This window comes from Drosophila nasuta, unplaced genomic scaffold (genome assembly GCF_023558535.2).
Source record: "Drosophila nasuta strain 15112-1781.00 unplaced genomic scaffold, ASM2355853v1 ctg14_pilon, whole genome shotgun sequence".
Lineage (NCBI taxonomy): Eukaryota > Metazoa > Arthropoda > Insecta > Diptera > Drosophilidae > Drosophila > Drosophila nasuta.
Genome location: NW_026869386.1, coordinates 1,201,745 through 1,345,923, shown reverse-complemented (window position 1 = coordinate 1,345,923; position 144,179 = coordinate 1,201,745). Strand labels below are relative to the sequence as shown.

The window sequence follows — 144,179 nt, the reverse complement described above, 5'->3', positions numbered from 1 at the left end:
GGCCGCTGCCTTACTCCCAGTTGCCGCCAACTTAACTTCGCTTGGAGCTGCCTGAGCTGGTACTACTCCTGCTTTGGCGGGATCTTCAGCTGTCTCGTGGCATAGTTGCTCAGCTGCCGCTCGTTGCAGCTTCATCAGCCTCATGAGCTTGCTCCTCATTTTCTCGTTTATGTGCCTCTGAGAAGCGAACTGCTCCGAGAGGCCGTCCAGTTCTGTGCCCATCCGCTCAAGGAGGTCTTTAACTGACCTTTCTCGCTGGCTGGGCCAGCAACAGGCACGATGCGTGTGACCACCATGTCGGGATCAGACACAGCGACCGCCGACGAGCTTGCTGACTCCTCGCTCCTGATGTCACCAGTTTAGCTATGGCATGCTGTTGCTTTTACGCTGCCGACGCCACACGGTAACTTCGGCCTACTAACTACTGGTTGTGGTGGAGGTGTGCGCTGCATCGCCAAGCGACAACACACGCTTTTTCGACCACTTTATTTAAGTACTGGACTTTTTCGTTCCTGGTGGACTCGAACCGTGGATCGCTGGTAATTGGGAAGTCCGCACCTCTATGCACTGCGCCACTGCAGCTGCACTCTTTCAGTGAAGCTTATTGAGTATATTAGTATGTAGCTCCTGAAAGTATGCACCTTCAAGTCACTCACTACGCCCACGGCAAGCTACAGGCCCTCCTGGGAGTATGCACTAAATTTTTTAAGCTTTTTAAGCTTTGCGCTGAGCTTAGGGTCGGCCGTCTGACAACGCCAGAGCGCCCAGTCTGGCTGAGCAGCTGGTGGTAGTGCAGCCCTCGTCGTCAGCTGATCGTGGGAGTGCAATTGCTATTGTTTTGCACTAGTTGTGGTCAATTGCACTGGGTCCAACAACAATTTCCCTCGCAGCCGTCGACTCTGTCAATGTACCTCCTGTTAACCCGGCTGCTCACGACGTCCGGCAGCAGGTGCCCCGACCGTCCGTAAGTACTCAAGGCTTGGACACAGCTCAAGCTCACTCGCAGTCACTTTTTTTCAGAGTTCTGACTTTGCTCTACTATTACTAATACTAATATTGCTAACGAGATACATGTAATAAATTATTTTGGATATAGGGCAGTGCGATCTCCTGTGGGACGGCCGTGAAGCATTGCTTCATAAGAGACATAGCGCCACCTATTCCATCGACTCTCTCCTGGCTCTCTCCATGCTTCTTTGGGTCTGCATCACTGTTGACACGAACTCGCATATTACAACCCAGTTGTCCACTGATTGCAGCATTAACGGGACCAAATTTCCCACCGCGATCGGTACACCAAGTGTCCTGTCCAAGTCGTTACGAAGTGACCCATACAACTTGCAGACGAACATAGTATGCTCTGCATCTTCCAGTGTTCCACACTCCGAGCAGTCACCAGAAGCTTCATGACCAAAGCGGTGCAGGCAAATTCTGAAGCATCCATGGCCGCTTAGCACCTGCGTCAAGTGGAAGTTGACTTGGCCGTGCTTCCTACCAGACCATTCGCCGATATTCGGGATAAGCCGATGCGTCCAGCGGCATTTTGGAGACCTATCCCATCGTCGCTGCCACCTCTCTAAGCATTCTTGTCGTCCTGTATTACGAACAGAGCGTGTTTCGGCGTTGCTGTGGTACCGGGATCACAGCTGCCGATAAGTAGCAGCTCGCTCTCTAGCCATTCCCACAAACAGAGGTACTCCAGCGATGACAAAAGCTGCGTCCTCAAAAATTGTGCGAAATCCAATAATAATGCGGATGGCACTCTTTCTGAACGTTGCCTCCAGCCCTTGGCAGTAACTCCTGGTGTCCAGAGCTCGTACCCATACTGGTGCCGCGAACAGTGCGATGGATCGCATGGCACCCGCAATAAGAGATCGTCGCAACTGTTTTGGGCCTCCAGTATTCGCCATGAGCCTTGAGAGAAGCCGGTTCAGCACGGCTTCACTTTTGTGCGGCGCAAGTGCCAGCCCAACTGAAACAAGCCACTGCTGGATGGTCGCGATTGCTTGGTTGCACACACTCTCGGCCTGCATCAGCTCTTTCCGTACGACAAGGACAGCGATATCGTCTGCGAAACCAACCATGTGCGTGCCCGGTGGGAGGGTTAGTCTCAGGATGCCATCATACATGGCATTCCACAGAGGAGGGCCCAAGACCGAACCTTGTGGGACACCTGCCGTCACGGCGTCCTCCTCTGTACCAGCACTTGTGTCGTACAATAGCCGCCTGCAGGATAGGTAGCTACGCACGATTTCCAGTAGATATCTCGGCACTTGAAACGCTGCCAGAGCCTTGAGAATGCAGTCCCAACGAGCAGAGGTAAGGGCATTCTTGATATCCAACGTGACCATCAAGCAATACTCCTTGGCTCCTCCCTTCCATCTACTGCCCGCTATGGCGTGTGAGGCGATCTCCACAACTCTAGTCGCTGCGTCGACTGTCGATCTGGCCTTGCGAAAGCCAAATTGGTTTGGTGATAGGTAACTTACTGCGGCACTAGCACGCTCCAGCCGGGTGCATATAATTTTCTCCAACATTTTTCCCGCATTGTCAATGAGGCAGATTGGCCGATATGCAGCAGGTTCGCCCGGATTCTTGCCTGGTTTGGGGAGCAGAACCAGTCTCTGCGATTTCCAGATATTTGGAAAAACAGCCTCATGTAAACACTTGTCGAACATGTCAACGAAGATTTCCGGCCTCAGAGCACAGGCGAGTCGTAGTGCTCTCAGAGGTATGCCATCCGGCCCCGGCGCCTTTCCCAGCTTCATGCTTCCAGCAATAGTACTTATCTCAGCACTGGTAACCAACTCAATTGCAGCGCTATTATTGGATGTGGCGTCATCAAGATTTCACACCGTCTCGCCAACTGTAGTCGGAAACAGCTCTCGGACAATGCTGTGCATCACATCATCCGGTGGCATAGACGCTTTGTGTGCCGAGATCTTTTTCGTGACCAGTTGATACGCCTTACCCCATGGGTCGCTCTCCACAGTCTCACAAAGCTCGATGAAGCATTTGCGTTTGCTCGCCTTGACGGCATGCTTCAGAGCTTTTCGCCTCTCCTTGTATTCGCGCTGCCACAATGTGAAGGACGATCTGCCTAACGACGATCGCTGGCGCTGGCGCTGGCGGTGGCGATTTCCTCATTCCACCTGTACAGTGGCAGATGGTGGTGGGTGGATGATTTTTTGAGAGGCATCGTAACTTTGCATGCTTGCGTTGAAGTTAGCCCATCTTGATGGAGCACCTGCATTGCTGGGGCGCCGCCCGCCAACTTCACACAGAAAGGCACAGAATGGTGGTCGCTAGCTGTGCAGGTGTCGCTCAAGCGCCAACGTGCCGATGGCGACAGCGCGCTGCACCCATAAGTCAGGTCGACTATGGACCCCACGCCAGCTCTACTAAAAGTCTGCTGCGTGCCCTCGTTCAAGAGGATTAGGTCCAGCATTTGGAACGTTTCCGTCACAATAGAGCCTCTCGCATTTGTGCAGGGTCTGCCCCATTCCATTGCCCATGCATTGAAGTCGCCGCCGCCAATTAATGGGGAGCGGCCTATAGCATCAGCTGCGAGTTCGTCCAGAATGCGCCCGTACTCCTCCAGAGAAAGACTGGGGCCAGATACACGCTATAGACCCATGTACCGCCAATTTTTGCTCGCACAAATCCACGTGCAGCATGCTCGTGTCCAAACTGCAACGGTGATTTGCCGCACAACCAGATTGCTGCCTTGTCCGTAGTATCCGCTGCCCAGACTGAGCCTGTTACCGTTCTGTACGGTTCGCTTAAGATAGCTACGTCAGCGCTATCATCTCGAACTGCTTGCTGAAGAAGGTCTTGCGCAGCTGCACAGTGATTTATGTTAAACTGGACTACTTGCATGAGTGTGCTTTCTTTGTGCTCTTTGTTGCCAATGGGCACTTGCGTCTACCAGCCTGGTGGTTTAGCTGTTTGCTTTCGTTTGCACTGCAGATGTAGCAATTCGCTGCGTTGGTGCACAATGCCACTTTGTGACCATGTACTCCACATCTTAGACAGCAGTTACTCCTGTCAATGAGATTTTTACATCTGCTGGCTATATGCCCACTCTCAAAGCATTTGAAGCACCTCGTCCTCTGCTCTTGCTCCACAATTCTGCAGCGTGACCACCCAACCTTAAGTTTGCCTAACTCAAGGATTTTTGGAACCCATAGCGGTGGCACCTGGAGAATTGCCACCTGCGTGCCTGCGTATGCCGCTGTCAGGCTCTTCAACTGACACACGTCGATAGGTACGCCCGCTTGCGTATGCACTGCTGCCTGATCACGCTATCAGCGACATTTTTCAGTTTCCCATCCTGCCGTCTGGTAACCATTGAGAGCCGGTCGCTATAGCTCATCTCTCCTTTTGCATTGACCACCAGTGCGTCTGGGCGTGGCTTGGTAGTGGTCCTCTTCTTCCCAGTGCTTTTCGACTCCACAGTAGTCCACTCGCATAGCGCGTGAGTTACCGTTTTATTCCGCTTAGGTGGAGTTTTCCTCGGCTCCGCCTCGCTATCCCTCTGTCTCTTGGGCGTTGCCGACGGCTTGCTGCCGAATGCCGCTGACACGACTGCTCTTGGGGCCGCCTTTTTCAATGCGCCTTCAGTGGCTGTGGCTGTGGTGACACTTGCCTCGAGACACAGCTCTGTTGCGGCACGGCGCAGTTTCTGCATTCTTACTAACTTGCTCCTCATTTTTTCATTAATGTGCCTCTGCGAGGCAAACTGCTCGGAAAGGCCGTCCAGCTCCGTACCCAAGCGCTCCAACAAATCTTTGAGCGACCTCTTCTCGCTGGCACAACAGGCACAATGCGTGTGACCTAGTCGGGATCAGACAACACAGCGACCAGACCACTTAATAAGTTAAGTGTTAGACTTTTTTCGATCTTGGTGGACTCGAACCGTGGATCGCTGAGTAGTTCGCACCTCTATGCACTGCGCCACTGCAGCTGCACTCTTACAGCTGAGCTTATTGCGTATATTAATATGCAGCTCCTGAAATCAATCCTCAAATCCCTCGCTACGCCCACGGCAAGCTACAGGCCCTCCTGGGAGTATGCAATTAGTTTTTTGAGCTTTTTAAGCTTTGCGCTGTGCCTAGGGTTGGCCGTCTGGGTCAGTCACTTTTTTTTAGATTTTCGACTTGGTTTGACGAATTCCAGAGCTATCGGTTGTAGCCTCGTGTCGATTAGGACGCCTAGGTACTTAATGGCTCGGCTCGAAGTGTGATGGAGGTCCGACCAAGGTTTATGTGAGCCACTTCGACGATTTTACGACTGCTTATAAGGACCTTGACAGTGGCTACTGCTGCGCTACAAAGTAGCTCAGCGTCGCCCAATTGTTTAGCTGTCACCACTAAGGCCACATCGTCTGCAAAGCCTACAATTCACTATGGGCAAAAATCCCCGAATTGCGGCATTTTTACCATTTTTGAAGATAGAAACATGAAATTTGGTACACATACCTAAAAAATAAAGATAGAATTTCGGATTTTTTTTTTCGAATTGGACCACGCCTTCCCTCCCTCCCACCTTACCATAAAATTACAATTTTCGATTTTTTTCCTAAAAATTTTTTTTTTAATATTTTAATGTAATATATTTAATAAAGTTGTATTAAATATTTTTAATTAATATATTTTTAACAAATTTGCTTTATAAAGTTGATATGGATACCTGAAAAATTAAATTAAAAATTAGTTAGAGCCCAATATTAAGTTTTGTGTCTCCATACCTTGATGCCCAGTTAATAATTTATTCTTCCCAAAGCTCTTCCTCCAACTCCAGGGAATCCAGCCCGAGTATTTCAAATTCATTATCTGCGACTTCTTCTACCTGCTCAACATTATGGTCTACACATGTCCCTTTTGCTGGAAGCTCAATGTCAGGAGATTCCGAAAGAGCTATAACATCTCTTTGCCTTTTTTTGTAATTTAGTCTTTGGCGTTCCTTTAGATTTATGGTTGAAAGCAGTGGGTCAGAGGAATCCAATGCTTTATTAAACACATCTGATATAGTATTCAGCCGACTGTTTTTTTTTACACATTTTCGCCCAGAGCACCTAGAGAAAGTACGGAGGTTTCCATTATTTGGTGCCCATGTACCAATACTTTATGCACAGTCGGTGACATTGGATACCAATCATAAGTTTCAACATATAGGTTGAACGTTTTCGTACATAAATCTTTGAATTTCGCTGGGCATACTTTATATTCACACGATGCAGCAATTAAAATAATATAAAAATTATGCAAAATGTTCTCGTTGAAATTGAAAATTGTTGATAACGTTTTGGTACCTGCAAAAGCTCTTCTGGCGGTATTTCCATCATTACTGTTGCCACTTCCATTTTGTTTAGGGTTGTCTACGTTCAAACCCATTTCATCCCATAATCTACGTTGAATCCTTTTTTTCCGTAACGCAAGGCCATCTTTGTCTGAGCCTGTGACTCTCCATTTTTTTAGCTCCATTCGGTATGCTACTTTTAATACGAACTCGAAGAATCGTATCCATGCATGTAAAGGACTTATACCATATATATGGCTATCAGAATACATATATGTATATTTATATATGTATACTTTGACCTGTTGAGCCATCAAAACCGTAGCTGACCATTAATTTGCAATGCGTTGCTTGCGAATGAGTAATGATGAGAATGATTCAATAAATTCTGAAGTGATACTTGAACTTTATATTCAGAATAAGTTATTAAATCTTGTTCTGGTCTGCATTTCAATTTCATTTTTGTAATTTCCGAATAAGGGGGATAAATATCGCATCCATGGAGCTTACTTATGGCTTTTATGTTAATGTATTGTCGTTTTGTTAAATTGTTTTCAATTAAAAAGGCTAAAGCATTTTCAGGACTTATTACTGTCACCTCTTTCTGCTTAAATTGGTTCGTTCTACCAGCTATATTATCTTTATTCAATGCTTTTTGCAGTAGAGGAGAAGTGTTTTCAACTTTTTGGCCAATGTAGAACTTGCATGCAATAACAGTGGCATGCAATCTTCACTTTTATCGACCAGATCAGATGCCAATTTTCGCCTTAACCTTGGTCCTGCCTCAATGTATGTCAAGCGTTTGCGACCAGACTTGTCGCGTGGAATATCATCTTTAAAAAACTCAATTTTTAAAGATGATGCGAGCCATTGCGCATGCTTTTTTTTGAAACGGTCGAGGATTCTGTTGCATTTTGGCAAATTAGTGGTAATAAATCCAAAGAATACCCTGAGCTTATCTTTTATTATGTTTTGCTGGACATCACTTAATTCAGCCTCATCAATATTTTGTAAAACAAACTGCTGCACAGCAGCTTGTTGGCGGTTGTTGTCGCTCCAAACATCAAGCAACGTTGAATGTAAGAATGTAACTGGAACTGCAACATTGAGTATTGCCGTAAATCGGGCAAAAATGTGCAAAAATGTTAACCACTATTTGATTGTTAACAGTTTGGTTAATAACATTCAGCTTTAATATTCCCTCGACCGGCCTAGACGCACAAGTTACACTCCACAGAAACACAGATACATTTGTTAGCAGCGGCCTAAAAACATACCAACAACACATTGTACGATTGGACAACATAACACATGTACTAAAAATTTAGTGCCAATAATTAATATTACATACCTTGACGATTAAATTCCATATCTAAGCTTTTTTGTTTAATTTACAATTTGAAGATACAACTCACAAAAAAAATCATAAACTTTCGCGCCAAATTATTTTTTTAGAGTGGCCAGATCAGAGTCTTTAAATATGGACGAATAACAAAATACCAGCGAAGTCTAAAATTTTTTAAAAATATGTTTCAGTATATTTGAAGTAATCTAATTCAAAAAATAAAGTCAATTTTATAATACCGAACACAAAAAAAATGTAAAAATGCCGCACTTTGCGACTTTTTGCCCATAGTGCAATTGTTGCCCTCTCTGGAACTTCAAGGCGCAGTATGCCGTCGTACATGGTGTTCAATAGCAGCGGGCCCAACACGGATCCTTGCGGAACGCCTCCAGTGATATTAAACGATTTTGTTCCGTTATCCGTTCTATACATCAGGATGCGCTTCCTAAAATAGTCTTCTAATATTCCCATTAAGTAGCTCGGAGTGTTGAACCGCCTTAAGGCCTCAATAATGCAGCTCCATTTTGCAGAGTTAAAGGCGTTCTTAAATTCAAGAGTCATTACAATACAATACTCCTTAGTACCACCACGCCATCTGCTGCCTGCGATGGCTCTTCTTGCAATGTCTGCTACGTGTGAGATAGCGTCTACGGTTGAGTGCTCCTTTCTGAATCCGTATTGCATGGGTGACAGATCTCCAGCTTGACGGATAGACTCCTCTAGTCTATGGCTCACCAGCCTCTCCAATATTTTGCCTGCTGTATCGAGCAGACAAATCGGTCGGTAGGACGACGGCGAATCAAGTGGCTTGTTCGGCTTTGGGATCAACACCAGGTTCTGCAATTTCCATGTGCGGGGGAAGACTCCTTGTCTCAGACACTTCCCAAACACTTCTACAAAGCAATCCAGGTTGAGCCTGATAGCCATCTTCAGCACCCGATTTGGAATCGCGTCCGGTCCAGGAGACTTGGAGTCCTTGATTTTTGCCGCTGCTCGCAGCACTTCGTTTACTGTCACATCCGGTACCTCCGTGTAGAGCCGGGGCACTACGTGATCTTCGACAGTGAAGGAGACCGTGAACAGCGCATCCACTATGCCATCAAGGACGACGTCTTCTCTGGGCACTGATGAGACGTTTGGCTTAAGTCTTTTCAGAACTAGTTTGTAGGCCATTCCCCAGATGTCTGTCTCGGCTTCGTCGCATAGTTCTAAGAATTTGTCCCTCTTGCTGCTCAGAATGGACTTCTTCAGCAGCCTACGATTAGCCGCATACTCCAGTCTTCTTACTTCGAAGTCAGCTCTGCCTCTTGATCGTTGCAAGCGCCTTCCTAGCAGGCATCCTGGGGCCGCCGACATTCGGCATTAGCCTAGCTAGCACAGTAGCTGTCATAGCCGCCTTCCTGCTGGCATATTTTGCATGTTCCTTGAAGCTCAGCCTATGATCGACCAAGACCCCCAAGTACTTCAATGCCTCCGCTGACTCCAATTGTACTCCATTTACAGATATTAGCAACTTCTCAACCCCTTTCCTGCTGCTTAGTAGAACCACTTCGGTCTTATGTGCTGCAATTTCGAGCCCTGCATTCTGTAGTCAGCCAGTAGCTGCTACAATGGTATTATTGCAAAGAGATTGCAGTTCTACCAGTGTCTTGGCTACGGCAATAATGGCCACGTCGTCGGCAAAGCAGTGCAGCTGCGTATCACGGGGTGTACTAATGGTCAAGATACCATTATACATAATGTTCCACAGGATTGGTCCAAGGACAGACCCCTGCGGAGCTGCCGAGGTGACTTGGTACTTTTTTTTGGAATCGGTCGTTTCGTACCAAAGTACTCGGTCCCTGAAATAGCTGCCAATTATACCGTTTAGGTAATCTGGGATTCCCATGGAGCTCATGGCACTAAGAATACTGGTCCACCTTGCCGTGTTAAAGGCGTTCTAAACGTCTAAAGCGACGATGGCACAGTATTTCTTTGCTCCTAGCCATCTTTCTCCCGCTAGTGCATTTTGTGCAATATCCCGGACGTTGGCCAATGCGTCAAGAGTTCTCCTTCCCTTTCGGAAGCCATACTGTTGATGGGTCAGCCCATTAGGTCCCTCCATAAAAGCTTCTATCCTACTGTAGATTATTCGCTCGAATAGCTTTCCCACAATATCCAGCAGGCAGAGTGGGCGGTAACCACTGGCGTTGGATGTGTCGCCCTTCCCTTTCGGAAAAAGAACAAGTTTTTGCTCTTTCCATGTGCTCGGGAATATCCCTTCCAAGAGACATTGTTGGAAGGTGCTGCTGAAAATGACCAGTTTGGCTACTGCAACGGCTTTTACAACTATCCCTGGGATACCGTCAGGGGCCTTACCGGGCTTTATCCTGCTAGCGGCTTGTAGTATTTCCTCAGGAGTGATGCAAGGGAAAAGTACTCCAGGAGATACCTGCGCCGGCTGCCAGAGGGATGCTTGCTTGGGAAACAGCTCCTCTACGATGTTCGCCATGACATCGGGCTCCATAAATATTTTCCTCCCTGCTGATTTAATCCTCTTGTAGACGATTTTATATGCCGGGCCCCATGGGTTCTCGTCAACACTTGCGAGCAGGTCCTTCAACGCCTCGACATTGACTTTTGCAATGGTTTTTTTCAACGTGGCACGAGCTATTCTATGGCGGTCAACCATGTGCGAGTGGTTTTCGCGCCCCCGTGCCCGCTGTGCCCATCTCCTCGCTGTGAAGCACTCCGTCCTCAATTCCCTAAGGGACTAAACCTGGTGGTTTAGTCTTCTTTCGCGTTCTACGCGGCATTGATGCATCGTATATCCTTTTTAGTGATTGCGTAAGATTTGATACCATTGCAGGACCAATTGGGTTTTCCAGAACGTCAATAACGTAATTTAGCATGTCATTGTCAATTTTTTTGACGTCCCACGCCCGTCCTAACTCACTTATCCGTTGTCTGCTTATCGCGCACGTCAGTGTAACATTAAAAAGAATCAATGCATGGTCACTCATTGTCACGTCGTCAAGTACCTCCCACTTCGAATTCCCTGCTACATCCCTACTGGCGAAGGTGACGTCAATGTATGATGAGCCTCTGTCGTTGTCAAATGTTGTTTTGAGTCCGTCGTTCAGCAATATCAGGTCGAGCTGACTCATTGCATTAATGACTGCCCTACCTCGTCGATTTGATGTTCGGCTCCCCCATTCTACTGCCCAGGCATTGAAGTCACCCGCTATAACCGCTGGCCCACTAGAGATGTAGGGCTCACTCAACAAAAGGACATCTACCTTGCGTTCCACTGCGGTTTGTTGTAGTAGGCTCTAGGCAGCCGCGCAGTGGTTTACGTTCAGCTGGGCAATTCTAAGTTGGCTCTGCATGGTGCTGGCTCCTTACTCCTTCCTGTTTTTTGGCCTTATTGTATTTTGGACACGCAATACCACCAGTCGCATGGTTCCTATCTTCGCTGCAAATTAGGCATTTATACTGTTCTACGCAGCCTTTAGCTTTATGTCCCCTGCCTCCACATCGTAGGCAGCAATCTGAGCGATCTGTATCCCTGGAGTTGCTTGCGCGGTGCCCGAAGCCCAAGCATCTGAAGCATCGCATTGGCCTAATGTCTTGGGTGATCCGACACCTAGACCATCCCACGGTTACGGTATCCTTTTTTTAGTACCGTGATAGCCACCCATACCCACCCAGATATACCCAGCATTAACGTGGCTACTTGGGTCCCATCACGCTTTCTTCTCATGCCTCGCACATCCGGCTTTGAGATCTCACCAAACTGAGTCTTAAGGCATAGGGCAAGGCCTTCGGCAGTCGTTGCTTCGTCCATACCAGTACACAGTAAGGTGGTCTTTTGTCATCCCGAGCGAACTGAGGGCTAGTTCGTTCAGGGAATTCTCTATGCCCTCTCTGATCTTACTAGCTAGTGGACCTGATTTTCGCTCCAATTCCAGGATTAGTTCTCCCTTCTGGGTCCGTCCAATTTTTTGGACTTGTTTTCCTATATCTATCAGACTCGGGTCCCCCTTCAATTTCCGTAGTATTTCTACATACGTAGTCTCTCCTGTCTTGGTCACTATAAGCGCCTCTGGTTTCTTGCACAGCTTTTTAGGCTGCACATTCTTCCACTCAAAGCTTTTGCTATTAGGGCTCGGTTTTTTGACCACTTCAGCATATGATGTCTTCTTGTTTGTTTCCATCTTTTTGCTATGTTGCCCATTATTATTTTGGGGCATCGCTTTCTTTGCTTCCGGTCCCTTGACTACAGGCGTCCGTTTTTTTCTTAAGGCCCTCTGTTTGGGTGCCAACATTCCTGGCGAGAACCTCCTTTGTATTTCCTTCCTGTAGCTTCAGTGCTTTATTATTGAGAGTGGAGAGTTCAGCTATTGCGTCCTTTGATACCTTAGTGACGTGTCGCTGAGTCTCGAATGCTGCCGTGAGTACGCTGATTCTGCTTTGCATTTTATTAAGAATACTAAGCAGATCATCATTTTGACATGCCGTGGACAGATCCACAGGCCGTAAAGGCGAGACACGTGGTGATCTGGTTCCAAACTTTTGAGTCGGGACGCTGATGAGATCGGTAATCCCATTGCTAGCACCGTGCACCCCGAGTTCTGAAAATTCCGCCGGGTCCGGTCGTAGTGTCGACGAGCTCTTCGTAGGGTTGTCCGATGGTGGGACTGGCTTTGTCCTCTGCGTTTGCGCATCTTTAAGGTTAAGTTGCGTTGGCGTTGTCCACCCTGCTGTGCTTCCCTACCTGTAACCAATTCGGATGCCCGTTCAGATGGCGCAGATACCGCAGCAATTACAGGCACTCTTATCGGCGAGTGTGAAACCCTTGGCTTCCTTGGGAACGGGTCAGCATTCGCCACTCCTTCCGATCGCTGTCGATCCGCAGACTCCTGTAAAACCCTCCTCTCTCTCTCTTCTCCCTTCCTTCCTTTGCTTGTTGTATACATCGTTGTGATTGGGTCCCTACTCTAAGTCGTTATCAATGTTCGTAGTACAGTCGTGTCTAATGATCTCATGGTTGTCTATGTAGCAGGGAGGCCATGCGAGGGTTGACATACGCCTTCATGGGGTCGTAAGTTTAGAGCCAGATCCACGTAGGTCAGGAGTAGTCTCAACTGAGCCTGTACGCCCAACTGAATGGGGACGAAACATTAAGCGTGCTTAGAGGTCAGCCACGATTTTAACGGGACGGGGGCAGTCACAGCATTAGCCTAGTAGTCGTTTCGACAAGATATCACTCTGTCTACTCAGATACTAGAATACTGTGACTTTCAGCCCAACTCATCAAATCAGAGGTCGTGTTTCCAGTATCCTAATCAAGGCTATACTGGGCCTCTACCACTTTAGTCGCCTTTTACGTCAAGCAGTGGTTAGCTGAGGTGGTATTCTCATAACCGCCACCGCCACGGCGGGTGTGTGTGTGTGTGTGTTTTTTTCCTTGGACGTTGACGCACCGCAGTACATTCAAGTGGTCCTGCGAAACCAGGCTAACGCCTGTTTCTCCCGCATTCAACGCACTCCCCCCGGAACTGCCGTGAGGTATTACTTCAGAGGGAGGGTTCGGCCTTTATCGGCACTCTTCTGAATTGGCTGGGACTCGTGCTCTTTCTTCTCTTCTTAGCTGCTTCATTACTGCCACTGCCATCGTGTTGTAGGGGTGAGCAATGTCCGTTAATTGCAGTTTGAATTTGAATTGTATGGCGGTATCGATATTTGCGACGCGACTGTTGTGGAAGCTAACAGCTGCTCGCGATAACATCTGCATTCGATGATTGATGCACTCGCCAACAGATGTAAGTATATTATTAATTATCTATCCAATATTTGCAGTGAGTTGGCAGGATCACTTTTGCCATTCACATAAGTATCGTATTAAATAATATCGATATCTAACTTAGATTAATCAAGCAATATCGATATTCACGCTTAATCTAGGCTAGACCATCTCTTTTCAATTCGAAAGCTACAAAGATAAAGTGTGCCACAGCAAAATATTAAAAATAAATCTGACGGCATCCGTCATAATATTATATATATATTTTATTGGTGTTGTTCGGGAGTGCGCACTTTTCAAAGTGCATTGTTTTTATTTTCTTTGGCCCTCTCGTTGGTTTTACAAGGTACGTAGCGAGAAAACCACATTTCATAATTCTAATTAGTACGTTTTTCCTGGTGTAGGATATTGTGTGTGTAATCACGTGGCAACGACCACAGTACAGCACACATCAACAGATCTGCAACTGCAGAGGCCCCGCGCCAAAAAGGCGTGGCAACAACTTTGCAAAGGGAGTTGCCACCATACGCCTAGATATTTGCACTTGAGTCACCAGTTTAGTGACGCCGAGGACAGCAGGAGGCTGTAGAAGCGACGCCATACGTTGCTAAAGCGGTTCCATAAGGAACCCAAGCATCGGATAAACCTTTTTGAGAGAGAACGGATTAGCATAGAGCTGATCGTTGCCACTTCTCATTACCAGTGTGGAAGTTGCGCCATGCGCTGCTGAGGCTGCGCGTTTCTAACGCAGACTCGTTGTTACGACTCGCTGTTATGAGTTGCCGAGCCTGCACCACTCGTCGGCATTGAGATCTTTGCCGCCACTCGTCGTCGCATCTCTTATTGGATATTGTGTTGACAGTGCGATTGCCACTGGAGGCCACTGCCGTTTTTCGTTGCTGCTTCTGACGCCGCCGATAGTGCTATTGCACTCGCTGCCGCCTTTGTTGCTGTTTCTTTTCTCGTATATAATTTTTCTTGGCCATACAAAATGTTCAACAATATAACGTAATTTCAATTAAAAATAGTATTGAAATGTAATTCATATTTGAATTTAAATTTAAATTTTATATTTAGTATTATATTTTAAGTTAGATATAATCGAATAGTAAGTCCTCATATGGGTATGGTATGTATATAATATTATATCAAAGCTGTTATATATTCTAATCCTTTTTGAAGTTCACCCAGCTCATCAACTCATCAATCATCACAGGCCTGTCGATATCGATGCAGTATAAAAAAAAAACAGCGTATAAAGAGTATGTATGTGTAAGTGCGGCATAGCCGCACAAAAATCATTTGTAATTTGTATATGACAGCTATTATTTTTGTTATTATTATTCTTATTAGTATTATATTCATACCCATCCTGTTAGGAAATACTAGAAAAAAGTAGTATAGTAGGCAAATAATGCATAAAATGAAGTTATGTACATGCATTATAGTATTTTTGAATTCTTTTGGTATTAATCTCGTTGAATAATCATGAAGTCGAAATAAATTATAAAGTAATGGGCACCTGATATTATTTGTTGTTGCTTAAATTGGGTAAAGGCATAGAGCCAGAAGCTTTTACAGGTTGGGAGGGTAAAGAAGAAGAACATAACCATCTTCGTTCGTCATATTTATATATTGAATGCATATACTTCTTAACCGGTCTATCGGTTGATAGCCTATCCTGTCTGTTCCCGTCTTAACTCTGTCTACCTTCTTTTATCTGTGTGGCACGGTAGCTAACTAGGTGACAAAAGACCCACCCCACTTTCCCTGAGCTTTAGTCGACAATGTAGGCAGAGTATGCTTCCAGTTTGCTGCCCACTCAACGGGTCGTCTTATTATAAGACGACGCCCAAGACGTGTTCGTTACAGTGTTCACCTCCACCCATTTCTCCTTCGAGCTTATCATATGCTCGACTACGGACTCCGTCTCGACACGCCCCTCAAGGCGAACTTCTAACTCCTCTCTAGCACCCGCGAAGCGTCCGCCGTGCATAAAGACGTGCTCTGCATCTTCCACCACCTGCGTCTCGCAGTGGGAGCAGTAAGGGTCTGATGCGTGGCCGAAACGGTGTAGGTATCCTTTGAAACACCCGTGACCACTTAGAAATTGTGTTAGAAAAGTTCATCTCTCCGTGACCTCTGTCTAACCACCTTGACACGTTCGATATCAGGCGACATGTCCATCGACCTTTCGTGCCGCTGTTCCACCTTGCCTGCCACTCCTGGATGATGCTAGATCTATCTCTGCTGCCTGTAGGTCGAATGGCGCTGTTCCCGCAAGGACCATTGCAGCTTCTCCCGATACCGTCCGGAATGCGCAGCATATTCTGAGCGCGCAGATCCTGTGCACCGAGTTCATCTGCCTCATGAAGGTGCCGCTCTCCGCTCCCTTTAGCCAGATCGGGGCTGCATAAAGGCTGATGGACCTGACCACGTTCGTGAGCAGTAACCTTCTTTTCTGTCTAGGGCCCCCTGTGTTCGGCATTATTCGAGCTAAGGCCCTGTGTTCGGCATTATTCGAGCTAAGGCCGCGTACATGACGTGTGCTCGAAAGTTGAGTCTGTTGTCCACCTTGACTCCGAGATAGGTCATAGTGGCCTGCGAACGTATCGTTGTATCCCCAACTACGATGTTAGCAAACTCCACCTTTTTCCTGGAAGTAACTACCTCGGTTTTATGTTCCGCCAGTCGGAGCCCTACTTCTTCCAGCCAATCCCGTACTACTTTAACTGCAGTATTCGTCTTTGCCTCTATGTCCGTCAGGTGCTTCGCGACCGTCACGATCGCTAAGTCGTCCGCAAATCCGACAATATTCACACCGTCCGGCATCCTTAGGCGGAGGACTCCGTCGTACATAGCGTTCCACAAGGTGGGGCCGAGCACTGATCCCTGGGGAACGCCTCTAGTGACCTCGTAGCTCTCAGTGCCTGAACTGGTCGTGTACCAGAGCTTCCTGTCGCTAAGGTAACTTGCGATTATCCGGGTGAGATAATTCGGGATATTGAAGTGCTACAGCGCGTGCAGGATCCTATGCCAGCTGGCAGAATTAAAGACATTTCTTACGTCAAGGGCGGTAATGAGGCAGTACTCCTTACTGCCCCAGAGCCAGCGCTCCCCCGCGATTGCCTTCTCCGCCTTGTCCATAATTTGGCTGATAGCCTGAATCGTAGAGCGACCCTTCAGGAAACCAAACTGCCATGGGGATAGGCCCCCTGCACGGTTTATCGCGACCTCCAGGCGCTCCCGTACTAACGTTTCTAGCGCTTTGCCCGCCGTGTCTAGTAAGCAGATCGGTCGGTACGAAGAAGGCTCCTCCGGAGGTTTCCCCCCTTTCGGGATTAGCACGAGCGACTGCTTTTTCATCGGGCAGGGAACATTCCTTCCTCTAGGCACCTATTGTACAGCTTCATCAGGTCCTCCGGGTAATTCTCCAGGGCGGCTTTGATGGCCAGACCAGGGATACCATCGGGGCCGGGCGACTTGTTCACCTTAATACCTCTAGCGACCTCACGGAGCTCTTCCCGAGTAACTGAGGGAAAGCTGATACGGTGTCCTTGCAGTACCGTGTTTGGCCTTTCTACTCTACTCTGCAGCGGGAATAGTTCGCGCACAATCCTGCCAAGGAGGGTAGGGCAGAATAGACTGGGAGTCCTAAACGCTTTCAGCCTCTTCATCGTCAGCTTGTAGGCCATACCCCACAGGTCGTTGTCCGACTCGTTCACCAGATGCTGAAAGGACGCCCTCTTGCTTTCCTTGATAAGGTTCGCCAGAATCCGTCTCTTGGTTTTGTGTACTCCTCTCAGGTACTCGTATGATTTGCCGGGGGCAGCACGCTGGTAGTTCCTCCTGACTCAGAGGCACTCCCTCCTTGCGTCCGCTATCCCGTCGTTCCACCAGTGGTCTTGCGGAAGACGACTTCCTCCCTGCACTCTCCTGGACAGTGAGGCATCGCAACCACTTGCTATCCTTACCATTACCTTGCTGGCCATAACCTCCGCCGTGCCATCGAGCTCTGCTCCTCTGATCATATAGTTGAAGACCTCACTATCGAAGGACCTCGTATTATATGAGAGGCTCCTGGGGGTGTTTCTCCGTAGCAGGTTTCCTCCAATCTCCGTAATAATCGCAGAGTGGTCGTTATGCGTGTAATCACTGCATACCTTCCAGGATGCTCTAAATGAAAGGCTGCCCCTGCTGAACGTGTACTGATTGCCAGAATTCAGCAGCACTACGTTCAGGGATGCCAACGCCTCCAGCAGAGCTTGACCTTTATCGTTGGTCCTCGCACTCCCCCACTCCGTGGCCCAAGCGTTAAAGTCCCCTGCATGAGGCAAGGTGACTTTGTCCTCGCGTCATCCGCAAGTTCGTTCGTAGCCGCCTTAAAGCTTTGTAGATCCATGGATGGAGGCAGATAACAACTATAGAAGTAAATCGGGCCTATCCTGGCTCGAACAAAAAAGCTACCGCTTTTCACTTCGGGCACCATCGCCGGGTTTCGCCCGCAACTCCACACCGCTGCCTTACCATTTGCGTCTCCGACCCACGTAGGGTTCGCATAGAATGGCAACATCAATTTTCCTTTCTCTAAGAGTCTGTTCTAGCAGGTCCTGGGCCGCTGCGCAGTGATTCAAATTTAATTGGTATATGCGCATCATTTATGTGACCGAGAGACAGCCTTCTTGAAAAACGGGCAAAGCGTGCTATTTGTTGCATGCTTGCAGTCCTTATCTCCTTTTCTTGTGCACAGCATGCAGGCTTTAACTTCCTTGCAGTTCGTGGCCTAGTGCCCTCTTCCTCCACAGTTAAAGCAGCGATCCTTGCAGTCCGTCTCGGATGTGCATATATCTTCTGTCTAATACGACAGATGACCCAGCCTATCCGGATTTTGCCTGCCGATAGTAGCTTCCCCGCCAAGCCGCCGGATACTCTCAGTGTGGCTGTTTGGGTGCCTCCGTACGCCGGCCGAAGCGATTGTATTGAGGATCGGCTGATGTACCCCCGAACTGGGTGACCAGAGCCTCCAGGATTTCTGCTTCTGTCGTCAGCTCATCAATGTCTTTGACCTCTAACGACACGGTTTCCGATAGCATCCGGACTTCCGCCTTGTCACCTCACAGCCTCTTTCATGACCTTCGTGTTAGGATCGGAAGCGCGCACCAGTTCGAAGAGTAGTTCGCCTTTCGCAGTCTTCCTGATTCCCTTCACTAGTTGAGCTAGATCCTTGAGTCGAGGTTCCGTCTTCACCGATCGCAGGATATCCGCGTAGCTCACTCTTGACTGCCTAACTCGCGTCTTCTTCGGCTCCACCTTCGTCCAACTCTCGCGCTGCTGCTTATTGCCGCCTGTGCTTCTACCTTCCCTTGCCTTGGTTTCCTTCCTAGGTTTACCGGCTCGGATCATTGACTCCCTTGCGCGAGACGCAATTGTTGCCGCTGTGTCTGCGGGGGTCGCCACCTTTCCGCCTCCGGGGCTCCTTGTCGACTCCTTTCCAACGTTGTTCTTCTGGGATGGTTTGTCGCTAGGTGACTCGCCTTTCTGCACGGGCGATGAGGTGCCGAGGCTATCCACCTTAATCTCCTTGTAAAGGTTTGTGATCTCCTCGATCAGATTCCTCATTGGTTGATGAATAGATCTCCGACCTTCGAGCATCTCGTTCAGAAGGCCAATTTTATCCCCGAGAACTGAAAATTTCGCCGGGTCCGGTCGTAGTGTCGACGAGCTCTCCTTCGTAGGGTTGTCCGATGGTGGGACTGACTTTGACCTCTGCGTTTGCGCAACTTTAAGGTTAAATTGCATTGGTGGGGGTCGTTGTTCACCCTGATGTGCTTCCCTTTCTGTAGCCGCTTCGGACGCCCGTTCAGATGTCGCACTCACTGAACGATTTGGTTCCGTTATCCGTCCTATATCTCAGAATGCGTTTCCTAAAGTAGTCCTCAATTATTTCCAATAGGTAGCTCGGGGTGTTGAACCGCCTTAATGCGCCTATAATGCAGGCGTTCTTGACGTTGAAGGCGTTCTTGACGTCCAGAGTCATGACTATGCAGTACTCCTTTGCACTACCACGCCATCTTCTGCCTGCGATGGCTCTCTTTGCTATATCTGTTACTTGTGAGATAGCGTCTACGGTTGAGTGCTGCTTTCTGAATCCGTATTGCATGGGTGACAGATCTCCTGCTTGTCGGATAGACTCCTCTAGCCTATGGCCTCTCCAATATTTTGCCATTTGTATCGAGCAGACAAATCGGTCGGTAAGACGACGGCGAATCTAGTGGCTTGTTCGGCTTTGGGATCAGCACCAGATTCTGTAGTTTCTGTAGTAGTGGGCGGGGGAAGACACCTTGCCTCATGCACTTTCCAAAAAGTTCTGTAAAGCACTCCGGATGGAGCCTAACCGCCATGTTCAGCACGCGATTTGGGATCGCGTCCGGCCCAGGTGACTTGGAGTCCTTGATTTTTGCCGCTGCCAGCAGTACTTCATCTACCGTAACCTCTGGGACCTGCGTATGGAGCCGATGCTCTACGTGATCTTCCACTGAAGGAACAGTGAAGGAGCCCGTGAACAGCGCATTCACTATGCCGTTTAGAGTGCCCTCCTCTCTAGGCACTGCACAGGTGTTTGGCCTGAGTTTTTTAAGTACCACTTTGTAGGCCATTCCCCAGATGTCTCGATCGGCTTCGTTGCATAGTTCTAGGAATTTGTCCCCCTTGCTGCTCAAGATGGACTTCTTCAGCAGCCTGCGGTTAAGCGCGTACTCCAGCCTTCTTGTTTCGAAATCAGCTCTGCCTCGTGAACGTTGCAGGATCCTTCGCGATCTTATACATCGCCTTCTTGGGTCTGCGATCTGCTGGTTCCACCAGTATACTGGTGCGTGGTGTCTTTTGCACGATCTTCGCACCGCCATGCTAGCGTCGCAGGCATCCGTGATTGAGCGCATGAGCAGCTCGACGCTTACCTCTGCGTTGTCACTCCAGTTGGGAACTGCAAAAGATCTAGCGAAAGCTTCCGGGTCCAAGGTGTCAACTTTGTAAGCCTTTCCGCTCTGTGGTCCATTTGCTCGCGGTGACTCGGTATGCAGATCTATAGCGAATGCTAGATCTATAACCGATCCAGTGTCAGCTCTGGTGAAAGTGTGTTGGTTGCCATTGTTCATGAGGGCCAGGTCTAATGTGGCAAGGGCTTCCAACACTGTTTATCCTCGGGCGTTTGTCCGGGTGCTACCCCATTCCTCCGCCAAGGCATTGAAGTCACCAGCGATGATCACCTGTGGCTTTCCCCTTGAGTCGAGTGCTAACTCCTCCATGACGGATGCGAATTCTGAGAAGGTGAGACTGGGAGCCAGATAGCAGCTGTATAGCCACTGGTTTCCCCATCTAGCCCGCACGAACCCACGCGATGAGCGCACATCAGTAAGCTAAGGCTGTTCTAGGCCACATACCCATATTGACGCCTTTCCTTCCGCATCTTCGACGTAATTTGGACTCTGGATTCTCCTATATGGTTCGCTCAACACAGCAGCATCCACCTTTACCTCTCTAACCGTCTGCTTCAGTAGCTCTTGGGCCGCCAAGCAGTGGTTTAAGTTAAGCTGCAGGAGCCTTTGAGTCATTTTGGCCCCCGCGTGACCCCGCTGACCCCTTTGAGGGGGCAGTGACTGCTTCCTGCGTGATGTCTGGTATCCTATTTGCCCGCATCTGCACAGATGAAGCATTTAGCAGCATTTTTGCAAAGCGCCGCTTTATGGCCAGCTGCACCGCATCTTAGGCAGCACTCAGAGCGGTCGATCGTGCTCTTGCAAAACTTAGCAATATGTCCAAACTCCAGGCATTTGTAGCACCTCTTTTTTTCTGGCCTCTCAGACCTCTCTCTCACTCTACAGCTTGTCCAGCCTATCCGGACTCTTCCATTCTGTAGAATAGATGATGCAGCCTCCTTCGGCATACAAACAATTGCCAGTTGCATACCGTCAAAACCAGGCCTAAGTGCTTTGATGGCACTTAGATCCAGATTCGCTTGGCTGAGTTTTTCACAGGCTACCAGCACGTCTTCTTTAGAAACCAGACAGTCTATATCTCTGATCTCCAGGATGGTTTCTTGAGTTAGTGCTCTCACATTGGCCTTCAAGCCGAGCGCTTCGCTTAATTCTTCTCTCATCTTCAGCATAGTAGGCTTGGAGTTCATGCCAATTTCCAAAATCAGTCCGTCGTCGGCAGATTTTCTCACCCGCCTTACTTGCTCACCGACGCTCTGCAACTTGCTATCGTCGCTACTCGCCACCAATTTGAGCACATCACTATAGGAGATCCCGTCCGAGGGCAGTATAATAATGGCGTCCGGCCTTTTGCGTCTCCTTGGAGGCTTATTTGTGGTTTTTCCCCCTTCCCTCCGCCAGCTTTAAACTAGATGTCATCTCAATTTGCACAGATTTGATTCGTGCGAAAGTATTTTTGTTTGTTTGTGTGACGTGTCGCACTTCTCTGGGCGTAAATGTTTTGATCAGCCCATCGATCAAATCGCCCAGCTCTTCTACCGCCTCTTGAAGGCTTCTATGAATTTTAATCTTTTTTGGCACCGCTTCCGAAGAGACACCAGGACTCCGATCCTCTCGGGCTCTTTTGGGCGTTGCCGCTTCGTCGACTGCATCGAAGCTAAATACTAGCTCGTCCACCTTTGGGGGCGCAGATGCAGGCCCTCCGCTCTGGGGCGATCTTGCGACTCTTGGAAGCTTGAGGAACTTTGCCAGCAACTCAGCTTCCGCCTCACTCGTCTCAATATTGCTCATGGCGAGCAATATCGGTCACTAACCAATCTGCTATGCTCAATATATTATAATAACGCTCTACCAAGCAGTCCAACGTTGGCCAAGAATTTCCTACGACTTTTTGTCGGAGGAGGTTATACCGCCCCGACTCGGTCACCAGAGTCTCTGTTTTTTGTTACACAGCAGAGGTTGGTAATTGGTCAGATCCACGACCTTTAGCTCACGATTCTGCTATGGCAGGCGCTTAAATTTAAGTAAGAACCTTCGGCTATGCAGCACTTTCTGTAGCTCCTGAAAGTATGCCGCGTTTCTTTCCTCCTTTTGGTTCGTGTCTCTGCTATGGGTCGTATATGCAGTGGTTTGTCTCTTTGCTATGCGCACCACTCAGCTGTTTGTCTTGGCTCCACCGGTTGCAATCCGCAATCGCTGACCAGCACTGCCACCAGTTGATCGTCTGACAGCTGCCAGTGTCACGAGATTGCAAAAATGCAAAGTGCAGTGAAAGTGGAAGCAACAAAAAAGAGAGATTCGCCAGAAAAGGCCAGTGAGTGACTTACTCAACTGAGCGAGAGATGGTGTGTCTCTACCCCTCTCCTACCCGGACCCACAGGCGACGCTTGGGCCGCCGATATAAAAACACCAAAACTCCAGCCGCCTGGGCTCGAGCGGCAGAAGTATGATGCAGAGTGAGTGACTCTACTTGCCGAGAAGCGTTTGATACTATTTCCTATTTTTGCACGCTGTGCTTACTGCTTAAATAACTCGGTGCACTATCGCCGTAACAAAAAACGCGTCCGCGCACTTGCACACTTGACACTTGGCCTACTCCGTGTTTTTGGTGTTGCACCCCGGCAGGAAAATCTTCAATAAGATCCCCTCTACTCCTGTAGAAGGGTATGTGCGATTTTTACGCACTAAAAACCTCCGTATGCTCTTCTGTCCCGTGTATGCTCGCCGGGACTGTCAATTAAGATACTACTTCGGCGAGCAGGATGGTGTGCTCCTAAGCACACAGTCGTCATTTTTGTAATTTCCACCTATGCAAGGCGAGGCTGGTCGCAGATCAGCTACTGGCTGTCTGGTCTGCTAGCTACCTCGTCAGCTCGCACTTTCTTCATCATGTTAATGATGAGGGTCTTTCCCACATTCCAGGACTCCTCGTCTGCCATCATTGCAGCGATAAGGTCCCTCGGTCTGAAGGCTATTCCAAAAAGTCCGCCTATTTGCTCTCTCTCATTTACAAATCTTGAGCAGTGTAGCAGGACATGCTCCGCTGATTCCACATTGTCCATACAGAACATACAATGGGGGGTATCTACATGGTGGAATCTTTCCAGGTATCCTCTGAAGCAGCCGTGGTCCGTAAGGAACTGGGTGAGATGGTAGTCCAGCTCCTTATGTTTGCATTCCAACCACATGGATCAGCTCAAATGTCCATCGCCCCTTTTGCGATGACTCCCATCTGCTCTGCCACTCCTCCAGTTGTCGCTCGTATGCTGACGTCCGGTTGACTCCGACTCGCATTAATGTCAGCGCCCTGATTTCTAAATCTACGGGTAACATACCTGCGAGGACGAGTGCCGCATCCTCTGATATGGTCCTAAACCCTCTGATGAGTCTTAGGGCCATAGTTCTGTAGACGGCCCGAGCTTCTTTAAGGTACGACGCCTTTACCGTAGCTTTGTACCATACTGGTGCTGCATACAGTAAAGACGCCTTCGCAACCGATACGAGTAGCCTCCTTGCTGGCATCCTTGGTCTACCTACGTTAGGCATTAATCTTGCTAGCGTTGTAGTCGTCATGGCTGCCTTTCTGCTGGCATATCTAGCGTGGTCGCTAAAGTTGAGTCTGTGGTCGATAAGGACCCCCAGGTATTTTAGCGACTTAGATGGACCAAGCTGTACCCCGCCTACCGTGATCTGCAGTGTCTCTACAGCTTTCCTACTGCTGAGCAGTACTACTTCTGTCTTGTGCGCTGCTATCTTTAACCCTACACTTTCTAGCCAACCAGTGGCTGCACTGATTGTAGCGTTACAGACGGTTTGGAGTTCCGTCAGAGTTTTTGCTACAGCTGTAATTGCTACGTCGTCCGCGAAGCAGTATAGCTCCGCCTTGCCTAGCTTTCCTATGGATAAGATGCCGTTGTACATTATGTTCCACAGGATTGGGCCGAGCACCGAACCCTGTGGAACTCCCGACGAGACTCGGTACTTTCTGGGGGCTTCAGTTGTATCGTACCAAAGTATCCGCTCTCTAAAATAGTTACCAACAATATTCTTGAGATATGTAGGGATTCCCATATTGTGCATAGCGCTAAGGATGCTGGTCCACTTAGCCGTGTTGAAGGCATTCTTCACGTCTAGAGTGATTATGGCACAGTATTCCTTGGCTCCTCCTAACCATCTTTGACCGGCTAACGCATTTAGCAATGTCTCCAACCTTATTCAGCGCGTCCAGGGTACTTCGACCCTTTCGGAACCCGTAGTGTTGGTGCGATAGTCCACTGGGTCCTTCAGTTATTTCTTCAATACGGCGATACAAAACTCGTTCGAACAACTTTCCAACGATGTCAAGCAGGCATAGAGGGCGGTACCCACTGGCATCTGTGCTGTTACCTTTTCCCTTCGGAATAAGAAGAAGTCGTTGATTTTTCCACTTGCTTGGGAATATCCCTTCAACAAGGCACTGCTGAAAGGTACTGCTGAATATTTCGGGCTTAGCATCTGCTATGGCCTTTACAACTACACCCGGTATTCCATCCAGCCCAGGAGCCTTACTACGCCTTATCCTCCTGGCGGCTTGCACTATTTCCTCAGGGGTGATCCTGGGAAACGTCGACCCGGGGGTTGTCTGTGCCGGCTGCCAAAGCGTAGCCTGTGGTGGGAAGAGTTCCTCCACAATTCTGGCCATTGCGTCAGGCTCCATTTGGGGTCTAACCGCCGATGATTTTAGTTTTCTAAAAACAATCTTATAGGCGGGTCCCCAAGGATTATCATCAATACTTTCAAGAAGATCCTTGAACGCACCAGCTTTAGCTTTAGCAATAGCTTTTTGTAGTGCCGTACGAGTAGCTTTGTGGCGATTCACCAGTTGCGAGTGGCCATCTCTTCCTCTCGCACGTTGCGCTCTTCTTCACGCTGTAGCACACTCCGCCCTCATAAGATTTATGGATTCATTCCACTAGTACACTGGAGACTTACGTTTGGTAGCCCTTTTCCGCGGCATTATGGCATCACAGGTCGATGTTAGTATGCGCGTCAAATTTATGGCCATTGATTCTGCTTGATCAGCTGGATTTGCCAAATCGTCAATTACATAGCCTAGCATCTCCTTGTCAAGTTTCCTTGTGTCCCATGCTCGCCCTAGTTCCTCTCTACGAAGCCTGTGTGTCGCTCTCGCCAGTTTAATGTTGACAAGGATCATCGCGTGGTCACTCAATGTCACGTCCTCTAGAACTTCCCAGGTAGCCTTGGCTGCTAAAGACCTGCTCGCGAAAGTGACGTCAATGTACGATGATCCTCTGTCATTGTCAAAAGTCGGTTTAAGTCCGTCGTTGAGCAATGCTAAATCAAGCAGGCTCAATGCGTTGATCAGGGCTCGTCCTCTCCGATTTGATGCTCGGCTACCCTATTCAGTGGCCCAGGCATTAAAGTCCCCCGCTATCACCACCGGAGTACGCCCTCTCGCATGTTGCACCAACGTGTCCACCATCGCTTCGAATTGCTCATAGGAGTCGCTTGGGGGAGCGTAGCAGCTGTAAAAGTGGACTCCCTTTAATTTACCGTGTGCGAACCCCCGCACGGGAGGGGTCTGTACTTCTTCAATCTGAGTTCCTGTGCAGCATTGGATTGCTGCCTTTCCCAGACTGTCTAGGATCACCCCTGGATTCCCTACACTCGAGATATAGGGTTCACTGAGCAACATAATATCAATCTTCCGTTCCCGTTCGGTCTGTTGCAGAAGGCTCTGGGCAGCCGAACAGTGATTCACGTTTAATTGGACAATCCTAACGTGATATTGCATGTTGCTTGCTCTTATCCTCCGATTGCTTTTGGGCAGCCTTCTTATAGGTGGGGCAGGCAAACCCGCCAGTCGGGTGGTTCCTGTCCTTCCCATCACCGCAAATCAAGCATCTCGGCTTTGATGTGCATCCCTTGGCTTTGTGTCCTTTATCCCCACACCGTAAGCAGCAGTCAGATCGATCTACCTCCCTACAGTTACTTGCTTGATGCCCGTAGTCTAGACATTTGAAGCACATTATAGGCCTATTATCTTGGGTTAGTCGGCACCTTGACCAGCCCACGGTAATAGTACCCTTTTTCAGAACTGTGATCGCATCCTTAACATCTAGCATTACAGTCGCTGTTTGGGTCCCGTCCCGCATCCTCCTAAAACCTTTCACCTCAGGGCTACAGAGGCTCGGGAATTGGGCCGCTAGACATTGGAGTAGATCCCCCGTTGTCGTTGCCTCATCAATGCCGCTGCATTTCAGTACAGTTCTTTGCATACCGGAACGTACAGTGGCAATATTGTTGAGAGAGTCTGCAATGCCTTCTCGCATTTTGCTCACTCCACCATCTGATTTTCCATCCAGTTCCAGGATCAAGTCTCCCTTCTGAGTCCTCCTGATTCTGCGTACGTGCTTGCCAAATTCGTCCAGCCGCGGGTCACCTTTCAGTTTCCGCAATATATCCGCAATAAGAGGTGTCTGCAGTTTTCTGGATGATAAGTGCCTCAGGTTTCTTGCGTAGCTGTTTGGGATTCACATTTCTTCCTGCATTGGCATTGTGGCTAGATGCTTTAGCAGCCTCTGCGTAGGTTGTGGCCTTGGGTGCGTTGGCTCCGGTCTTCTCGTTGATCTTCCCGTTGGTGTCGCGCTTGCTCCTTTGAGTTATCACTTTTGCTGTCTTCACGGCCTTAGCGGCTGGAGGGCTCTTCTTTTTTGGGGCTGGCACTGTTTGGGTAGCGACGTTCGTGCCAGCAACATCCTTCGGAATACCCTTTTGCAACATCATCGCTCTATTATTGAGCGCAGCCAGCTCCGTTATGGCATCCTTGGACCCCTTAGTGCCGTGTCGCTGCGTCTCGAAGGCTGTCACCAAAAGGCTGATTCTACTTTGCATTTCCTTTAAGATTTCGCTGAGGTCCGCGTTGTGCCATGCTGTTGACAAGTCCAATGGGCGTGAGGGCGAGACCGGTGGGGACTTGCTTCCTGCCCTTGGGATCGGCACGCTGATGTGATCTGAGGTCACGTTACTTGTAACATTATTTGCTAGAGAGGCCAAGTATGCCACCTCTTTAGCATTGCGGTCGCTGGATATCGACGGCCGGGGGCCCGCTTGCTCACCCCTCACAGCCGCCGGTACTGGGCTTCCGACACCCTGCACCGTAATATAAATTCCTTTACCACTCTCCATTAGGTTATAGCTAACCGATTGCATTTTATCCCTTCTGCCAGGGGCACTCTCATAAATGAGACGATGTAGCTACCCGAAGAAAAAACTAGCCGCCCAATATGGGACAGATGCTAACCAGTACGCCGCCCAAACTGGGTACAGACCCGTACTGGATTTCTAGCCATTCGGTGATTTCTCACCGGCTGGCCCGCCTTCTCATCTTAGCCAGCCCCCATGTTGGCGACAAAGGGGCTGTTACCAGAGACGCCACGTGGAGGCGATGAGCTGCTTGAGTTCAGCCATGTATGGATCGCGCTGGACTTTGCCGTGTTAAAGCCAATCAGCAGCTTTACCATACAGGCATCCCCCCGTCCCTGGCCTACTCCGTGTGTAGGTGTGTGTGTTTTTTTTGGTTTACACCCCGGCAGGAAAATCTTCAAAAAGATTCCATCTACCTCCTGTAGATGGATATGTGCGATTCTTACGCACTAAAAACCTCCGTTTGGTCTCGTCTGTCCAGTACGTGCTCACCGGGACTGTCAATAAAGATACTACGTCGGTGAGCAGGAATGTAATGCTTCTATGCATTCCTTCGTCATATTGCGCGAATACTCGCCCGCTGGGAACTCGTTTAGTCGCCTTGTACGACAAGCCGAGACGGCTGAGATGGTATTCTTAACCCGCCACCCCACGGGCGTCGAGGATCAGCTATCGCTGCCTGGTCTGTTGGTCGTCTCGTCAGCTCGCACTCGTGTCATTATATTGATGATGATATCGTGGCACGCCTGCCATGTCACAGCGTCTGCCATCATCACAGCTAATAATCCCGATGGTGATAGTGGAGATCCTATCATTCTCGTCAATTGTTCTCTCTCGTCAGTAAAGCGTGAGCAGTGTAGAAGCACGTGCTCTGCTGACTCCACCTCATTCACGCAGTAAATGCACTGTGGGGTATCTACGTGATGAAACCTTGCTAGGTGATAATCCAGCTCCTTGTGTTTGCAGTTGGTCCATGCTATTAGGTCAGGAATAAGTACGTTTGTCCATCGACCTTTTGTTGATGATCGCCATCTGCCCTGCCACTCAACTAACAGATGCTCGTACACTATGGTCGAGTTGGCTCCCGCCCGCATGTCTGCAAGTGCCCTGATCTCCAGGTCAACTGGTGGCGTCCCTGCCAGCACCAGTGCCGCGTCCTCCGAGATGGTACGGAAGCCCATTATCAGGCGTAGGGCTACTGTGCGATAGACCGCCCGCATCTCCTTCAGATAGGACGGTTTTCCCGTTACGCAGCTCCATATTGGAGCGGCGTAGAGCAGTGTCGCCCTCGTCACTGAGGCCATAAGCCTTCTTGCGGGCATTCTGGGGCCGCCGACATTCGGCATTAACCTAGCTAGCACAGTAGCTGTCATAGCCGCCTTCCTGCTGGCATATTTTGCATGTTCCTTGAAGCTCAGCCTATGGTCGACCAAGACCCCCAAGTACTTCAATGCCTCCGCTGACTCCAATTGTACACCATTTACAGATATTTGCAACTTCTCAACCCCTTTCCTGCTGCTTAGTAGAACCACTTCGGTCTTATGTGCTGCAATTTCGAGCCCTACATTCTGTAACCAGCCAGTAGCTGCTACAATGGTATTATTGCAAAGAGATTGCAGTTCTACCAGTGTCTTGGCTACGGCAGTGATGGCCACGTCGTCCGCAAAGCAGTGTAGCTGCGTATCACGAGGTGTACTGATGGTCAGGATACCATTATACATAATGTTCCACAGAATTGGTCCAAGGACCGACCCTGCGGAACTCCCGAGGTGACTTGGTACTTTTTGGGAATCGGTCGTTTCGTACCAAAGTACTCGGTCCCTAAAATAGCTGCCAATTATACCCTTTAGGTAATCTGGGATTCCCATGGAGCTCATGGCACTAAGAATACTGGTCCATCTTGCTGTGTTAAAGGCGTTCTTCACGTCTAAAGTGACGATAGCACAGTATTTATTTGCTCCTCCTAGCCATCTTTCTCCCGCTAGTGCATTTTGTGCAATATCCCGGACGTTGGCCAATGCGTCAAGAGTGCTCCTTCCCTTTCGGAAGCCATACTGTTGATGGGCCAGTCCATTAGGTCCCTCCGTAAAAGCTTCTATCCTACTGTAGATTATTCGCTCGAATAGCTTTCCTATAATATCCAGCAGGCAGAGTGGGCGGTAACCACTGGCGTTGGATGTTTCGCCCTTCCCTTTCGGAATAAGAACAAGTTTCTGCTCTTTCCATGTGCTCGGGAATATCCCTTCCATGAGACATTGTTGGAAGGTGCTGCTGAATATGTCCGGTTTGGCTACTGCAACGGCTTTTACAACTATCCCTGGGATACCGTCAAGTCCAGGGGCCTTACCGGGCTTTATCCTGCTAGCGGCTTGTAGAATTTCCTCAGGAGTGATGCAAGGAAAAGTGCTCCAGGAGATACATGCGCCGGCTGCCATAGGGATGTTTGCTTGGGAAACAGCTCCTCTACGATGTTCGCCATGACATCGGGCTCCATATATATTTTCTTCCCTGCTGATTTAATCCTCTTGTAGACGATTTTATATGCCGGGCCCCATGGGTTCTCGTCAACACTTGCGAGCAGGTCCTTGAACGCCTCGGCTTTGGCTTTTGCAATGGCTTTTTTCAACGTGGCACGAGCTATTCTATGGCGGTCAACCATGTGCGAGTGGTTTCGCGCCCCGTGCCCGCTGTGCCCGTCTCCTCGCTGTGAAGCACTCCGTCCTCAATTCCCTAAGGAGTCACTCCACCAATATACTGGTGGTTTAGTCTTCTTTCGCGTTCTACGCGGCATTGTTGCATCGCATATCCTTCTTAGTGATTGCGTAAGGTTTGATACCATTGTCTCTGCAGGTCCAATTGGGTTTTCCAGATCGTCAATAACGTAATTTAGCATGTCATTGTCAATTTTGTTGACGTCCCACGCCCGTCCTAACTCACTTATTCGTTGTTTCCTTATCACGCACGTCAGTGTAACATTAAAAACAATCAATGCATGGTCACTCATTGTTACGTCGTCCAGTACCTCCCACTTCGCATTCCCTGCTACAGCCCTACTGGCGAAGGTGACGTCAATGTATGATGAGCCTCTGTCGTTGTCAAATGTTGGTTTGAGTCCGTCGTTCAGCAATATCAGGTCGAGCTGACTCATTGCATTAATGACTGCCCTACCTCGTTGATTTGATGTTCGGCTCCCCCATTCTACTGCCCAGGCGTTGAAGTCACCCGCTATAACCGCTGGCCCTCTTACTCTCGCATGTTGTACCAGATGCTCCAGCATCTCTTCGAATTGGTCATAACTATCGCTCGGAGGGGCGTAGACGCTGTAGAAATGAACCCCCTTCAATTTTGCATACGCAAAGCCACGTTGGGGAGCGGACAGAACTTCCTGTACGTGTATTCCGGTGCAGCATTTTACCGCCGCCTTTCCTCGCTCGTCTAGTATAATGTCTGCGTTCCCCCCACTAGAGATGTAGGGCTCACTCAACAAAAGAACATCTACCTTGCGTTCCACTGCGGTTTGTTGTAGTAGGCTCTGGGCAGCCGCGCAGTGGTTTACGTTCAGCTGGGCAATTCTAAGTTGGCTCTGCATGGTGCTGGCTCCTTACTCCTTCCTGTTTTTTGGCCTTCTTGTATTTTGGACACGCAAAACCACCAGTCGCATGGTTCCTATCCTCGCTGCAGATTAGGCATTTATACTGTTCTACACAGCCTTTAGCTTTATGTCCCCTGCCTCCACATCGTAGGCAGCAATCTGAGCGATCTGTATCCCTGCAGTTGCTTGCGCGGTGCCCGAAGCCTAAGCATCTAAAGCATCGCATTGGCCTAGTGTCTTGGGTGATCCGACACCTAGACCATCCCACGGTTACGGTACCCTTCTTTAGTACCGTGATAGCGTCAGCTATATCCAGCATTAACGTGGCTACTTGGGTCCCATCACGCATTTTTCTCATGCCTCGCACATCCGGCTTTGAGATCTCACCAAACTGAGTCTTAAGGCATAGGGCAAGGTCTTCGGCAGTCGTTGCCTCGTCCATACCAGTACACAGTAAGGTGGTCTTCTGTGATCCCGAGCGAACTGAGGCTAGTTCGTTCAGGGAATTCTCTATGCCCTCTCTGATCTTATTAGCTAGTGGACCTGATTTTCGCTCCAATTCCAGGATTAGTTCTCCCTTCTGGGTCCGTCTAATTTTTGGACTTGTTTTCCTATATCTATCAGACTCGGGTCCCCCTTCAATTTCCGTAGTATTTCTACATACGTAGTCTCTCCCGTCTTGGTCACTATAAGCGCCTCTGGTTTCTTGCGCAGCTTTTTAGGCTGCACCTTCTTCCACTCAAAGCTTTTGCTATTGGGGCTCGGCTTCTTGATCACTTCAGCATATGATGTCTTCTTGTTTGGTTCCACCTTTTGCTATGTTGCCCATTATTATTTTGGGGATCGCCTTCTTTTCTTCCGGTTCCTTGGCTACAGGCGTCCGTTTTTTCTTAAGGCCCTCTGTTTGGGTGCTAACATTCCTGGCGAGAACCTCCTTTGCGTTTCCTTCCTGTAGCTTCAGTGCTCTATTATTGAGAGCGGCGAGTTCAGCTATTGCGTCCTTTGATACCTTAGTGACGTGTCGCTGAGTCTCGAATGCTGCCGTGAGTACGCTGATTCTGCTTTGCATTTTATTAAGGATACTAAGCAGATCATCATTTTGCCATGCCGTGGACAGATCCACAGGCCGTAAAGGCGAGACAGGTGGTGATCTGGTTCCAAACTTTTGAGTCGGGACGCTGATGAGATCGGTAATCCCATTGCTAGTACCGTGCACCCCAAGTTCTGAAGATTTCGCCGGGTCCGGTCGTAGTGTCGACGAACTCTCCTTCATAGGGTTGTCCGATGGTGGGACTGGCTTTGACCTCTGCATCTGCGCAACTGCAGCCAATACGGACGCCCGTTCAGATGGCGCAGATACCGCTGCAATTACAGGCACTCTTATCGGCGAGTGTGAAACCCTTGGCTTCCTTGCGAACGGGTCAGCATTCGCCACTCCTACCGATCGATCCGCAGACTCCTGTATATCTCTCCTCTCTCTCTCTCTTCTCCCTTCCTTCCTTTGCTTGTTGTCAACATCGTTGTGATTGGGTCCCTACTCTAAGTCGTTATCAATGTTCGTAATACATTCGTGTCTAATGATCTCATGGTTGTCTATGTAGCAGGGAGGCCATGCGAGGGTTGACATACGCCTTCATGGGGTCGTATGTTCAGAGCCAGATCCACGTAAATCAGGAGCAGTCTCAACTGAGCCTGTATGCCCAACTGAATGGGGACGAAACATTAAGCGTGCTTAGAGGTCAGCCACGATTTTAACGGGACGGGGGCAGTCACAGCATTAGCCTAGTAGTCGTTTCGACAAGATATCACTCTGTCTACTCAGATACTAGAATACTGTGACTGTCAGCCCAACTCTTCAAATCAGAAGTGGTGTTTCCAGTATCCTAATCAAGGCTGTACTGGGCTCGGCCTTGATACCACATTAGTCGCCTTTTACGACAAGCAGTGGTTAGCTGAGGTGGTATTCTCATAACCGCCACCGCCACGGTGGGTGTGTGTGTGTGTGTGTGTGTGTGTGTGTGTGTGTGTGTGTGTGTGTGTGTGTGTGTGTGTGTGTGTGTGTGTGTGTATGTGTGTGTGTGTCCGTATGAACAACTAGATCTTAGAGACTATGAGAGATAGAGCTATAATTTTTGACAGCATTTGTTATGTTTTACGAAGATCAAATTTGTTGCCCACTCCCGCCCCCGCAAATCAAAAAAATCGAGTAACAAGTAATTTTGAATTAATTTTTAAGCTAGAATTGCGAATTTTGGTATATACAATAATAACTAGTAGTTATGATTCATGAAAATTTGGTTGCGATCAGATCAAAATTGTCGAAGTTATTAAAGAAATACTTTTGTATGGGCAAAAACGCCTACTTACTAGGGGTCTGAGTTGCTTTGGCTGACAATCTGGTATATTGTGCCGTCTATTTTTAATGCTGCACTATGTCGATATACCATTTGGTATATTTTTAGTATTTTTGTAGTATATTTGGTATATTTTGAGAATAATACCGCAAAATATATTGCATTTATTCAAGATGAGTAGTGGGTATCTCACAATCGAGTACACTCGACTGTAGCTTTCTTACTTATTTTTAATTCATGGATGTTAAAGTTTTTTATGTGTTTTCAATATTTACTCTGCAAAAGTTTGTAAGTCAATTAGTTTCAAACTTGTTTTCATTACTTTACTTAAATTATTCTATTTGCCTATTCAAATAATTCAAAGGTTTCTGTTATAGGAATATAGTATTAACCGTCCTCTTGAGCACAATGTTTAGATGCTCCTGTGCTTATAGCATCTTCACCTAGAAAATTTTCTTCTATTTTAACCAGTGAGAGTGCATCTGCAACGTTTTTATCTATTCCGGGTAAATATTTAATTTGATAATCATATTCTTTTAATCGGATCTTCCATCTTTGCAACTTCATGATAGGCTCTTTTATATTACTAAGCCAAACTAAGGGTTTATGATCACTTAGGATGTGGGATTTTCTACCAAATAGATAAGAGTGGAAATATTTGGTTGCCCACACAATAGCTAATAGTTATTTTTTTATAGCTGAATAATTTGATTCATGTTCATTTAGAGTTCGACTTGCATAGCAGATTGGTTTATCTTCTTGTGACAGAACGGCGCCTATAGCGAAATTGCTAGCATCGGTTGTTAATGAGAAAAGTTTCTTAAAATTCGGGTAAATTAATATTGGATCAGATGTGATTAAGACTATGAACTTTGCAAATGCGGACACATATATTAGGTCTATTTATGGGATTTATGGTTGCATTTTTCTTTAGTTTAAGTGTCATTGTTTGCAAAGTTGGGAATGAAATTGCTGTAAAATCCACATAAACCTAGAATTTTTTTTGTATATTTTTTATTTATAATCTATCTATCTAAAGATAATAATTAAATTCTATGATGAAGAGAATGACAGAAAATTTTACATGTAGGGGATATTTTCAAGAAATTGTGTTTACTAACACTCTTTGGTTGGCCTAAAGGGTTCGGTTACACTCGGAATCTCAAGGTCCTTGTGAATGACCTGGTTTCTTACATAGAAAGGTGCTTTCGCTAGTCTTCGTAAAGTAACACTTTGGAAACGTTGCAGTACTTCGATGTTACAAGTAGAGGCTGTGCCCCAAAGCTGAATCCCTTACGTCCATATAGGCTTTAGTATCACTTTGTACAGCAGGACTTTGTTTCTAAGGTTCAGTTGAGATCTGTAGCCCAGCAGACACTTCATTAGTCGAAGTTTCAGACTGAGTTGTTTTATTTTGTTTTTGATGTGTTCTGCCCAAGTTAGTGTTAGACCGAGATATTTGACTTTTTAACTACAGGCAGTGTGGTACCATTCAGTTGGATTTCTGGCCAGCTTTTAGGGCGGGTTGCGAATGTTATATGCACCGATTTGCTTTCGTTGACAACGACATTCCATCTTAGCATCCACGATTCCAGTTTTGTGAGTTGTGGTTGCAGGATTGCTGATGCTTCTACATTGTTCGTTGAAGTGGCTAAAAATGCTGTGTCGTCGGCGTATGTCGCAATAACGAGATCATCTCTTTCAATCACTGAAATGTCTGCAGTGAAAAGGGTATACAAAATAGGTCCTAACACGCTTCCGTGGGGTACACCTGCTTTTATTTCAAAGATTTCGGACTCAGCCCACTCGCATCTAACAAAGAATAGGCGCATATGCAGGTAAGATTTCAGCAGCAGGAAGAATGGAGCTGGTAGCATGGACTTGAGTTTGTAAAGCAAGCCTAAATGCCAGACATGATCGAAAGCCTGTTTTACGTCTAGAAACGCTGCTGAACCGTACTTCCTGTCTTCAAATGAACTTATCGTTTGTGAGACTCTGTGGTATTGATCTGGGGTTCCATGTTGACTCCTAAAACCAAATTGGTGCTCTGGGGTTAGGTTAGCGTCTTCTAGCACCGGCAAAAGCCTGGCCAAATATTCTTTCGAATATATTTCTCCGCACACTTCCATTGTGAGGGGAAGTGATGGAGCCTAATGATGCCATTATAGATCACCGTAAAACACGCAATTACACATGGAGGTAGACATTTTACAGTTGCTGCATCTATAGCATCGTAACTGGGACCTTTGGTTGTTTTTAAGCTGGACACTATGGCTTTAACTTCATCTTCCTGAATTGTTCGAATCGGCAGATCCATTTGACGGGGCGACTCTATGAATGATTTTGTATTAATGACATCCGTGGCAGAGCATAAGATAAACGACGTGAAAGTTCTCTGCAGATGTAGAGCAATAGTCTATACTTTTTCCTCGTTGGAGCGATACCAAGAGCCGGTTGAACTTATAATAGCTGGAATCCGTTTGGTAGGTCTCTTGAGGTATTTGGTGTTGTTCCAGAGATTGTGCTCCAACCCATTAGGCTCAGCGTGTCGAAGGTATTCTGCTAGAGCTTCATTTCGCAGTTCATAAATGAGGGTTTTCAAGTCTTTGTTTTCACGGTTAAGAGCAGCCTTGTCTCGTGGATTTCGTATTAGCTGCCAGACTCTTGTAGACGACGTTTTATTCTTAGTTGCTCTGTGATTTTTTCAAAGTGCAGGTGTCTGTCTCCTCTCGGTCTTTGTGGGTGCGCTGAGCTAAAGTGATGCGGAGCAGTGCAGAGGCTTGCCGCATCATGGATGCTGCGCGTGAACGTTTCCATGGGTATGTTCATTTTTAATAGTACAGCGCAGTTATCGGATAGCAGGTCTGGATCGTTCTCAATATGTATTAGATTTCTGTTTACCCCACAAGTCACTGCAAAATCTAGAACATCAGGTACTTTGTTTGCGTCCGTAGGCCAGTAGGTGGGATTTCCAGACGAAAGGGTGCATTGAATGAATGCAGGATAGAAGTGCATTACCTTTTGGATTACATAATCTAGATCCCCACCATGTGTGTTTTGCATTAAAATCCCCTCCAATTATCAACCTGCGTCCAATTTGTGTGAAAATTTGGGTAAACATATCTGTCGTTATGTTGTGCCTTGGTGGTGCGTAAGCTGCTGCCAGTACCAGACTTCCAGTTGGAGTGTCGATCGGCATTACGGCTGCTTGAAACCAATGCTCAAGAATAGGGGCACGCTCTGAGTATTTGATATTAGAATTTATGAGTACTGCTGCACCACCTCTCGCGTTGCCACTGGGATGGTTGACGTGAATTGTGTTATAGCCGTTGATTTTAAAGTAAGATCTGTCAGTGAAGTGAGTTTTTGCGACTAGTAATACGTCAATGTTGTTTCTTTTAATATACATTTCAACTTCAGGCCTACTCTTACATAGGCCGTTAGCATTCCAGAGTACCAGCTTCAGACCTATTTGCATAGAGAAGCTAGAATCGCGCTCATCATTTGCGTCATCTGCGCAAATTGTGCTTGCATGAGTTGCATCATTGACTGGATCTGGGCAACTAATGATTGATCTGACTTACTAGACGCGTGCTTTGATTTGTTAGCATGCCCACTTGCTATATTAGCGTAGCTGTAGGTTTCATTATTAGTTTGTGGGTTAATGTTCGTTTGACATGCCTAAAGGAGCAGGCCGAGCATCGTAATTACGTACTGTTTGCCTAGGTTTTCCCTGTTCCCGCATTTGTACAGCAGCTTTGTAAATCCTGCAACCCCTGTAGGAGGCGGTATGGCTGTCTCCGCATTGGGCGCATTTAGCTGGATCTTCGCGAGGTTTGGTGCAGTCAGAGGTTTTGTGGTTGCTACCACATTTGACACAACGATACGACTTGCGGCAATAGCTTTGAGTGTGGCCAAACTCTTGACACCTGTGGCCAAACTCTTTGACATCGAATATACAGATTTGTTGTTGGTGGCTAGTTCCAAATCGATGAAGAACATAGCAATCGGGGCCTTGGTGATGTGATTCTTGGCGTTGGTTATGTGGCAAACAGAGTGGCCAATTTTACTCAGTGCGTGTTTGATGTGATGTGTTTGTGTGCTGTGATGGAGGTTTCTTATGACTGCTTTCTTTAGCGTAAGCATTCTGACTATGCTTCTATAGTTTGCTTCACTGTTAACCATTATTCGGACTCGACCGTCCCGACCAGCTTTGTAGATATAGCCATCGCTACTAACAAGATCGGTTATGCTATTTTGCACTTCAATTATGTTGGCAACAGCTGGTATAAATATTGGCGGCGGCTTGGGTATAGGCGGAACGACTGGCGTTTGATTTGATGGTGAGGCAGCTTGGTTCGGGTCGATGTCCTGAGTAGCCAGCATAGCAAAGCTGTTGGATGAATTTATCTGAGAAGAGTCCGTCTTACCGGCCAGTGATAGCTTGGCTTTTGAGAGAGTAGGTTCAGATTATATATCGTCACTCTCCGTTATCGAGATCGTTAACGAGCGGCTTCTATTGTATCTGGCTAGTTTTCTTCTTTCGTTAATCGATGGGCTTCTTTCTTTACGTGTGGATGAAACTACTTGCCATGACACTGGGCTAGTGTCTCTGCCACACGCCACGCCTTCGTCACACATCTCACCCGGTGGTGACACCAAAAGGAGCTTTAAGAAAAGCCACTTGTTTTTGCGCATGCGCACCAGAACGGTTATTTATGTACTTGTTTGCGCAGGATCGCGCGATTTTATTAACCAATAGCAGCAGCGCACCGCTGACAAGAAAAGTTGTTGTATTCGAAAAGACTTTGAACAGAAGACAATGCTTGAGTAGGCACGTCAGCAAGAGGTCGATCGCGAAAACCTAGAAATGATTTGATTTCTTTTGACGTTTTTGGTATTTGGTATCAACAATAGCTTTGATTTTGTTTGGGTTTGGTTTTATGCCTTCCGTGGTAATTATATGCATAAGGAATTCTGTTTGCTTTTTCATAAACTCACATTTTTATACCAGCTACCCATAGAGTAGAAGGGTATTATAACTTTGTGTCGGCAGGAAATGTATGTAACAGGTAGAACGAGGCATCTCCGGCCCTATAAAGTATATATATTCTTGATCAGCGTCAACAGCCGAGACGATCTAGCCATGTCCGTCTGTCCGTATGAACACCTAGATCTCAGAGACTATAAGAGCTAGAGCTATAATTGTCGACAGCATTTGTTATTTTTGCACGCAGATCAAGTTGGCTTCTAATTTTTGCCACGCCCTCTTCCGCCCCCGAATATCAAAAAAATCGAGTAACAAGAGTAATTTTAAAGCTAGAATTGGTATATACAATAATAACTATAGTAGTTATGATTCCTGAAAATTTGTTTGCGATTAGATAAAAATTGTCGAAGTTATTAAAGAAATACTTTTGTATGGGCAAAAACGCCTACTTACTAATGGTCTGAGTTGCTTTGGCTGACAATCTGCAACTGTCCCACCGTTGTTGGGCCAAATTCCAATTTCTTGTAATATCAGCCCCTTGTTGGGTGCCAGAATTACTTGCAGCATGCCGCGCCGCCACACTGCTTTTTCCTACTTGCGTGTGCGGCTCCTTGATCATCATCACCAGCCGAGCGGGACCCTTTGAACCCTTAGCTCTTCCGGGATGTGGGGGTTGTTGCTGTCACTGATGATCGCTATGCTTGCGGTGAATTATTATAGAGTCCCTCATCAAATATGCATGGAACGATCCTCATGCGAATACAATAAAAGGCATACATGCCTAAAACAAAACCAAGGAAACTATGGCCAATTAAACAAACTAATTTGAAACTGAAAAGAAAACTCACAAGAAAAGTAGTGTACCTAAATGGAGAGGACGAAGGTGTTGATGTCCCTCTCCTTGTTCGCTACCCACCCAGCCATAGTCTTCTAATGTATTTTTAAGTGAAGACCCCAAACGCAGCTTTTATTTACCCCTTCTTATGCTCCCATGTCATCAGAAAAGAAAACTTAGTATTTCATCATCATTATAAAATTTAATTATTCAAGCAGAAATAAACGGAAATGTAGTATATTCATAATAATGAATAGTTATTTTAACAAAATGTATCCATTTGCCAAATAAACTAGGTTATAACTTAATATTATGCGAGAATGTGTACAAGTATATCGTATAAGTATGAGTGGCCGTAAATATGGATAAGAAAATCATTCAAGAATTTTTAATTTTTAATGTGTTTGGGCTACTGCATGCGAAATAGTATCTAAAATTTTATACATTTTATACTATTTTATTTTAGTTGTAATTAATTGTTCATTTCATTTTCATATTTCATGTTTCATGTTTTAGGTTTTTGCTCTCAATTGCAACGAGGTTTTAGAACAATTGAATTTGGTAGGTTTTAGCAAATAGCGCAAGTATGTAGAGAGCAAGTAGGTTTTAGAACAACTTCATTTGGTAGCGCAAGTAAGTCATGAGAGCAAGTTTTTAGAACATTCATTCGGTAGCGCAAGTAAGTAGGTTTTAGTATGAGAGCAAGTAGGTTTTAGAACAACTTCATTTGGTAGCGCAAGTAAGTCTGTATGTAGGTGAACAACTTCATTCGAGCGCAAGTATGTATGAGAGCAAGTTTTTAGAACAACTTCATTTGGTAGCGCAAGTAAGTCTGTATGAGAGCAAGTAGGTTTTAGAACAACTTCATTCGTACAGTTTTGTATTATTTTATTTCACTGAGCAGTTAAATATTATTGTGTGGTTTTATTTTTTAATGTTCACTGACTGTTATATATTTTGTATTTGTTTTGTTGTCATTTAAATACTATTGCAAAATACACTTGACAAAACATTTATTCTTATTTCTTTTCTCCGCGCCTGAAAAAGAAATCGCAATAGCGATACATGGCAATAAAATACGAATATTATGAAAAGGCAATCAGTTAACTCATTTCTGCTTTTTCTTTATTTTCGTCTTTATTATTCTGGACTAGGCAGATGAGTTACCTGATGCACTTGTCATTGCAAATCAAGGCAAATACATAACAAGAGATAGAATAATAAATGAAAAGAAAAGTGCGCAAGCCGTCGGCAATCACAGCGCGGCTACACTGGCCAACACAAAGGTGTTAACGATGTGGTAGCTAACGCCTTGCGACTTTCCTTTCTCACTCACCCAATTTTCCTCGATGAAGGCCTTCTCGACGATGTTGGTGTTGTTGGTTTTGTTTAAATTTTTTTTATTTTAAATTATTTTACCAATTCACGATTTGCACTTGATTGTTTTACGACACTTTGGTTTTTTACATTATTAGGCACAGAAAAAAAACAACAAAAATGTTCTGTCGAGTGTAGTTTTTTAATTTTTTTTTTTAATATTTTTACACACACACAATGTATATATTCACTGCTTCAGCGCCTTTTTTCTTGTTTTCTGCTCACGTTGTTCACCAACTTATTTAAGCTTTTAATTACTCTTTTTCTCACTATGCTCATATGATATTGGGCTTTCAGTATTTAAATGATTTTAACTGATATTCAGCCGCAATGTTGTTTGAGTTTTGAAAGCGATCTGCACTCGCTATGCACACACTTGCACTTCTATTTTTTTTACATTTGTTATTTTATTAATTATTTAATTTATTATTTATTTGTTGTCTGCTCCCTGCTGCTGCTGTCGGTCGTCGCCTTAGCCAGTTGGCTGGTAGCAAAGATTATTTTTTCCTCTGTATATATAAGTGGACACCTGATTTAAACAATTTTTATGAAATTTTTGCAACTAATTATTTTTTTCCTATTTTTATAATATTTACCTTGCCTGGACGGCACTTTGAAGTATTCTGCTAATGCCAGCTTTTTGGGGCAAAAGCGGCGGGGATGGACAAAATTATTTAAGATTAAATAATTGTTTTTCTTCTCTTGGCCACGAGGCCTTATTTCTTTTGATGTTCTGGGTGGATATACAGAATTTCTAGGGCGTCTGCTTCCTTTGCGATCTTGATTGAAAAGATCTAACCTTGATAGTGCAGATCTTAACCAGCCCAAGTGAGAGCGAAATTCACCAAATGGTGAATTTACATCTGTCACTTACAACGCTGTAACTCTCCACTGTCACCCACATATCTACGTACGCCTATGCGCGCCTAACTATTTAAATTCAAATCCTAACGTATTATTTATTTTTGGGGTTATTTTAAGTTTTTTAAATTTTATTGTTGTTTTTTATGTATGTATGTACTGTATGGGTCCATTACAAAACCAGATAATCTAACGAGGCTACGAGGCACGATTAGATGGAATTAGCTGCGTAAATCCTTGGCGTGATATGTGCCGATTTCTTTGCCTTGCAATGTTTCCAAGATATAGTATGCAGTACCTACTTTCTTCTTTATTCGACACTTGGTAAACTGTGAACCTAACTTTTGTTGAAATTGTTCGAGAAATTGCTCAAATAAAAGTTTCTTTTAAACACCTCTTGGCCTTCTTTAAAAGCAACTGGCTTTGCTCGCAAATTGTATTGCGTAGCGTTACGCTCATAAGCAGCACGACTATTTTGCTTAATATCCTCTCGCAACAATTGTATCTGATCCCTTGGATTCAGCAGGGGTGACTCTTCTAATACAGATAATTTTTTCAGTAACTTGTAATCACCAGCATGGTTGATCATATTAAATCCGAATAAAGCTTTATACGGCGAACAGCCAATCGCTTGATGTAAAGAGGATCGTAGAGCTGAAGAAATATGGGTCAAGTTTGTATCCCACTCTGTCTGATCAGTTCGAAGATACGAACGAACAGCTGCTAGCAAAGAGCGATTAACCCTCTCGGCAGCATTGCTTTGAGGCGAATATAAAGCAGTGCAAGTATGAATTATTCCAAACTTTGTTAAAAATGATTTAAATTCATTCGATTTGAATTGAGATCCATTGTCACTTACAATGATCTCAGGAACACCAAACTCTGCAAAGATTCGTTTTCCAAGAAATTCGTTAACAGCTGCTGTTGTGAATTTTTTAACGGACATAGCCAATGATATCGGCTGAAATGATCAAGGACGATGAGCAGCCCAATATGACCCTTCTTGCTTCGTGGATAAGGACCAAGTATGTCAATATATAACTTTTGAAAAGGCCTACACGATATACTTTGCTGACCCATTGGAGGTCGTAACGTCATATTTGGCGCTTTCGTTTCTTTGCAAACATCACATTCACGCACATATTCCCGTACTTGTTTAGATAGCCCTGGCCAATACAAGTGTCTTCGCAATCGTTCAATAGTTTTCTGCATTCCACCGTGAGAAGATACTACGCAATCATGCGCTTGCCGAATAGCTGCAACTCGTAGTGACTCCGGCACCCATAACTTCCAAACATCCATATCTTGAACTGCGTTTCCCGATGGGTGTTCGGTGCGAATGTAGACATATTTATCTACAGCCTTCAAATCAGGGAATTTCTCAGTATTCGCGTCCACTAAGTCTTTGAGTTCTACGTACTCAGCCTCAAGAAATGCTGGAGAATCTAAATCAATTTCTGGACCTATCCATTCGACGCTATCAATCTCTGCTTCACTAATTCTTGACAATGCATCTGGAACAACGTGATCCTTGCCTTTTCGATGCGAAATGGTAAACTTAAACGCTTGTAAACGAAGTATCCATCTAGCCAATCTGCCAGATACATTCTGCTGTCGCATTAGCCATAAGAGACTCGAATGATCCGTCACTACTTCGAATGGTTGTAGTTCGAGATAGCATCTAAATTTTTCAACGGCTAAAATTACTGCAAGACACTCTCTTTCTGTAACGCTGTAATTTCTTTGAGCTTTCGACAATTTTTTTGACATAAATGCCAGTGGCCGTTCCTCTCCTGTATCTGACAGTTGCACTAATACAGCACCAATACCATGATCGCTGGCATCGCAGTGTAGGAAAAATTTTCGAGAAAAATCTGCATTTTGCAGCACTGGAGCGGTAGTTAACAATGTCTTTAACTTATCCATTGCTTCCTGGGCTTCTAACGACCATTTAAAGCATTTTTTTGTTTTCAACACTTCGGTAATGGGACACGAAATTTCAGCAAAATCTTTAATGAATCTTCGGTACCAACCACAAACTCCGAGGAAACCTCGAACTTGCTTCAAGTTCTTGGGAGTAGGCCAGTTTAGTACACAAGATATTTTCTCTGGATCGGTTGCTACTCCCCCATTACTTATCACATATCCCAAGTAATTAACCTTTGTGACACAAAAGTGACTTTTAGAAACGTTCAACGTAAGGTTTGCCTTTCGAAATTGATCTGCTATGCGAATTAACACAGCAAGGTGAGATGAAAAATCTTCGGAAACGATAACGAGATCATCCAGATATCCGAAAACGCAATGGCGTAAATCGGGCGGGATTAAATCATCCATTAATCTCGACATTGTAGAAGGAGCATTGCAAAGACCAAAGGGCATGACGGTAAAGTGGTATAAAGATCGACCTGGAACAGTGAAAGCAGTCAACGGTTTCGCTTCTTCGGTAAGCTCTATCTGCCAATATGCATCTTTGAGATCTAGCTTAGAAATCAAATTAGCCTTTGGAAGTCGAGCGAAGATACCTTCAATGCTTTGCAACGGATAAGCATCCTTTCGGGTGGCCTCATTTAGCTTTCGAGCATCCAAGCATAATCGAACCTTGTTTGGCTTTACAACCATGCGCATTGGAGAGCTCCAAGCACTTTGCGATGGTTCAATTACCCCAAGCTGAAGCATGCGATCAATTTCTACGAACATCAACTTTTCAACTGCAGGACTCACTGGATAGTGACGCTGCTTCACTGGCTTACTATCACCAATTTCAATGTTATGTTTAATCAACGCCGTTCGACCCAATCCCTGTCTTTCAAAATTTGGAAATAACTCCTTTACTGCCTCCAATTGCTGTCGTTCTTGCATGGATAATGGATATGTATCATCAGCTTGATCCTGTTCTATCTCTTCCGACAAAATTGAGCTAATTACTCCTGGTGCGAGTTCAAATTCTCGCCAGAAATCTATTCCTAGTATTAATTTCTGAGCTATCGATGGAATAATGTAAAGATCTATCTGTCTTTCCTTGTCTTTATATTTCATTTGTACTTTCAAAATTCCATACACCTGGTGCACTTTAGCATCAGCTGTTCGAACTTGCGACTTTATTGGCTTAAAATTGGGATGATTTGAAAAATCCAACGCAGCCAAAGAATCACCAAGACAACTGATGTTTGCTCCAGTATCAAGCAAGCCAAGTTCGGAAAACTCTAAGAAAGAAACACTTGCATAACTACGACGGTCAATATTATTCTGAAAAATGGTTGACACCATCATAGCTTTCTTGCTTTTAAGAACCTTAAAATATTTTCGTTGACGAATAGTGTTTCGACGACTCTTCTTCCCTGTCCAGCAAAAATTCTCTCTCTAGCTATATAATAATCTCTTAATCTCTCATGATAAGGCTTAAAACTATTTTGTATTTCAGAACGAGTTAATGGATCAGCTTTTCGCTCTAAAATTCTAACCGTATTACTTTCTATATTCAACTTATCTCCTATTTCTGGGACATCCTTCCTGCATTGGATGCCCCCCTTTGCCGGTTTTCCTGCTTTTGTTTGCAGTTCTGGCAATTTGGCTTATATACTTGCGGAGCCCCGCATCCATAACAAAAAACTCTTCTTTCAGCCAAACAATTCTCCCAAATGTGGCCAGCAATATCGCAATTCCAGCATACTACTGGTGTTTTATGTTGTATGGCTGCTATCTCAACCTGTTTGTCACTCTCAGGATCTTCTTCGGGTTGCTCGTCATCCAGGGCGTATACTCGATATGCACTAGCTTTGACTTGCGGCTGACGTGCTCTACCTATATCCTGCAGAAAATGTTCACGTTTATGTACCAAACGACGAAGCTCGGAAATCGAAGAGATATCTTCAAACAGAAGTCTTTCTTTCATGTCAATCTGTAAGTTTCCCTGAATCATCTCTACCAGTTCGTCTTCTGCAAAACTAACAGATAATCTGTCCATCAGTTTGCAAACACTTTCATAAAACGCGTCGAAGGATTCACCTGGCTTTTGTTTACGTGATCGAATCTGTTCCCGTAATTCAGTTACTGATCTGCTCTCGCGATATTGATTTCTGAACGCTATGCAAAATTCTCGCCAGTTGAAAGTTTGGACACTCTTATGGTATCTCCAAAACCAACTATTTGCCTTTCCTATCAACAGCTGATGGATATTTCGACTTATTATTTCCAAGTCACCCTCAAAATGCTCGCGCGTTAGGATTTGTACTCTGTATAAGAATTCCTCAACAGATAATCCTTCTGCGGTACCATCAAATCGGACACCCCATTTCTGTAGAATGTCTGAGATTCTATGTGGCCCTAAATTCTGGATAAGATTAGTGGATCGGCTACTTCGTGGAGTAATCGGCGTTTCACGATGAGCTACGTGGCCATTTGGAGCACCTAGACTTCCCGAACCTGACATAGAGGACAAAACGCGAGTAACCGTTTCTCGGACAATGGACTCTACATCTATCTGAAAATTGGGTGGCGCTTGAGAATGAGTTGATCTTCGTTGTCTTGTTGGACGACCTCTTCTAGCGGGTGCATTCGGATTCCGATTTGCCTGTAATCTCACATTCGCTGGAGTACTACCAGGCGGAGGACAAATATCGTGAGATGGAGCGTCAATGGTGATCAGCGCTTCGGCTCCTTTTGGTGCCTGTGAATTCAAAGATTCCAACTGATGTGCTAACGATCGAGTAACCGGGCGATATCCAGTTGCAACCACTCGTTGCGTTGGATTTGCATCGTCACTTTTGGAGTTTGGAGAATGATTGCCAACAACTACTCTCCATTCTTTTGGTTGAACTGCTACTAAGCAGCTGGGACACTCTCTATGGACTTGCACTCGCGTTTCCAAACAACTTTTATGGAATACGTGGTGACAATTTGTAACAACACAAGGCTGTGTATTCAACATGATTTCCCGCAAATAATACAGATATTTGCAGCCGTACTATCATGTTGCTGATTCCGGTTGGACTCAAAACTATGTTCAAGTGGCATGTTTTTATTTTAAATAGTTATTTCTGATGACTTTCTTTTGGGAGACATAAGTAAGGGTAAATATATTGGCTTTCACTACTTATTCTTGTAACATATCTATCTTGTTAATGGGCTATTTCAACTACCAAAGGCTTCCTTTTCAAATGAACAACAACATCAAACTCGGCCAAAAGGACTTTTACGGACAATGAGACACACTTGCATCTAAAAACATTGTATTCCAGTAAAATACCTTTACAGCGAATCTTACGTAATTGTTCACAGAGAAAACCCTTGCTCATGAAAAGGCTATATAATTCGTATTGCTACACAAACTGAATAAATAAATTCAACCATTCTCTTGGTCGATGTATTCAAATGCTCAAATACTCGAGTTCCAAAGAGTAAGCAAAATTTAAATTCACCTTGAATGCAATTATAAAGCACAAATTCAATCGAAGACAAAGAGCTAATTAATTAATTTCAATTGTACGTGACCAATAAAATTCGATAAGTTAATGAAGAATTGAAACAAAACTGAAACAATTTTTTCCAATTCTCCACAACCTATGAAATCTTATTATAGTTCTTTGGTCAAGCTATCATCTGTATCACAAAAAAAAAATTTTATGAAACGGAAAGAGGAAAAAGAATTTGCTACGGTCGAGTTCAATCAGCATGTGCTAATACAGAATCGAATTCCAGTAGATTTCCAAATCCTTCAAGCTTCGTACAACTGCTATTAATCTGGGACCAGTGCTAATACTAGCAAATTAATGCCATAATAGCACCTGCCCCACGTTGGGCGCCAAAATTCCTGTAACAACTGTCCCACCGTTGTTGGGCCAAATCCAATTTCTTGTAATATCAGCCCCTTGTTGGGTGCCAGAATTACTTGCAGCATGCCGCGCCGCCACACTGCTTTTTCCTACTTGCGTGTGCGGCTCCTTGATCATCATCACCAGCCGAGCGGGACCCTTTGAACCCTTAGCTCTTCCGGGATGTGGGGGTTGTTGCTGTCACTGATGATCGCTATGCTTGCGGTGAATTATTATAGAGTCCCTCATCAAATATGCATGGAACGATCCTCATGCGAATACAATAAAAGGCATACATGCCTAAAACAAAACCAAGGACCAAACAAACTAATTTGAAACTGAAAAGAAAACTCACAAGAAAAGTAGTGTACCTAAATGGAGAGGACGAAGGTGTTGATGTCCCTCTCCTTGTTCGCTACCCACCCAGCCATAGTCTTCTAATGTATTTTTAAGTGAAGACCCCAAACGCAGCTTTTATTTACCCCTTCTTATGCTCCCATGTCATCAGAAAAGAAAACTTAGTATTTCATCATCATTATAAAATTTAATTATTCAAGCAGAAATAAACGGAAATGTAGTATATTCATAATAATGAATAGTTATTTTAACAAAATGTATCCATTTGCCAAATAAACTAGGTTATAACTTAATATTATGCGAGAATGTGTACAAATATATCGTATAAGTATGAGTGGCCGTAAATATGGATAAGAAAATCATTCAAAAATTTTTAATTTTTAATGTGTTTGGGCTACTGCATGCGAAATAGTATCTAAAATTTTATACATTTTATACTATTTTATTTTAGTTGTAATTAATTGTTCATTTCATTTTCATATTTCATGTTTCATGTTTTAGGTTTTGCTCTCAGCAACGAGGTTTTAGAACAATTGAATTTGGTAGAGCAAATACGTATGAGAGCAGTAGGTTTTAGAACAACTTCATTCGGTAGCGCAAGTAAGTCATGAGAGCAAGTAGGTTTTAGAACAACTTCATTTGGTAGCGCAAGTAAGTCTGTATGAGAGCAAGTAGGTTTTAGAACAACTTCATTTGGTAGCGCAAGTATGTATGAGAGCAAGTAGGTTTTAGAACAACTTCATTCAGCGCAAGTATGTTTTTAGAACAACTTCATTTGGTAGCGCAAGTAAGTCTGTATTCATTTGGTAGCGCAAGTAAGTCTGTATGAGAGCAAGTAGGTTTTATTCATTCATGGTAGCGCAAGTATGTATGAGAGCAAGTAGGTTTTAGAACAACTTCATTTGGTAGCGCAAGTAAGTCTGTATGATAGGTTTTAGTATTTGTTTTGTTGTCACTTTAAATATTATTGCACTGACTGTTATATATTTTGTATTTGTTTTTGTCATTTAAATACTATTGCACACTTGACAAAACATTTATTCTTATTTCTTTTCTCCGCGCCTGAAAAAGAAATCGCAATAGCGATACATGGCAATAAAATACGAATATTAATGAAAAGGCAATCAGTTAACTCATTTCTGCTTTTTCTTTATTTTCGTCTTTATTATTCTGGACTAGGCAGATGAGTTACCTGATGCACTTGTCATTGCAAATCAAGGCAAATACATAACAAGAGATAGAATAATAAATGAAAAGAAAAGTGCGCAAGCCGTCGGCAATCACAGCGCGGCTACACTGGCCAACACAAAGGTGTTAACGATGTGGTAGCTAACGCCTTGCGACTTTCCTTTCTCACTCACCCAATTTTCCTCGATGAAGGCCTTCTCGACGATGTTGGTGTTGTTGGTTTTGTTTAAATTTTTTTTATTTTAAATTATTTTACCAATTCACGATTTGCACTTGATTGTTTTACGACACTTTGGTTTTTTTACATTATTAGGCACAGAAAAAACAACAAAAATGTTCTGTCGAGTGTAGTTTTTTTTAATTTTTTTTTTCACTTAACTTAATATTTTTACACACACACAATGTATATTTCACTGCTTCAGCGCCTTTTTTTTCTTGTTTTCTGCTCACGTTGTTCACCAACTTATTTAAGCTTTTAATTACTCTTTTTCTCACTATGCTCATATGATATTGGGCTTTCAGTATTTAAATGATTTTAACTGATATTCAGCCGCAATGTTGTTTGAGTTTTGAAAGCGATCTGCACTCGCTATGCACACACTTGCACTTCTATTTTTTTTACATTTGTTATTTTATTAATTATTTAATTTATTATTTATTTGTTGTCTGCTCCCTGCTGCTGCTGTCGGTCGTCGCCTTAGCCAGTTGGCTGGTAGCAAAGATTATTTTTTCCTCTGTATATATAAGTGGACACCTGATTTAAACAATTTTTATGAAATTTTTGCAACTAATTATTTTTTTCCTATTTTTATAATATTTACCTTGCCTGGACGGCACTTTGAAGTATTCTGCTAATGCCAGCTTTTTGGGGCAAAAGCGGCGGGGATGGACAAAATTATTTAAGATTAAATAATTTTTTTCTTCTCTTGGCCACGAGGCCTTATTTCTTTTGATGTTCTGGGTGGATATACAGAATTTCTAGGGCGTCTGCTTCCTTTGCGATCTTGATTGAAAAAGATCTAACCTTGATAGTGCAGATCTTAACCAGCCCAAGTGAGAGCGAAATTCACCAAATGGTGAATTTACATCTGTCACTTACAACGCTGTAACTCTCCACTGTCACCCACATATCTACGTACGCCTATGCGCGCCTAACTATTTAAATTCAAATCCTAACGTATTATTTAAAAGGGCGCACTCTCTCGCTCCGTCTGCGTTACCGACAGCGCAAAGCGAGGTAAGCGATAAATGTGTTTCCCCCCTTCCTTGCTTTGCCTCGCCCCAACTGCACACATGTCTGGCCACGGTAACTAGCACAGTGACGTCAGTTGCAACTGTAAATGCAATGACGACAACAGCAACATCAGTTTCGTCTGTATACCCGATACCGTCGATCGTTCCACCTGCTGTGTCAGCTGAGTTTGCACTGACAAACGCACCAAGTAACAAGCAAGGTTCGACCATACAGACTGGCATGGATCGCTACGTAAACATTAAAAGAAAACAAAGTCCACAGGGCTCGAAAATGGGTAACGTTGCAAAAATCAATCGGGCTTCCTCCGATCAAGGAACTATTCAGAACCCTAATACAGCAAATAGATTTGAAATTTTGGCTGACATCTCCAACGAAATGCCTTCTACAGTCACGGATGCGGACAAAAGCAAAGCGAAGCCGCCTCCGCTATACATCCGAGAGAAAAATTCTAACAACCTTGTGAACACAATTATCGATCTTATTGGTAAAGATAGCTTCCATGTAATCCCCTTGACTAAAGGAGACATTCATGAAACCAAGGTCCAAGTGAAAAGCGAAGAAAACTTCAGAAAATTGACGGAGCTCCTAAACGCCAAGAAAAAGTTACTACACTTATCAGCTAAAAGTAGCAAAAGGACAACAAGTGGTCATAAAAGGCATCGAACCAGATGTTAACACTACTGAAGTAGAACAGGCACTAAAAGATAAAGGTTTCAACGTAAAAACCGTTATAAATATCCGCAATAGAAACAAGCAACCGCAACCTCTCTTCAAAGTGGAACTCGTTCCTGACTCCAAGGCCCTCAAGAAAAACGAAGTACATCCCATCTACAAAATTCAGTTCTTACTGCATCGCAGAATTACAGTCGAAGAGCCGCACAAACGTAATGGCCCGGTCCAGTGCGCAAATTGCCAAGAATACGGACACACTAAATCTTACTGCACACTCCGCTCTGTATGCGTAGCTTGCGGAGGACTGCATACATCTGCTGAATGTAAAGCACAAAAGGACCCAACCACTAAAAAATGTAGTAACTGTGGAGGAAACCACACCGCAAACTATAGAGGCTGTCCAGTATACAAGGAGTTAAAAAGTCGTGTCAACCATAAAGTCTTAACAACGCGATCCCACAACGCACCATTAATACCCTCCAAACTCACGCCTGAAGTTTTCTTTTCGTCAGCAGCCAGGTCATCACTCGGTTGTTCCAACGTAACAAAAAACGTAAGCTTTGCAAGCGTTATAAAATCGAATCAGGCGAGCCCTGCTTGCAATGACCAATCACCACCTACAGTCCCTTACCAACCCGTAGAGCACAAAGAATATAAAATGGAAACGATGATTCTCAGACTGCAACAAAGCATGGAGGAATTCATTGCTTATTGAACTCCCACTATGTGCTGTTGGTACCATATGCCAACTCTTCAACGCGATGACAAGAATCGGCTGCTTCCCGAAGAGGTGGAAAAAGTCAATCATCATAATGATACCAAAGCCAGGAAAAGACCACACTCTCACCTCCTCATACAGACCAATAAGCCTACTTTCGTGTTTATCAAAACTCTTTGAGAAATGCCTTTTAACCCGTATCATACCATACTTAAGAAGACAAAATAGTATCCCAGCACATCAATTCGGTTTTCGCGAAAAGCATGGAACTATCGAACAGGTGAACCGCATAACATCAGAAATTCGAACAGCATTCGAGAATAGGGAGTACTGCACTGCGGTATTTTTGGACGTCTCTCAAGCATTCGACAGAGTATGGCTTGACGGCCTAATGCACAAAATCAAAATAATGCTCCCTAATAGCACGCATAAACTCTTGAAGTCATATCTTTACAACAGGATATTTGTAGTGAGATGCAATACCGTCATGTCAGCTGAACATAATATCGAAGCTGGTGTTCCTCAAGGCAGCGTTCTCGGGCCGACTCTATATCTACTCTACACTTCTGATATCCCTACGAGTAGACAACTGACTATGTCTACGTTTGCCGACGACACCGCGATCCTTAGCCGATCTAAATTTCCACAACAAGCTTCAGCGCAACTTGCGACCCATCTAGACGCTGTAGAGAAATGGCTCTCAGACTGGCGTATAAAAGTAAATGAGCAAAAATGTAAACACGTAACTTTTACCTTAAATAGACGAAATTGCCCCAACCTTACACTAAACAACACCGTGCTTCCCCAATCAGATGAAGTAACGTATCTTGGCGTACATCTCGACAGACGGCTCACCTGGCGCACGCACATTGAAGCTAAAAGAACTCACCTAAGGCTGAAGGCAAACAGTCTGCATTGGCTTATAAACTCCCGCTCCCCCCTTAGTCTGGATTACAAGGTCCTGCTCTATAACTCCGTTCTGAAACCAATCTGGACTTATGGCTTTCAGTTGTGGGGGAGCGCCAGCAACAGCAACGTAGAGATCGTGCAGAGAGCCCAAGCAAAGATCCTTAGAACTATCACCGGGGCACCGTGGTACGTTCGGAGTGAAAACATTCAGAGAGACTTGAATATACTTCCCGTCCGAGATGAAATAGTACAACACATGGAAAATTACTACATCAAGCTGTCGAACCATCCAAATCACCTTGCTAGAGCACTAACATTAGTATGCAGCCGTTCCCGCCTTCGTCGTAACGACCGTCCCATCCAGCGACAATTACTAGGACCGCCTACCATAAATACAGTTTAAGAAACTGTTAGAATAATGTAGTATTTTTAAGATTTAAACACATTTTGTTAGTCTCGTAAGAGAAGATTCAAAATATAAAACATACAGTAATAAAAAAAAAAAAAAAAAAAATTTATTTTTGGGGTTATTTTAAGTTTTTTAAATTTTATTGTTGTTTTTTTTTATGTATGTATGTACTGTATGGGTCCATTACACAATAAAAATAAAATAACTCATATTAGTATTCTTAATTAATTAAAATAAAAACTCAAACAGTTAACATTCATATTCTTTTCCATATTTTTGTGGATAGCATTTTGTTTGACGGGTTGAACTTGACGCTGCCGCCTAGTTTTTTTAATTCCTTCTCTTGCAGCCATAAATCGTTATATCGTTACTTCGCGACAGAAATAACATAAACTTATCGAACTCAGCTACGAAAATGACGAAGACGCGCATAACATGTAGGCGTTTAAGAAAGAGAAAAACGGGAATCCCCTGATCATACTAGGGCCAAGTTCACGGCCATCTAGCGGTGAGCCCCTTGAGATGTTCGACTCGGCCGTGGAGAGTTTTGGGAGAGGGAGACTGGGAGCACTGCACAGTGGTTGCGCCCGTAGGCCATAAATCGAAAAATCGACTTAAAAATAATTGGCCAAAATGTAAAGAATTTGTCTCTAAATTGTCCACATTTTGTCTAGGTAGTTTTTCCGGAAATCTAACGGGACATTCTAAAAATAGAATGCAAAGTGTGAACATGTCTGCGTTTAGTGAGCTTTTTGTCAAAACAAAAGTGAAGTTCAAAGTGGTCGGACGTTCGCAAAAATTCATCAAATTTAATTATTTAAAATGCATTTTAACATTGGAGGTATTAACTTTAATAAATTGATTTTATGAAATTTATCTGACTAATTAAATTTTCTTTGTGTATTTTAGATCGATTAACCCTTTTTGGTCTATTTTGTGAAAGTCTTTTACATGTTTAGTTAAAGTTTTAGTTGTGATCCCACGAAATCCCACAAATACAATATGTATGTTAATGTATTCGTCTGACTTTTAGGGTGCTATATGCCTAAAATCAGCTGCAGAAAGTTTATATAATCGGAAAAATACTCATGCCATCTAGCTTTTGCCAAGGGAAAGTTTTTCCTTAGTGTGCTTTTGTTTTGTAATGTTTTTTGTTGTTGTTGGCGCATTTGATAATTATTAGTTAAGAGCATGAAGTACCAAATGAAATTGTTAGAATTAGGGCGAAGCGAGAGCGCAATAAAGCTTTCGTTTGTTGCTCTCTGAGCGAATTCACCTCGCTTCGCCACTCTAGTTAAGTTAGGCTTAATGTAACTTAGCATAGAATTATAAACATAGTTGAAATCGAATACTCTACAGCGCGTCATCACTCTTTTCGTTTTTCGTTGTACCAACAACAATTAGGTCCAGTCTTTGTTCGCGAATAAAGCGGAAAATATAATATTGCAAAAACTCTTGTAATTTTTCATGGCGCCCCCGGGTGGACACTAATTGTTGTTGAACGCGAGTGATTGAAAAATAGAAAACAAAACAAAACACATTCGCGCCGGTCGCAAATATAATAAAATATAAACAATCAATTGTCTTGTGCCAGTGCTGTGATCTCCTTGTGTTTGTCATCGGTGGATTTTTCGGCATCATCGCTGGAGGATACCCTGCACCAAGCAGAACACACAGAGGAAAGTGGCTGGGATCATTAAAGATCGCCAATTCCAGGTACTGTGCGAAAAATTGGAAGCGAAAAACTGAATTGGTTGCCAAGTTGCAAAATTCTAGTGACGCTTTCAATTCTTGGCACATACGTAATAGTAGAGCATTTGTTTTTAAATTTTATATTTTAATTTAAAAAAAGTGAACCGCTTAGGCAGAATATTGTTTTTGTTTTCTAAGTGAAAGTGACTAGGGGAAATTCTTATTTCCATTGCATCGAACTTATTCTCTTAGTTCGTTGCAATTTTCGCTTTCGTCGCCCCCTTTGTCACCAGATTCGTAGCCGCTGTAAGTTGTGTGCTGTTGCTAAGCGCACATACGTATATACATACATATATACCCACAAGCCAACACTGCACCGGTGCATTTCGGCTCCGTGTTGTTGTTGCTTGCATTTTCGTTTTCGTTTCGCGCGCTTAGAAACAGCGCACATACACACATACATACGTTAGCAAGCCAGCATCTGCACAGTGCATTGCGCTCTGTAGTCTGTGTTGTTGCTTGCACTTTTCGTTGTCGCGCGCTTTGCAGCGCTTAGAACTCGCTCCCCTACATTCGTTGGTTGAGCATATCAGTGCGATATCTTGTTTGCTCCCTCGAATTGTGTACTCCCCTATTATTGTCCGAGAAAGCTTAGTGGTTAGCTTAGGACAATTTAAAAATAATAATAATAATAAAAAAAAAAATTAAGTAAAAATAAAAGAATAGTTCAAAATAATAATTCAGAAAAAAAAAATAATAATTTTTTTTTTTTTAATTTTCTTTTTCGTTGTTGTTGTTGGAAGCAACAAGATTTATTTTGTATTTTATTTTTATATTTTTTTTGTCGTCTCCTCTAATAACTTAAATAAAAAATGAATTCGAAAGAAACTCTTGAAGGCTCTAAAAAGAAACTTGCTATTTGCGTGAAGAGCATTTGCAGAGTTAATAATCAAATTCTCGATGACACGATCGGTCGAGATTTGACAGAGCTAGAGTGCAGGCTTGAGATGTTGTCGTCGCATATTGAAAATGCTCTCAAATATCAAAGCAGAATTGAGACATTTGACGAATATGACGATTACCGGTGCGAGTTAGAAGAGATTTGCATTACTGCAAAGGCAAGGCTGAAGGCGATGGTGAAATCGTTGACCGATACTTTATCCGCCAATATATCGATTCAGCCGATTGCCGCTCCTCGTACCCGTCTGCCAAAACTCTCATTGCCAAAGTTCAGCGGAAAGTATTCCGAATTTAAAAATTTCATAAGTTTGTTTGAGACTCTTGTTGACAAGGACCATTCAATTCCGCGCATTGAGAAATTCAATCATCTCATTTCTTGTCTCTCTGGTGAGGCTCTTGGAACGGTGAGAGCGTTTCAAGTCACCGAGGACAACTATGAGAAAGCAATGGCGAGTTTGAAGAGAGTGTATGACAATGATTGTCTGATATTTAATGAAAATATCACTGCTCTTTTCAATTTGCCAAAGATTTCGCAGCCCTCCGCTTCAGCGTTGCGAAACTTGATTGACACTGTCTCTGCGATATACGGATCTTTGTTGTCGATAGGTGATGATAAGAAGATTGCAAATGCAATCCTTATTCACCTGGTCATGCACAAAGTTGATGCAATGACAAAGAAGAAGTGGGATGAGCAGCTAGATTACACGAAAATTCCATTATGGAGTGAGTGTGAAACTGTGCTTAATCGTCGATATCAGCACTTGTCAGCTGAGAATTCGACAAAGTCCGATAGTCAAGCCGTTTCCACTAAACAGCTTAATAAAAGCTCGTTTTCGTGTACGACGCTCAAAGATAAGATTGATCAAAAGACCCAAATATGCGAATATTGCAATTCCGAAGATCATTCCATCGTGAGTTGCTCGATGTTTGCTGCCTTGGCAGTTAAACAGAGATTCGACTACGCGAAATCAACTGCATTATGCATAAATTGTCTTCGGAAGGGTCACACTGTCGCCAAATGTAAGGCAAAAAAGTGTCGTGTGTGCAGCCGTTCACATCATACGTTGCTGCACATATATTCTGCGACTACAAATAGTAGAGCGTTACCACCCCCGAGTCTCTCCGCTGTTGAGCCTGATCGTCCATCCACTTCACATGCGATGCATGCGGCCGTATCAGATAAAGTGATCCTGGCCACAGCAGTCATCAAAATAAAGACGAATTCAGGCGATTTCGTCTTAGCCCGAGCTTTGCTGGACTCTGGGTCACAAATTAATTTTGTGACTGAGGAACTAGCTCAGCGGCTGCATTTGCGTAGAGAAGACTCGTGCATCAGCTTGCTTGGCATTGGTGAATCCAATTCTCAAGTTAAGAAAAAGATACACACTGTGGTGAAGTCGCGAGTTGGCTGCAATGAATACGCGATCGATTTATGGATCCTCAAATCGATCTCAGGTTATCAGCCAGATCACACTGTAAATGTCAGTGGCTGGAAGATACCTGACAATATTCAGCTAGCGGATCCCTATTTCTTCAAACCGCAGAAAATTGATCTTCTTATCGGCGCTGAAACATTCTTTGACCTATTGTCCGTTGGCCAAATCAAGCAAGGTCCAGAGTGTCCAATCCTCCAAAAGACAAGCCTTGGGTGGATTGTCTCGGGGCGGTACACTCCTGGTGAAAAATCTCACCAGAAGATGACTGTCAATCTGAGCTATCAGGAAGAAAGTTTGAGCTCGATTGACAAGACCTTGCTGAAGTTTTGACTGTCGAAGATGTGCGCTCTCCCTCCAAAGTCCTTTCCGCTGAACAACAAAGTTGTGAAGATCATTTCACAAATAATGTGAGAAGATTGCCGTCTGGTCGTTTCGAAGTAAGACTGCCGTTTAAATCAGATTCGCACCAGCTTGGGTGCTCATTTGAAGTTGCTAAACGGCGGTTTTTGTCGCTTGAAAAACGCTTAACTCGAGATCCCGAGTTAAAGCGAATGTACTTGGAATTTATGGAAGAATATGTAGAGATGGGCCACATGTCCGAAGTGAGTCACATCCTTCCAAGTACACCACACTATGTTATTCCGCACCAATGTGTACTACGGCCCCAAAGCACTTCGACAAATCTGAGGGTCGTATTTGATGCTTCGTGTCGCACTTCGACACATAAGGCGTTGAATGACATTCTTATGGTCGGGCCGACCATTGAAGAAGAGCTGTTTTCGACTCTGCTTCGTTTTCGATTGCATAAATATGCATTAACGGCCGACATCAAAAGATGTACCGCCAAGTTATGGTGCACGAGGCAGATCGAAACTATCAGCTCATAGTGTGGAGGAAAGATCCATCAGACTCGTTGAGATTATTCAAATTAAATACTGTAAAATATGGCACTGCGCCAGCGCCATTCTTGGCCATACGGTGTTTGATCCAGCTGAGCGAGATTGCGAAATCCTCGCACCCCATGGCAGCTGAGGTTATCAGGCAAGACTTCTACGTTGACGATATGTTGACTGGTGCCGCATGCGTCGAGGACCTGAAGACAATTAAGTCTGAAGTGTCGCAGATACTGCTAGAGCAGGTTTTGAACTTGCGAAGTGGTTCTCGAATGCTCCTGGGTTCTCCGCATCAGACAGTACACCAAAGCCGATAACGATCTCCGAGACTGACGCAACCAAGACTCTAGGTGTGATTTGGTTGCCAAATGAAGACGTGTTCCAATTCCGGATCGACGATTCATTCATGGGTCTTAAAGCGACAAAACGGAACATTCTCTCGGTGACATCGCGGTTATTCGATCCGCTTGGCCTATTGAGTCCCTTAATTATAAAAGCAAAGATACTGCGTCAAGAGCTCTGGCTTCAAAAGTTGGAGTGGGACGAATCCATACCATTGAGTTTGGATACATCGTGGCAGCAATTGAAGTCAAATTTGACACAATTGCAAAACATAAAAGTGCCACGATATTTGTTCACAGAGCCTACGTCACCGATAGAGATACATGGCTTCGCCGACGCCTCAATAAGAGCGTATGGGGCGTGTATTTACGTTCGTACGCAAACTGCAGAAGGTTGTAAAGTATCATTACTAACCTCAAAATCAAAAGTAGCGCCCCTCAAGACTAAGACTCTTCCTAGACTTGAGTTGTGTGCAGCTCACCTTCTTGCAGAACTCTGCCACCGCATCCGAAGGCTGATCCGATCTCCAATTGAACGGACGGTTCTTTGGTCAGATTCGGAAGTCACTCTTCATTGATCCGGTCACATCCTTCCACTCTCGCGACATTCGTGTCGAATCGAATGGCCGAGATTCAAGAGTGGTCAGAGAGCGTGGAATGGCGTCATGTTCCAACTAAGCAGAACCCCGCAGACATTGTATCGAGAGGTTGCGATGTGACTGAACTGTGCGCGTCAATGTGGTTTAGTGGTCCGTCATTCTTGATGGAACCACACGACGCATGGCCAGTTAACCACCATTTCGTCTCTGAAGAGACGCGCAATTTGAAGTGCGCAAAACAGCTGTTGGACTGACAGCTATAGTGGTAAAGTCAGATCTAGTGGACTCGATCGAAAGTTTTTCGTCGCACACAAGTCTGTTGAGAGTGTTCGCTTATGTGTTCCGTGACCAACTGTCACGCTGGCCCAAGAGCGCTCGTGAGCATTCTTAGAGAACGACTTTGGTTAGTCAATGCTCAAGAGCTTTGTCGTCAGACAGTACGATCATGCATCCGTTGCTTTAAATGCAAACCTCGGCTGCTTACGCAAATAATGGGAAATTTGCCTGCTGATCGACTCCGAGCGCTCCGCCCATTTTCAATTTGTGGCGTAGATTTTTGTGGCCCGGTTGAGACAACCTATAGGATTCGCGGAAAGCCGCCGTACAAGTCGTACATAGCTTTGTTCGTCTGTTTTGCGTCAAAAGCGGTTCACTTAGAAATTGTATCCGATCTATCATCTAATGCATTTCTAATGGCTTTCCAAAGGTTTGTTGGTCGAAGAGGATGCCCGAGCCGAGTCCATTGCGACAACGCGACGAACTTCGTCGGAGCAAGTCGCCATCTGGAGGAGCTAAGGAAGCGAGTCGAGGCCGAGGAGAACGCAGTTCGCGACTTCGCATCAAGAAGCGGATGCGAATTTGCGTTCATACCGCCGAGGGCTCCTCACTTCGGAGGACTATGGGAGGCAGGTGTGAAGTCTGCAAAGCACCTAGTCCTACGGACGGTGGGCAACGCCCTGCTCACGGCCGAGGAGCTGCAGACAGTGGTCGTGGCGGTCGAGGCGGTGCTCAACTCCCGCCCGCTAGGAGCCGTAAGCAACGACCCCAACGACGGCGAGGCACTAACTCCAGGGCATCTACTGGTGGGCGGTCCACTGGTGGCACCGGCAGCATCGCGGACCCCGGACCAGGAGGGTCTGAGTTGCTTAAGGCGATGGCGAGCTGTCTCGTCGCTCAAGCGAGCGTTCTGGCAGCGATGGTCCCGGGAGTATGTGCTGGGCCTGCAGGCACGGGCCAAGTGGGACCGGTTGCAGCCAAATCTGCGAATCGGAGAGCTCGTCGTCGTCGCAGAGGACAATCAGCCGCCGATGCAGTGGATGGTGGGGCGAGCCGTGGCGGTATACCCGGGAGCGGACGGGGCGGTGCGCGTCGCAGACGTGCGAACCAGCACAGGAGGGCTGTTTAAACGGCCAATACACAAATTGGCGCCTCTGCCAATCGAATGAAGGCACAGCCGTTCATCGGGGCCGGTGTTGGCGCATTTGATAATTATTAGTTAAGAGCATGAATTACCAAATGAAATTGTTAGAATTAGGGCGAAGCGAGAGCGCAATAAAGCTTTCGTTTGTTGCTCTCTGAGCGAATTCGCCTCGCTTCGCCACTCTAGTTAAGTTAGGCTTAATGTAACTTAGCATAGAATTATAAACATAGTTGAAATCGAACACTCTACAGCGCGTCATCACTCTTTTCGTTTTTCGTTGTACCAACAACAATTAGGTCCAGTCTTTGTTCGCGAATAAAGCGGAAAATATAATATTGCAAAAACTCTTGTAATTTTTCAATATTTATTTATTTATTTAATTGAAATTCACTTTTTAGGAGATTCCCATAAGTATGTATTTACACGTCTATATATTTTTAATCTTTGGTGTGCAGAAGGTGACACCAACGTATGTTTGTATGATTGGTACTACTTCCCACTCTCAGTGCACAAAGTGTTAATAATAATGGTGCAAAGTAAAGTATTTGAATATAACTTGAATCTGGTACTTATTTGTGTTTACAATTTTTGCTATGACAGCTGTATGTAGTTTTCCGATTTGGACTATATTTGGCAAACATATATAAAACTGGTCCAAGCATACAATCTGTAAGTTTGGTTTACATATCTTGAAAACAAAAAAATTTTTTATACAATATACTTATTTCTATCCCATCGTTCCTATGGCAGCTATATGTTATAGACGTACGATATGGACAATCACTGTGCACTGGAGCTTGGAGTGGTTGTTTGTGTGTGAATGCATTATAAAAGATCGAAACTGCACTAGTGCTTTCGAAACGTAGCAGAGAGAGTCCCACACACTTACTATGCGCTCGCCTCAACAATAGTTAAATAGCTTACGCTGTAATTAAAATAGTCGGTGGTATCCGCAGCGGATGGATGAATTTCTTTGAAAATTTATTTTAGTGAAACTTAATGAAAAACAAAAACATACTAATCAATCGCGCCTAAGCATTGAGAGAAGACAAATTACTGGAATCCTCCATTTTGGAATGTGTTAGAGAGTACTGCGCCCGGTATTCGATTGCCAGAACTCTACTGGCTTCATCGGCAGGTCCGGATGGAGTACCTAGTTGTGTGCTAAGGTATTGTGCTGGTAGTATCTGTAAACCGCTTTTTAAATTGTTTGAATTATCCGTTAACTCATGTTCTTTTCCTAAAATCTGGAAAAAATCATTCATTATACCTATCCTAAAAAAAGGGAACAAATCTAAAGTTCAAAATAATCGCGGTATATCTAAATTGTCTGCGATTCCGAAAGCATTTGAAAAAAATATAACTTCTCAACTGCAACGTCTGTGTAAATCTATAATTTCACCTTACCAACATGGGTTTGTGAAGTCTAGATCCACTTCTACTAACTTATTGGAGTTCTCTTCTATTGTAATTAAAGGATTCGAGAATAAAATGCAAACGGATGTCATTTACACCGATTTTAGTAAGGCTTTTGACTCTGTTAATCATCACCTCTTACTGTATAAGCTTAATGTCTTAGGGTTTCCTCATAGCCTAATTGAGTGGATATCCTCATACCTTTCCAACAGAATTCAGAATGTGTATTATAATGGTTTTGTATCTAAATGTGTCCAAGTCACTTCTGGTGTGCCCCAGGGCAGTCATTTGGGTCCTCTATTGTTCACTTTGTTCATAAATGATCTTCCTTCTGTTATTGAGCATTCCCGTGTACTTATGTACGCCGATGACGTTAAGCTTTGCCTGACATTTAATGATAGTCTTGCGAGCTCACTTAATCGTCTAGAATCTGGGTGCAGAGTAAATATGTTACATCTCAACTGCAATAAGTGTAAGTTTATGACCTTTTGTAGGGGTTCTTCCCAGTTAAATAACTATGTGTTATATGATACTCCTCTTGAGCGAATTGAAGGTGTGAATGACTTAGGGGTTATGCTTGATGCAAAACTAAAATTCGATAAACATATTCTGTCTACTGTAAATAGCTGGGTGTTCTGGGATTTATAAAACGCTGGTCGAAAGAGTTCAATGATCCCTACATCACTAAGACTTTATACGTCTCACTGGTTCGTCCTATCCTTGAGTATGGATCCCTTGTCTGGACTCCCCAGTATAGGGTTTATCAAGATAGGATTGAATCGGTGCAGAAACAATTCTTATTATTTGCTCTTCGTAGTTTAAATTGGAATCCTAATATTAGATTACCACCGTATCGCAGTAGACTTTTATTACTAAACCTTCCTTCTCTTTCTGACCGTAGAACTATGCAAGGTGCTGTTTTTATACAGAGACTAATTCATGGTGAAATAGACTCTTTGGAGCTGTTAAGTCAAATTAGTTTTGCAGTTACTGTCAGGATCACTAGGAATTTTCTTCCTCTTCTCATTTCACGTAGATCTACTAACTTTGCTTGCCATAATCCCTTCCGTATTCTGTGTGTGAACTATAATAATCTCAATAACGTAGTTTGCTCTAGTAAATCTATTCCTTTGCTTAAAACCTTATTATTAGCTTATTTATCGAGTATTTAATTGTTATTTATCTTATTATACATATATTCTAACATATTTTTAATTTAATTTAATTAGCTGTCCACCGTCTTTTAATATTTATTCGCGGTTTTCGTTTAATGCATGCTGTTCACAAATTTATTTTGTTTTGTCCGCGCGTCAACAAGCCCGTGCTTGGTATCGCTGGGCCACTTGATGGTACTGCCGTTAGTACGTCAACGTCCAAATAAAAGAGAATAAAAAAATAAACTTAATCTTTTAGGGTTTCCTCATAGCCTAATTGAGTGGATTTCCTCATACCTTTTTAACAGAATACAGAATGTTTATTATAATGGTTTTGTATCTAAATGTGTTCAAGTCACTTCTGGTGTGCCACAGGGCAGTCATTTGGGTCCTCTATTGTTCACTTTGTTCATAAATGATCTTCCTTCTGTTATAGAGCATTCCCGTGTACTTATGTACGATGATGCGTTAAGCTTTGCCTGACATTTAATGATAGTCTTGCGAGCTCACTGTTACAATGTGACCTTAATCGTCTAGAATCTTGGTGCAGAGTAAATATGTTACATCTCAACTGCAATAAATGTAAGTTTATGACCTTCTGTAGGGGTTCTAAATTACTAACTATGTTTTATATGATATTCCTCTAGAGCGAATTGAAGGTGCGAATGACTTAGAGGTTCTGCTTGATGCAAAACTAAAATTTGATAAACATATTCTGTCTCTTGCAAATAGGGCCATGGGTGTACTGGGATTTATAAAACGCTGGTCGAAAGAGTTCAACGATCCCTACATTACTAAAACTTTGTACGTCTCACTGGTTCGTCCTATCCTTGAGTACGGATCTCTTGTCTGGAATCCCCAGTATAGGATTTATCAAGATAAGATTGAGTGGGTGCAGAAACAGCTCCTCGTAGTTTAAATTTGAATCCTAATATTAGATTACCACCTTATCGCAGTAGAATTTTATTACTAAACCTTCCTTCTCTTTCTGACCGTAGAACTATGCAAAGTGCTGTTTTCATACAGAGACTAATTAATGCCGAAATAGACTCTTTTGAGCTGTTAAGTCAAATTAGTAAAACTACTAACTTTACTTGCCATAATCCCTTCCGTATTTTGTGTTTGAATTATAATAATCTCAATAATTTTTTTCGACAGCATTTGTTATGTTTGCACGCAGATAAAGTTTGTTTCAAATTTTTGCCACGCCCCTTCCGAAGCCGCAAATCAAAAGAATCGAATAACAAGCGTAATTTTAAAGCTAGAGCTGTGAATTTTGGTATATACAATAACAACTATAGTAATAGTGATTATAGAAAATTTGGTTGCGTTATTAAAGAAATACTTTTGTATGGGCAAAAACGCCTACTTACTAGGGGTCTGAGTTGCTTTGGCCGACAATCTGGTATATTGTACCATCTATGGTATATTTCGAATGTGGTACTATATCGATATACCAAATATATATTTTGGTATATTTTCAGTATTTTTTGTATATTTTGAGAAAAATACTGCAAAGTTTTGCTTTTATTCAAAATGGGTAGCTGGTATCTTACAGTCGATGTTGGAATATGTTATCAAAACCAACATCACAAATGCGGTCACACTGCCCGATCTCTACTTTATGTATTGTTATCGATATTAAGTTCTTTGTTCACTGTTTTTCTTTCTACTGACAAGGCTGGTTGTGCGCGCATATAAAACAAATAATATAGATCAAAGTGAATCAACTTAAACTGACTTTTACTTGGGAACTAAATACGGAAAATACAATAGGTTATGGGCCCAGCCCTCACTAAAACATATTATTAAAGAGAAAATAAAAAAACTTAATATATTAATTTGATTCTTGTGAAATTCACACATACACAGAGACGGTTCTATAGGTCTTGTGAAATATAGTATTCTTGGTAAAATATAAAAGTTTTGTGAAATATAATAATCTTATTAAGTATAAATAATCTGAAGAATATAATAGTTCTTGTGAAAGTCACTTATACATTTATAATTAATTAATTTTTCAGTTATCTTTAAATCTGATGAAATAGGATAGGCCTTGTGAAATTCACACATACACATACATATACATACCTAATTTTTTTTTCAGTTCTTCTAAATCTGATGCAATAGAATTGGTCTTGTGAAATTCACACATACACATATACATAATTCATTTTAAAGTTCTTTGAAATCTGATGAAATAGAGTGGTTCTTATGAAATTCACAAATACACAAATACATACTTCATTTTTTGTAGTTCACATTCACAAGTCATACATACAAATTTAAAAAGAAAATATGGATAAGACAAAGAATAATGTAAAACCGTTTGATGGGCAAAAGTATGGGATATGGAAATTTCGAGTAAGAGCACTCCTGGAAGAGCTAGAGGTCTTAAAAGTTATAGATGGGGAAGTACCGCATGAAATTGGCGATGATTGGTTAAAGGCAGAAAGACGTGCAAAAAGCACAATAATTCAACATTTAAGTGACTCATTTTTGAATTTCGCGGCAAGCGACAAAACTGCGCGAGAAATATTTAAGAATTTGGATGATACCTATGAGAGAAAAAGTCTTGCATCGCAATTGTCGCTTCAAAAAAAATTATTATCTCTTAAACTTAAAAGTGAGATGACACTTTCAGATCACTTTATAATATTCGATGAAATTGTCAATGAATTAATGGCCGCAGGATCTCGAATTGATGAAATGGGTAAAGTATCGCATTTATTGCTGACTTTGCCATCATCATATAACGGAGTAATCACTGCCATTGAAACATTGGCTGTAGAAAATTTGACATTAGCATTTGTGAAACACAGATTGTTAGATCATGAAATTAAAATTAAGAATGATTCTAATGATACTAGTAAAAAGATAATGAATACAGATAGTTCCTTTAACGGAAAGAATGTTAGAAGTGGACCGTTTAAAAATAATTACAAGAAAGGGATAAATAATACTGGACGTAAACAATTTAAGAAAACAAATATTAAGTGCCACTACTGTGGAAAAGAGGGACACGTTAAGAAGGACTGCTACAGTTATAAACGAAAAAATTCAAATAAAAATAAAGAAAATGAAAAACAAGCAAAAGTCGCGACAACTCAGCCTGGTTTTGCATTTATGCTTAAACGTGCAAATCAGAATCTGACAAATTCCGATAAGAATGTCAGCTTCATATTGGATTCTGGTGCCAGTGATCATATTGTAAATGACAAAAACCTTTTCATGGATTCAATCCAATTGGAGCCTCCCATTAAGATTGCGGTGGCAAAGCAAGGAGAATTTGTTTATGCAACAAGGCGTGGAATAGTGCGTCTGTATAATGGACGACAAATAACACTGGAAGATGTCCTCTATTGCCCAGAAGTTCCCGACAACTTAATTTCGGTGAAGCGCCTCCAAGAGGCTGGGATGACAGTGGAATTTAACAAAAACGGAATGAAAATATCCAAAAATGGGTTGTTAGTTGCTGAGAATACCGGTATGTACAATATACCTATTATTAAGTTTGCAGCATTTACATTAAATATGCAAAACAAAAATACAGATCAATTATGGCATGAAAGGCTAGGTCATATAAGTGAAGGGAAATTGTTAGATATAAAAAGAAAGAATTTCTTTAATGATAATAAACTTTTAGACAAGGTTCTACCTATTACACAGATATGCGAAGCTTGTCTTAATGGAAAGCAAGCTAGATTACCTTTTGCAAAACAGAAAAATAAAAATTATATTAGAAGAGCACTTTTCGTAATACATTCAGATGTGTGTGGCCCCATCACACCTACTTCAATTGATGACAAGAATTATTTTGTAATTTTGTAGATCAATTTACACATTATTGTGTAACTTATTTAATTAAGCATAAATCTGATGTATTTAACATGTTTAAAGATTTCGTTGCAAAAAGTGAAGCGCATTTTAATCTAAAGGTTGTAAATTTATATATAGACAATGGAAGGGAATATTTGTCAACTGATATGCGGGAATTTTGTGTCCAGAGAGGGATTAGTTACCATCTAACTGTACCATATACACCGCAGTTAAATGGAGTTTCGGAGAGGATGATAAGGACTCTCACAGAAAAAGCGCGTGCTATGGTAAATGGTGCAAAATTAGATAAAACCTTCTGGGGTGAAGCTGTGCTAACAGTCACATATCGAACGAACAGAATTCCAACTAGAGCACTTGGTAATTTTGAAAAAACTCCATATGAGATGTGGCATGATAGAAAGTCAAGTTTAAAAAATCTTAGGATTTTTGGGTCAACAGTTTATGTTCATAATAAAAACAGAAAGAGAAAATTTGATGAAAAATCATTTAAAGCAATACTAGTTGGTTATGAACCAAATGGTTTTAAATTATGGGATTTAAATAATGAAAAGTTTATTATTGCAAGAGATGTAATAATTGACGAAACAAACATGATAAATTCTAGAGCTGTTCTGAACGATATTGAATTGCTGAATGAGAGTAAGCAATGTAGTCAATTTAACTTCCCGAATGATAGTAAGGAAGATAACCATACAGATGTCCTGAATGATAGTAGCGAGAAATCAAACAAATTAAACTTCCCGAATGATAGTAAGGAAGACGACTATACGGAGGTCCTGAATGAGAGTAAGGAAAACTCAAATAAATTGAAATTCCCGAATGATAGTAAGGAAAATGACCAATCAGATGTCCTGAATGAGAGTAAGGAGAAATACAGCGATTTTATCCGGAATGAAAGTACGGAATCAAAATCAAAACAAGAAAATCATATTAATACTGATGTCGTAGAACAACTTGTTGAAGGTTCCACTAGAAGAAGTAATAGATTAAAGAACTTGCCAAAAATATCCTATAATGAAGATGAAACAGATCTTAATAAATGTATATTAAATGCTCACAGCATTTTTAGTGATATTCCAAGCACATTCGATGAACTTCGAAGTAGAAGTGATAAGCGTGCCTGGGAAGAAGCTATTAATGTAGAATTAAATGCCCATGAATTGAATAATACATGGTGCATTGTTAAAAGACCTGAAAACAAAAATATTGTTGACAGTAAATGGGTATTTACTTTAAAATGCGATGAATTTGAAAACCCTGTAAAGTATAAGGCAAGATTAGTTGCACGTGGGTTTATGCAAAAATATCAAATAGATTATGAAGAAACATTTGCACCAGTTGCCCGAATTTCAAGTTTTCGTTTCATAATGTCAATATCAACTCAATATGGCTTGAACGTACATCACATGGATGTAAAAAACTGCTTTCTTAAATGGAACACTGAAAGAAGAAATTTACATGAAAATTCCTGAAGGAGCATGTAGCATGTAGCAAGATAAAGTATGTAAATTAAATAAAGCAATATATGGACTTAAGCAAGCAGCGAGATGCTGGTTTGAAGTATTTGAGAAATCTCTAAAAGAATGTGGATTTGTAAATTCACCTGTTGAGCGCTGTATATATATTTTAGATAAGAAAGATATCAATAATAACATCTATGTACTACTATATGTAGATGACTTGGTGATAGCCACATTAGATATAGAGAGGATGAATAGTTTGAAAGCATATTTAATGAACAAATTTCGAATGACTGATATGGGACAAATAAAGTATTTTATTGGAATGAGGATAGAATTCTGTGAAAAAAATATATTTGAGTCAATCAGCATATATTAAAAAGATTTTAAATAAATTTAAAATGGAAGATTGTAAAACGGTCAGTACACCGCTCCCAATTAAACTTAATTATGAATTATTGAATTCTGAGGAGAATTATGATGCACCTTGTCGCAATTTAATTGGTTGCCTAATGTACGTTATGTTATGTACACGACCAGACTTTGCCACTGCAGTAAATATTTTAAGTCGTTACACAAATAAAAATAATTCTGAGTTATGGCAATCCCTAAAGAGAATTTTAAGATATCTTAAAGGTAGCATTGATATGAAATTAGTATTCAAGAAAAATATAGAATTCGAAAACATATTTACAGGTTATGTTGATTCTGATTGGGCGGTAATGAAATCGATAGAAAGAGTACAACAGGTTATATTTTTAAAATGTTTGATTCCAACTTAATCTGTTGGAATACAAAACGGCAGAGTTCAGTAGCTGCTTCGTCAACTGAAGCTGAATATATGGCTTTGTTTGAAGCTGTAAGAGAAGCCTTATGGTTGAAGAGTCTTCTAGAAAGCGTTTACATAAAATTAGAAAGACCTATAACCATTTTTGAGGATAATCAAGGTTGCATAAGTATTGTTAATAATCCATCATGCCATAAAAGATCAAAGCACATTGATATAAAATATCATTTTTCCCGAGAACAGGTCGAGAATAATATTGTTTCTATTGAGTATATACCCACAGAAAATCAACTCGCTGACATCCTTACAAAGCCGCTGCCTATCGGAAGATTCAACACCCTAAAAAGCAAAATGGGACTAATTTAAATTCAAGAAAACAAATTTTTAAAGGAAATCCTACATATATGATTTAATCTAACTTAACCAAATGAAATAGTACCAAAATGTAGTTTATTGTTTACTGAAGTAAGAATTTTATAATTTACCATATCTTATATAATGATTTGATTGGTTTTTTTCTGGGTTTTCCCCAATCCATGCAGCAAATGCTGAATCATTTTATTGTAACTCCCAGAATGCGCACCAGTACTTATAAAAAAACTTGTAATGTTAATTTTGAGGAGGGCGTGTTGGAATATGTTATCAAAACCAACATCACAAATGCGGTCACACTGCCCGATCTCTACTTTATGAATTGTTATCGATATTATGTTCTTTGTTCACTGTTTTTCTTTCTACTGACAAGGCTGGTTGTGCGCGCATATAAAACAAATAATATAGATCAAAGTGAATCAACTTAAACTGACTTTTACTTGGGAACTAAATACGGAAAATACAATAGTCGAGCACACTCGACTGTAACTTTCTTACTTGTTTTAATTTAATTTAATTAGCTGTCCACCGTCTTTTAATATTTATTCGCGGTTTTCGTGTAATGCATGCTGTTCACAAATTTATTTTGTTTTGTCCGCGCGTCAACAAGCCCTTGCTTGGTATCGCTGGGCCACTTGATGGTACTGCCGTTAGTACGTCAACGTCCAAATATGACAAAGGTCGTCAGACCATAGAGTTGGATACACCAAAAAAAAACTGTCCACTGCAATATTTCAATTTTTTGCCACCCCCACTAATTTTGAAGCTAGAGTCTGAAAATTTGGTTGCAATCAGATAGTAATTGTATAAATGCTTTAGCATGTAGACAATCTGGTAAATTTTTTTCCATTCTATGGTATATTTTGAATGTAGTACTACATTAATAAACCAAATGCAGCCTTTGGTATAACTACATCATCTTCAGGCCAGGACACCACTAGCATCAAAAAGCGAGAAGCCATTTGTATTTAATCAGAGCGATTTAACTAAAATCATAATTATGATGAACTTTAGGTGTCGATTGGCCATGGGTAAGTGCTTACATCGCCGATCACTACATGGATACTTACTAAAGGACCCTATAGGAAACCAATATCGAACCACCTAGCTAATAAATGTATGCGTATTAAAGCATAAGTACAAAATAACGGCAAGCACCGCTTTCGTTTTTGTTATTTTGTGGAAAGGGCATACACAAGATTAAAGACAAAACTTCGATTACGCTTTGCATCGCTGTTTGTTTACGGGTCTTTGTTTTATTTTGTGATACTCTTTTGCTAGGTGCAGCTGTGTTTGCTGGCTGACGAAATTTTGCAAGCATGTAAGTTGAGAAGTGCAAAGCGGATCCGCGATCAACGTGAGTTACTTAAATAATATATGTATGTATGTATTATATGATTAATGTGTAAAATATAAAATAAACAGATAATAAAGGTACGAAAAGCAGTTAGCATAAAGTATAGTTTTACAGTGGGAATCGAGAATGTGCCTAAAGAAGATGAAGTGGAAATTATGACAGAAAATCTACGTTATGGAAATAATGACAGAGAAGACAATTTCGTTGGTTTTATGATCGGTGAGTATTTTAACAGATAATTATTTAATAATCATTATCCACTTCAATCTATTAAAACTGTTTTAATCCTTTTTATTTCCAGATTCAATAACTGGCCTTACGGCTCAAAAAAAACAAGTAAGAAAGCTACAGTCGAGTGTACTCGACTGTGAGATACCCGCTACCCATTTTGAATAAAAGCAAATCAAAAAAAAAGCATAATTTTAAAGCTAGAGTTGCGAATTTTGATGTATACAATAACTACTACTATAGTAGTTATGATTCCTGAAAATTTGGTTGCGATCAGATAAAAATTGTCGAAGTTATTAAAGAAATACTTTTATATGGGCAAAAACGCATACTTACTAGGGGTCTTAGTTGCTTTGGCCGACAATGTGGTACATTGTCCCGTCTATGGTATATTTTGAATGTGGTACTATATCGATATACCACATATACAATTTGGTATATTTTTAGTATTTTCGTATTTTGGTATATTTTGAGAATAATACTGCAAAATATATTGCTTTTATTCAAAATCTTCAAATCTCACAGTGGAGTACACTCGACTGTAGCTTTTTTACTTGTTTTATTGTATTATAAAGACCGAGACCTATTCAGTCTCTTGAATGTATTTTTCAGAATTTCTAACATATAAAAACAGGTCTTTCACAGCCAGCATTTCACTGTTTCGAAATTCATATGTATGTACATACATATGTATGTATAGTCAAAAAATGAAATACAGACAAGGTCTGGAACAAATTTACAGAGAGTGTAAGTTGAACAAAGAAACCGTTTAAGCGCATGCGTAGTGAGCACAGATATAGCCAGCAACAAAGCAAGTAACAAATTTATAGGCATTGCTCACTGCAATACACCTCTTTATCTTCGGTGCTCTGTGTTATTCCCAGAGAAAAAATATATCGAGAGTAATAACATCTAATTGCATTATATTTTCATGTTTACTTTGCATGTGGACACTTACAGTATATACATAGTTTTGTTATAACAAGTCATACAAATTCTATTGCAAAGTAAAACTATAATTTCAAAAAGAGTTCAACGCAAACATAGTGGCAAACAATTATTCCAATGTTTTATCCCCAAAATTCTTTTTTAACTTTAACTGGTTATTAGGAAGTTTGTCAATGTTATAAAATAAATCAACCAAATAACAAACTTCGTTACCCTAAAGCAAGTTTCGGCTCCAAAATATAAATAAAACTTTTTCATCTCTTTCGAAAATGAACAGGTCTAAAGGACAGATAAGAAATGACAGAGACAACAATAGTAGTTCAAGTTCAATGAAATAACAAAACGAAGCCAACCACAACAAACGAACTATTAACAGCACTGTCGTCAACGCTGTTGCCGACATTTCAATGTTAACAAAAAATTCGTTTACACTCGGAATGTTGTCTCGTCACTGCCGAAGTCGACTCCTCATGACCTCAACTAAATTACAGCGATTTAGTATGTTTCGGGATCTGAAATGTATCGGTCGAGGAAGTGTCATTAGAAATCAAGCGAAATTTCCCACGAAATTACAATTTCAGCTGGAGAATTTTTTAATCTACTCTAAAAAGATAAAAACAAAATTAATGTGGAAAATTAAAAGGAATATATATATATAAATATATACACAAAATTCAAAAATAAAAGAAACGCAAACAATAAATATATTTAAAATCAGTCAACATCAATTAAATGTTTTGTATTAAATAGGTCCAAAAAAATAAATTGTTTAATAAACATTTAATTAAAATAAAAATTAATAAATAAAAAATTGCCAACATTACGTAAATATTACATTAATTTATGTGAATAAATAATGAAATGCCAAAAATGTCCGATTAAATGTTAATAATTATAACATAATTTGTATAATTAGTGATGCTCAAAATTGGGCAATATTGTTAAATGTTTGTAGCTCAATCGATTTTTAACGCTTCATTTGTATTTAACAATGGAAATTGATGCCCTTGATATATATTTGCAAATAAATTTAGCGCATGTCAAATTGGAGATTTTTCGAAAATATACTATGTAATCGTCATAATTTTAAATCCACATTTGTTCAAGTAAATATTCAACATTTTTATTGCGTTTTATATACCGTTTATTATGCATCGCCCAAAAATATTTGCTTCCAATAAAGATTCCATGGGAAACTGCACAACAAATTGTAATAAATCATGCGATAAGTGACGGCAAATTGTAAAATAATTAGATATGATATATAATTAGAATACATATGTAAATGTTTCACATGATTATAAAATTATATAATATTACTGTCAATGGAAATAAAAATGAATTTAACTATGTTAACATACTTAAATCAGCAGAGAACTTAAATCAAAGCTGTTGTGAAAATCTATTTTGAATGTCAAATTATGAGTAAACCTAAAAATGCAAAGTATTAAAAAAAATACAAGTAGAAAACGCTGACAAAAATTCGAATTAACTAGCAAAGTTTTTAATCTTCAACCTACAAAGCACACACGAAAAGCACACTCGACAGTAATTAAAGAGTGTAGCTAAGACTTTCGGCACTTTCCAAAAAAAACACTCTTTGTGGTGAGTGAGTAGTGTAAAATTTAATACTCGACACAACTTCGCAGAAAAATACTTTAAGTAGCAAACTATGCAGTACGCTTAACTTCTTGCGTTGTCTTTTAAACATTGCATGTGATTCGAAAGATTGTGATACTGTGTGACAGGATTCCATTTTTCTTTGCTTTGGCCGTTTCTTAATACAGACGTGAGCTAAAAATGTGAGAAAGCACTATTCAAAACATTGTTAAAAATACAAAAACAAACCAAACAAATAGTACGGACAGACAATCCATACACATACAGAACTTTGAAATAGCAGTGCGACACAAAAAAAAAAAACTAAATAACGGATTTTAAGCATATTCCTTTTTGTTAGTTGATCCTTAGCACATTATTTTTGTAAAATGGAGCATAGAGATAGGAAACAAGCTAAAACCCCGTGCGATTTGTTCAGTTTTTCAGAAATTTTGATATTTTTACATAGGGCTGCACTTTGGAATAGCCGTTTTTTCTGTTCTTCCACGAAAAAAGCCGAAATTGTTTTTAATTTTATAAAAAGTGAGTTTAAGTTGGTTTATTATTTATCTACGACAATACACTATAACAATAAAAAAAAATTAAATTTTAATGTGTAAGGGACCTCACTGGTCCAAGGTAGAAAGGAGGTCCTTTCTTGAGCTTAGGAAAGAGGAATAATTGTATAAAAAATGTTTTACCATTGAAAACCATTTCAATGACATAAATTATGAATCGGATCCCGAAAACAGTGGTCCAATACGAAAAACCACAGTTTTAGAGGACCGATGCATAGTGCTCTTCAGCTTTGTTAAACTAATACTTTTTTCATCCTCTATGGATATTAAAGCAGTGCTGAGTTGGGGAATCAGTGATGTGGCTATTGGCCAAAGACTGGTGGATATAATTTTGAGTACCCGCAGTCCAGGAAAGAAGCCATTGCAATGGCAATGCATTGCTTGGTAAAAGACATCTCAAAGCCAGGTGGGAGTTTGGCAAGTTTTACTTGAACTGGTCATTACGTAATATTATTTGGACAAATGAGTCTAAACTGATGTTATTTGGTAGAAAGGTTGACCACCAGACACCGAGAACGACCTAAACCATACCCTTAAGACGCTAACCATTGTGGCCTTAAAATCATGATGGTTGTTTCTCATACAGTGGTGAGGGATCTATAAATATGATCCATGGGATCATAGGCCAACAAGTTTACGAAAATATATTGAGAAACGTCATGCTGAAGTATTCTCAGGATGAAATGCCCCTTCAATATGGACTTTTCACCAAAGCAATGATCCTAAACACACCGGCAAACTGGTCAAGGAGTGGTTTGGTCAAGAAAAAATTAATGTAACGTCATGGCCAACACAGTTTCCGAATTTAAATCCGATTGGGAACTGAAGGGGCACTTCAAGCGTTATGTTGCCAAGAAATCCCCGACATCTTCACATCTCTGAAAAATTGCGCAGGAGTTATACGGCCAGAATCCCTGCAATCGTTGCGAGGACTTGGTGGACTCCATCCCACGTAGGTGTGGCGCTCTAATAACCAATAAAGGCTACACAAGAAATTATAAGGTCGAATTCAACTCGCAATGTAAAAGGATTTAGTTATTTATAAGATTTTTTGAAATTTATTAAATTTTTCTTTTGGCACAGCTATTTCAAAGTTGTTCATAAACCACCCAATTTCATTTGTTATTATCAATATTCGCTAAAATTTTGAATTAGCCAAAGTGAAAAAAGTGTTTAATTATTAAAAATTAAATACTCTATGCTGTTATAACTAAATTTTATCTGGTAGTCGTGTTTATAACAGTATTTTTATACCCTCAACCCATAGGCTAGAAGGGTATTATAACTTTGTGTCGGCAGGAAATGTATGTAACAGGTAGAAGGAGGCATCTCCGATATATATATATATATATTCTTGTTCACCATCAACAGCCGAGACGATCTAGCCATATCCGTCTGTCCGCATGAACACCAAGATCTCCGAGACTATAAGAGATAGAGCTATAATTTTCGACAGCTTATGTTATGTTTGCACTCAGATCAAGTTTGTTTCAAATTTTTGCCACGCCCACTTCCGCCCCCGCAAAACAATAAAATCGAATAACAATTGAATTTTCAAGCTACAGCTGCCAATTTTGGTATATACAATAATATCTATAGTGTTTATGATTTCTCCGATCAGATAAAAATTGTGGAAGTTATTAAAGAAATGGTTCTTTTGTATGGGCAAAAACGCCTACTTACTGGGAGTATTAGTTGCTTTGGCTGACAATCTGGTATATTGTGCCGTTAATGGTATATTTTGAATGTGATATTATATCGATATACCAAAAATATACCATTTTTGGTATATTTTGAAAAAATACCGCAATATTTTGCTTTTAATCAAAATGGGTAGCAGGTATCTCACAGTCGAGCACACCTTCTTACTTGTTTAATTTTAAACGCACAGGTCACTAGCACTGCTATTTCAAAGTTCACAGCTGTACACATATCCCGTCGGGTATTGGTCAAGAATACATATAGATAAGTACTATATGGAATGGAGACGCATCTTCCTATTTCATATATTTTCTGTTGACACAAAGTTATACGTCGGTGATACTGATCTAAACATACCGTTTCGATGTCAGCCTGAATCTGTGCAGATCTCTGCGTACTGTTGATCCGGAAGCTTTCTTAAGGGTTGTCATCTACTTATAGGTCATGAGGTGTGTGATCGAGATTTAGTCGTCTCCGCCGCGGTCACTTTGTTTCGGTGACCTACGATTTACTGGCTTGCTCTCATTTTATTTCCACAAATTTATTTTCCTAGTTTGGTGGAATCTTTCTCAGTTTATTGAAGTTAGAGAAATATCGCATTGTTGGCACAAAAGGTAGTCAATATGCGCTAAGTTCGTTTACTTTTAATTTTAACACATTTTTAAGCAGTTACAACAAGATTTATCATTGGGTGCGGACTTCCCCAAATACATACATATAATATATACGGAGAAACTTGGGTATTATAATTTTATGCCAAAAGGACGCATCTCCGACCGATTGGTGAACAATAATAACTACAATCTTAATGAAAAATTTCATTCAGACAAAAAAGAAATAATTTAATATAACAAAAACCGGCTGCATCTATCAAGTTTCAATTGTTTTGTTTGGCAATTTCGTAAATTTTGTATTATATACTCTACTTAGATCAAATGCATCTGCTTCAAAGATGCAGTTCTATGATGCAAGTGCTTACACCAAAACTGTATAACGGGAACAGCTCTTTAGAAGAAAACAAGTAAGAAAGTTACTGTCGAGAGTGCTCGACTGTGAGATACCCGCTACCCATTTTGAATAAAAGCAAAATATTGCGATTTTTTTCAAAATATACCAAAATACAAATATGTATACTAAAAATATACCAAACGGTAACACATTCAAAATATATCATAGACGGCGCAATGTACCAGATTGTCAGCCAAATAAACTAAGACTCCTAGTAAGTAGGCGTTTTTGCCCATACAAAGGCATTTCTTAAATAACTTCCACAATTTTTATCTGATCGAAGCAATTTTCAGGAATCATAACTACTATTGCTATTATTATATACAGCAGCTCTAGCTTTAAAATTACGCTTGTTATTCGAACTTGATCTGCGTGCAAGTCTAACAAATGCAGTCGAAAATTATAACTCTATCTCTTATAGTCTCTGCGATCCAGTGTTTCATACGGACATACGGACAGACAGACGGACACGGACATCGTCTCGGCTATTGATGCTGATAAAAAAATATATATACTTTATAGGGTCGGAGATGACTGTATAGTGTAAAATTTAGGTATACATAAGTGTTTCTTAGCTATAACAATTTATATCCGATAAAACTAAAATAATAAATACTGTAGTTATTATTGTATATATCAAAATTTGCGACTCTAACTTTAAAATACGTTTGTTTGTATGTTTATCGATTTGTGAGAGCAAAAGTGGGCGTGGTAAAAATTTGTAACAAACTTGATCTGCGTGCAAAAATAACAAGTCCTGTGGAAATTTAAAAATATAGGTTTATCTTCTACAGTCTCAGAGATCTGGTATTTTGTTGAGGCTCCCCTCGTGGTCGCTGTGGTCTACATCCCATTGTGCAGAGAGCGGAGTGCTCGAAGTGGAGTTGCGTAATAATAGATAGTCGTTTTCCTCTGATCAAGAATATATGTACATATATGTATATGTATATACTTTTCATACATTTCCTGCAGGTAAAAAGTTATAATACCCTTATATATTTCAGTATTTTTTTGGTATATTAACATAATTTGATATATTTATAGAATAAAAGCGCACTATTAAGCTTTTATTGAAAATTAATAGCGGAGAGCTCACAATCGAACACATCCGACTGTAGTTTTTTTTATTTGTTACTAATCGAAACACTAACACTGTAAAAATATATCATGTGAGCTATTACCAAACGAGAGCAAATCTTTGTGCTAAGCGATGGATATTTTAAATCTTCTAAAACAAATCGTGCGAGATTTCAATGCTTTGAGTTTTTTGATGGAGTAATACATAATGCGTGATCCAAAGAAAAATGTTGACCATCTAGAAAAATGTCTTAAAATATAAATATGATCTTTATTTTCAGCCTAGTAGAGTTTTCTTTTATAAATTTAAAAATCGTAACTACAATAATAAAGCGATAATAATCTTAATACAGAAATAATATTTAGTTAGCAATTAAAGTTAGTCGCTTGCCTGTGAATGTTCATTTAAATTTGTGCTGAATTCAAATAAATACATTTTGAAAATTCGATAATGTCGTTTTTATCTTACAATGTTTCTTATTTTTAACAGATTTTCAAATAATTATCACGTAGACAAACAACCATTGGCGATATCTTTTAGTTTTTGCATAAATTCAAGGAATATAATGCGGTGCTGCACTGAACCGTTCCCCATAAATAGTGGTTAACACAAATTAAATTAAACTTAATGAAATTTTATTTCAATTTTTAAAACTCTGAGAAGCTGGGTCCAGTGAATTATGATATTATAAAAAAAATCGTTGCCCATCGTTTGAAATTGTTTAGCCATGAAACATTTTTTTTTGTCCATCCTTACTTTCCAAACAATACATTGTTTTCGTAATCTAAAAAATCTTGCCTAACAACCTTTTAATTAAAAAAAAAAATTATTTTTCGAAATTTTGAATTTTAAAATTTTTCGTCACGAATGATTTAAAATCGATCGCAAAGCACTTCCAATCTAACTTCTAATCGAAGTTTTTAAGCAGATGCGGTTAGTGTTATCATGCTTACTGTTTGAAATATTATTAAATGTACTAGATACATGAACATGTTAAATGAACAAACGTTCTAGCGGTCGTTAATAAGTTGTATACATAAGAATAAAACCATTTGGTAAGTTTTAAATATTTAAGTATTTAAACATCATTTGGTATGATTATAGTCTTACCTATACAACTATGAATAAAAAGTAAGATGAGTTTGTTTGTAAAATTGAAAATCTCTATTTATTCTTCTAAATCAATTTCATCCCCTTTATGTAATTCCCTACCTAAAAAATACTCTTATACCAATGGTTTTAAATCCTTTTCCCGTATAGCCATCAGCGCCTTTTTCAATTCAGATTTTATTTCCTTAATCGACTCGAAATGCGTTCGCCAAAGAGGTCTCTTGAGTTTTGGGAAGTCAGACGATGGAAAATATGCCGTTAATGGTATATTTTGAATGTGATATTATATCGATATACCAAAAATATACCATTTTTGGTATATTTTGAAAAAATACCGCAATATTTTGCTTTTAATCAAAATGGGTAGCAGGTATCTCACAGTCGAGCACACCTTCTTACTTGTTTAATTTTAAACGCACAGGTCACTAGCACTGCTATTTCAAAGTTCACAGCTGTACACATATCCCGTCGGGTATTGGTCAAGAATACATATAGATAAGTACTATATGGAATGGAGACGCATCTTCCTATTTCATATATTTTCTGTTGACACAAAGTTATACGTCGGTGATACTGATCTAAACATACCGTTTCGATGTCAGCCTGAATCTGTGCAGATCTCTGCGTACTGTTGATCCGGAAGCTTTCTTAAGGGTTGTCATCTACTTATAGGTCATGAGGTGTGTGATCGAGATTTAGTCGTCTCCGCCGCGGTCACTTTGTTTCGGTGACCTACGATTTACTGTCTTGCTCTCATTTTATTTCCACAAATTTATTTTCCTAGTTTGGTGGAATCTTTCTCAGTTTATTGAAGTTAGAGAAATATCGCATTGTTGGCACAAAAGGTAGTCAATATGCGCTAAGTTCGTTTACTTTTAATAGCTAAATAATGTTTAACACCAAGTAGAAACTTAAAAAGATTGTTGAAAAATATAAATTAAGGCATTTAACACATTTTTCGAACTGTGGTGATGTTATCACCTTGAAGTCTGAATTTTCCTATTAGTAGCGGCCAATTGACCAATTTCAACGAAATTAAGACTTCTTCGGCACCCTTGTATAATTGAGTTTACATCAGATTTTAACACATTTTTAAGCAGTTACAACAAGAATTATCATTGGGTGCGGACTTCCCCAAATACATACATATAATATATACGGAGAAACTTGGGTATTATAATTTTATGCCAAAAGGACGCATCTCCGACCGATTGGTGAACAATAATAACTACAATCTTAATGAAAAATTTCATTCAGACAAAAAAGAAATAATTTAATATAACAAAAACCGGCTGCATCTATCAAGTTTCAATTGTTTTGTTTGGCAATTTCGTAAATTTTGTATTATATACTCTACTTAGATCAAATGCATCTGCTTCAAAGATGCAGTTCTATGATGCAAGTGCTTACACCAAAACTGTATAACGGGAACAGCTCTTTAGAAGAAAACAAGTAAGAAAGTTACTGTCGAGAGTGCTCGACTGTGAGATACCCGCTACCCATTTTGAATAAAAGCAAAATATTGCGATTTTTTTCAAAATATACCAAAATACAAATATGTATACTAAAAATATACCAAACGGTAACACATTCAAAATATATCATAGACGGCGCAATGTACCAGATTGTCAGCCAAATAAACTAAGACTCCTAGTAAGTAGGCGTTTTTGCCCATACAAAGGCATTTCTTAAATAACTTCCACAATTTTTATCTGATCGAAGCAATTTTCAGGAATCATAACTACTATTGCTATTATTATATACAGCAGCTAGCTAGCTTTAAAATTACGCTTGTTATTCGAACTTGATCTGCGTGCAAGTCTAACAAATGCAGTCGAAAATTATAACTCTATCTCTTATAGTCTCTGCGATCCAGTGTTTCATACGGACATACGGACAGACAGACGGACACGGACATCGTCTCGGCTATTGATGCTGATAAAAAATATATATACTTTATAGGGTCGGAGATGACTGTATAGTGTAAAATTTAGGTATACATAAGTGTTTCTTAGCTATAACAATTTATATCCGATAAAACTAAAATAATAAATACTGTAGTTATTATTGTATATATCAAAATTTGCGACTCTAACTTTAAAATACGTTTGTTTGTATGTTTATCGATTTGTGAGAGCAAAAGTGGGCGTGGTAAAAATTTGTAACAAACTTGATCTGCGTGCAAAAATAACAAGTCCTGTGGAAATTTAAAAATATAGGTTTATCTTCTACAGTCTCAGAGATCTGGTATTTTGTTGAGGCTCCCTCGTGGTCGCTGTGGTCTACATCCCATTGTGCAGAGAGCGGAGTGCTCGAAGTGGAGTTGCGTAATAATAGATAGTCGTTTTCCTCTGATCAAGAATATATGTACATATATGTATATGTATATACTTTTCATACATTTCCTGCAGGTAAAAAGTTATAATACCCTTATATATTTCAGTATTTTTTGGTATATTAACATAATTTGATATATTTATAGAATAAAAGCGCACTATTAAGCTTTTATTGAAAATTAATAGCGGAGAGCTCACAATCGAACACATCCGACTGTAGTTTTTTTTATTTGTTACTAATCGAAACACTAACACTGTAAAAATATATCATGTGAGCTATTACCAAACGAGAGCAAATCTTTGTGCTAAGCGATGGATATTTTAAATCTTCTAAAACAAATCGTGCGAGATTTCAATGCTTTGAGTTTTTTGATGGAGTAATACATAATGCGTGATCCAAAGAAAAATGTTGACCATCTAGAAAAATGTCTTAAAATATAAATATGATCTTTATTTTCAGCCTAGTAGAGTTTTCTTTTATAAATTTAAAAATCGTAACTACAATAATAAAGCGATAATAATCTTAATACAGAAATAATATTTAGTTAGCAATTAAAGTTAGTCGCTTGCCTGTGAATGTTCATTTAAATTTGTGCTGAATTCAAATAAATACATTTTGAAAATTCGATAATGTCGTTTTTATCTTACAATGTTTCTTATTTTTAACAGATTTTCAAATAATTATCACGTAGACAAACAACCATTGGCGATATCTTTTAGTTTTTGCATAAATTCAAGGAATATAATGCGGTGCTGCACTGAACCGTTCCCCATAAATAGTGGTTAACACAAATTAAATTAAACTTAATGAAATTTTATTTCAATTTTTAAAACTCTGAGAAGCTGGGTCCAGTGAATTATGATATTATAAAAAAAATCGTTGCCCATCGTTTGAAATTGTTTAGCCATGAAACATTTTTTTTTGTCCATCCTTACTTTCCAAACAATACATTGTTTTCGTAATCTAAAAAATCTTGCCTAACAACCTTTTAATTAAAAAAAAAAATTATTTTTCGAAATTTTGAATTTTAAAATTTTTTCGTCACGAATGATTTAAAATCGATCGCAAAGCACTTCCAATCTAACTTCTAATCGAAGTTTTTAAGCAGATGCGGTTAGTGTTATCATGCTTACTGTTTGAAATATTATTAAATGTACTAGATACATGAACATGTTAAATGAACAAACGTTCTAGCGGTCGTTAATAAGTTGTATACATAAGAATAAAACCATTTGGTAAGTTTTAAATATTTAAGTATTTAAACATCATTTGGTATGATTATAGTCTTACCTATACAACTATGAATAAAAAGTAAGATGAGTTTGTTTGTAAAATTGAAAATCTCTATTTATTCTTCTAAATCAATTTCATCCCCTTTATGTAATTCCCTACCTAAAATATACTCTTATACCAATGGTTTTAAATCCTTTTCCCGTATAGCCATCAGCGCCTTTTTCAATTCAGATTTTATTTCCTTAATCGACTCGAAATGCGTTCGCCAAAGAGGTCTCTTGAGTTTTGGGAAGTCAGACGATGGAAAATATGGAGAATACGGTGGTTGCAGAACGATATGCGTCGGATTTTTTGGCGAAAGGGTCACAAAGAACGAATGCAGAAATTGCGCGTTCTCGGTTTAAAACGAAATTGTCTTTCAAAATCGATTTTACAGATCCTTCTGATATTTCTAAGGTATTTTTATTGGTAAAGTCTTTTACAGTAAACCGACGATTTTTGAGCACTAATTAATTTACTTCATTAACGTGTTGGTCATCCGTTGACGTCGAAGGTCGTCCGCAGCGCTCCAAGTCGCTTTTAACGACCATGTACCATATAGAAATTTTTTCTGCGACATGGTATGAATCCCCAAAGACCTTCTGCAACATTATCAACGTTTTGGAAGACGCAATTTCATTCCGCAAAGTTCAAACTTTTTTTAAAAGAGTTAAATGGTGTTTGTAAATCAAAATTACGGCTTCATTTTAATATTTAAATGTTTAAAATTTTAAATCTTCTTAAAACTTCCGTCAGTTACCTAGAAAGCGAATAAAAAAATGTAAATCGTATTTTTAAAAAACATAAGCATGTATTCTCGACTGGGAATCGAACTCGAACACAATAATATGTTCGGCTTGCAAATTATCATTAGACCCAATGCAGTTCTCGTGCGGGCGCCATTTAACTACAGTCATCTAAGATACGAGCAATTGCTGTCGACTTCATCTTCGAGACATTCGTCGCGTTAAAATAAAATTGACGTCTGTAAAACTTCACATGCATATACATATGTATGTACATACCAATATAGGCGACCATGTATGTAGATACATAGACGCATACATACAAACGAAAGCTCAGCGCGACTGAACTGAATGTCTGACGTACACTGCACATTGGGATGAAAGGCCTTTATTTTGGCAAAAACCTAAAAAGTTCATGTTAATATATCAACAATGTTGCAATTATTTCAAGCTTAGAAATGTCCCTAGACATCGAAAATATTTAATTTGAATTTTATTGCGCAGCCCTCGTCTTGCACCAACTGTTTAAAGTCAGCTGTTCTTGCCACGTGGTGCGTGCAAGCTTGCTGACTAGTCAAGTTTCTTAATTTTGGCGTTGTCGTATTTTTAAACAGTTTGACTTATTAAAATACCTTAAATTGGAAAATGTTCTTCATGGTATGTAGAAAATATTTGTATAAGTTTTTAATTATATTTGTTTTCGTGTTGTCATGTTTTTAATGAAATACGTAAGTAATAGTTTTGTTGGTTCTAACCTTAAAATATTTGTGTTTCGTGGAGCATATCTAGCAAGATACAACAGGTTTCAAATAACAACTTATGTGGTAGTATGAGTTATTATGTGTATATTCAGGTAGCATTTAATTAATTTGCGGGAATTTGCGGGGGGGTTAACTATTTCAATAGATACAAGCAAGGTTTCTCTTCGTCGGGGTGACTAACTAAAAATTTGGCTGGATTCAAATCGCAATGTCAAGGCCTCTTTTGACTAGGTAATTCCAAATGATTTTCCAGAAAACGATTTAGAGGTGATTAAAAACAAAAAAAAAAAAAATTAAAAATAAAAACTAAAAAAAAAAAATAAAATAAAAAAATCCGAAATTCACAAATAATATAAGCAGCAAATTCTCCAAGTTTCAACTTTCTAGCTTTAAAATTACGGTTATGGTCAAAATAAAGGCATTTCATCCCAATGTGCATTGCTTGCTGCGTTGGGGTTCTAATCGCAGCGCTCGGCTCTTCTGGGGTCGCAATAATGCTATTTCGAATGTACGTTTTCGCTTCATGACATGTATTATGTGGTTAGTGGTACTACATTCAAAATATGTCATGTAGTGAAAAATATACCAGATTGTCAGCCAAAGCAACTATGACCCCGCTGCAGTAGGCGTTTTTTTCCAAATGAAAGTTTTTCTTCAATAACTTCTACTTTTTTTTATCTGCTCGCAGTCAAACTTTCAGGAATCATAAAGACTATAGGTATTATTGTAGGTATCAAAGTACTCGCCGTAAAATTAATTGTTAATAGATTTTTGTCGATTTGCGAGGCGAAAGTGGGCGTGGCAAAATTTTGAAACAAACTTGGCAAGCATAGCAAGTTATGCCGAAAAAAAGTATCTTGAGTGCACCGGTTTTCAATTTTCATTTTAGTTTTAGGACCAAAACCGACTTTTTCGCTCTTAGGTGCTTTGGTTTTCACAAGTTTTTGGTCATCGTTTTGCTCTTTAAACGTTTCACTCCTTACTGCTGAAACAGCTGACAGAGTAGTCAAGCGAGTATGTGAGAGACAGATAGCTCTTTTTCCTGGACTTTTTCTACTGTAAATTAACTGAATAGCAAAAGGCAACAGTCTTTGAGTTTGTAATCTAAAAAGTTCGTCGCATTTGTATCTAATCAAGATATCAAGTGTCAGTCAATCAAGAATATACATATGTATGTATATACTTTATAGGAGATACCTCCTTCTACCTGTTACATTTCTTGCCGGCACAAAGTTCTAATATCCTCTTACCCTATGGGTAGCGGGTATAAAAAGCTAGTCACTACTTAACAATAGCAATAAATGTTACAGATTCAAGATTCCTAATATTCATAAATTATCATAAGAACTAGGGGTGCCGAGTGCACCTAGTGATAACTTGGCCTAGTGTTTAGCTTGTTTGACTGTGAAGTGGGTGGAATGGGTGGGTTTACCGTGGTATGTCCACAAAATGTGAACAAGTTAAGATAAGTTGGACTCTTTTCGCCGTTTGCTACAGTATCGCCGTTTGTATTAGTATCCATTAGGACTCTGTCCCTTTAGGAACTTTAAAAAGTGTTTTGTGATTCGATTCATAAAGTGAACATTGCAGCTTTATTTTTGTGGTTGTGTTTGCGTATTTCCTTTTGTGTATTCGTTCTTGCTCAATTGACAGAATTCCGTAATTGGCAATCTCTGCTCAGACTTCTAACACTCTTTCTTATATTTTTATGTAACAGTTAGAACGAGGCATCTCCGACCCTATAAAGTATATATATTCTTGATCAGCATCAATAACTGAGACGATCTAGCCATGTCCGTCTGTGTGTCTGTATGTCTATCTGTCTGTCCGTATGAACAGCTAGATCTCAGAGACTATAAGAGATAGAGCTATAATTTTCGTTTTTTTTTGTTCGACAGCATTTGTTATGTTTGCACGCAGATCAAGTTTGTTTCAAATTTTTCCCACGCCCACTTCCGCCCCGGCAAATCAAAAAATCGAATAACAATCGTAATTTTAAAGCTAAAGCATTTTGGTGTATACAATAAAAAACTATAGTATTTATGAGTCCTGAAAATTTCATTGCGATCAGATAAAAATTGTGGAAGTTATTAAAGAAATACTTTTGTATGGGCAAAAACGCCTACTTACTAGGGGTCTGAGTTGCCTTGGCCGAAAATCTGGAATATTGTGCCGTCTATGGTATATTTTGTATGTGGTACTATATCGATATAACAAATATACCGTTCGGTAAATTTTTAGTATTTTTGTAGTATTTTCATTATATTTGAAAATAATACCGGAATATTTAGCTTTTATTAAAAATGGGTAACGGGTATCTCACAGTCGAGTGTGCTCGACTTTCTTACTTGTTTTTAAATTTGCAATGATAGACGCATTTCATTTTCTAGCCCTATAAGCCCCAATTGTATAAATATTAAAAAAAAAAAGCTAAGTTGGATACTATTTTTTGGGGTAAGCGGTAGATTTAATTTCAAATATGACCTCAAGAAGTGTGTACTAATTGTAGTTTACCTGTAAATCAAACAAAGGTAAATAAATGCCTCAAGGCACTCTTGAGGCTTTAAGTCAATTTTTACATACCTCATTAAAATTGATATTTGTGCAAAACTTATTTTTGATGTAACGGTTATTCGAATAACTATATTAATCTTTCGAGTATACACATTTTTTCTCGTATGCTTTGACATGTGTTAGCATTTAGAAGAAGATAAAGTCATGCGTTTAGTAGAAAGTTGATATTTGTGCAAAGTTCTGCATTTAGATTTTGAGCTCGACACGTCAACTGACCTCCAGCAAAAAGTGGTTTATTTTAAGAAATTGTTAATTTCTTAATGTAAAAAGTTTATATTGTTGCCATTTTTGATCTTTTTCGTGAGATTTCTAACATTATTGATTAAAAATGCCGCGTGCACTGGAATTAAGTGAAAAAGAGAAGACTCAAATTAAAACAATGGCTGAGTGTGGCGTTAAAGTTGGCGAAATTGCCAAAAGAATTAATAGGCATCGCAATACAATTGGAAATTATTTAAAAAACCCAGAGAAATATGCGCAAACGAACCGCAAGAAAGCCGTTTCGAAAATAGACGCGCGCACTAAACGGCACATTCGAGCCTTGGCAACAGCTAAGACAATGAGTTGTGCACAAATAAAAGCGGAATTGCAGTTGCCAATAAGCAGACAAAGAGTGCGACAGATTTGCAAAAAAGATTTGAACTTGCAGAATGATGCAAAGGTGCACAAACCAAAGCTCTTACCAAGACATAAGAAGGCCAGGCTTGCATTTTACGAAAAGTATAAATTTTGGGAAAATTAATTTGAAAAAGTGATTTTTAGCGATCAGAAAAAGTTTAATTTGAACGGCCCAGACGGTAACCAAAAGTATTGGAGGGATCCTAGGCATCCAAGAAAGAGACAGACAGACTTGTCATAAACGAAACCACGGTGGTGGCTCACTTATGGTTTGGGTCGCTTTTAGTGTTAAAGGAAAGTCTCCTATGTATATGCTTTGTACCTGGACGGATAAATGCGCAAATGTATACGGATCTCCTAGAAAGTGAACTTATACCATTTGCAGAAGAGTTGCATGGCGAGGACTGGATATTTCAACAGGATAACGCTATACGATGTCGTTCCTGGAATTGAAAAATATACCCCTATTTCAGTGACCAGCAATAAGTCCGGACTTAAACCCAATTGAGAACCTTTGGGGCATCCTGTCAGCAAAACTTTACAAGGGTGGAAGACACTTTGAGTCATTGAAGGGCTTGAAGGAAGCCATTGTTAAAGAATGGGATGCCATCGACACAAACACGCTCCAAATCTTGGTAAACTCAATGCCCCAACGTTTAGAATTGGTCGTACAAGAAAACGGAGACTCAATACCATATTAAAATAATAATCTCAAATCATTTTGTTACTTAGTTTCCTAATATTTTGCGTTTTTTCAATTTTGCACAAATATCAACAATTTTTTCAATAAAATTTTTTATGTATTAAACATTTTATAATTTATTAAAAATCATGTTTATCAAATTTCAATACCAACTACCTATTGAAAAAAAAATATTGAAAAAAAATGCGCCAAGTAAAAGTTAAAAAATAAACCAACAAAATATGATGCACAAATATGAATTTTACTGAGGTATATGAGTTTATTCTTATTTTTGATTATGGTACTCAAAAAAACAATTTTTATTTGGATAGAGATTGGATTGTCCAACCTGGTTGTGAAGTTCGCTGGGATGATGATGATAATCACGGAAAGTGCGACCGAGTTTATGCTTGATTTGATTGATTCCCGAAACTCCGAAAGCCACAACAGTTTGTCTGTGCTCTTGTTTTCCTTTTTAATGCGCCTGTATAAAACATACGATTTTGTCGCTGCCATATCAAGCAAATGGTAAAAAATTCGTGTCATGGCATCTTGTGTTTTTGCTCAAATATGATAACGACCCATAAGTTGTCGACTGTGAGATACCCGCTACCCATTTTGAGTAAAATCAAAATATTGCGGTAATATTCTCAAAATTTACCAAAGCAATATACGACAAAATATTTAAAAATAGTAAAGCCATGTCAAATTGTATATTTGGTATATTGATGTCGTACTACATTCGAAATATAGTATGCAAGATATACCAGATTGTGAGCCAAAGCATATAAGACCCCCTAGTAAGTGGGCGTTATTGCCCATACAAAAAAAAATATTTCTTAAATAACTTCGACTAGTTATTATTGTAATTCGCGACTCTAGCTTTAAAATTACGCTTGTTATTCGATTTTTTCGATTTGCGGGGGCGGAAGTGGGCGTGGCAAAAATTTGAAACAAACTTGATCTGCGTGCAAACATAACAAATGGTGTCGAAATGAGGGCTCTATCTCTTCATACGGACAGACGGACATGGCTAAATCGTTTCGGCTATTGATGCTGATCAAGAATATATATACTTTATAGGGTCGGAGATGCCTCCTTCTACCTGTTACATACATTTCCTGCCGGCACAAAGTTATAATACCCTTCTACCCTATGTGTAGCGGGTATAAAAATAAACTTCACTTTTACTCTGTTACTCACGAGTAATGTTCTGCACACCACTGAATTCTATCACTGAGAGCCCGAGTTTGTCCTTCTACTCTAGCTTTTATCTATGTAGGTCAAGGCTTTGGCTCTGCTAACTCGCTTTGTTTTCTTTTTTTCCTAAATTTGCACATGCGCTGTTAACTCGATTGGCTCTGCAAACGTTGCACATGCGCTGTTAGCTCGTCACAGCTGGCTCTATCTGAGTGACCTTATGTTTCGATTGAATGAGTGAAAACGTTCTGGTATATACTCTTGTTATTTTTGTTGACGCGCATTTTGTAGCGTCACAACACGTTGGTAAAAGTTCGAGGGAATTATTGTGTGAAGCAAAGTTAAATTTTTTACATTGCAACATTTGGCCCAAATGTGGACATCAATAAATTAACTCTTCATCCACCCACGATTTCCCGTAATATTTCAACTATTTACGAGACACACTTCAGGCTCGATAAAAATTTGAAATAGTTTGTAAACCTATACCCGCCACCCGATAGGTTATAAGGGTATTATGACTTTGTACCTGCAGGCAATTTATATAACAGGCAGAAGCACGAATATCCGAGCCCATGAAGTATATATATTCTTTATTAGCGTCTGAGACTATGTAGCCATGTTCGTCTAACTATCTGTCCGTAGGATTATTTAGATCTTCGAGACTATAAGAGGTCGAGCTATAATTTTTTCCACACAGATCAAGTTTATTTCAAAATTGAAAGCATCGAGTAACAAGCTTAATTTTGAAGATAGAGATTTTTGTTATATACTATAACAACTGAAGTATTAATGATCCCTGAAAATTTGGTAGCTATCGCATAAAAGATGTTTGAGTTATTTAAGAAGTATTTTTGTATTGCAAAAATTTATTTAGTAGTTGCAATTCATTTTCTTGTGTTTTGGTCAGCACTTAAAAGAGACTAAGTTCTTAACATATTTGTGTTGCACTATCGATATCTATTGTAGGATAACCAGATGCATATGTAACAAATCCCCTCAGATGGCACCGTACTAATTAATGTTCTTAATGCCTAGTGTTGTATGTAGTACATGAAGTACTGTTTTGACTTTGATAGTGGTGCTACAGTTTACCCATTTTCTGTTGCATAAGACTTCGTAGGGGCATCGCTTCTTTTGACGAGTCACACAGAGCCATGTATTCTGCTTTCGTACTAGACAATGCAACTGTACGCTGCTTTCTGCATTGCCAAGAGATTAATGCATTTGCCAATTTAAAAATGAAACCTGTAAAGCATCTTCTTGGTACTCTTGAAGCATCGCAATACTCTCTTAACAGATATCCAGTTTGCATGCCATAATTTGCGTTGAATTGGCTCAAGACACTTACTGCGTGCGCAGTATCAGGACGCGTTGAAGCTGGCAACCACATTAAGGCACCAACTAAGCTCTGCTAGGTGATCTTCGATACTTCTGATTTGTCTTATTCTGTTTTTAACACACATTTCGGTTGATAACTTCCAACTCTTCCATGTTGAACTTCTTCAGTCTGTCCGTTATATTATTGGCACATCGCAAACCTATTATTTTCTTTGCTCTGAGAAAACTTTATTTCCTAGACAATACACCAACTAACCCATGTCATTGATTTCAAAATTGTCAGACAATTCAGACTCCAATTGATTTACCATTTGTTTATTTATTACTTGCAACGATCAGGAAATTCACGTAGAGCGCCACTATGAGAACACCGTTTCCTTCCTTCTTTAGGTACACGAATGGAGGCTTTTTCCTTCCATTTGATGCCTAGTTTTTTGTAGCAATAACGACCGCTTTGCTTTAAACCCCGTATTGGCTTTTTAACTTACAAACAGGTCCGTGGCGATATTTAGTTTTTCTTTGCTGCTCAATATTTGATAAAACTCTGATGTAAAGTTCCTCATCAATGTCCTCATTCAGGAATGCGATCTTGATCGTGAGAGCAATGGTTGGTTTTATAGATCCAATTCTAATTACTGGGGTATATTTCGTATGCTACTCGACATGACGCCCAACAATTTTCCAATTTTGATTTTTACATAGCGCACTATAATCCATCACAAATTTTTAATTCCATTCTGATGCATTCGGCCCGTATAGAATTCGCTTCAAAGAATTTATCATTAAAAGCTGATCTGGTTGGTTCTACTGGTACCTGTTGTACACTGGTGGTCTTAGGTTAGATGCACTCATAGTTGAAGTAGATATGCAAAAACATTTGATATTTAATGATAATTTAAATATAATTGTGTCTTAAACAAATTTTCCTAAACCTACATAAAATAAGGTAATTTTTTTAAATTTTAAATTTTAGTTGGTGTTAAAAATTGATTCACTAAAAACAAAAAATAATTATTTCTGTAATAACTTCGAAATCCGGTCCTTCATTGAATGATACAAGGATTCTATGTAGTTCAAGGAAAACTCAGTCCGAGCACATTAGGTTAGGTTAGGTTAGACCGGCCGCACCTGCTAGGGGCGAAGCATAGATCAGTAGAGGTCCATAGCTGTAACGGAGGAGGGTGTCTTCGTGTCAGAAGTCGCACAGTATGGATGCGTTTTTTGCAAAGGCCAGCAGCATTCTAGGTGATAGCCGAGAAACATCACGAAGTTCGTTATGAAATGGCGAAACACGGTATTTCATTCGGAGCCTGGAGATCTACAGAGAAGATGCTCAAGTGTTTCCCTGACTCCGGACACTTTGCATTTCCTACACTGGTCACTGTTCGTGATGCCCATCTTGACAGCATGGACAGCCGACAAACAGTTGCCAGTTAAAATGCCGAGCATTAGTCTGCAGACTTTCCTTGAAAGCTGCATGACGAAATTGGTTAGGTTATTGTTTATTGAAGCACACATCAGCCTTGCAGTTTTACACGAGTTGGTTGGTTGAAGTTGGCCAGCTCGCGTCCCACTGAAGTCTTGAGTGCACTTCAATTTCTGTGCCTAGAGTTTGTAGGGATATCGGAACATTGTACATATTACCGACATCGAGCCCAACCCCCTCTTTAGCGAGAGTGTCTGCGATCTCGTTGCCATCGATGCCCTGGTGGCTTGGGATCCAATAGATACGCACGACCATATATGCGTTCAGTGACTCTATTGCTCTTCTGCTGTCCAGGACAACTTTGGACTTGACCACTTCAGAGTGCATTGATCTTATTTCAGCCTGGCTGTCAACAAAGATATTAATCGAATTGTAATTGCGATGTAAACCCCGAGCCACTTTTGCAGCCTTGCCAATGGCAAAGACTTCCGCCTGGAAGATGCTGCAATGGTCCGGGAGTTTATAGGAGTGTTTGGAGACCGGATCTGGGCAGTATACGGCAGCACCGACCCCTTCGACCCGTTGGTGAAGAGGTTGAGGCCTTCGGGAATGCATTGCCCTTCCCGCCAGCAGTCCGGTTCCATATGCATATATTGTGTATATGTGGTCGGTACTGGTAAGGGGGATAGTATAGTCCAAGTCTGTACTAATCTCCCTACCAATGGCGCTGTGACCATAGCCTAGTAGACCCAGATTGCCTGTTGCAGCAATCCTAAGGGCCTATTTTGCGGCTATAGATTGCACGTATGTGTTTAGCGGTTCAACGACAGCTATTACCTCGAGGGCTTTAATAGGCGTCAACCTGAGTGCGCTTGTGATACTCAGTACCGCTTGACGCTGTGTCCTTTCCATGATGGATAGGTACGTGTTTTTTTCCGTAGCCTGCCACTACACTATAATACCATAAGTGAGGATAGGGCGAACAACAGAGATGCATAAGATTAGGAGAGAGGCCCCAAGTGCAGCTAAGCATCTTTTTCGCCACGTACATGGCTCCGGTGGCCTTCTTCACCCTTTCTAACACGTTGAGCTTCCATGACAGTTTGCTGTCCAGGACCAACACCTAGGTATTTTACTGCTTGGCTCGGCTTTAGCATAGTGCAGCCTATTTTTGGGGGGGACCACGCAGGTACCTTATACTTCTTCGTGAAGAGGATAAGGTCCGTTTTGTCCGCGTTAATGCTGAGCCCTGCTGATTCGGCCCATGCTTTAACTTCTTCTGCTTTAACTAAAATGTTTTTCATTATTAAATCAACTGAACGCCCATCATTAAGTCGAGTGTCATATTGAACTGTCCACGTCATGTATTTTTTTGCAACTTTTGCAGACGGATAGCAAACTTGATAGTTAATTCAGAAAGTTATTCTCTGAGAGCACTATCAAATCGCAGAACATGGCCAAGGTTTATCTAGGTTAAGAATTATGTCTATAAGGAGCCAGATGAATTCCTTATTGGCAAAGGCCAAACCTTATATACCAATTGGTAAAAATTTACTCTGCCAGAATCGGAATCACTGGCTGAATAATGGCATCTGCTAACGCCTGGTTATTTTACTTTAAAATAAGTCAGTTATCGAAAGTCAGCTTCCCTTTAGGGTAACTGTGTTCAAATTTATGCCGATATTTCCACTTGCTTTCATAAACCTTCGCTAATTTATCTAACTTTTTACTCAAATTGCTTTAAATGGTATTATTAACACGCAGAAGGAAGCACTCCAATCTCAAAAGTTATGTATACGTATGTATGTATTTTAGCTATATCTGTCCCTTTGTTTAAGATATCAGACGACCAGCTGTCCCTACGAGGGGAGCATATATAATATTAGGTATCTTCTTCTCAGAAGTCGCACAATATGGATGCAATTTTGGCAAAAGCCAGCAGCATCCTGGCTGGTAGCCGCGTAATGTCCAGCATTATCCTGCAGTCTTTCCTTGAAAGTTTAAGTTAATATTTCTTGAAACACTTATCTACCTTGCATGAGCTGGTAGTGCACCACATCACGACCCACTAAAGTCCTGAGAAATGAGATTTGAGCTGCGCTTTAAGAGTTTACAGTTTCAGCACTGCTCTCAATCCACAGTTCGTCACTCGTCTTTAGCAGACTGAGACTAGATACCTGCTTAGACAGCAGCTTCCTCAGTCTGGAGGTATCTTTTACGATGTCCAGGTTTGAGCAGAAAGCTCGCCATGTCCTGCCCACCATTGTTGGCCTTCCATAAGACGTCCAGCTTGGGGACGGTCACTTTCAGCCAATGCAACGTTGGGTCAATCTTGCATGTCATGATCTTGACACCATTTATCCAGTCCGCACCTTCAAAGATAGGCATTGGGCTGTCTGGGGCGTTCTTCATTCTGAGAGATGTTGCCTGGCAGTTTCAGCAACCGCTGTGCTCTGTTTTTGTCCTCTGTTCTTATCCGTTTTTGGGATGTTGGTGAAACCAGGTGCTCGCTGCGTCTTGCTCACTGGAGCCTCTTGCTTGGAACTCTCCGCAGACTGTTGACGCATTGTTGCCATGGACTACCGATGTTTTTACTGACATCCCAGCCCGAGTCAATTGTTTTTGTGGTCCATTCAGAGGCATATTGTCAATTTTTATTCCTGGGAGTCCCCCAAAGCATTTTTAGTCTGACCGCAAGACACCTCATGCCATGGACTCTGCTTCTTGTCTCCAGACCACAAGAACCCGAAAAACAAGGAACACATCCCTCAGCTATGTTCGGCAGTACGTGGAACGGCGCATAGTAGAGATATGTTACCCGATGACAATGAGGTTATGCATCTCTGAGAAGGGTTCAGTAGAGGATTTTTGAGACTCCTATTAAAATAATTGCCGCACATTTTTTTGGTTATGATCGGGTTTGTGTGTCAACAAAATTTGGTTTCGAAAGAAGAATCTATTAAGAATAAATAATTTTATATAGCAAATACCGCTGTTCCCGACTGCGGGATTCCGAAATTTACTATAAAACAAAATATTATAAATAATTATTATATCCGCTACCCATAGAATAGAAGGATACTATAACTTTAAACTGGCAGGAAATGTATGTAACAGGCAGAAGAAGGCATATCCAACCCTATAAAGTATATATATTCTTAATCAGCATAGACAGCCGAAACGAATCCATTTCCGTCAGTCTGTATGAAAACAAGCACTTACATATATCTCAGAGACTATAAGAAATAGAGCAATCATTTTTTTTACAGCATTTGTTATTTTTGAAGGCTAATAAAGATTGTTTCCAAGTGGAGTTTTTATACCCGCTGTCCGTATGAAAAGATAGAGCCCTCATTTCGACACCATTTGTTATGTTTGCACGCAGATCAAGTTTGTTTCAAATTTTTGCCACGCCCACTTCCGCCCCCGCAAATCAAAAAAATCGAATAACAAAACAATTTTAAAGCTAGAGTTGCGAATTTTGGTATATACAATAATTATAGTAGTTATGATTCCTGAAAATTTGGTTGCGATCAGATACCATTTGTGGAAGTTATTAAAGAAATACTTTTGTATGGGCAAAAACGCCTACTTTCTAGGGGTCTTAGTTTCCTTGGCTGACAATCTGATATATTGTGCCGTCTATGGTATATTTTGAATACGGTACTATATCGATATACCAAATATACCATTTGGTATAATTTTAGTATTTTTCCTATATATTTAATTTTTTTGAGAAAAATACCGCAAAATTTTTCTTTCTTTTATTCAAAATGGGTAGCGGGTATCTCACAGTCGAGTACACTCGACTGTAGCTTTCTTACTTGTTTTTACTGTTTTAGCAAATGCACTGGCAAAATAATTAGTGTTTTTGTAACCACTGTAAAAGTGGGTCGGTGGCACTCACAAGTGAAACTGAAGTAATATTCGAGTAGAAGTTTTTTCTGTGGCACTCCTGTATATACTACCTTTTCACCGAACATGTGTTCTTAAGGTATTGTTTAATTCTCTGGCCTAGCCATGGCATTCTACTGAAGATTCTATCTCAGGTTTACAATATCGGTATATGCTGAGTCAAAGACTATGCTCTTAGTTTTGCTAGTTTTTCCATCAATTCATGTGTGCATTAAGTGCTAATTTCACTATCTAATAGAATAGCTATGTATATCCCTATTTCGACAATTACGTTTGAAGTTTAAGTTCTCTTATATTCCTTTATGCATAATTCTATTTGAAATATACAACAGTATGACTATAGGTGTTCTTAGTGTGATATCATTGGGACTTCTATGTAGTGCCTACGTTGCTTCTGTCATACGTACACAGACCATTCCTTTTAACTGTTGTTGTTGGTTATATGTTTCATTCTCTTTAAATTCTCTTTTGATAAAGCTAACGATAATGGCCTTAATATGCCAATTAAGGTTTAAATCAACCAACCACCAGTTACTCGTTATTTTTAAATAAATGACTGTTAATTTGAATTTGCATCTTGTTCATATAATAACTACTACAAACACTAGAGGAGTGGAGACCCCGCTGTGGTCAATCATTTTTTGTTGGTTGAAATTGGGATAGTTCTTTGATGTTCTGTTGCTGTAGCTTGAATTCGTTTCGTAAGGTATTACTTATTCCAATATCACGATTGTTTTTTTGCTTTGCTTTTGTGAGGAGATTTATTGTAGTAGGTCAGGCGGCTTTTGGCATTTTTATTGAGTTCAAGTTTAGAATTACATTCTTCCGAATGTGTTTTTTTCGGATTTCAGATCTTTGTATTATTCGTAATAGTTTTAGATGGATATGTGTCAATCGTTTAAATATGGTTTAAAACACCACCTGAGAAGGGTGATGTATAATCCGAAGGTAACAAGACGGCTTTCACCTTACTCGCGTTTGTTGGTAGATGATGCAGTGTGCGCTGAGGAAGAACAATCCTCTAGTGCTGGCATTTACCTTTTGTCTGCTACTCAAATCGAGGCATCGCGTGTGACCTATTCACTCGCAGCCTTTTCGTAGTGTCGTTTGGCAGTGTCAGTGCTCTTGATTAGACCTCTTGCGGGCAAGTTCCAGTCCACTTGACTCTTCAACACGACTGCCAACGCTAGGGTAGGTACGTCTACTTTTTAGGCACCATTGTCCGTTTTGTTGTTCGGTGGCTAGTTCGTGGTGCAGTGACTTGAGATGATACGGCAAAGCAATTCCTAACCCTATTGGAGATTGAGCTTTGAGAAATAAGCTATAAGAAATAAAGCACAGCAAATTTTCAAATTTTTGCCACGCGTACTTCAAACCTCGCAAATCGACAAAAACACGAATAACAGCGTAATTTTGAGGCTAGAGTCTTAATTTTTGTTACTTAGTCTATATGATTCCTTAAAATTTGATTGTGAATAGATAAAAATTGTAAAAGGTTTTTTTTAAGAAATACTTTTGTAATGCAAAAAAAACGCCTACTTCGTGTCATAATTGATTTGGCTGACAATCTGGTATATTGTGCACTCTGGTATATTTTAAAAAAAGGTCTATATTGATATAATCAAAATTGCGGTTGCTATATTTTAGTTTTTCAGGTATATTGATTTCTTATATTTTTAAGAATAATACAACACTGTTTTTCTTTAATTCAAAATGAGTAACGGGTCTCTCACAGAAGATCACACTCGACTGTCGCTTCCTTAATTGTTATTTGATAAATATATTAAAAATATAAGGTATCTATTATTTAAATTTTTTAGGCCCTTATTTATAGACATTTTTAACCCTCTAAGACTACTTTCCAAAGTAATAGAAACAAGTAAGAAAGTTATAGTCGAGTGAGCTCGACTGTGAGAAACCCGCTACCCATTTTGAATAAAAGCAAAATACTTCAGTATTTTTTCAAAATAGACCAAAAATACAAATATACTAAAAATATTCAAAACTTGTTATATCGATATAGTACCACATTCAAAATATACCATAGACGGCACAATATACCAGATTGTCCTTTGGCCTAAGGCCCCTAGTAAGTAGGCTTTTTTGCCCATACAAAAGTATTTGTTTAATAACTTTTGTCTGATCGCAATCAAATTTTCAGAAATCATAAATACTACAGGTATTATTGTATACACCCAAATTCGCAGCTGTAGCTTGAAAATTGCGCTTGCTATTCGATTTTTGATTTTATTGATTTGCGGGGGCCGATGTGGGCGTGGCAAAATTTTGAAACAAACTTGATCTGCGTGCAAACAATGCTGTCGAAAAAAGATTATAGCTCTATCTCTTATAGTCTCTGAGATCTAGGTGTTCATATGGACCGACGGACAGACACACAGACGGACAGACGGACTTGGCTATATCGTCTCGGCTGTTGATGCTGATCAAGAATATATATACTTTATAGGGTCGGAGATGCCTTCTTCTACCTGTTACATACATTTCATGTCGGCAGAAAGTTATAATACCCTTCTACCCTATGGGTAGCGGGTATAAACAGGTATTCAAATAATTTTTTTTTAAGTAAATGAATGCTTCTAAGCTCAAATATGTGCTTAGAAATTACGTTGAATCTTCGGTTTACCTGTAAGGTGAGAGGAAAGGTAAGCGTGCCTTCAGGCACGCTTGGGGCTTTGAGTGAATAAAATTTTTTTCAAGTAATGAACATTTTTTTTAATTTTTTCTTATGGTATTCTACTAAACAGTTTTTATTCTCTATGCAGCATAAATGTAGATTGCATTTCGTGCATATGCATTGCGTTTGTGAAGTTTTACAGTGCTTGCAACATCTTTGAAATGGTTCAGCTGGTCAAACCGCAAGTCCGATATTGGATGTTTTGATTTTTGACCATGTTTGAGCTCATGCTGATAAGGTCGATGAGAGAGTGGAGACTCCTTTGCCCGCTCTGTCTGCAAGGATGGGGAACTTATTGTTCGTCCTGACTGAGAGGATGGAGACTGGTTTGCCCATCGCGGTGAAGATGCACTTTTGGTGTTGATTGGACGACCCGGTAAGGTTTTGTTTTTATATGTCACCAGCCCTGCGGCTAGGGTTTCGCGAAAGTCTGGGAGTGCGAGTAATTTTTCATTGCTTTCGTTCTCGTTTTGGATACGTCTGTGTAAAATATAGGCGTTGGTGGCTGCCATATAAATTAAGTGATAAAAAACTCGAGTTGCAGCATCCCGTGTTTTTGCTCTGATACGATAGCGACCCATTAGGCCGTCCATGAGATCTACGACGCCCACGTGAGCGTTATACTCATGCACAATTTGGGGACAATCAATTGATATGTGTCGCTTAGCTTTTCTGTCAAAACGAGCAGCCTTTGCAGTTCCTTCACGAGGGTTTGTCCTTTGAAATTGCTTTACACCCACATAGGTGGACAAAAAGCGAACAGATTTGCTGTCTTTCCAGAGTACATTGGTTGGTGTCGACACCATATGAGGACCCAACGTACTCAGTCGAAAATATCGAATATCATTTGGTAGCTTGCAATTGGGGATACGGTTTCCTCGCACCGTGCCGAGGCTGTAAATATCTTTCGCTCTTAGATAAACCATCAAAGGCAAAGATGTATAAAAATTATCGAAGTAAATGATGTGATTCTTAAATGTCTCAACGGTTTGTGTTAAGCGCACTACAATGTTGGCAGAAGCACCAAGATCTGGGTGACCAGGTAAGACCACATTATCACCTGCACCCCTGTAAATCTCAAAGCGGTATGCGTATCCAAATGAATCGCACAATACAAATAGTTTAATGCCCCACTTGTGCGGCTTATTTGGCATGTACTGACGCAAGTGGTGCTTCATTTTTGTGCTGCACATTTGCTCGTCAACACAAAGAAGGGCATACTTTGGCACCGAGTTCACCCTTTTCGATCCGTCCGCGCTCGTCACGTAGCGAGAAGTACTTTTTGATTGCCTCAAATCTGCTTCGGGTCATGCAGGTTTGTATAGGTCCGAGCGCATTTTGTCCCCAGTAGATCTTCAGATATGGGTAGCGATAAATAGACATGTACATCAAAATACCTATGTAGTGGTGCATCTCATCAGTGTTAATTTTGAACTTATTGTTGATATCATCCGTTAAAGCTGCGCACATGGTTTCGCCGACGATCATATTCATGATCTCCGCATTAAAGAAATAGCAAAAGATCTCTAGTGGTGTTTTGAGCTCCTTTATTTCTGCTGGCAACGAAAAATCGCCTCGAAATGCTTTTTTGTTAATATGCAACTGCATTGATTTCTCTCGCCACAGAATCTTACTCGAATCATATGTTATTGATTCAATACCTGTTTAAATAAAACTAATTATTCACTAAAATAACACATAGCAATTAAATTTGGCTTACCAGCTCCATTGAACCCACCAGAAGTTGGCGGAGATGCGCACGCCGAAAATTTAATGATTGGTAAAGGTGATCGCGGCCTTCTTGCAGTTTTCTGGGAAGTCACAGCTTTCTGTGCATTGTTTTGGACATTTTCAACATTACTCTCAATAAATGACATAGCCTCAACATCTTCTAATGCAGTATTAAGAGACTCCACTATATCAATGAAATAGAAACCATCACATAAATTGCAATCTATTGTGAAATATCAGCTGGCAACAAAAGTTGTCTTGGATCCCCATACGTGCCTCAAGGCACGTATCGCTATTTCGATGTCACAACGGATGTCTTTTATATATTTCGCACGAGACAAATTCCGTCATGAAATTACCCATATTGTAAAGTTAGTTTTTAAAGACACTTTTCTGAGTTTTTTAATGCGGAGTCCTCAAATTGCAATAGAAAATTTGAATTGATTTTTGGACTTTGAAAGTGGCGTGAAGTGGATCTTTTTGTTTGTGGAGATTGGTCGCCGTCGCGAAGAGTTTATGTTTAGAATATAATCTTTATGTGAATGCAATAGGACCTTTTGGAAGATAGGGGAATAATTACGAGAATGTGTCAATACGAGAAATGACTGTGGTAGTGGATACGTCACTATATATGTACGTACATATATACATAACATATTACATGTTACATATTAATATAACAGCTTTAGATACAACGCGTGGTACTAAAGACTGAACATAATTTAGCTTATTCAAGAAAAATATATATTATAATTTTACATTTTTACCCTTGACCCACCCCCTCTTAAATTCAATTAAAGATGGGAACGGAGTAGTATATTGATATGTTTAAGGTTTGGTTTTTATCGCAGTCGAGCAAACTTTATTCTAGTTTTACTTGTTAAGTTTAACTATTACTTTACTTTGCTTACTTTATTAATTACTATAAATTATTATTATGAAGCCACCTGAAAATCCTTAACTTTTATTTTCTCTGGGTTGTTTTCGCAGCGGCAACGAGGTTTTAACATTATGTGCGTCCGGCTTATGCAATTGACGCCTGTAACATTATGGAAGAAGCAGTGTCGACAAAGGTGGCATAAAAGGCAGGAAACGGAAGCAACGCAAAGACGAGCAATTAAACAACTGCTTCATAGTGTGGGCACAAACATATCAGAAACTGAAGATGATGATGATATTAACGATAGCGACAGCGCTCGATATAATCACAGCAAAAGGAAAATCCACTTTTTTACCTACACCCTTTTCTGAGTGGGAGCAACAAGAACCTGTTAAATATATAACCACCCTCACCCACACATTGCTCTTCTCTCTTCCTTGCTCACTGCTGATACTGCTGATCAACTTAGTGGATTCCTCTAAAGCAGCGGATGTTAATAACCTCACATTCAATATTAGCAGAACGGAACTCTTATTTCGCGTTAATCAGACAAGAAACGTTACAAATGAACCAGCTACTACTGCATCGTCGTTGATCCAAAAGAACAACAACGAATTGGAGACTGCCGACGGCGATTACACGAGTGAATATATCTTTGATCGCACCGATATTCGGATTATATTCATCATACTTTATACCCTTGTATTTTGTTGTTGCTTTTTTGGTAAGTGAAAAGATAATGTTTACTAGGATTTTCTTCTTTTTTCAGAAGGTGACATCTTCGAAGTTATATTGATGATACATATAATGATGATGAAACACGTTATTTCAGACTCTATACTAGTTAGAGCTATAATTTTTTTCTGCAAGTTCTAGATTGTTTTGGATTTTTGGCACGGTCACTTCCGTTCTTTCGAATTGAAAAACCCTATTGCAAACGTAATTCAAAAGCTAGTAGTCTGTAGTCTATTTACGGCACATACAATAATAACTGCAACATTTATGAGCAATTAAAATTACAAACATGAAAACATTTTCAATAAATTTTGAAGACTCAATAGTAAACCTTACTGAAAATAGATTGTCGACATGTATAATAGATGAAAAGTTAAACAATAGATCGCAAAATAAATTTGTAAGTTGATCGAGTGAAGGCAATACAGAGTCCAAATCTCAATCCTTTTGAAAATTTTTGGTCGATAATAAAAAAACGATAGGATTTTTACGAATATAGTCGAAAGTATGCAAGATCGAATAATAAACCTAATTAGAAAAGAAAAATAAGGGTCTAAGATTTAAAAATTACATACTTTGCTTTTACAAATGCAAATTAGCACTCTTTCAAATAACATAGTTTTTATTATTAAAGCAAAGGTTACACAGAAAAAAAAACTAAGAAGGCAAAATATTAAAAAAAAAAAAATAGATTGTGTGTTTGTTTAACACGACTACAAGGAACAATAATTTGCGGCAACTCTACTTACTGAGCTAACAGCAACAACATTCAAATTTGGGTTATAATTTTAAAAGAAAGAAACTACAAGCCTTTACTTCTTTTTTTTTTTTGTATGATCTAAATGGACTTAAATCCAGATTTGCAATCTTCTTTTTAATCTAGAATAAAACAATCTTTATTCATTTTAATCTTGAAATAAGATATTATTAATCCAATTCAGCATAAAAATCTAGATTTAACCTATTTCATTGTTGTTTTTAAAATCGAAAAAATCTTAAATCAAACTTTTTTCAATCTAGATTTCAACCTTTTGTCTTTTGGGTAATATATTGTACATATATGTATATACAAGTTTTAGTTACGATGGCAATATTATATAGTAATATATCCACCTCCATAATAATTTTTCGTATGTGACACATACTCATAATTATTCCCCTATCTTCCAAATGTTTTCCCACAAATCATATTGTAAACATAAACACTTGTCGCGACGACGACCAATTGTCACAAACAAAAAGATCCTATTACATTGGCGATCATGCCACTTTCAAAAGTCCAAAGTCAATTAAAATTTTCCACTTACAACTTGAGGACTCAGCATTAATGCACTAACACAAACACCAAACATCACACTAGCTTTAAATCGCAGTAAGAAGTTTCATGTTAAAGCTCAGCATATTGTGAAGTTAGTTTTTAAGGACACTTTCCTCGCCTAACACGTGTAGCCCGCGAACTTATAAATAACAATAAAGTAGTCTACCAAGTAAATAAAAATAAATCGCTTGTTGTTCTATTTTTTTTTACTGTTCGTGAACCGCGAACATTTAATTGGCGCAGTCGGTAGGATACGTCGTAATAGTAATTGAATCAACAAGCAGTCGTAAACCGCTAAAAGGACTCTAACATTGTCCTGGGTAAACGCGCATAAGTTGTGAACTATATAAAACGTATCCGCAAAAAACAACAACCAAAAACGCAAAAAACTGTTAAACAAAAAAACATTGTGAACCCGTTATAATAAAACTCAAACAACCCGAACCACGTGTGTGTGAATCAACAACAACACCAACAATGGCAAATGAACTTTCGGAATCACACCTAAACCAGTGCTTAAATCGAATTAAACATGTGCCAGCGTTTGACAATGGTGCAGAAAATTTGTCAGCCTTTATAAAGAGGATAGACTTTATCCTATCTTTATACACAACAAACGATGTACGTCAAAGTAGCGTAATCTTTGGAGCCATCGAACGACAGTTAGATGGAGAAGCATTGCGAACAGCCCAAGTAACGCAATCCAACAATTGGACATCACTAAGATCATCACTTATCGAGGAATTCAAAACACAGATGCCCTATGAAGAACTATTGCGAAGACTCTACAACACCAACTGGAACGGAAGTCTACGTAAGTTTGTCGAAGAACTCGAACGCAAATCTTACATAATCAGTAATAAGTTAGCATTAGATAATGATGCCAGTACTATAATATTATACAAAAATGCATTAAAAATAACTACCAAGAATGTAATAACTAGGAAACTGCCTGACAGAATATACATGACCTTAGCAAGGCATAATATCACTACAATAAGCAAGTTAAAAGCTATTGCTCATGCAGAAGGGATTTATGAATCTTATGAAATTCAGAATCACCCTAAAAGCGAAAACAATAACCGCAGAAATCAAAATAGATCTTATGCAAACTATTCAAATAATTTTCATTCAGATGATACGTCCAATTCTAAAACACAAAACAACCATTCAAACCAAAACCAAAATAATCAGAACCTTCACCCAGAGTTTAATAAAAAATTAAAAGAAGCTCAAAACCAAAACCCTTATAATTATTTGAGGGACACCTCAACTAGCCGTGGGATTAACCCACCAGTGAAAAGACAAAGGGAAAGCCAAAGTGGCCAGTTCAAGATGGAACAAGGTGAACATTTTCATCAAAGTGCCTCAGAACAAAGTGCAGAGTAAACACACCATACATAAAAATTAAAATGAATGAAGTAAACCTAAAATGTATCATTGATACAGGTTCTTCAATAAATCTTATAAAACAAAATATTTTCAGTTTTCCAACTTATAAAAACCCGATCAATGTTCAAACAATTAATGGCATTACTGAATTATCAGAAAATATACTTTTTGGTCCAAGTAGTCTTTGCCCTATAAAACAAAAATTTTACATTCAAAAATTCTCTGAAAACTATGATATGTTATTAGGAAGGGAGTACTTAAAAGCCAGTAACTCTCAAATTGATTATGAAAATGGAACAGTTACATTAGGAAACTATTAATTCACATTTAAAACAGTGAAAAAATTCTGAAGAAACTTATACAGAAAACTATGAAAATCCACCATCAACCGAAGATAGACCCTTCAACTTCGCAATCGAAGATGAACTAAAAGAGTGTAATGAGTTCAGATTAGAACATCTTAACACAGAAGAAGTAGAAAAATTAAAAAAGGTTTTACATAAATTTCGCGATATTCAGTACCGGGAAAGTGACAATTTGACTTTCACTAGTACGATTAAGCATTCGATTTAAACAAAACACGAAGACCCAATATACAAAAAACCCTATAAATATTCACAGGCTTATGATCAAGAAGTCAATAAACAAATCAACAAAATGATAGAGCAGGGCATAATTAAAAAATCTAAAACCCTTACTGTTTACCCATCTGGATTGTTCCAAAGAAAATGGAGGCTTCAGGAAAACAAAAATTCCGGTTAGTCATTGACTACCGAAATCACAATGAAATAATTATTGATGACAAATTCCCCATACCAAATATGGATGAGATCTTAGACAAGTTAGGCAAATGCCAATACTTTACTACGATCGATCTTGCAAAGGGTTTCCATTAAATCCAAATGGATCCCGACTCAATTGCAAAAACCGCCTTTTCAACCAAGCATGGTCACTACGAATTTACTCGTATGCCCTTTGGGCTTAAAAATGCTCCAGCGACTTTCCAGTGCTGCAAGAATAATCTACTTGAAGATCTGATCTTTAAAGATTGTCTAGTTTACTTAGATGATATCATCATTTACTCCACTTCATTGGAGGAGCACATATCATCCATTTCGAAAGTCTTCTCAAAACTTCGGGAAGCAAATTTGAAATTACAATTGGACAAATGCGAATTCATGAAGAAGAAAACTGATTTCCTCGGGCATGTAATCACCACGCAAGGTATAAAACCAAATCCGAACAAGATTAAGGAAATTGTTGAATTCCCAATACCTAAGACACCAAAGGAAATGAAATCATTCCTAGGTCTATGCCGATTTTACCGCAAATTTATCCCCAATTTCGCAAATATTGCAAAACCCATGACAACTAAATTAAAGAAAAACGCCTCCATAAATATAAAAGATCCCACTTATGTATCTGCATCCGAAAAATTCAAAGTTTTAATAACGTCCGATCCGATACTAGTTTATCGAAATTTCGAGAAGCCATTCTCATTGACTACAGATGCTAGCAACTTCGCTATAGGCGCCGTTCTGTCACAGGAACACAAACCCATTTGATATGCAAGTCCAACTTTAAACGAACACGAATCAAACTATTCAGCTATAGAGAAAGAATTATTAGCTATTATGTGGGCAACTAAGTATTTCCGTTCTTACCTATTCGGTAGAAAATTCCAAATCCTAAGTGATCATAAACCATTAGTTTGGCTCAGTAATATTAAAGAACCAAATATGAAATTGCAAAGATGGAAAATCCGATTAAATGAGTATGATTATCAAATCCAGTATTTACCAGGAAAAGAGAATAATGTAGCAGATGCACATTCACGTATAAAAATAGAAGAGAATTTCTTAGGAGATGATGCAGTTAGCACAGGAGCAACTACACATAGCGCTCAAGAAGATAGTCAACACCACATACCTATAACCGAAAGACCTTTAAATTATTTTAACAGACAAATAGAATTTATAAAAAGTGATGATAACAAAGTCGAAACAACTCACTATTTTCATAAACTTAAAATTAAAATTTCTTATAAGGAAATGACGGAATGAAGGAATATCTTCGCTCGAAAAAGAGTATTGTCTATTTTCACAATGAAATAGATTTTCCAATTTTTCAAAGAGCTTATTTAGAAATAATAAGTCCGAATAATATAACTAAAATAATGAAAACAATCTTGAAATTAATTGACTTACAAACATTCGCAGAGTTTAAAGAATTAATTTTAAAAACACATAAAAAGTTGTTACATCCAGGAATAGAAAAAACAATAAATTGGTTTAAGGAAAAATATTATTACCCTGATTATCAGAAACTAATACAAAACTTAATTAATGAGTGTGAAATTTGCAACATAGCTAAAACCGAACATAGACATACAAAACTCACGTTCGAAATAACACCCGAAGTACTTAATGTTAGGGGCAAATATGTAATAGATTTTTATATGATAGATAAGAAACAGTTTCTTTCTTGTATAGATATTTATTCAAAATTTACAACATTAGTTGAAGTCCAAAGTAGAGATTGGCTAGAAGCTAAAAGAGCTTTACTAAAAGTTTTCAATGAAATGGGAAAGCCCATAGAAATAAAAGCAGACAAAAACTCAGCATTTATTAGTGCAGCTTTGCAGATTTGGTTACAAGAAGAAAACATAAAAATTAACATAACTACAAGTAAAACAGGAATATCAGATATAGAAAGGTTTCACAAAACTATAAATGAAAAGTTAAGAATAATAGGAAGCAACGATAATGTAGAAAATAAAATAACAAAGTTTAAAACAATATTATACATTTATAATCATAAAACAAAAAATAAAGCCACTAATGGAAACCCAGCGGATAATTTTATTTATGCCCCTGAGTATAACTCACAAGAGAATAAAATAAATCAAATAAATAACCGTAAAAAAACAGAAATAATTTTGAAGTAGATACACGATTTAGACAAGCTCCATTGGTTAAATAAAAACAACAAATCCTTTCAAAAAGACAGGTAACATAAAAAAGCTTGATGAAAAACATTTTGAAGAAACTAATAGAGGCAGAAAAGTTACACACTTTAGATCGAAGTTCAAAAAGAAGAAAGTAATTAACAAAAGTAAATATGTTAAATGATGAAACATCCTAAATTGCTGATGTTACTTATATTATCAATTATTTGCACAACCGTAAACACTCAACGAGTCGAAGTAAATCCAATTCAAAATGACCAAGGATTCATCCTATTTGAGTCAGGAACAATCAATTTACCAATATCTTTCGAACATCATTGTCTAACTATAAACGTAACACAAATAGAATATTATTTTGATTTATTATTAACTCAAAGCCATATCTTTAATAAGTACCCTCAAATAAAGTATTTAATGAATAAATTAGAAAAACAAATGACAGGTATTAGAATAACAGATCGTACTAAACGAGGTTTATTCAATTTTATAGGATCATCACTTAAATTTCTTTTTGACACATTAGATGAAGAGGATAAGAAACAATTTGAAACCCAAATTAATATTATTGCCCATAATACAATTCAGGCAAATAATCTTAATGATTTTATAAATTCATTTAATCAAGGTATTAACATTATAAATAATCAAAGCAAAATTTTGGAAGAAGAAATTTTGGAAGAAAGGAAAATTTTATCTACACAATAACATTGTTTCGAATTCAATCTCATAAATGACCAATGCATAACTTATATAATAAAACATGAGACTCCAATTTGTACTTTTAATAAATACCGTACACAAGAACTCATACGAATAGTGGAGCCAAATATTATGATAACCTGGAACTTAACCAGAACCAAATTAAATCAAAATTGTAACGATTTAGATATGTACATTGAAAAAGATAAAATAATAAAAATATTTAATTGTACTATTGAATAAAAAAATGTTAAAATTTCAAATAGAGCACAACAATTTACAACCATTATGTTTACAGAATACAATGTAACTAAAGTAGAATCACTATCACACATTGAGATAAAAGAAATGATTTTGTATAATAATAGAGAAAACAACATTTATAAATATTCAATAATTATGATTGTATTAATATTAATCCTCATTGTTATATACCACTTCGTGAATAAGAAAATTAAAACACTATTCATCACAATAACACAAAAATTTGTAAGAAAACATGACGCAAACATAAGTGCTAATGCTGAAACCGATAATATTGAAATTCCAGTCCTACTTATGTACCCTGAACTAAACGCTCGAGGACAAGCTAACCTCTATAGGTTGGGGGAGTAATATATCCACCTCCATAATAATTTCTCGTATGTGACACATACTCATAAATATTCCCCTATCTTCCAAATTTTTTCCCACAAATCATATTGTAAGCATAAACACTTGTCGCGACGACGACCAATTGTCACAAACAAAAAGATCCTATTACATTGGCGATCATGCCACTTTCAAAAGTCCAAAGTCAATTAAAATTTTCCACTTAAAACTTGAGGACTCAGCATTAATGCACTAACACAAACACCAAACATGACACTAGCTTTAAGTCGCAGTAAGAAGTTTCATGTTAAAGCTCAGCATATTGTGAAGTTAGTTTTTAAGGACACTTTCCTCGCCTAACACGTGTAGCCCGCGAACTTATAAATAACAATAAAGTAGTCTACCAAGTAAATAAAAATAAATCGCTTGTTGTTTTTTTACTGTTCATGAACCGCAAACATTTAATTATATATATATTTATTAGCTTTAGTAACAAGAAATAAATAAATAGTAAATGTTTCAGAGTTAGTGTTTGTGCCCAAGTCTAAGCTTTAAGTTTATTGATTTGACTTTTTGGGATATCGGCAAGGTCTATAACATATTTCTTATAAATCTGTTGGTGTTTGATATGTTATTAGGTCGACACTATATGGATGTGTCAGATAGTCGATTAGGTTTTAAGATAAGGAAATTATATTTTCAAAACATATTTTTGTCTGTAATATCTTGAATGAGGAAAGTGGAAATTTGGTTGCAAATTTGGCAATTTTGTCTGCAAATTCATTTCCTGTTATGATTTTATGACCTGGAATCCAGGGTTCTTATAGATGTCGGGAAAAAAAGTATTATTAGAGTTGCATTTAGTATGGAGTGAGGATAAGAAATCAGAGCAAACAACATATTTGCCATGATTAAGCTTAATGGTTTAAATAAAATATTTTTTGATTGAATAACTCGGATGCCTTAGTAGTAAATTATGTAGTAATTGGGTATAAAGTCGAGTGAAGCGTTTTGGAACCGTCTGTGTATATGAATGTATGCATTAATGTGAAAGAGAACTCCAAGAAAGATTTTTTAGTGTGGTTGTGGAAGGCTAGAGCACATTATTGCCCTAAGAAATACACAATCCCATCTCGATCTTTAATGATCATTCGATCGACGGTGACAATAGTTTGGCTTATTCATTTTTTAGCTATTATGAGCAGAGCTCTGCAGAGGTAAGTCTTCAGCTTTCAAAGATTAATGAATTGATTAGGGAATCATCACTGCGCCGTGATACTTTCAAACCGAAAACATACTGAAAGACCTTAATATTCAGCATGGCAACGGTGTAATAGACGAATACACAGAAAAATATCTTTGTAAGCTGTCTTAGCATCCTTATCATTTCGCGCGAGAACTCTAGACTGTGCAGCCGTTTCCGAGACAGTGAAAGAAAACTGTTAATTTCTGTTAATTATAAGACTTGCTCATATATCGTTTAATCCCAGCCAAAGAACAGATCCATAAAAAATTAAAATAAAGCATTAAGAAAATACACTGGTGTAAAATAGGATGATGTATCAATGTTATAATATAGCTCTTGTTTACATTAAATAAAATGCAGCTGCCTTATTAAAATAGTACCCAAGTCGTGAATTAAAAGTAATATATGTTAGAATTGGTAACTTTTTATATTTGTTATATAGCGAGCTGGGTGATAGCTTGCTTATTAAAACCCAATTTTTCAAATTAAAGTCACTATCTCACAGGTATTTTAATAACACAACTAAGCTAGTAAGATTGGTAAAGTGTAAAAAAGTTACTTCTGACTGCGAATGCGAGCGAATATACAAAATTCTTCTGATTTATGTTTTCGCACTGCGCACCACATAAGTCACCATTAGTGTTTATTTTTTTTTTGTCAAAACGATTGTGCTTGATAGGTTTTTTTAACTGACCTTTGAAATTAAAAAAGTAATGATAAAGAAAATTTCAAAAATTGTTGTTTTATTGTTTCGGTTAATTCAATTTATGTATTATATATTATGTATACCCTTATGTTAGAAGGGTATTATGACGTTGTGCCGGCAGGAAATTTATGTAACAGGTAGAAGGAGGCATCTCCGACCCTATAAAGTATATATACTTGATCTGAGCCGACAGCCGAGACGATCTAGCCATGTCCGTCTGTCCGTATGAACACCATGATCTCAGAGACTGTAAGAGATAGGGATATAATTTTTTCGTCATCGTGTTATGTTATGTCTGCACGCAGACCAAGTTTTTTTTTTTGACACTATTTCCACTATTATCAGTCGTCGCTTGCAGACGTGTATTTATTGTGCTCCGGGAAAAAATATTCAATAAAATCACAAAAGTGCAGTGACTGGTTCAATAAATCTACAATAACGCGAAAAGACGCTCTTTGCGATGAAATCGATAATGTTTATATTGAATGATTGATTAATTAATTAATCACTGCCCGCACCCAAAATAAAACGTTGAAAGTCTCCAGATCAAACCCTGAAGTCTTCTTCTCGACTGCAGCCAGGTCCTCACTAGAACCTATTAACTCTGTCAAAAGTGTGACATACGCGCGCTTTAAAATCAGGACCGGCTACCCCTGCCTCAAAAAGTTTATTTGTGCAATCAGCATACCAAGAACCGAACATGGCTCAGCAGCTTCAATCATTGGAGCAGCCAAAAAGCAACTGCGAAGCTATGATATTCAGCCTACAAAAAAACCTTACGGAATTTATGTCATTTATGCGCACAACTATGCAAGATTTAATGCGAAACCAAAATCTATTGATTCAAATGGTGGCTTCACAACAATTCAAATAATGACTTCCCTACAGATATCTACATGGAACGCTAACGGCGTTTTGAAGCATAAACTTGAGTTAGCTCAATTCCTACTCGACAATCAAATCGTTTCCTAAGAACTGCCTACAGGACACATCTATAAATATAAAATTAAATACTGGCAACCAACTTACACTAGCCGCCATATATCACTATAGCTGAAGATGAGTTTATGCAGTTTTTCAACTCACTAAGAGACCAAGCCCACACACTGGGGATCTCGTCTCGTGACTCCAAAAGGAAATCAGCTCTATAATGCAATTATCAACGTCAAGGACAAGCTCGACTATGTTTCTTTTGGCACACCAACATACTGGCCCGCCGACCCAAAGAAACTACCCAATTTAATAGACTTTGCGATTACCAAAAACATTGCAAAAAATCTGATAAGCGCCGAATGCCTTTCGGATCTTTCATCTGATCACTCGCCTATTCTGTTTATTTTATTCTCTTGGAACAATCACTATTAATTGACCTTACAGAAAATCAATTGGGTTAAGTACAGAAAGTATATTAGCTCACACATTGAGCTAAGCTAAGACAGCTTTGTTAATTCACTGGAGTCTGTACTTGTCTCTGCAGCTCGAGCTTCAACACCTCAAACTATAAATACACAACGCAATCAAAAGAAGACAAATCTAAAAATCGAGCAGCTCGTCCTCGAAAAGAGACGCTTACGTCGAAAGTGGCAACTCCACAGATCGCCATCTGCTAAGCAAAGTTAAAGACATGCCTCATGAGAACTTACTAATGCTCTACAGCACGAAGAAGCATATGTCCACCGCCACTACATAGAGCAATTGTGTACTTCTCGTACAAAACACTCACTATAGACAGCTGACCCACCGAAAGAAATCCCACAGGTGGATGGGCGCGCAGCGTTGCAGACAGAGCCAGCACGTTTGCCAACCACCTTAAAAATGTCTTCCAACCAAATCCTGCCACGAGTGCGTTTACTTTGCCGACTTTCCCATATGAGTTTCAGCTTCAACATGAGCCAATTGAATTACGCCCAAATGAAATCGTTAGCATCATCAAAAATCAACTGAATCCGAAAAATCTCCGGGCTGCGACCACATAACTCCCAAAATGATCATCGAGCTCCCAGTCAGATGGAAAAGTCAATTATAATAATGATAGCAAAGCCGGAAAAGACCACACAATCCCCACGTAGTATAGACCTATAAGCCTACTTTCATGCTTATCTTAACTCTTTTAAAAATGCGTTTTGACTCGGATAAACACATACCTAAGACTCCAGGAAAGAATTCCGTCACATCAATTTGGGCTTCGTGAAAAGCACGGAACAATTGAGCAGGTAAACCGGATAAAATCAGAAATACGCAACGCGTTCGAAGAACGAGAGTACTGTACTGTCATATTTGTAGATGTATCTCAAGCATTAGATAGAGTCTGGCAATAAGGCCTAATTTACAAGATCAAGACAATGCTTCCCAACAACACCCACAAGCTTTTACGACAGAAAATTTTGATGTGAGATGCAACACTGCTATATCTGAAGCACACTGAACACTGCTATCACTGTTGGAGCTGGAGTTCCCCAAGGTAGCGTGCTACACAGCAGATATCTACACAGCAGATATCCCGACAAGAACACGAATAACAACATCTACGTTTGCTAATGATACAGCTATTCTCAGTAACAAGTAACTGCACAGCTAGCTCTTCACATGGTCGATGTTGAAAAATGGCTATCAGATTGGAGAATTAAAGTGAACGAGAAAAAAATGCAAACACGTTACATTTACCTTGAACAGGTAAAACTGCCCGCCGCTAACGTTAAACAAAACTCTACTCCCGCAAGCAAACGAAGTGACATATCTAGGAGTACACCTAGACAGAAGACTCACATGGCGCCGGCACATTGAAGCCAAAAGAACACACCTAAAGCTAAAAGCCAGCAGCCTTCATTGGCTTATCAACGCTCGGTCTTCCCTTAGCCTTGAATATAAGGTCCTGCTGTATAACTCGATACTAAAACCTATATGGATGTACGGCTACCAGTTATGGGGAAATGCCAGCAATAGTAATATTCACATAGTCCAGCGAATTCAGTCGAAGATCTTGAACCATCACCGGGGCACCGTGTTACGTTCGCAACGAAAACATACATAGCTTCTTAAACATTCTACCAGTCAAGGAAGTGATCGCAGAACAGAAGGAAAAGTACTTTACCAAGCTATTGTTGCATCCTAACCACCACGCGCGAGGTCTAACAAGGTTGAGCAACCAATCACGTCTTCGACGCAATGACTTACCCACCCAGCGACCGACTTAAGGGACGCGCAGCCAGAATGCAGTCTTAGAACACTGTTAGTTAAATTTAAATGTTAAGATTCGTGAACTTATTGGTAGCCTCAAAATTAAGAAGAAGCAAAGTTCTTCTAATGATTCCTGGATATTTGGTTGCGATCAGATACTATAGTAGTATACAGTATACCCAATATACTATTCGGTATATTTTTAGTATTCAGTATTTATATTTTGAGAATAATACCGCAATATTTTTTGTTTATTCAAAATGGGTGGCGGGTATCTCACAGTCGAGAACACTAGCTTCCTAATTTCTTTATAATGATTATCGAACGTGCTTAACGTGAGAACTTAAGCATTCTGTATTTTTTTTGTCGAACCTATGTTCAAGCATTTTCGAATCTATTGCTAATGATGTAAACTTTTATTTTCAGGCAATTTACTTGTAATATTGGTAGTAACGCTTTCCCGTCGCCTGCGATCTATAACAAACTTTTTCCTGGCTAACTTGGCATTCGCCGATTTTTGCGTAGGTCTCTTTTGCGTTATGCAAAATCTGTCAATCTATCTTATAGACAGGTGAGTGAATACAGACTTTAAATAAAAGTAAAATATGCGTTGATTATAATTATTTATTATTATACACGCTACCCATAAGATATTATAACTTTGTGCAGGCAGGAAATGTAACAGGTAGAAGGACCATATGAAGTATATATATTTTTGATCAGCGTCAACAGCCGATACGATCTAGCCATGTCTGTCTGTCCGTCTGTGTGTCTGTCCGTCTGTCCGTATGAACACCTAGATCTCAGAGACAGTGATAGAGCTATAATTTTTTTCGACAGCATTTGTTATGTTTGAATACGAATTGGGGTATGCCTAGCACGATTAGAAGTACGATAATAAATATTAGAAATAATTTCGGCGCTAGCCCAATACAGTCTTAATAATTGTGAGTCTTATTTAATTGTGAGGACTCCTAAGTTGACATTTATTAATAAATTTGATTTAACAAATTTACTGTTTACCAAGATTCAGTTGAGTTTCTTCGGCTGTAAGTTAAGCGCTACCTGTTATCAATAAAAACAAAGCAATACATATTATCATTTAAGTATACCAAATGTAAATTTATTTTATCGATGTACTACATTGAAAATTTATCACAGAGTAAAGAAGAAAGCTACAGTCGTGTGTGTTCGACTGTAAGATACCCGCTACCCAGTTTGAATAAAAACAAAATATTACGGTATTATTTTCATCATAATTACTATTGTTATTGTAGTATACACCAAAATTCTGTAGCTGTAACTTTAAAATTTCGGTTGTGGGCATGGCAAAAATTTGAAACAAACTTTATCTGCATGGAAACATAACAAATGCTGTCGAAAAACATTTATCATCAACATCCTCCCCCCTTGCAATGAGTTGCAAACGGTTTTATTGTCCACATGGACCGGACAGAATCCAACCCAATGTGGAGTTCTGGGCTATTGGCAAACCGTTGGTGCTCGGCAGGATGCCAGGTTGAATGATGTGAGGATACACATCAGTGCCGAGCACCAAGGACATCATCGATGGCTGGAACCAGCGTTCGTCGGCAAAAGTAATGCTGCGGAACTGCTCCAAGTTCTGACCATCGACAGCTCGGAGGGCGGTGCGGCGGCAAAGCAGCACCTTTCGACGGAAGTCGGATGTCCGTGAGCGGATGATAGCCGTGCATACGCCCTCCATACCAACGCAGGTGACGGAAAGCCAATAGGCTGTTGCCAAGGATGCGCTGGTACGGCTGGTTGCAGTGCACGGGTCGATCAGAGCTCGCATCTCGAAGGTTTTACACCCGGTGTCGATCAGGATGTTGGCCTCGGGAGGATGCTCACAGCCTTATCCTGTAGCAAGGATGTGAGCGAAGTTGGAAACGCCCTCGGGCGGAGGTGAGGCCGGTCGATGGGGGGGGACAGCGAGCGGGAACGTGGCCGTGCTGGAGTTTAAGATCGAGTCGGTTCCGGTTGGTCGTCGCGTCGTCACTGACGACTGGGCATTCACGTATTTGGCTTTGTAGAAAACGGAGAAGAGGAGCAGGAACATCATGCCATGCAGTCCAATCCACTCCATGAATCCCTTGGGGTAATCGCATTCGCGGAACAGCAACTGAAACTGATGCGTAAAAAATAGCCACGAATTGCAACATTTGGAAGGTGGTCAGGTACTTCTTCCACCAAATGAACTTTTGGTGCTTGGGTCCCATGGCAGCAATCATGTAATAGAAGTACATCACAATGTCTACGAGCGAGTTGAGGCCCATCCACACGGAGAAAGGCATGCAACATGGAATGAAACAAGAACAAATGATTATTACAGTACCTTCTTTACATTGCCAATGACACATGGAACAGGACAGTATAGGACAGCACAGGACGACGAATAGAGAAACGAAGTAGGAGGTTATTCTTCTTTGTGTCGGTGCCTATCTGGTTTGAATGAATGATGAGGCAGATAAAAATTAGGAGTGGTGACGGGCTTCCGGAATGGAAGAACCACCCGATATCTGCCACATCTGCTACGTGAAGTTGTATTTTCGCAGCTAACCAGCTTCGACGGAATATTTTCCGCCTTCCAAAATTTGGAACTTAATCTGTCGAGTTGATAGTCTGCTTGGATGGCGTCTCTCGTCGAAAACGCAGAGACAGTTGTCGACACATTCTGGGAGACGGGGCCGGTGAGGAATCCTCACTGAGGATCCAACCAAACACGGTTTCTTGCCCAAGGAGTGAGCCACAAATGTTTGGCCGGGAGCCGCTCAGAATGACTGACGGAAGAATATCCGCGCCAATTAAGATGTCAATCTGAGCACTTTTGTAGAAGTATGGATCTGCCAGTTCAATCTCTGGTAGATCCTTTAGGAAGCCTTTCGGCACACGGAATGATGGCAGCTTGTCTGCCAGTTGTGGAATAACGAACGCTGAGGTGTCGATATGGAGCCTCGGCTTCGTTGGACAGCCAATGCTGAAGTTGCATAACTTCTGCGATTGGGCGGCAATTGCATGATTCACCCCAGATTCTTGGGCTTGCACGGATTGGAATGGCAACTTTATGCGCTGAAATAAACGCTCAGAAATGAAAGTCGCTTCGGACCCCGAGTCGATTAGTGACAACCGCCGTGCCGAGAAGGATGTTCTGAGCGTTAATGGCAAAGTAATTTTGCACATTTGTTGCCGATTGATTCGGAGTGGCCGGTATGTTGGGAAGTGTGGCTGAAGTGGAAGAGGAAGAGGCACCATTGTGGGCACTGTCGCCCCGATGGAGAAGAGTGTGTTGCCGCCCCTTGCATGTGAAGCAATTGTGCGCACTCGCACACTCTCGGAGTTGATGACCTCTTGCAAAACAATTCAAACAGAGGCTCTTCTGTTTGATGTAGGTCATCCGATCATGGACCGACATTTCAAGAAAGCCTGGACAGACCCGGACAGGGTGATTCTCTTTTTGATCAAAAGTCACACGATTTGCCTCTCTGAATGACTCGGGCCTTGAAAGAGTTAACTCGCTTTGAACTCTGCTGTGGACGGGATGGTCCAGCGGTCGAGTTCTGCGAGTTGAAAGGTTGCTTCACGTCCTCAACAGCCTCGAGTGTATGATAACGCTCGTTGAGGAACGTGCTCATGTCCTGCCATGCGGGAATCTTGGACTTGTTCACCAATGATTGCTCCCATAGTGAGAGAGTAAGTTTGGGAAGCTTGGATGATGCAGATCCTTAATCGCTGCTCCCGACTCTTGCGAAACCGTGGACAGGTTGACGAGTATTTTTAATTGGCTCGTTATCAACAAGCGCTTTTTCGAACCGCTCGCAGAGAGCACTCCAAGCCGACGCGAAACCATCGTTCGTCAGCGGAAATTTGGCTACGATCTCGTTGGCCTCATCTGCGGTTTTTGAATTGAGATGGAAAAGTTTCTCAACCGGAGTCAACCTCGGATTGTTGACGTAGATGGCCGTGAAAAGAACACGGAAGGTCGGCCACCGCAAGTAATCCCCACGGAATACTTCGGTGTCGACTGGAGGGAGCCGGCAGCCACTGGAGTACACAGGAGGAGCGGATGCTTCACTCCTGGTGGACCCGGAAACTTGGTTAATTTGCCCCTTTACACGGGCGAGACACCGCTCATACACTGCATAGCAGAGGTCATATTTCGCCTCCATGGCCTGTATGCCTTCGTTATCGCCGTCTCGATGCAGTGCATCAGCGCATGTGGTATAGGCGGCCTCGACATTGTCCCAGAGGACTTCCAGCCGGTCACGACGGATCTCGTACGTGTGTACATTGTCGCCTTCGGCTGCAGGCCCTCTGACCCGACTCTCGAAGTGCACCAGTAGCTTGGACTGAACGGGTAGTTGCCTTTCTACGTGAAGCAGTTGGAGGTTTAGGCAACGACGGAGTCTTTGCCGAGGAAGAAGCAGACGGCGACGGACGATCAACTTTGACTTGGAGTTGAGCTGCAGGAGTGGCGGACTTGGACCCCGAAGAAGCGGGCGAAGTGGACGACAGGCGACGAGCTGTGGTCGGAAGCTTTAATAAAGGTTTTGAGTCTTTTTTTACTCTTTTGGCTTTTGGACATACTATGCTTCGGCAGTCTCTTTAGAGTCTTTTTCTCGACAAAAAAAAAACTCAAGATAAAGCGGACAGCCGAAAGCAAGCATAAAAAATGGAGAGGAACTTCGGCTATCACAGGATAGTGAACAAGGCCGACACAAAAATCAGACGGAAATATCGCTGTTGGAAAAAAACAAAAAAATGTAAAAATAAAACACAAATACCAGCGTGAATCTTTATTAAACTCGTTGGATCACAAGTTGCTGCTGTTCATATACATATATGGAAATGTATTTGATATGATATATAAAGTTGTCAAAAAAAATCTTGCGGTATTTTTATTGAATTTTCAATTGTTCATAAAATTGGTTATAATAATGCGATTTAAGTCAAATATGCGCCGTTTTGTTCGATGACGAGTTCTCAACGAGATGCCAACTTCATAATGCCCCTATTATAGAAGCTCGCTTCCCTATTGGCAAAAAAACTCGGAGATCCAATTTTCACAGGACTCTCTTGTGGCCAACTTCCGACTACCAAGCTCGTTGGCCATGGATAGAAATAGGTGGTAATCACTTGGTGCGAGATCCGGACTATACGGTGGATGCAAAAGAACCTCCCATCCGAGCTCCCGGAGCTTCTGGCGCGTCACCAAAGATGTGTGCGGCCTGGCATTGTCCTGATGGAAGACAATTCGGCCTCTGTTGATCAAAGATGGACTCTTCTACATGAGTGCTGCATTCACGCGGTCCAGTACAGGTCCGAATTGAGCGTTTGGCCATAGGGGAGCATAATGGATGATTCCCTGCTAATCCCACCAAACACACAGAAGAACCTTCCTGGCCGTTAATTCAGGCTTGACCACCGTCTGGGCAGCTTCACCGCTTTTCGACCTCAACCGTTTGCGCTTCACGTTGTCGTAAGTGATCCACTTTTCATCGCCAGTCACCATCCGCTTCAAAAACGGGTCGATTTTGTTGCGATTCAGAAGCGATTCGCATGCATCCATACGGTCAAAAATGTTTTTTGCGTCAAGTCGTGTGGCACCCATACATCGAGCTTTTTTTTAATCCAAGCTTTTTCAAATGGTTTAAAACGGTTTGATGACTCATGCCCAGCTCTTGGCCGATGCTACGGCGCTACTATCCCAATCTCTTTCGATCAATTCAGCGATTTTATCGCAATTTTCGACGACAGGCTTTCCGGACCGTGGAGCATCTTCGACCACCTCCGCACCAGAACGAAAACGTTGAAACCATCGTTGTGCGGTGGAAATGGAAACTGTATCGGTATGTACCTTTATCGTAGTAGTACTGTAAAATATGCCGTATTTTCTCTTTATTTTGCTCCATGTTTGTGACGCTATAACTCACGAACGACATGAACCGATGCGACGAATAGAACTAGAACTACGCGATTGCAAAGACACCTATCGGAATTACCGCAAGACTTTTTTGCCAACCTTATATATACTTTATATGGTCGGAGATGCCTCCTTATACCTGTTACATACATTTCATGCCGGCACAAAGTTATAATACCCTTCTACCCTATGGGTAGCGGGTATAAAAAGCCCTAGAATCCGAAACACCGCTTAGCTTGTTACAGGAAATGCCAACTAGGTGAAACAGACTCTACTTTAGAATAGAGCGAATAATTAAAACAAACAAACATATTGACATCACATCACGGTTTCTCTAATAATAACAATAGTTTACGGATTATACCGCAAAGTTGACCAACTGACACCATCGTTAAACACGACCGAATGGAAAATGCTGCAAGAATGTTTGTTGGAGTCAATAAAAAAAATGTTTTTTAAATATGAAGAAAGAAGCATGACCAGAATTAAAACGCTTAATAACGCTGAGCAAGCAATCGTTCTTTTAGAAAGTGAGCTTCTCATTGCATCTCAGCAAATCTCGAGACCCATTGTGGAATTGGAAGCTACAACTTCAAAAGAAAAAAAATTTTTTTTTGATTTTGAACACTATCGATGGTTTGAGAAAAACAATCGCTCGCTATCGATAGTTTTCCACCTCTATGCAACACTTGCAACAGTTGCCCCAGGTAAGATGCTTAGCGGTTCATACAAATCTCTCCCTAAGCCCCGCTCAGCCACAGCCTCAGCCTGAGTTGCCCCGAGGTGCAACCAACTAGCTATTTCTAGCCAGATTTGGCTATTTTGCTATTTATGGGCTATTGTTTACTTTGGTTATTTCACAAAAATAATTTTCTATTTGTTAGCTATTTTAAATAATTTGTAGTATTTGATTTTATTTATTTATTTAAAAGTCGATGGCCTTAGTTGCTAGCACTACCTTCTTTTAGTTATTATATTATTTTGTATAATAATTAACATGTAAATAAATAAATAAATATTTATTTAAAGTCGACTAAAAAACAGTGGACCTTAAAATTTAATGCTCTATCAATTTTCGGAAATCGTATATTGGCAATAGAGACATGGTGTGTACTACACACTGTGTAGTTATCGACTCAAACACACCACGTTACCGCCCAGCGTAATCGAATTTTGTATTTTAAATACTAAAATACTATTTACTCTGTAGTGTTTGGGTATTTTTTCAAAATCGCTTAGCGATCGCAATGCTACCATCTCTACATTCAAATTAACTTATTTTTGTGTTAAGTTTGCTTGTACGGTGATCATTTGCGAAAAAAAAATGACTCAAATGTATAAACAAAAATTTCGCGATGTTTCATTGGAAGATCCCGCCGCGAAGTATTTAGGTACATATGTTATATGTCGGAAGACCGGTAATTTCATCCATTCTCACTTAAGTTTTATAGTCGATGCGGGAGCACAGCGAGCTCCGCTCACACTCGTTACCGAAACTAGACTGAATCCACTCTCATCGATCATTATGCTCAATCCTGCTCTCTCAGCATTCTCTCCCTCAAGTTGAGCCTCTATCGTCATCTCTTTCTATCTCACGACTTTCGGTAACTCGTCAACGGACCTCACTCACCAGCAGAGACTGCCACCGTCTCTGCTGCTATGCCTTTCGTATAAATTCTGTACTTCCCCGAACTTAGAACTTCGCAACAATTCTGTGCTTCCCTGAATTTATTGTTTCCCGACACGGCCTTCCTGACCTATCACACGTCCCTGTGTGTTGAATTTCTAGATTGCCAAACAAATCAGGAAAACATCTGTTATATTGGTTTTCATATTCCAAGCCTTAAATTTAATTTATTCATTGATTCTTTTCATCATTGTTCTCTTATGCAGAACAATTCCAACAATTAACATAAACTTCTCATTTTTTTTTTTGTACAAATTTATACATAGCCATTCTTAATTTTAAACAATTCATCGTTTACATAACTTAAATTTGTCTTGGGACACAGACGCACTTTCACTTGTGCCGTCTTCATGCTCTTTCCCCTCTTGGGACACAGACACACTTTCACTTGTGCCAATCGCAGGCTCTCCCCCATTTTGGGGCTCATCATTACTTTGGAATTCTCCTGTAAATTCGCTGATTAACTGTCTGTTTGGTAGCGTTCTCAGAGACTCGTGTGAGTATTTATACGTCCGTTTATTAACTAATGATTTCAATTCATATCGATCTCCATCTAATACTTTGACCACTTGAAACGGACGCTTGAACTTGGGATCAAGTTTTTTTTGATGATGCTCTTCAGCTTTCAGTAAAACATGATCACCTACGTTATACGCAATAACTTTCGCCTTGTTTTTGTCAAATCTTTTTTTATCGTACCGTGCATTAGCTTTTATTCTAGCATTTTCTTTATTCACTATATTATCTTCTTCTTTTATTTTCAGCATACCAAAAGGCCTAGCCTCTTTCCCTATTAGCAATTCTAGAGCACTAGATTTTGTAATTCTATTTGTAGAGCAATTCATGGCTAACTGAATATCTTGCAATGCATCCTGCCAAGAACGTTCACTAGTTTCTACAGCAGTTAGCATAGCTTTTAGCGTGCTCATGACACGTTCCACCTGTCCATTGGCACGGCTTGCGCCCGTGGCTATTAAGTGCAAGTCAATTTTATTCGTTGAGCAAAATTCACGGAATTTATTACTTGCAAAGCTCCTGCCTTGATCTGCGATGATTCGACTGGGAACTCCAAAGAAAGATATACCTGACTTCACGGCTTTAATGCAATTTTCTGAGTCTAGATTAAGAGTGTGATACAAGTGAACAAAATTTGTAAATGCATCTACCTGGATATAATAATATATAATATATTCCTTCAGGTAATTTTTTCCACTGAGCTTGCCACTTATATCTACGTGGATAGTATGCCAAGGTATATTAATCTTAGGTATGGGGTGCAATTCCATTTGTGCCTTTCCAGAAGGGGGGCTTAGATAATTTGCAGGTTATGCAATTTTCAACGAACTTCTTGACATATTTAGACATGTGCTCAAACCAGAATTGTTCATAAACCTAGTCTAGAGTCTTCTGCCATCCCATATGCATCATAGCCTCGTGTACATTGTTTATGACAGACCACTTAAACGCTTTAGGAATCACTGGTAAACAACGATTCTTGCCATTACGTTATATCTTGGGATATAATAGCCCAGTTCTAATTTCATAAGTTTTCATTACATCTGTCTCTATAACTTCGCTATTTAATTGGTCCATGATTTTTATTATGCTATCATCTCGTTGCTATTCGGCTATCAGTCAATTATTTGTTATTGCTGCTAGATCTACACGAACCTCTGCTCTACGGATGACAGTTGAAACTACAGGAATTGGATTGCGCGATAAAAAAGTCCACATGTGCCATTTGGCTACTGTTTCTATACTCAACGCTAAAATCAAAAGCCTGTAAATACGCCCACCAACGGTGTACTCTTGGGGTTAATTCAGCTTTTGTTTGAGTCGCTTTTAGTGAATTGCAATCGGTGTGCACAATAAATTTTCTACCATGTAAATAATGTCTGAAGTGTTTCACTGTATTGTAAACAGCTAAGGTTTCCAGCTCATATGAGTGATATTTAGCTTCGGATACTGTCGTGCGTTTGCTAAAATATTCAACTACTCTTCGTTTACCATCTATTTTGTGTATTAGCATTGCGCCATACCCATTAGCACTGGCATCTGTATGCAATTCGATTTAGAGTTCAGGGTCAAAGATTGTCAGTACAGGGTCAGACGTCAGTACTTTGATAATCTTCTGTCGGATCTGCTCATGCTTTTCTTTCCAATCAAACGTTTTAAGTTTAGAGGTCAACTCATAGAGCGGCTTCATCTGCTCTGAGAACTGCGGGACAAATTGTCTGAAGTACGATGCCAAACCTATGAATTGCCTTAACTGCGTTACAGTGGATGGTGGCGACAGAACAGACAGGGCTTCTATCTTACTTGGATTCGGTTTAATTTCACCATCTTTAATATAGAATCCGAGGTACTCTATTCCTGTGTGAAGAAAAGCGCACTTTTTCATATTAAATGTAAAACCTGCCCCAGACAAAACTCTCAGCACTATGCCTAACCTTTCATATGCTTCCTCCTTTGTTTCTGCTACAATCAGCACGTCATCTATGTAGACTACTACGTAGGAATAGGCTAAGTCACCCAGGGCTCGGGCTATGGCTCGTTGAAAAATAGAAGATGCATTTTTTAACCCAAATGACATCACCAGAAATTCGTACTGACCCTCTGGGGTAACGAATGCTGTTCTTTCTATGGAGTCAGGATGAATCGGTATTTGGTAAAATCCGCTGGCCATGTCTAAAGTAGAGAAATATTTTCCGCCTCGCAAGCGATCTATCTGATCAGAAATCAATGGCAACGGGTACTTATCTGAGATAGTGTTTTAATTTAGCTCACGAAAATCAATGCACAGTCTGTCGCTGCCATCTTTCTTTTTAACTAAGAGCATTGGACTTGCAAATGGCGAATTGCTTGGACGGATCACATTGGATTTAATCATTTGGTCTATTTTTTCTCCAACTAATAGCTTTTCATCTGCACTGAGTCGATATGGGCGCCTTTGAACAGTTTTATTCTCGTCTATCAAACGAATTTCTAATGCTCCTGTGGTTACGCGTTTAGTTGGGATTCCATTTATAAAATTGTCAGAGTATTTTTCCAATACGTTTTTTAGTTTACATTTATCAATTTCACTTAAATCTATGTCGGTATCAAGTAAATTTTCAAAATTGGATGTATCTTGGAATACGACATGGAACAAAATTTCTAAATTAAATTGGGATATTTAAACCGTAGACAAAATCTGCAAATGGCTCTTAACAATATTGTCGCCAATTCCTCGTAGTGCAATTAAATTATTAAATCTTTTTCCAGAAATTTTGTTACTTAATTTTTCTTTTCTCAAAGAACACAAGGCACCCGAGTCAAAAAAAATGGAAAGGTCTCACCCCTTTGATAGAATAAGCCTTTGGGCTGAAGAACTTGACATACATATGTCCACGCGCTTCTTCTTGTACTCGCCGTTTCCACTGGTACTACCTTTGGGGCATACAGAAGCAATATGTCCAACCTCACCACATTTGTAGCATCTTATGTTTGAACGCTCCTTTACTCCGGACATGCTGCTTTCACTGTAATTCTTTCCATTGGTGAAGGATGAGCTTTCCATGCGAGCGCGGCATTTGGCGTATTTGTGTCCAATTTTTCCACAACAATGGCCTTTTACCTGCGACTGCATTCGTGGTTTCTTCTTGTCAGAGCTTGACGAATATTCATAATTTTCGTTTTTACGTTTCTTGATGGCGTAAGCCTGCGGCTGCCGCTGTAGTTCATTACGCGTCGTCAAAAACCCAACGCAGCAAATTGTTGTCAATTTGTGTCATGTGGGCTAACGCTATTGACACCGCAAAGCTTTCTCCAGATCTGGGATGCCCATTTAAAACATTAATCAGTACGGCAGCTGTTGTCTCAATGCCCACGAATCGCTGGATGAACAGTTCCTTGAATTGGGTCCAGGTGATGCCAGCAAAGCATACCTGGGATAGCCATTGCGAAGCACTGCCTTCCAGCGCTTTGATTAGTGCTATTACTAGGGCGCTGCCTTCGAGCACATTATCTGCGAAGATTAAATCGACCGTAGTGCACCATGCTGATGCATCTGTTCCAGCGCCATCGGGATTAAATTTGGGCAGTGTCACATGCGTGGTTTTCCCATCTGACGCCGAGGCTCTTGGCGCCTGCATGGCTTTTATAATTTCCATGTGATTTTTGTTTTGCTCTTCCAGCGCTGCCATATATTGAGCGGAGCTGCGCTCTTGTGGCGAAGGCGATCCCACTTCTGATGTCGGAAGACCGGTAATTTCATCCATTGTCACTTAAGTTTTATAGTCGATGCGGCAGCACAGCGAGTTCCGCTCACACTCGTTACCGAAACTAGACTGAATCCACTCTCATCGATCATTATGCTCAATCATGCTCTCTCAGCATTCTCTCTCTCAAGTTGAGCCTCTAACGTCATCTCTTTCTATCTCACGACTTTCGGTAACTCGTCAACGGACCTCACTTACCAGCAGAGACTGCCACCGTCTCTGCTGCTATGCCTTTCGCATAAATTCTGTACTTCCCCGAACTTAGAACTTCGCAACAATTCTGTGCTTCCCTGAATTTATTGTTTCCCGACATATATTATATAGTTAGTGGTTTTGACGTTTAGTGATTTCTGTGGCACCTGAATAAAAAAATTTAACTTAAATGCGTCCTTCGGCATTCAACCAAGGATAGAACTCGCATAAGTATGATTTAATTCTGCATAGATGATTTATGCTTTCCCCTGAAAGAAATATATTTAAAATATTAATTATATTATATATTAATATTAATTATATTATATTTAAAACTTACATTAAAAAAAAAAAGTGAAACGGCAATTAGAGGTTTTCCACAAAAAAGCGGATGTCACCTTTTTAACCGATTTCATTCCGATGATTTAAACAACTTTTTTATGCAATTTATTTATTTAAGTTATTAAATTAAACTAATTCATTTCTAAAAAAAAAAACATTTTAACAAACTTCAACAAATTTAATGCCATCCGTTTCATTATACAAGTATTTTTAACTTGCTTTTTCATTCCATGAAAAGTATGGTCGCTCAACAAAATGCAAATTGTTGTAGCGATTTGTAAAATTTTATTTCCAAATTTGAGGTGGTGTCGGAAATAAGTTGTTTTAAAAATAGTAACATGCCTAATTGACCTTCCGGCTGTCCTTAAAGAGCAACAATAAACCAACTATTTTTTTTTCCTTTTGCAAACAAAATCCGATTTAACGTAGATTAATTAATTTAATTTCTGCAAGACAAATTTGCTCGTTTTGTAAATCGAAAAAATCTTTTGAAAGTCAAAGCGGGAACACCAACTTTTTCGTTTTCGTTTTCAAAACGAAATAAATAACGATATAACTTCTATATTTTTTTCTGATTGTTAACAAAATCATAAAGACTCTAGTTATATTATATTAAACACGCCCACTTCCGCCCCCACAAATCGACAAAAATCGAATAACACGAGTAATACCTACAGTATTTATGATTCCTAAAAATTTGGTTCAGTTTAGATGAATATTGCATAAGTTATTTAAGAAACACTTTTATTCTTTGAAGTTGATTTCGATTGCATTATTTCAGAAATATGTGAAAAATGTTTATTCGCTATTCTGTTTATTTTTTCCGTTTGAATGTTTATTTATTTACCTCGAGCGTGTAACATGTAATCTGAAAATATAAAATTTTAAAAAAATTGCGGGAAGCAAGACGTGAACACTTCAGGGTACATATTAAGATTTATATTTTTTTCTAGTGATAATTTAATAATCAGCCGCTGTATTTCCTAGTTCTCAAAATTTTATACATATATTCGCAACCTATTGAGTGGAAGAAAAAATTGTTTACAGTTCTTTTGATCTCTCCTGTAATATTCAACATAGAGTGAATGGAAACCCCTTTTAAATGAAATACCAAAATGGATTCGAATTCAATGCACATGCAGAGTAATAATGTATAATGTATGTCATTATGTGTGAGGTGCAACAACATGGCCCTAAAATTATTCCTTAGGTTCTGTTCCCAGATGCGCGAAAAAAATACATATAAAACAAGTAGGAAAGCTACAGTCGAGTGTGCTCGACTGTGAGATACCCACTACCCATTTTGAGTAAAAGCAAAATATTCCGGTGTTATTTTCAAAATATACCGAAAATAGTACAAAATACTAAAAATATACCAAACGGTATATTTGTTATATCGATATAGTACTACATTCAAGAAATACTTTTGAATGGGCAAAACCGCCTACTTACTAGGGGTCTTAGGGGCTGTCCATATATTATGTAATCACTTATGAGAGGGGAGGGAGGTGGTCAAGGAAATGATTATTTTTGATTACACGGGGAGGGAGGAGTTTTGGACAATGATTACGTAATCATTTTATAAAAATGTTGTTGTTGAAAGTATTTATTCAAAAATTGGTTTCGCTCCGATTACTCCATCAATAAATACCGAATGCAACTCTATAATTAAGTCGTTATACATATTCTATTATTTGTATATCGAAAATCAGATGTTCGTTGTGAAATTATGATTATTGTGTGAAATTATGAAATGACATGTTCTCGTGTGTTTTGCAATGGAATCAAACCTAAGTGAACTATTTCAATTGTTTTTTAAATCATACAAGCTGCGATATCCAGATAAAAGACCGTCGGATAACCAAAAGGAAGCAACGGCAATATTGAAATTAGCAAAAAAGAACAAAAAGATTTTCAATATATATGTTTGAAAGATGTAATAAAAAATATGAAAATCAAAAATCATCTACTCGGCATGCAATAATTCACAAAAATATAGCTGTAAGCTTCGATACAAAATCAAAGAAACCTCTTTACCGTGTGGCAGGACGGCGAAAGGGAGAATGCCTACTAGTTCAGTCATACGAAGGATGCGAAGACCTAGAAGCTTCGGCTTGGCTTCGCGTAGACGACGAAGACGAAGATGATAACTGCGGAGATAAACACTTTTTGACAAGCCAACTTCCAGTAATAAATAATATTAAAGATTGGGTGGAATATCCTTTTAAAAATATAGATTAAAAGAACAAATTCGTATATTTTTCTTTTTTTTGTGATCACGTAATCATTGTAGGGGGGGAACGATCTAGCCATGTCCGTCTGTCCGTCTGTGTGTCTGTCCGTATGAACACCTAGATCTCAGAGACAGAGATAGATCTATAATTTTTTTTCGACAGCATTTGTTATGTTTGCACGCAGATCAAGTTTGTTTAAAATTTTTGCCACGCCCACTTCCGCCCCCGCATATATCTATATATTATTATTATATGGCCATGACAACCCTTTTATCGGGTCTCAGCCTGAAGCGCAATGTGCTTCCACGCGTCTCTGTCCTGAGCGCGCCTTCGCCAGTTGGTAACACCAAGTGTGGACAGGGTTTCCATCACCTGGTCTTGCCAACGCGTTCGGGGTCGTCCTCTCCTTCGTGTCCCAACAATCACCGCATCAAACACCTTACGAGCCGGAGCGTCTTCATCCATACGGGCAACGTTGCCCAGCCAGCGAAGTCTTTGAGATTTCACTCGACTGGCTACGTCAACATCACCGTACAGCTCATACAGCTTGTGGTTGCATCTGATGCGATAAACATCGTCCACGCAGATTGGACCAAAGATTTTGCGAAGAATTTTCCTCTCGAACACTCCAAGAGCAGCTGCATCTGACTGCGTCACTGTCCAGCACTCCGCACCATATAGGAGTACTGGAAGAATGAGCGTCTTGTAGAGTGTGGTTTTTGTGCGTCGAGAGAGAGCTCTACTATTGAACTGCCTACTGAGCCCAAAGTAACACCTGTTGGCAAGTGTTATTCTCCACTTAATCTCCAGACTGACATCATTTCTGCTTGTTATAGCAGTGCCTAGGTAAATAAACTCCTTGACGGACCCAAAGCTATAGTTTTCTGCAGTCAGCTGAGAATCAAGACGCCGCGATTCTCTGCTAGAGCACACCATATACTTTGTTTTCTCCATATTCATTGCTAGTCTTACTTTTGCTGATTCCTTTTCAATATCCCCGAAGGCTCCTGTGACATCACGCTTGGTGCGCCCAATGATATCAATATCATCAGCGTAACCAAGGAGCTGGACACATCTGTTGGTTAATATCGTGCCCGTCCGATGTACACCAGCCTTTCTTATAATACTCTCCATTAAAATTTTGAAGATTATACAAGACAGCGAGTCACCTTGTCTGAGGCCACACTTGGTAGTAAAGGTTTCGGATTGGCCACATCCTACCTTGACAGAGCTGATGGTGTTGCTCAATGTCATTCTGCAAAGTCTAGTCAGCTTTGCTGGTATACCAAGCTCAGACATGGCGGCATATAGGCGATCTCGCCGGGGGCTATCAAATGCGGCTTTGTAGTCGACGAAGAGATGGTACGTGTCGATCTGGTCCAGGATTTGGCGCAAGGTGAAAATCTGGTCAAAAGTGGACTTGCCAGGCCTGAACCCGCACTGATAAGGTCCAATCAGTGCTTCAGCATGGGGTTTCAATCTTTCACACAATACGTTCGTTAGGACCTTGTATGCAACTGGAAGAAGACTAATTCCGCGGTAGTTGGTGCGCACCGTGGCATCACCCTTCTTCAGGATGGGACAGATCATGCTGAGGTTCCAATCTTCGGGCATGCTCTCCGAGAGCCATATCTTACTGATTAGTTGGTGCATGCTCCCTACCAACATATCACCAGCTGCCTTAAACAATTCTGCCGGCAGGCCGTCAGCACCTGCAGACTTGTTGTTTTTAAGCCGTTGGATTGCATCCTTGACTTCGATATGACTTGGGATTAGCACTTCAATATCAGTGCCATAGATTGGGGTTCGTGAATCATAGTCTTCAGAGTCTGTGATTGAGCCAGATAACAGACTCGAGAAGTGATCCCTCCATAACCTCAGCACGACCTCTGCTTCTGTGACAAGATTTCCATCATCGTCCCTGCACGCCACTGCACCAGTCTTAAATCCTTGGGTCAGACCCTTGACCCTCTGGTAGAAATTACGTGCTTCATTTCTGCATCTGCTGCTCTCTATGCTCTCACACTCTCGCCTTTCCTGCTCTTTCTTCTTGCGTCTGAAAAGGCGTTTTTCGTCTCTTCTTCTCGACCTGTAGACATCCACAATAGCTCGTGTCGCCCCAGCCTGCAGTGTTCTTCTGTAGGCGGGGTCCTTTGCAGTTGTTGCGTCATGACACTCCTGATCGTACCATGGATTCCTTGTTAGAGGACGCTGGAATCCAAGCACTTCTTCTGCCGAAGCTCGCAGGGAGTGAGATATGAGCGCCCACATATCGCTTATGTCTTCACGTATTGAAGGTTCTCGGCTTAATAGCCCCGAGACGTGAGTGGAGAATGCATTCTTAGCCTGTTGTGATTGCAGCTTTCCGATGTCCAGCCTTTTTAACGCACTTCGACGTGCAATCTTCGCCACACATAGCCGTGTGCGAATCTTAGCTGCAACAAGATAATGCTCGGAGTCGATGTTGGGACCCCGACAGGATCGCACGTCGAGTATATTAGATGCGTGCCTTGCATCGATCACAACATGATCGATCTGATTTCTGGTCAATCGATCGGGAGAGAGCCAAGATGCCTTATGGATGTCCAAATGACGGAATCCAGTACTACGAACTACCATATTTTGCGCAGCTGCAAAGCCTATTAATCTGAGACCATTGCTCGAGGTGGTCTCATGTAGACTAAATCGCCCGACGGTGGCACCAAAGATGTCTTCTCGTCCTACCTTGGCATTAAAATCCACGAGGAGAATTTTAATGTTATGGGAAGGACAGCGGCCATAAGCCCGGTCGAGCTCCGCGTAGAAAGCGTCCTTGGTGGCATCGTCCTTTTCCTCCGTTGGGGCATGTGCGCATATCAGGCTGATGTTAAAGAATTTGGCAGTAATTCGGATCGTTGCAATTCTCTCGTTTGTTGGCCGAAAGTGAGAGACTCGGCGCCGCAGCCTGGCACCTACAACGAAACCACAACCAAATTCATGCCGTTCTGGATAGCAGCTGTAGTAAATGTTACAGTTCTTCCTCTTTATGCAGCCTTGTCCTATCCATCGCATCTCCTGGATAGCAGTGATGTCAGCCCTACATTTGTTGAGGGTATCTGCTAGTTGTTGAGCAGCACCAGGTCTGTACAATGTTCGTACGTTCCAGGTGCATGCTCTCAAATCATTGTCATTTTTACGCTTGCTATGGTCGTCAACGTTAGATCGGTTCCTTTCCGAGGCTTCTCTTGCTTCCTTCACTGAAATTTTGTTTTACATGGGTGGATTCCAAGTCCTACGCCAAAACCTAGTTTGTAGAGTTAGGACTCTCGTCGCGCGCTTTAGTTTGCCACCCAACGGTTGTCGAGTGACAATCCAGGGAGAACCACGTGGAGGTAGTGCGTCGGCTTGAAGAAAGCAGTGACAGGAATCATGCTGGCATTCATCAAGTTGAATGCAATCAGACACTTTGACCTGTATGCTTTCCCCCATTCTCCCATTCTCCTATATATGAAATGTAAAATCAAAAATACACTGCAATCAAGTTACAATAATATGTGCTTGGGATATGATCGCCAAAGAAACAGTCAATTGACGTGATTTCATCTGTTTTATTTTTTTATAATTGCATTTATTTATTTGGCAAATGCTTGAGGCTATAGGCACACCTATAAATTTTTGCTTTTACCATTTCTTCGACAAATTTATGGTCATAATGGTTGCCAAAAACAGTCGCTGTAAAATTTGTGGAATTTGTGAAATACGTACATATATGTATATTGCTTTTCCACACGTTTAAATTTTTTTGTACTAATAAATACGTTTTGTACGAATAAAAACCAAAGGCAACAAAAAAACTTTTAAGCATAAAGTACTTAGCTGAAAGATAAGTATTGTGTTTCAAGTCCTGTCTCAGGTACCGTACTTGTAGGCTTGTAGCAGCAATCATTCAAGATTGTTATTTAAATTATAAATATGATTTATAAAATAAAACGATTTTCGTATTTTTGATATGCTTTCAGCTGGGTCTTTGGAGAGTTTCTTTGTCGTATGTATCAATTTGTCCACTCCCTGAGCTACACTGCGTCCATATTTATTCTCGTTGTCATATGTATGGAACGCTATTTTGCCATTGTCCATCCAATAACCTGCAGGCAAATTTTAACTGCGACACGATTAAGAGTAAGTACAATAAATTTTAAATTTAGTCGACATATTAATAAGATATTTTAACTTACGTAGTACGTAGGCTTGTAGATTTTTTCGGTCTTTGAAATCATGCAGACGGACGGGCGAAATGATGTTATCGCTTCGACAATTAACGCTAATCTAGAATATTTATTTATTTGCCAGCTTTTTATAAATGTGTTTGTTTCTATAGCTTCCAAAGTTTATTTCAATTTTCACTGTAATGGAACTTATTAAATTAACGTCAAAAAGTTGAAGCATACGGACCAACCCTAATGGCCTAATTAGCTTTGAAGAAAGAAAGTTTGATAAGAATAAAAGAAAAAGTTTTTCGGGATGCCGTGGCCTGTATCAAATAACCATCATACACCATACTATACATAAATATTTTAGGAATAGCAATTTAGAAGATATTCAAGTCGTGCTATTTATGTAATTGTCAATGGCGCTTTGAACTCCTATTACACTAGAGCAAATAAGGCATAGTCAGTTTACCAATTGCCTTATCAATTTAAATGTATTTACTTGTTGTTTTGTCATTTGACGCTACAAAAATTTTCATTTTTTTCAGATGGTTATTGTCAGTGTATGGATTACATCGGCGGTGTATTCTACGCCGAAATTTGTATTCAGCAAAACTATAAAAAATATTCACACTGAGGATGGTCAGGAGGAGGAGATTTGTGTGTTAGATCGTGAAATGTTCAATTCCAAATTACTGGATATGATTAACTTTGTACTTCTCTACGTAATGCCCTTGCTAGTAATGACTGTGAGTAATCCTAATAAATTAAAAATAAGTTGGTATACATTTTACGTAAAAGCAAATTGAGGATGAATTATGCTTAAAATGTGGCGCTATGTACTGCAATACACAGAAATGTGCATTTTACCAATTTACCGATTACCTAAAAGAACATTTTTGTTTTTCGTTATTGAGAATTACTTAATTTTTTTCGTATTTGACAGGTGTTGTATAGTAAAATAGCCATCGCATTGTGGCGCAGTTCACGTGGCCTCACCCCGCATATGTCCCAGCAGCACCAACCATCTAGTGAAGAAAATAGCATGAGTCTACATAACAGCATGTACCATCGCCATACCCATAATTACCATTCTACTCATTATCATTCGCACTCTCACCTTCATGAACTTCATAATCTGCCGACGGGAGTTGGACCCACAATGGCAGCTGGCGAAGCATCACTCGCTTCCACTAGCAATTCCCAGTGTTTGTCACTTCAAAATAGTGCTAAATATGAAAAGCGTGACGTCAGCATCGCTGAAAGTCAGGTGAGTCAGCCAGCCAGCAGCTTAGCTGCATGTTCTTTTTCACAGAATCGTACACCTAACCTAAAAACGATGCAATAGGGTAAAGTGCACGTAATTTAAATCCAATCAAATTCCAACCGAAATCCAACATTAAAATATATGTATAAATGTGCCGCTGATAACCAAATAACAACGAACTTTGAGAGATTTAAGGTGCCGCATGACCGAATTTAAGAAATCTCCCTCACTTTGCATCGAGATTTCCTCTAGCTCGGAAATTGTAACCTGTTATGTGCTGTGTGGTGTATACATATAGCAAATGCTGTCGAAAAAAATGAATCTCTTAGTTCTGTTGATGCTTATCAAAAATGTCTGTTACCTATATTTGCTAAAGGTACAATGTTATAAAAAATAATCCTGTTCCGGAAATCTGATAAAATTTCCCAAAATATTGGGATGAAAACATTTTTTGAATACATAATTTCGTAAGTACCATTCAAAACACTATACAATTTGAATTTGCTGCTACCGTATAAAATTGACGTCACAATGGAGTCACCAATAATAAATATATCGAAGGCTATATAGAAGCTGCTAATACCAGATTGCAGCAGTAGTTTTTTTCCATGTACATTTGTCTTCAAACTTTTACAAATTTTTTTTATTAAATAAAAAAGACTAGTACAACATAAAAAAGCGTATCGATAGTCCGATACTGGCATGTACATATTGTGAATGTCAAATCGGCTGTTCCACAAACGCAAAAATATATGTATGTATGATATGTATAAAATGATATAAAGTCGTTGAGATCTTGCCATTTACTCGTGTGGGCTATTGACGCTGATTAAGTACATGGGTAGCGTGTATTAGAACCTCACATGTATGGAAAGTGATACACTTCGGGAAAGCTAATTAAATTTAAAGGGGAGGAAGAATAAATTGCTCATCCGAAGTAGACTTTACCGAAGATGTGCGTTCATGTTTAATCAGTGAATTAATGAGCATAGAGAACTGGCTACTCAAAAACATTTGCCTATTAAATAAATGCAATTATTAAAAAAAAACAACATGCATTACCTATTTCTATGGCGACAATACCAAAAGCACATATTATTGCGATTTGGATTCTATATTTTTTTTTTCATTTCATATATAGTCGACTCCATAATGTCAATTAATGGTATATCTCTTTACGAGAAAATGCTTCAGACGCTTTCTTTAATATTTAATATCAGTAATGTTGCCGGTTGGCGATGACTACTTTTATAAAAATCCACACTCTTTACAAAACATTTTTCAAACACAGCTTTATACTTTTATGATAATCTTACCTAATTTTTTTTATATATATCTATTACTATTTTTAGTTATTCGAACTATTTTCACTGTCACTTTTTCGGTGTGTTCGCAGCAGGTACATTCGCAAAATGTTAAAATGTTAAAATTTAAAGAACAATAATAAGGGGAGTCCCCCCATAGAACTAATCCACAAAAATTTCGAGTTGTGACCGAAATTTAAATTCAAAATCAATGTTGCTACCAGGCAGCAGTGAGCATGAAAGAGTTAACACTCTCGTTCTTATACGGTTTTTTGATAAATGCCACCAAATCCATTTAAAATTTGATATTATAAAAAATTTCCTATTACGTTTCAAACCCTTTTGAATTTTTAAAAAGTTTAAGCTTTAAATTACATATACATATGTAATTCTCTGGTAAATGTCGCGTGCGAACAGCTTTACAGTGACCAAAAAAAACGTAAACTAAAACAATTTGAAAAATAAGTGAAGGTTATTCTTAAAGATTTGGATTAGCACTATTTTTAGAGCTAAGATTGATTTTAGGAACTTGTTCTGTCTTACGATAAAATATATACATATGTAAATGCTTTAATTTTTTGGTTTTGCGTACGAATTTGTTAATTTTTGCAATTATCAGAACAGAAAAAAAATTCCAAAACCATTCTTAACTCTAATTAAACTACTAATCTAGAGCTATAAAAATAACATTTTCTTATTTTTGAAATTGTTTCAGAATATGTTTTTTTTTTGTCACTGTAATATGTATGTCAAGTAGCTTTTTTTAAATTAATTTGATCTCATATACATACATATGTATATAGTTGGTTTTGAATAATTTTGAACAAACGTTTAAAACGTTAATAATAACAGATCAAATTTAAACAATAACAAAATATTTTTTTTTTTGCCATTGCTGAAATTCAGGAACGTAATTTTTTTTTGCACTGAAGCGAGGACAAAGTGTAACCATATTAATATAAATGCACTAAATTACTTACTTGGTGATTTAATTTTTTGTATTCTTTCCTAATTATATTTTAACAACTCAATTTCTTTACTTATTAACACAACAACAAAAACACCCCAAAAATAAGCTTGATAATTACAAGGTGGGTATGTTGATTATTCAATCAGTCTTACAAGCTGTATGTGCCGCTTGGTGAAATGTCTAAAATTATATCACATCTGTAACTCATACAGGTCTCGCTGGAAGCGGATCGGACGATAGTAACTGCCTGCCGCAAGTCCAGCTTTTCTCATCCATCGAACTCGTATACTGCTCGTTGTACTGGTGCAAATAGTGGAGGAGGAGCAGGTGGAACACATTTGTCGCATTCATCCAATAATGTCCTACGAGCACGAAGGGGAGTCGTTCGTATGCTGATTATTTTTGTGCTGACATTTGCGCTGTGCAATTTACCCTATCATGCGCGGAAAATGTGGCAATACTGGTGAGCTAAGTTACTACTAACTACCCCGTCGAAATTATTATCATATAATGCCATTATCTTTTGCAATAAGTTCACATGTATTTCTATACTCAGGGGAACATTTAACTAAGAATATTACAACGATATTAAAATTAAACAATATAACCATATTATTAAAATTTAATTTCCATGTCTCACCGTCGTTATAGCCGGAACACCCACAAAACAAAAGTTTAAAAATAAAATTTTGTTTATTTTATGGTTGCCATAGGTTTTTAAAATTCAACTAATTAATGTTTTAATCAATTTAATTTGTATGGGGACCCACCAAGTCATCGAATTTTCGGCTCAAAAACCGGACGGACGCTATAAGCGGCGTCGTTATAACCGGATTCTACTGTATTTCTTTAATAATTTTCACAATTTTTATCTGATCGCAAGCAAAGCTCAGCTATTTTAAATTTCACTATAGATCCATAAAAAATCTCATACAAAAAAACAACATATGTATTTTCAAATATCTAAGCGCGAGAAGTAAAAATATATATACAGTAGAATCCGGTTATAGCGACTTCCAAGGGACCGAAGATTTTACGTCGTTATACCCGGAAGACGCACTAATCAAAAGAATCAAACAATTTTTATACCCGCTACCCATATGGTAGAAGTGTATTATAACTTTGTGCCGGTAGAAGGGTATTATAACCCTGTGCCGGCAGGAAATGTATGTAACAGGTAGAATGAGGCATCTCCGACCCTATAAAGTATATATATTCTTGATCAGCATCAATAGCCGAGACGATCTAGCCATGTCCGTCTGTCCACATGAACACCTAGATCTCACTGACTATAAGAGATAGAGCTAAAATTTTTTTTCGAGAGCATTTGTTATGTTTGCACGCAGATCAAGTTTGTTTAAAATTTTTCCACGCCCACTTCCGCCTACAATAATAACTATAGTATAGATCAGATAAAAATTGTGGAATATTGTAAGCACAATATGGATTTAATTAGTTATGAGGTACGTTTCTGCAGGAGTAACCGAAAAATTTTGAATCAGCTCGTAAAACAGGCAGACGCCTAATGAAAGAATATCTTCTATAACAGAAGTATAGCTTCTCATTATGTGTTCGTTAAAAATAATTTTCCAATCGAAATGACGAACTCGTCATAAAGGGAGTCGCAAACAAATTTTTAAAATAATTTTATATATCAAATAAACAAGCTGAGTATGTCGCTTTCAGTCTAATTCACATTGCTGTTTTGTGCTGATTACTCTCTTGCCGTTGTCAGATTTCATACTGAATCTAAGGAAAACCTTTTAAGATTATAGTCCATGGTGACAAAAAGGACATTAAACTTTCTTTTGGGTTCCCAAGCCGGAATAAAATTAAATTTACAAAATTTCGATTATATTTGTCTTATTATTGTCTTATTTATATACTTGCGCAGGAATATAAGCCGCTTGTTAAAATGTTAACATTTTTGCAGGTCACGTTCCTACCGCGGTGATTCCAATTTTAATGCGCTGTTAACACCGCTGACTTTTCTGGTCACGTATTTCAATTCGGGTGTTAATCCCCTACTATATGCATTTCTCAGCCGCAATTTTCGAAAGGGGATGAAGGAGCTACTGCTATGCTCATGGAAGAAGGGCAAAGGGAAGTCATCCTCAAATTCATCGATGCATCACAAGCGTAAGGCATTACAGGTGAGCGTGTCTCTTTCGTTCACTTCCCTTTTTAAGTCGCATATTAAAATCTTGTCTCACTCGTGATCTTCTAACAGACCCATTCATTGCCCACTGATACCACGCACATCGGCAATGACCAACTATGATGGCCAAGCTGCTGGACCACGAACATCAGAATATTTGGACGTCGGCAATAAATTCGCACATTCGAAGTATTAGAAGTAGAATTTTAGAGTTTATATACTAGACGTAATTTCATCGTGATAAGATTAATAAATTTTAAATTTTAAAACGCTTGTTTAATCATTAGTATATATTACTATCATTGATACGTGTACTACGAATAAACAAATTTTTTTAAAGTCACAATTGTTAGAAACATGCAAAATATTATATGTGAGTATATACATATTTTCACATACATCATATATGCATATATCATCTTCTTAAATTAATAAAGCATTTGAATTTAGTATAAATGTGAAATATATATATAGTATATATTTGTATGTCCCATTATTATTAGTGCATGGTTGTGTGGCGCAAGCATCCTAAACCCTTTTTCTATAGCACATGTTATGTTACCACGCATTGCGTTCTAAAGATTTAAATTTTAAAGTATTTTTAAATTTTAAAAATACTTCGTTTAAATAAACTTTAAATAAAAACACAGTAGAGGACGTCTCGCTCACCTAGAGCAGAGTCTTGTGAGGCGCTTGGCTTGGCAGCGGAGACTTTTAGAAGACATTGAAATCACTGCACTATGTTGAATTTGACCCGTTCATTCATCATTTTTCGCGAGTATGCAAATTTGCAATGCAAATATTGAGAAATGATCAAATTGCTACATTGTATACCTAAATTGTTATCTTAATAGCTTAGTGTTGAAATAACAGCTGTTGCAAGCGGACACCACGTGCGGTGAAATTTCAAATTGGCATATCTCTCACAAAAAAATCATTAAATAATAAAATTCAAAATTAATATTAATTCTTCAGATTAGTACAATGTGTTGATACTAATATGTTTCGTGTTTTGTTCGTATTTTTCTAACAATTTGTATATTTAGCTAGTGTTGTTCCCTTGTCACTTTTTGAAAGAAAGTTGAACTTTCCAAAGAGTTTTAAAAAAAGGTTCAAATTGTATCTGTGAGAGTCCATATACATGTTGTAGATTTGTCAATTCTGAATTAATATGTAAGCTCATTATGCGTTTTTTGCGTAATTTGAATTATTATGCAACATCTTAATCAGCAGAACTGGTAGAAGTGTGGCGTAAGCAAGGGAGCTTCTGCAAGAAACGAAATGCCATATACACTTTCATAACAGTTATGCCTCTTCGTCTGATCGATTCGTCCGGTAATATATTATGAAACAATCAAACTCCGCAGAGTATACAGTTTTGCAGACCGTTAAAACTGCAGTTTCTTAAAGAATCCACAAAAGTTGTTGATGAGAACATACGTATGGAAAGGGAAATCATTGCATTAAATTATATTAAAGTAAATCTCAATGAAAGGCAATGTATATACAATGTGAGGTTTAGCTTCTGTTTGACTGTAATTGATGTAAAGTGCTAAATGCCCTAACAAATACGAAATCTTACCAGGCTTGCCCAATCTGCACTGCGACACCTAAAGATTTTCTTGGTAACAAAAATTTGAAGTCAATGAAATTTGTTCCCATTATCCACAATCTAAAACACGGTTTAAGTCCATTACATTATTGGATTAGGTTTTTCGAATTCGTACTTCACGCTGGGTATAAAATGGATGTGAAGAAATGGCGTATATCAAGCCAAGACAATAAAAGCATTGTGTTGCACAAAAAAAAATATATTCAGCGAATGTTTTATGAAATGCTGTCCCTGAAAGTTGACCAACCTAAACAGGGAGGATTCGGAAGTACAAATGTTGGGAATACTGCATGCCGTGTATTCAAGAAATATGAAGCTTTCGCAGAAATAACTACCGTCGATACACAACTTATTTTTAACATGAGAAATATACTTATATCATTATCCTGTCAGCTGCCAATAAATGCCGAAAAATTTGAAGAACTTTGCCATCAAACTGGTCACCTAATAATTAAAAAATATCCATGGCTACCAATGACAGCGACGGTCCACAAGATTCTTGTCCACTTAAAAGTTATATTGGAAAACACTGTTATTCTGGTGAGGAAGCAGCTGAATCCAGAAATAAAATATATATAACCGACAGACTCCACCATGCAAGGAAAAACAGCCGAATTAACAACTTTACAGATGTTTTCCACAGAGCAATGGATACTTCTGACCCCATAATCTCATCCTTAAATTTGAAAAGGCGGATCCAAAAACACAAGAGACTTCCTTTGCCAGTAGAAGTCATCCAGCTGTTGGCTTGTGAAGTTGAATCTGCAGATGAATCTGCAAATGATATCGACGCAAGGGAAGACGACAATGCATATTTTTTTATAATCATAATGAAGTTGATGACAATGATGAAGTTGAAAATGAATACGTAGAATAATAAAAAAAATATTTTTCCTGAATAATCCATATTTATGGCTGGCAAAAATCCTCTGCTGAACCCTCCCCGAGGGTGCTGGCTGGGTAGGATCTGTATTACCTCAGTGTCAACGGGTAGCAGATCTCTACTATACGTCGATATTTCAGGAACTGCAGATCCTAGCTGAGGACTCTGTTCCTTATCTTTCGGGCATCTGCCTGAAGATAAGTAGCAGAATCCATGGTACGAGGTGTCTGGCGGTCAGACTGAAAACGCTATGGGGGGCTCCCAAGAACAAAATTAGCCAACTATGGTCTCGGAATGGACTCATTAAACTATTCAACTCGGGCTGGGATGTCAGCCCAAACGTCGGTGGAAGGCGTGACTGCTACCACCGGCGGGCACGGGGGGGAGAGATCCTCTCTGCGTGTCGCCAGCGGTCACACCTCTGAGGCGGCGGGAGCAGGCCGTATCAGTTGTAACAACACTGCCACCAAAAATTCGAGGTTGGTGCGCGCGGGTGCTGTGGTCTTAACCGACACGGACCAAAAGAGCGCTGCGCCAACTTCTACGGTGGAGGGGAACGTCTTCCTCTTCAGTCACCCCTGCCTATCGCCAGCACCTCCAAGGTTGCGCAGCGGGGCACGGGGGCTGAAGGAGAAGGCCAAACAATAGGGCGGCGACCCGTATTCACGCAAGGCTTAGTGGCGTAGCTAACCTGTCCGTCAAGGACCAGGAGAGGCTTGCCTGGGCCAACACGTGGATGCGGGAAAACCAACTTAGCCCCTTCCAAAAGACAATAAAATGCAGACCGGTTCTACCGGCCCTGCCAACAACAAGGTGGAGTCCATGGCAAGCAAGCGCCAACGGTCCGCTGAGAGTCCCAAGCAAGGGGCTCCAGTGAGCAAGAAGCTGCGAGCACCTGGCTCCACCAACACGGACTCGAACAGAACGAAACAGAGAGTAACGGTTGCTGAAACTGCCAGGCGGCATCTCGCCGTTGCTCTCATAGACAGAGGGGACCCTAACGGGAAAATGTCTGCAGAGCGGTGGCGGTTGACCCATAGTAAGCTGGTCGACGCACTGTTTGTCAGGATGGAGAATGTCCCAGACAGTCCAATGCCTACATTCGAAGGCACTGGCTGGCTGAATGGTGTCAAGATCCTGACATGCAAGGACGACCCAACATTGCAGTGGCTGCAAGCGACCGTACCCAAACTGGACGGGCTGTGGGAGGGGGCCAAGCTGGACGTGGTGGACAGGAATAATATTCCGTCCATGCCGAAGGCGAAAGTCCTTTTCCCAATAGTTGTCCAGGGAGAGCGGGCGCTTCAGCTGCTTAAAAAGCAGAACCCGGCCATACCGACGAGTGATTGGTCCGTGCTGAAGGTTGATGAACCTTTACCCAGTGGTGGGCAGCACGTGATCATTCAGATCAACAAGGAGGCCGAGGATCTGCTATATAAACGCAATGGGAAGATGGCGTGGGGCTTAGGGAGCGTGTACCTTCGCCTCAAGAAACGTCATCCGAACGACAAGGACACACACACGCTGAGGTCTGGGGAGGTTGAGGCAGATCTCGGTCTCGAGAGCGTGACCGACGCCACCCAGCACCTCAGCCTGACTGACAAGACGGAGGAGGTGGGGAGGAACTGTCCATGGAGACGGGCCCCCCCGCGAGTTTGCTAACCTCTAATGAGTGTGCTGCAACTCAACCTCCATAAATCCAAAACGGCTTCGGCGGAGCTACTCCTTGCCCTGGAGGAAGTGTCCGCCTACGCGGCTTTGGTCCAAGAACCGTGGATAGCGTCGGGCAACACGGTGGCTGGACTGAAGTCGCCCAACTATGATTTATACGTCCCGACATTGGTAAGCAGATCGAGAACTGCCATCCTTGTAAAGAAGGGGCTAAAAGCTCATCTACTACCTAATTACAGCAACGACGATCTAACCGTGGTGGTGCTGGAGAGCCGTGAAGGATGTTTGCTGCTGGCATCCTGTTATATGGCCCACGACAAGCCGGCTCCACCTGACGAGCTGCGGAGGCTGGTGGACATGGTCTGCTCCTCCAATAAGCATATTATTATCGGAACGGACGCCAACGCCCACCATAGCGTCTGGGGAAGTCCCGACATCAACGACAGGGGTGAGTCAATTCTTGATTTTATCCTTAACCATAAGCTTAGACTAGCCAACAGGGGTGAGGTATCTACCTATGTAGGTCCCACCTCCAGTAATGTGCTGGACTTAACGATTTCAACTGAGTGTACCAATGTTGAAGAGTGGAGGGTCCTGGACAGACCCTCCTTCTCGGACCATAAGTACATTCAATTTACCATTCCTTTTAACAGGGTACCTGCGGCTCAGCCGTTCAGAAATCCCCGTAACACGAACTGGGCGAAATTCTCTAGCCTTGTTTCCAAGTCTCTTGGTTCGCCGGGTAACATCAACTCGGTGCAGGACCTAGAAACTAATGTCAATGTCCTTTCTGCAGGACTACTTTCAGCGTTTCGCCAATCTTGTAGACTCTCAAGACCGACGAGAAGATCGAAGCCACCCTGGTGGAACCCAGATCTCTCATCGCTACGTGGAGAGCTTACTAGCATGTTTCAACTTGCTAAGAAGGCGGACAACGAATATGTCTGGGACGAGTATAGGTCTCTCCTGAAGTCGTACAAGAAGATGATCCGATCATCCAAAAGGTCTTCATGGAGAACCTTCTGCTCGGACCTGGATAACATCAAAGACACCTCCAGACTGAGGAAGCTGCTGTCCAAGCAGGCTTCCAGTCCTAGTCTGCTCAAGTCGGGCGATGGAGCGTGGACGGAGAGCAGTGCTGAAACTCTTGAAGCACTGCTCTCAACTCATTTCCCGGGATGTATTGGAATAGAGAATAGTGACTGGCAGCTCTTTCCTAGTCTCCCAGTTATGAGACTCCCTGCCAGTCTAATTACAGATAACAAAATAATTTGGGCTATCGACTCCTTTGCGAAGGTCAGGTCGCCCGGTCTCGATGGACTTTCGCCAGCAATGCTGCAAGCCAGCAAGCCCACGATTGTTCCGTGGCTATCGGGTATCTATTCGGCGTGCCTCGCATGGGGTCATATCCCCACTCTTTGGAGGACCTCGAAAGTCATTTTCCTGCCCAAGGCGGGCAAATGCAGTCATGTGGTCCCAAATGACTTTCGGCCTATCAGCCTAACCTCTTTCCTGCTAAAAACATTG

General features: G+C 40.3%; 2 protein-coding genes and 1 long non-coding RNA gene across 11 annotated transcripts; 2 read left to right on the top strand and 1 right to left on the bottom strand.

The window, feature by feature from the left end:
• Nucleotides 1–42,588: 42,588 nt before the first annotated feature.
• Nucleotides 42,589–60,324, top strand: LOC132797572 (uncharacterized). Its single transcript, XM_060809333.1, has 5 exons — nucleotides 42,589–42,662; nucleotides 45,364–45,540; nucleotides 52,586–52,868; nucleotides 54,481–54,674; nucleotides 59,586–60,324. Exons 1-5 carry the CDS (start codon nucleotides 42,589–42,591, stop codon nucleotides 60,322–60,324), a joined length of 1,467 nt encoding a protein of 488 aa, XP_060665316.1.
• Nucleotides 60,325–71,741: 11,417 nt separating this feature from the next.
• Nucleotides 71,742–138,835, top strand: LOC132797566 (trissin receptor). Of its 8 annotated transcripts, none has more exons than XM_060809322.1 (11): nucleotides 71,742–71,815; nucleotides 72,139–73,466; nucleotides 101,224–101,837; nucleotides 114,372–114,516; nucleotides 132,599–132,758; nucleotides 133,336–133,536; nucleotides 133,734–134,057; nucleotides 136,435–136,449; nucleotides 136,541–136,791; nucleotides 138,262–138,481; nucleotides 138,559–138,829. In XM_060809322.1, the coding sequence occupies exons 3-11, from the start codon at nucleotides 101,399–101,401 to the stop codon at nucleotides 138,607–138,609; spliced, it is 1,806 nt and encodes a 601-aa protein (XP_060665305.1). In that variant the 5' UTR covers nucleotides 71,742–71,815; nucleotides 72,139–73,466; nucleotides 101,224–101,398; the 3' UTR covers nucleotides 138,610–138,829. The 8 variants fall into 8 exon arrangements, with proteins under 8 accessions (XP_060665305.1, XP_060665310.1, XP_060665311.1 ...); XM_060809323.1 differs by lacking the exon at nucleotides 71,742–71,815 and having other exon boundaries at nucleotides 71,900–72,685; nucleotides 73,232–73,466; XM_060809324.1 differs by lacking the exons at nucleotides 71,742–71,815; nucleotides 72,139–73,466 and adding an exon at nucleotides 98,776–98,878.
• Nucleotides 105,973–106,556, bottom strand: LOC132797567 (uncharacterized). 2 transcript variants are annotated; one of them, XR_009633718.1, is made up of 3 exons: nucleotides 106,359–106,556; nucleotides 106,223–106,246; nucleotides 105,973–106,166 (listed from the first exon to the last, which is right to left on the bottom strand). It is a non-coding gene; the product is annotated as an uncharacterized LOC132797567 (long non-coding RNA). The 2 variants fall into 2 exon arrangements; XR_009633717.1 differs by having other exon boundaries at nucleotides 106,223–106,556.
• Nucleotides 138,836–144,179: the final 5,344 nt, after the last annotated feature.

What these genes read in the sequence shown, in the direction of transcription:
- LOC132797566 (XM_060809322.1), top strand. Translation starts at nt 101,399, where the DNA reads ATGATGATGATATTAACGATAGCGACAGCGCTCGATATAATCACAGCA. An exon ending in TGCCCTTGCTAGTAATGACT is followed by an intron (nt 133,537 to 133,733) that starts GTGAGTAATCCT and finishes CGTATTTGACAG; the next exon opens with GTGTTGTATAGTAAAATAGC. An exon ending in CGGAAAATGTGGCAATACTG is followed by an intron (nt 136,792 to 138,261) that starts GTGAGCTAAGTT and finishes ACATTTTTGCAG; the next exon opens with GTCACGTTCCTACCGCGGTG.
- LOC132797572 (XM_060809333.1), top strand. Translation starts at nt 42,589, where the DNA reads ATGATATCGGCTGAAATGATCAAGGACGATGAGCAGCCCAATATGACC. An exon ending in GCTTCGTGGATAAGGACCAA is followed by an intron (nt 42,663 to 45,363) that starts GTATGTCAATAT and finishes TGTCACTCTCAG; the next exon opens with GATCTTCTTCGGGTTGCTCG. An exon ending in TCTTTCTTTCATGTCAATCT is followed by an intron (nt 45,541 to 52,585) that starts GTAAGTTTCCCT and finishes CTCCCCCCTTAG; the next exon opens with TCTGGATTACAAGGTCCTGC.